General features: G+C 34.4%; 4 protein-coding genes and 1 non-coding gene across 5 annotated transcripts; 3 read left to right on the plus strand and 2 right to left on the minus strand.

The window, feature by feature from the left end:
- The first annotated feature begins 5051 nt into the window (after positions 1-5051).
- On the plus strand, positions 5052-30219 carry LOC123665349 (serine/threonine-protein kinase 4). Its single transcript, XM_045599969.1, has 13 exons — positions 5052-5179; positions 15287-15389; positions 17619-17777; positions 18833-19060; positions 19788-19996; positions 20822-20931; positions 21639-21758; positions 22230-22421; positions 22993-23189; positions 23501-23673; positions 23754-23808; positions 24825-25003; positions 30040-30219. Exons 1-12 carry the CDS (start codon positions 5052-5054, stop codon positions 24981-24983), a joined length of 1833 nt encoding a protein of 610 aa, XP_045455925.1. The 3' UTR covers positions 24984-25003; positions 30040-30219.
- Positions 30220-36267: 6048 nt separating this feature from the next.
- Positions 36268-41715, minus strand: LOC123664223. Its single transcript, XM_045598844.1, has 4 exons — positions 41482-41715; positions 41078-41168; positions 39768-40007; positions 36268-36762 (listed from the first exon to the last, which is right to left on the minus strand). The coding sequence occupies exons 1-4, from the start codon at positions 41554-41556 to the stop codon at positions 36719-36721; spliced, it is 450 nt and encodes a 149-aa protein (XP_045454800.1). The 5' UTR covers positions 41557-41715; the 3' UTR covers positions 36268-36718.
- Positions 41716-52014: 10299 nt separating this feature from the next.
- Positions 52015-108544, plus strand: LOC123666389. Its single transcript, XM_045600767.1, has 2 exons — positions 52015-52188; positions 108062-108544. The coding sequence occupies exons 1-2, from the start codon at positions 52015-52017 to the stop codon at positions 108542-108544; spliced, it is 657 nt and encodes a 218-aa protein (XP_045456723.1).
- Trnaq-cug lies at positions 58924-58995 on the plus strand. The gene has a single exon. It is a non-coding gene; the product is annotated as a tRNA-Gln (tRNA).
- A 12162-nt stretch (positions 108545-120706) lies between the features above and the next one.
- Positions 120707-131780, minus strand: LOC123664303 (hairy/enhancer-of-split related with YRPW motif protein-like). Its single transcript, XM_045598899.1, has 3 exons — positions 131605-131780; positions 129438-129646; positions 120707-121227 (listed from the first exon to the last, which is right to left on the minus strand). Exons 1-3 carry the CDS (start codon positions 131778-131780, stop codon positions 120707-120709), a joined length of 906 nt encoding a protein of 301 aa, XP_045454855.1.
- Positions 131781-142053: the final 10273 nt, after the last annotated feature.

Genomic DNA, 142053 nt, shown 5'->3' on the forward strand with positions numbered 1-142053 from the left:
TTATTTCCCCAATCGCTATCAACATAGCCCTGAATATCAACATTTCCATTTTTACAGTATTTTAAACCCACATTTTTAGACCCTTTTAAATATTTCAAAACTCTTTTAGCATAAGACCAATGTTCACTACTGTGACAATTATTAAATTGACTCAAGTATCCAACAGAATAAGCAATATCTGGCCTAGTAAGTACAGCAAGATACATAAGGCTCCCTATAAGCTGCTGATAAGGATTATCACTTTTCTGACACTCATTTCTAACAATATTTAATTTAGCCTCCATGGGGGTATCACTAGCTTTACAATCAATCATATAAAATTTATTTAACAGCTTATCTATATAATCTGATTGACTCAATGTAACAACATTATTTATTTTATCATAATTCACACTCATACCTAGACATTTTTTAATTTCACCTAAATCTTTAATATTAAATTTTCTACTTAAAGTATCTTTTAACAATATCATTTCCTTTTCATCATTTGAGAAAATAAAAAAATCATCAACATACAAAGTTACTATTGTTCTTAGTTCATTAACAATTTTGGTATACAAACATGGCTCTATTTTTGATTTTTTATATCCATTACTCAACATTACATCATCAACTTTTCTATACCAAGCACGTGAAGATTGTTTGAGACCATATATAGCTTTATTCAGTTTAAGAACTTTATTTTTATTAACATTAGAACATTCAAAACTATCTGGTTTTTCCATATATATAGTCTCCTCCAACTCTCCATTAAGAAACGCAGTCTTAACATCTAAATGACTAGTTTTAAAATCAAGCTGCACTGCTAAAGCAAACAATAACCTTAAAGTAGTATGACGAACCACAGGGGAGAAAGTCTCATTGTAATCAATACCCCATTTTTGATTATAGCCTTTTGCAACTAGTCTAGCACGGTAACAAATGTTATTGTCTCCATCATGTTTTTTTTTAAGTACCCATTTACACTTTACAATAGTTCCACCTTTTGGAGCATCTACAAGCTCCCACGCACTATTATTATTGAAACACTGTATTTCTTCTTTAACAGCACGTAACCAGTTTTCCCTCTCAGGGCCTCGCAGAGCTTCCTCCAAAGTTAACTCGCTGTCATCTAATGCACTGCAACTTTCTGTACACATATTTGAGAAACCATACCTATCTGGTTTACTCCTAGGTCGAATAGGCAATACTCGTATTGCACTTCCAGTACTCCCTGCAGAACTGTCTGACTCTTCAGTCTCACTCGGCACAAAAGAAGGATCTTCTGGGTTATCGGTAAATGAGATAAATGAATCATCTGACTGACAACTGTCCCCCACTGAATCTGAAGTTTCTTTTGTTTCATCTATGGGAGATGTATTCAAATTTAAGTTCTCTACAGTAGCTGTCACATTGCTATTATGCAATTTATTTTCAATTATTATGACATCACGACTGCTGGTTATCAACTTCGATTCTGGATTATATATCCTATATCCTTTAATATTGTCTGAGTAGCCCACCAGAATACATTTAACAGACTTCTTGTCCCACTTTAACCTTTTTTCTTTAGGAACATGCACCATAACAGTACTCCCAAACACCTTAAGATGACTAATATCAGGTTTCTTATTAGTCCACAATTCGTAAGGAGTTTTATTGTTCAAGCCAGCTGATACTGTTCGGTTCTGCAAATAAACAGCCGTATTAGTTGCCTCTGCCCAGAACTCTTTCTTCAAACCAGCATCAAACAATAAGCATCGAGCCTTTTCAATAACAGTTCTATTCATGCGCTCACTTAAACCATTCTGTTCAGGTGTATATGTGTTAGTCTTTTGGTGAGTTATACCCTTTTGCTTTAAATAATTTTGAAATTCATGACTACAAAATTCTCGACCATTGTCACTGCGAAGAATTTTTATTTTTTTACTATGTGCATTCTCTACACTGGCTACATAATTTCTAAAACATTGAAAAGTTTCACTTTTGTTTTTCATAAAGTAAATGTGAGTCATGCGACTATAATCATCGATAAAGATAATAAAATACCTTGATCCTCCAAGAGAGACAATTTCCATAGGTCCACATACATCAGTATGGATAATCTCTAGCAACTGAGTACTTCTATTGCCACTGCTTGGAAAAGGTAAACGACTCTGCTTTCCTTCACAACATGTCACGCAGGAACTTTTACTTATCACCGCTTTCTGATCCATGTTTAAACCTTCCACAGCATCCTGCATTTTATTTAGGCAGGAACTGTTGACATGTCCGAGCCTGCGATGCCACATTTCACTTGAAACCACCGCTCCAGCTGACAGATGCACGGGCATATTGAGTCTGTATACACCATTGATTAAAGTAGCTGCAGCTACCAAAACTCCCTCGCTATTATAAATGTCACAACCACCAGCTCTAAAGTTCACTTTATTGCCATTTTTAATAAGTTGACTCACTGACAAGAGGTTTGTTGTGAGACTTGGAACACACATAACCTCTAATACTGTCACATCAAAAACACCTTCATCAGTACAAGTAGTTATTTGTACACTGCCGGAACACTTAATTGGTACTTTATTTTCGTTAGCAACAACAATTTCCTTCATACATTGTTCGTAAGACGGATTTATAATCCAATGTTCATTTGTTGTTAAATGTACACTCGCACCAGAGTCAACATACCAATCAGATTTGCTATAAAATCCACTAAGAAACACAGCACTGAATGCGTTCGTTTGCTTCCGATCCATTTCTTTGGAATTATTTGCATTTGGACACTGATTCCGATAATGTCCTATTTGTTTACATTGAAAACATTTCACTTTCGATTTTGACAACTGACCGCCATCTTTGCTGCCGCTTCTGTCTTTGTCGATTTGCTTATCTTTTTTCTTATGTTGGCTCCATTGATTTTTAGTATGAAGTGTACCAAAAGCAGTACCGTTAATTTCTCGAACTACCGTCTCCATATCTAATAATTTTGATTTGATCGAATCCGTTGTGATATTAATTCCAGAATGCTCGATCGCCATTATCATTGGCGAAAATTTATCAGGCAATCCCGCCAACAGCAATGAACCTATCCATTCGTCGCTGATATTAAAACCAGTTCCAGCCAATTTCTGTCCCGTTTCAACTAATTGAGTCACATATAAATTCATAGAATCACAATCCTCTAACCGTATTGATATTAATTTTCTCAATAATCCAATTCTTCGAGTAAATCCAGAGTCATCATAAAGCGATTTCAATTTATTCCATAGTTCCCTCGTAGATTTTACTTCTTTGATATGAACATAAATGGAGGGATCTATAGTTAAAATCAATTTGGCTCTGGTTTTAGCGTCATCCACTGCTCCAACTGGCGCTTGTCCTTGCTCGGGCTTGATGCATCCTAGCGTCCCTTCTAACACCAAGAAGTTCTCGGCCGCAAAACACCACTCATTATAATTTTCTCGCCCTTTGAGTTTAGGCATGTTCACCATGTAGTTTGAGTTAGACGCCATTACTAATTTTTTTTAGCACAAATAATTTTCCGCACCAACCACAACTCTGTCCTTATTCTGCAACTATTATCAATCTCTAGATAATACACTGTCGCAAGAACTAGTTGTACAGCCACTAATTACCTGGGTACCTGGGTAACTGGGCCCATAACCTGTTATAATTATCTTATAATTAAGAGGCTTAATGAAACGTGCTTTTACTTGTGCTGACCAAAACGGAAGAGAGATATATTTTAAATTTATGTTACACAGAGTACAACAATGACACAGACTAATTATATCAATCACCACAGATAACTTATAAATAGCAACAACAGTAATTTGAGTACTCACAATTTAACAGTTCGAAAATGTTACATTTTTTATTTGTTTAACTGTAGCGGATATTTAAGCGCTGACCTTAAACTTTACTTGAAGATTTTATGGATAATATAGATTATTGATGAGTCGTCAATACTTTTTACATTTCAAAAAAGGGGGAGGTTCTCAATTCGACTGCATTTTTTTATGTGTTACCGTCGTAACTTTTTACTTGGTGTACCGATTCTGATAATTCTTTCCTTAATAGAAGACTTTTTTTTTTTTTTTTTTTTTTTTTCTCATTTGGTTCTATTTAAATTTTATCGAGATCTGACAAGTACTTTTTGAGTTATCCCTATTAATGCGTATTTAATTGAAGTTTCATTTGACTACCTACGTTGTATTACATGTCGATGTAATTGAAGTCTATATTTTTTTTTTCGTTTGCGAGCAAACATAATTATTGTTAAATATTTATCCTCACGGCCTCAAGTCACAATGTAAATAACACGTAAATAGTACACATATACACTATAGTAAATATGGTACTACCAAGTATGTGATCTTTTCCTTGTTTTTTATCAACATTCCTACAACAGAACAGTATGGCCGCCATAGATAACGCTCTAGTTATTTTGAGTTTGATTGACCCCCCGTTGTCTTCTGCGTCAGCTCACGTAAGGAATGTGTATGTCAAGTTCGTTGTGAAATTCGGAAAGTGAAAGATCAATGAGTGAGAGAAGTATTATTCGCATATAAGTAAAGCTATCAGCGGGATGAAATCATGGAAACAGAGTGCAGTTTAGTGTGAGACGGCGCAGAGGACGTCCGCTCGGCGCGCCCGCTTGGACCGGTTGGACTTGGAAGGATAACGCTGTTTATTTTGAGACTTAACTTTTGTTCATCGGTTTTAAATATTTGCAGCGGACGTGAGTTACGTCACAAAACGAAATATTATGTTTTTATAATAAATATCTCGCGTAAATCAACGACTTCGAAATTGGACCGTGAATTCGGATGATCAAATATAAACTTTATCGAAAGTACGGTATTGACATTGTGCGGGATATCGTGAAGTGTTTACTCAGTAAACGGGTTTGGAGCTGTGTTTGTGTGCGTTTACAGCGTCCTGATTAGGCTGTCGTGGTCGAGTATTGTGATTAAGGTTTTTGCGGCCGCGTTCTGATAGTGATTCATTTTAGACTTTCAGTGATCGTTTAGGGCTAAGATTGTTCGGGATGTGTGATGCATTAGTGAAGATGCCTCATGGATGAGGAGGGTAGACTCGTGTTTTGGAAGGGTGGCATGTGGGAGGGGGGTGCCCCGACCATCAGTTGTAATACCTGCAAAAAGCGTCGCTCTGAGAGAATGGACGTCAACGAACGCCCTCAGGGGTAAGCACAGCAATTATCCTTTTTATCTAAACTGAATGAAGCACAAATTCAGTAATAGACTTTTTTTTAAAGATGTAGGATATCGTATTTTTCTTTGAGTTAAAATTTTTTGATAAATAGATACTGTCTCCGTCTTTACCCATGTCTCTTTGTAAACCTAATGTATTACTTATAATTTTTTTTTGGTCCAATCAACTTCAAATCCACATACTTCAAGAGCCATACTCACATGGAACCTTCGGATTACTAAATGATAATCAAAATGTTCTTAAAATCTTCTAAGGACTTTAGGAAATTGATAAATTTTTTAAGTACTATAACTAAACATAGAATTCTAATGAAGGCTTTGTTTAATATTATTTTCATATATCAGACATACTTTATGCAAAATAAATTCTAAACACGCCGGTCTCCTTTGCACTGTAATTACAATATGAGTTATCGCTTTTACTTTGTAAAGCCAGACTAACCGGATGAAAACAAAAAGTTACAGGATATGTGCGTGTGTGTGTGTGTGTGTAAAATTATAATGCGCCCGTTTCTGCAAGTGTAAAACTGTTTATTGTTATATTATCGCGTAATTTCATTGTTTAGAAGCGTGTTCATTATAATTTAGTATGTTTTTGTACTGTTGTTGTGATTCATAATCTAGAGCTAAAACGTGGCTAGATCGTTAAGGTATATATGAACTGATCATTGATAATAATCAGTTTACTAAATCAGATAATCAGGTGGAAACAGCTTTAGGAAAATACTTTGCCAACATTGCATTTTTTAAAACGTCTTTTAAAAAAAGAAGCAGGTTCTCAATTCGAATGTTTTTTTTACATATATGTTTTTACATATAATTATATTACCTCAGAACTTAACCTGCTGTGTGGTTACGGCAGAGAAGGATTAAGCCACCCCCTCTCTTCCCGTGGGTGTCGTAAGAGGCGACTAAGAGGTAACACAGTTCCACTGCCACCTTGGAACTTATAAAGCCGAAAGATGGTGGGATAACCATGCAACTGCTGGCTTTGAAATATACAGGCCGAAGCCGGGCAGCAGCGTCTTCGGTGCGACAAAGCTAGCCCTGCGATCGCCAACCCGCCTGCCCAGCGTGGTGACTATGGGCAACACACATGAGCTTACGCCATTTTTGGCGCGAACTTGTGGAGGCCTATGTCTAGCAGTGGACTGCGATAGGCTGAAGTGATGGCCTCAGAACTTTGACTTAGTAGACCGATTTCCGACCGAACATCGAGACCGGTAAACAAGCGTATAGCTCACTTGATGGTAAGAGATTGTCGTAGCTTAAACGCGTGTAACACCAGTAGCATCGCAAGTGCGTTGTCGACCCTAACCCCAATCGCCCTAAGAGCTTCGGTCATCTTACCTCAGGGACACTACACTGCTCTACAGCAGTATTATTTAGCTGTAACCTTTTGTAAGGTCGAAGTACTGCTCCAAGATTTTGAGCAGAATATTTCCTTCTTGTCCTACCTCATTAAATTATACACATATAAGTCGTGGAGTATGCCAAGTGTTAATACGAGTAGCTTTCGAAACGACATCCGATCGAGATCAATGGATTCAATATTGAATCAAGATAGAATTATTATTGTATACACAATGGAACAAAAGAATTGCTGTTATGTTATTGTCTCGTTATAACATTAAATAATGAGAAGACACGGTTGAGACGGTAAATATACGGCGTTGTTTTTGTTTTAACTGAGATAGGGCACAGCGGGAAAACTGCTCAAAATATGGAGCAGCCCCCACTGGGGTAGTACCCTCAACCTTACAAAAGATCACAGCTAAACAATACTGTTTTTGTCATATTTAAGGTACCTATTTATTACTAGCCTTATAGCGCATTTTGCAATGAACCTGCTTTCTGCACCGGGAGTTATGACCGTGAGTTCGATTCTCGCGTATATTTATCGAAAAAAAGTATGTAACTATATCAGGTACCGGCTACCTATTGTGTGAGTATTTTATATTTATATTTGGTATGGAAGCAAAGCAAATATACTATACAATTATTTGCTAAAAACGTATGGATTTTTAATCAATAAAAACATTAAGTACAATGACATTATCAATATTATCGGTGTCCGATTCCGATCGTCAATGAATCATTGATGTGTTTGATTGCATGTTATGTTTGAACAGCTGGTACTACAATTAATTAATTGATTGTTTAATTATTTAAAACTCCTGCGCGTATTGTTTTTAGTCACTCATTTCCTTTACGTACATAAGTGTCAATGTACTCGTACATAAGTTGTGTAAATATAACTAGCTGTACCATGCGCGCGTTGCTACGCTGAATTTTTTTTTTTTTGTCGTACTAACTCAGAAACTTTTGTGGGCTCATGCACAATGCTTTGCTGAAGATCATGACATGATCAAATGCATTAGTTTACGATTTTATAAAGGACATGCAGACAAACATTCATTTTTATATAATTATATAGAATACGATTCAGCGTGAAACTTTCCACTGCTGGGAATAGGTCTCTTATAGGTCTATATAGGTATCTTAAAATTTAGGACTTTTTCGTCAAAAGTTGACGGCATTTTTAACCGACTTCCAAAAAAGGAGTTTTTTTTATGTATGTTACATCAGAACTTTTGACCGGGTAGACCGATTTCGACAAATATTGTTTTAATCGAAAGGTGGTGTGTGTCAATTGGTCCCATTTAAATTTATTTGAGATCTAACAACTACTTTTCGAGTTATATCTAATAATGCGTTTTTACTTGACGCTTTTTTCGTCGACCTACGTTGTATTATACCGCATAACTTTCTACTGGATGTACCGATTTTGATAATTCTTTTTTTGTTGGACAGGGGATATCCCTAGTTTGGTACCGTGATAAGGAAACCAGGATCTGATGATGGGATCCCAGAGAAATCGAGGGAAATTCTCGAAAATCCGCAATAACTGGGTGTACATATACTGGGTGTACCGATTTTGATAATTTTTAATTTAATCGAAAGCTGATGTTTATCATGTGGTCACATATAAATTCTATTGAGATCTGGTAACTACTTTTTGAGTAATCTTTGATAACGTGTAGTTGCTAGACTATTATTTCGTCGATCTACGTTGTATTACTTGTCGATGTAATTGAAGTCGGTTTTTTTTTTCGTTTGCGAGCAAACACAATTATTCGTCGACCCAATGTATCAAATTGCTGACAATGTAGTCTGCGTTATTTAAAGTTTTAAGCTATTTTAGTATTTTAAAGCCGCTCTGTTTATTTACGTTATAAATAAACGAAAACAAATGCCATTCCTCTCGCGAGCGCAGATGTCCGCGCAACAAACACGTGTTGTAGCGACAAAGCTTTTTTTTAACTACCAATCAGGCGCTTTAACAAAGCTTTGTAAATTATAGAGTATATTAGCAAGTTTATGCTGCAGCGCTGCAGCGATATCTCTATCATTAAATGCTGCAAGCGTCAGGGATTCCTTGATCGAACTCTTTTTGTCTTTTCAAGATGTTCGAGTGTTAATTTCGTGAAATAATTGATATTCTACGCTTTAAGCGCTTCACTAGAACTGTCTTCATACCATGTATACTTCATACAATTGGCTGCCTTTTGGTTAAGGCTTTGCAAATATTAAATGGATAGTGATCTATTCGTAAATAGGGTATCTGAAACTAATTAATTTATTATTATGAAGGTACTGTAGTACTTATATGACACCTTGCGTAACTATCGACTGCATTTTATAACGTATGGACCAAAGATTCAAATACTCTGCCTCAGTTCAAATCCAAGATGATATTCTATGTTGAAATATTAGACCGAAATGTTGATCTTTATTTAAAAAGGCTTTTGATGATATGTAGTTTAAGTCGTAATATTTTTTCCATTTCATGAGAAAAATAATTCAATTCAGAAATCGCTAAATCGTCATTACTATCAGGAACTATCGGTATGAATAACAACATTTTTTATATCGTGTAGGCTGTAGAAGGTTATAAGCTACAAAACATAACAATGTCACTTATAATTATAATGCAATAAACATAGCTCAATCTGACATGCAGTGTGTAATGGCTGTAATAAAAAGAAATGTTTAGAATTATTGTGTCGTGTTCTAATCTATAATATATATAAAAGCGAAAGGTCACTCACTCATCACGAAATCTCCGAAACTATAACCCCTACAGACTTGAAATTTGGCAGGTAAGCTCCTTATAAGACGTAAGCATCCGCTAAGAACGGATTTTACGAAACTCGACCCCTAAGGGGGTAAAACGGGGGTTGGAAGTTTGTATGAGTCCTATGTTTTTGAAATAAGAGACTTGAAATTTAAAATATAAGCTCTATAAATGGTGAAAAGGTGTTCAAATAATGTATCTTGAGAAATCAACTCCTTTTTGGGGTTAAAACGGGGGATGGTAGGTTGACTCACTCATCACGAAATCTCTGAAACTATAACACCTAAAAACTTGAAATTTAGCAGGTAGGCTCCTTATAGGGCGTAAACTACCGTTAAGAATAGAATTCACGAAACTCGACCCCTAAAGGGGTAAAACGGGGGTTGGAAGTTTGTATGAAAGTCCTATGTTTTTGAAGTAAGAGACTTGAAATTTAAAATGTATGCTCTGTAGATGATGAAAAGGTGTCCAAATAAAGTATCTTTAGAAATCAACTCCCTTTTGGGGTTTAAACGGGGGATGGTAGGTTGACTCACTCATCACGAAATCTCCGTACTATAACACTTAAAAACTTGAAATTTGGCAAATAGGCTCTTTATAGGTCGCAAACATCCACTAAGAACGAATTTTACGAAATTCAACCCCTAAAGGGATAAAACGGGGGTTGGAAGTTTGTATGAAAGTCCTATGTTTTTGAAGTAAGAGAGTTGAAATTTAAAATGTATGCTCTATAGATGGTGAGGAAGTGTCCAAATAATACATCGTGATCTATGTATACAAAAGAGAAAGGTCACTGACTCACTCATCACGAGAACTCAAAAACCGCTGGATTGTCCATCCATCTAAGATGGACAAAGATGAAATTTGGCAGGGAGGTAGTCTATAGTTAGTAGACGTCCGCTAAGAACGGATTTTGCGATATGCCACCGCGAAAGGGGTTTAATTAGGGTTGATAGTTTGTGTAAAACATATACAGCAGCTATAAGTTCGCCTGATAGGTTATTTATACTGCAGCCTGAAAATAAAACTAAAAATGTGGTGTATAGAGAGATTATATAAAAATAACTATTAAATTATACTAAATTGTGTCTTTGAAAAAGTTACTCAGTGTAATAAGCATTTTAAGTGACTGAAATAAAAAAAATGCGTTAAACATATATCTTCATAACCACGTGGATGTAGTCGCGGGCAACAGTTAGTGTATTATAAAACAATGTCCCCCAAAAAGTGTATGTGATCGATTTCCTCAAAATCTACTGAACGGATTATCATGCGGTTCAAGAGGAAGGTTACGGAACGGCTAAGACGATTTTGATGAGAGTTTCACTGGAAGTTTGCCGGGAAAACTTTGTGACACACTGATTTCAACGCGGGCGAAGCCGCGGGCACAGCTAGTATAATATAATAGTAAAATTGGATACCAATAAACGTTTCAAAATTGTTTAAGTTTTATAAAATATCTCGTTCAAATCACCGCTTTATGTTACATAGAAGACATGTCTAGAAAATTCAAACGTTTCAGCTTATTCCGCTTCGGTGGCGTCTGCCAGCGGAAGTCAGGTCCTTTTCTGGAATACGAATTCTTTATTTGTTCGTTGAAATAATGTAAACTATATTTATCGATAGTAAATCTTTAAATAACAAATTGGTAATTAATTATTTAATTGGTTATTACATTTTTGATCAGAAGATCTGCTTGATATTATCTGTACTGACCTTCACAATTATTGCTCCGTACTTTTAAAATACATGGTCTTGAAAAGCCTATAATCTTAATAAATAATCAAGAATTCTAACCAAAAAAAAAAAAAAAAAACTCAAAATTTGGAGCAGAACGACTGATGAAGCTCACTTTCATTTTTATATTACCTGTGCTTCAGCTTGTAATATCCCACTACTGAAATAGAGTGCTACTATGAGTAACGATCGCTATTAGGTGTACATGATAATAACCGGGACTGACGGGTTAACGTGCTCACCGAGGCACGGTGGGGAGAGCCACAAGGACTGCACAAACACCCAGACCACGACAAACAGCTGTATGGCCTATACAAATATTTGTCATGTGCGTCGAACCTGCAACCGCCAGCGCAACAGCCACAAATCAGTTACCGTTGCGCCAACGCGTTTTTACTTTACATGTAACGAAGCAAATTTTAAATATAAGCAGATAATTGTACCAAACATGTGCAACTCAATCCCATACAAGACGCGATCTTCGATAAACACTCTTAGGCTAATTATAGATTAGTGTCCCAATTTAATGTTAGCTCCAAAAGCAGCCTGTTTATGAGGTCATCGACAGATATAATTTGACTTCACCTACACTTAAACCGCTAATAAAAATCTTTTAGAAACTATTAACTGCCTAATAAAAGTCCAAAACTGATGAACTTTCAAAGCTTTCAAAGCTCACGGCTATATCCGCAGATCTGGAATCATAATTTTGGATACAAGTTCTTTTTTTTTCATCAATATTCCTAAAAAAATAGTGTTTGCTTGCAAACAAAAAAAAATCGGCTTCAACTATATCGACAATTAATACAATGTAAGCAGACGAAAAAATAATCAAGTAAATGCGCGTTATCAAAGATTACTCAAAAAGTAGTCATCAGGTCTCGATCAATATTAAATGAGACTACAAAATAATCATCAACTTTTGATTAAAACAAGAATCATCAAAATCGGTTCAACCAGTGAAAAGTTATGCGGTATAATATATATATATATAGGTAACGTAGGTCGACGAAAAAGTAGTCAAGTAAATACGCATTATTAGATATAACTTGAAAGTACTTGTTAAGATCTTAAAAGTCTCAATACTGTCGTATTGAGACTCCTTTTTCGGAAGTCGATTAAATAATTGTTTTGTAGGTATACTTGTTTACTTAAATGAAAACAAACAAAACTCTTAAGACTCTATTTTGTAATTTCCTCGTAAACAACCTAACACATAATTTTGTCGTTTGTAATAAAAATGTAATATTCGTTGGGGTGAACACGATTTCAGGGGTTAACTCGCATGATAAGCGTTCGTTGACCTTGAGTTTCGTAACCATTGCTTTCTATCTGTCGCCTTGATGCAACACACTGCCTGTTCTCACACGTGTGATGTAACAGGGCGTTGAACCTGACGAAATTATATTTGTTTAATTGATTTCTTGATTTAACCTGTAAGATCCCACTGCTGGGCATGGGCCTCTTTCTCCATGTAGGATTACGAAATTATATACTATTGATTATTATTTTTTGAAGTAAAATTTTCTTTACGTACGCTTGAATTGGGGAGTAAGCTGGTGAATGCGTGACGACGGCGTTACGCAAAGTGTGATCGGGTGAGGCGAACGGAAGTTGATAGGTGGAGTTAGATGGAGCTATTAACTTAGTCGTGTGGTCTAAAGCGCACGCGTTTTTTTTTTAATTTTTTGTTGCACATAATATCATTAATACAGAAATAAATTTTTAAATAAAAAAATATAAAAATCATTTATATATTTTGAAAAGATTGAAAAGATTTTTTTTAATGAGAACTCATTGATATAACATCATTTTAATTCAAAACTATTTTTCTTAGCACATAGTTATCTAAGGTAAATTATAACGACTACATTTTCTCAAGTTTTCGCTTTTCATCGAGATAAGCAAAAATTTAATTATGCCAGTTTGAATAGATAACTTATTTAGCTTAATACTAGTCAATATATATTTAAATCCTGTTTTTTTTCTAAATTTGATGTTAGCCCCAATTATTTTTTTAAACTAATGAAATATGTACTTCTTATCTATTATATAAAAATGAATGTTTGTCTGTATGTCTTTTATAGAATCGTATGCACTAGATCATGTCATGACCTTCAGCAAAGTGTATGAGAACCACTAAGGGGTCTAAGTTGGTACGAGAAAAAAAAACAGGCCGTAACAACGCTTGCAGGGTACAGCTAGTTTACACTAAATGAAAGATCAAACATAATTTATGTTACTCCACACTGCTCTATCGATTTCTCTCCACCCACTTTTTAACAGACTTACAAAAATGACGATGCTCTCAATTCGAGGGAGTTTTTTATGAGTTTTTTTGACTGATTTTGATGATTGTTTTAATCGAAAGCTACTGCCTGTCATGTTGTACCATTTAAATGAAATCTAGAACTGATGAGCAGTTGTTGAGTTATTTTGTTTCCTTGATCGAGGTGTGATTAGTTTTGAGTAATCTTTCATAGCGCTTATTTTTTAACGCTAAATTTATTTGACTATTTAATTGTCTACCTACGTCGTGTTACTTGTCGATGTAATTCAAGTCGCTTTATTTTCGTTTGCGAGCAAACACAATTATATCGTGCAAAAGTTGAGAAACGCGATTTTGATAATATTGCAATTAGGTATAGGTAATAAAGGTGTACTGTGTGGCTACGGTACTAAATAATACAGCCGCCCCCTCTCTTCCCGTGGGTGTCGTAAGAGGCGACTTAGGGATAACACAGTTCCTGTGTTCCACAGACCGAAGACGGCACAGCGTCTTCGGTGCGAGAAAGCCAGCCCTGCGTCACCAACCCGCCTGCCCAGGGGCAAAACACACGAGTTCGCGCCATTTTTGGCGTGAACTTGTGGAGGCCTATGTCCAGAATTGGACTGCGATAGGCTGAAATGATGAAAGGTGTTAATAAGTTAACTCTTAACATTCCTTGGCATTCGACGAATCTCTTGACATTGCACAACAATTGGAATGTTTATAACTCTTGTTTAACTTCCTTCATCTCTCTATCAAAGGTTTTCTACAAACAATATCAGATGAGCTCACGATTGACGATCCAATGACTCGTTGAACCAAACTGACCCAATTCGTATATACCTATGTATAAATTATACGGGTGCACTGCTTCGTATGGTCGAGTGTTTGAGAGTATTATTTTGAAAGTTAATTAGTGGTCTATATATAATCATTTTGACCCTTTTTAATGTGTTTTGTTGATGTTATTTGTGATTTTTTGAATGGGTTAGAACCGATAGGATAGATAGAGTATTTTTTATTATTATTTTGGTTTAAATTTTCTTCTTGAAGGAATACTTTACGCACGCTTGTCTTGGGGTAGTAAACTGGTGAAGCGTGGAGCGTTACGAAAAGTGTGATAGGGAGAGGCGAACGGAAGTTGAGAGGGAGATATAAGTTAGATGGAGTTAAAGAAGTTTTACTTCAGTCGTGTGGTTTAAAGCACACTCGTTTTTTGTAACTTCAATACCAATTTGCTCAGTAGTCAGTCAAATAAAATGTGTGTTTCATATTTTCCCTAACCACATATTTCGATATTCAATGTCGATTTCTCACCTTGTTGAAAATGTTACTTTTACCCAATAATAGACAACGCACTTTAATTATTTTGTAAAACTTGGCAGTGTGCCGTTTACGCGGTACAAATCCTTCTAATCAGGATCGGTGTCATTGTACCTTTAACGATATGTTTATGTGTAGCATTTAAATTTAGCTTATCAAGAGAATTTGGTACTATAATGTATTTCGACATGAATGTTGTAATGTTTATTATATATTTTTTTGTTCTCATAAGTTATGTTTTGACAGTTCTTAATATAATAAATGTTAAATTTCTCTAAATAATAGAATTATAAATACGTAAAGATTTTTAAAAACTTAGTTAGCTCTGATTTATTCTCTACTATATACCCCTTATGGAATTAGTAGCTATAATAAGTATATAATTAATATATATATATATATATATATATATATATATATATATATATATATATATAAATAAATAAACTGCAATGCACCGTCTACCGTCTCTTTCCATATTTTTTATCTAAGGTTGCCTGGAAACTGTCTTAAAATGACTGTTAGATAAATCTTTTCAATGTTGCAATGAATTATATTGTATTGTGTTGTATGAAACACTTTGTTTAATATATATTTGTTTCTTTGTTACAGTGAGCTTAAAAAACTCTCGGAAGAGAGTCTGACAAGACAGCCCGAGGAGGTTTTTGATATAATTTGCAAGTTAGGGGAGGGATCATATGGCAGCGTGTACAAGGTTCGCAATTTTAACGCATTATATTACATATTTTTAACCGACTTCCAAAAAAGGAGGAGGTTCTCAATTCGACTGTATTTTTTTTTTTTTTTTTATGTATGTTACATCAGAACTTTTGACCGGGTGGACCGATTTCGACAAATTTTGTTTTAATCGAAAGGTGGTGTGTGCCAATTGGTCCCATTTAAATTTATTTGAGATCTAACAACTACTTTTCGAGTTATATCTAATAATGCGTTTTTACTTGACGCTTTTTTCGTCGACCTACGTTGTATTATACCGCATAACTTTCTACTGGATGTACCGATTTTGATAATTCTTTTTTTGTTGGAAAGGGGATATCCCTAGTTTAGTACCGTGATAAGGAAACCAGGATCTGATGATGGGATCCCAGAGAAATCGAGGAAAACTCTCGAAAATCCGTAATAACTTTTTACTGGGTGTACCGATTTTGATGACTTTTAATTTAATCGAAAGCTGATGTTTATCATATGGTCACATATAAATTTTATCGAGATCTGATAACTACTTTTTGAGTAATCTTTGATAACGCGTAGTTGCTTGACTATTTTTTTGTCGATCTACGTTGTATTACTTGTCGATGTAATTGAAGTCGGTTTTTTTTTCGTTTGCGAGCAAACACAATTATATTTTAAAATAAACGGTTAGCTACTAGGATTTACATCTGTGTACAAAATACACAAGCACAAACGTCCAGACCACGACAAACATTTATATGGCCAATACAAATGTTTGTCATGTGCGGGCATCGAATCCGCGACCGCTAGCGCAATAGCTTTGACCGCTGCGCCAATGCGTCGTTATTTACTTTAATTAAATGAGGGATTTGTGTAATATTCATACTCAAAGCAATTCTAAATGCTTACATGATACGAAAAACGTTACTTCTGGACCAACTTCTTTCTTAAATACATTCAGAAAGGAGGTTCATTCAAAAATGAATGTGACCTCATGATAATAAAATTGTTCTGCAGGAGTTTAGGCTCGGAGAGCTCAAATAGAATTCAGAAATACTACAGGATAATTCTACGGGAAACCTTTAAAGAAATTTAATTCGTAATAAGTAGTATAATATTTACGTTTCTTAGTTAGTGAATGATGGACAAACCTTAGGTATATACATAAGAAATATAACAAGTTACACTAATTTAATTAGTCTTAAGTAATTTACTATGGTCAAATTTTCAGTATTTTAGAGGTTTTAAAGATTTACCACTACTCTCCTTTTCTGTTTTTTTTTATTTTTTTTTTATTTTTTTTTATTTATTTATTTTTATTGGAAACAAACAATATATAATAATTTTTATAAAATAGCACATATTTGGAAAATCATCACCAGAACAGTTTCCAATGACTAAATTTTATTATTTTTATTTCTTTTACGATTCGTCATAGCTTAATGTTTCATAATTATCCGGAAACACTTTCATATAATGTTTTATCCTACTTTAGATGGCAAATTTATTAAAATCATTTTAGTCAAAAATAAAAAAATAATACCCACTAACTTTTTAATAATTTTTTTTTTGTTAATGTAATGTGCTAAACATTTATTTAAATATAACGGTCTGTTAAAATATTAAAATGAGTAATTGAACAGTGATCATATTTTATACACAAAATGTTTTTAAGAAATTCAACTAACAACTTCAAAAATGTCAGGAGCATTTAATTTTAAATTAATTGGCTTTTTAATTAAGTGCCTAAACTGTAAAACGGATTTACATACTAAAAATCGAATCACTAACAGTCTGCGAAATTTAAACCGTTATAACACTTATTTTAATTTTGTTTTGCAGACTTTGTAACGGTCTGTTGTATTCGATTTAATTTTAAGGATCTTTATCACCTAATTTTGCTGTCTGGAAATTGTTTGTAGATTTGTAGTTTATACTTTATGTGCAATGTTCTTTTTCTTCGGTACTTTTCTCCATTTTGAATACAATGACAGTAAATAATAATAATGTTGTGATAAATTTTAACAACTTTTTTAATAATAGTTGAATCATATAATGAAAAATCTAATGATAAGTATTAATTATGAAATTAGGGTTGATGAATGTATGGTATATCTATGTAGTCTCATAAAAATCGCTTCTACAACGATATACGAGGATACAAGAAGATCATTAAGCTTAAATTCTGAGAATTCCAACATAACTGTAAAATTTCAGTAGTAGAGTGAACTCTGTAAATTTAAAATTTCAGGCGTTACACAAGGAGAGCGGGCAAGTGCTCGCGATCAAGCAGGTGCCTGTGGACACCGACCTGCAGGAGATCATCAAGGAGATCTCCATCATGCAGCAGTGCGATAGTCCCTATGTCGTCAAGTACTACGGCAGCTACTTCAAGAACACCGACTTGTGGGTGAGGAAACTATTTGCTAGTTTTATTTGGATTCTGCTGTCTGCATTAGCGGTATCAATTTGGGCCACGTAAGTTCAGAATCCACAAGATTTTACGCTTCAGCCTGTAATATCCTACTACTGGGCATAGGCCTCTTTACCCATGTAGGAGAAGGATCAGAGCTCAATCCACCACGCTGCTTCAATGCGGATTGGCGGATATATTCCGATCCCTACTATGAGTAAAGATCGCTATCAGGTGTAGTCATAGTGGGTTTCCTCACCGTGCCTCGGTGAGCACGTTAAGCCGTGCGTCGGTCCCGGTTGTTATCATGTACACCTGATAGCGATCGTTACTCATAGTAGGGAATATATCCACCAACCCGCATTGGAGCAGCGTGGTGGATTAAGCTCTGATCCTTCTCCTACATGGGGAAAGAGGCCTATGCCCAGTAGTGGGATATTACAGGCTGAAGCGAGTTTCCTGACCTACATGGTCACTACAAACGATGTTGTTAGCAAACAACAACTGAGGTAGGGCACAGCAGGAATTTCCTGCTCAAAATATGGCGCAGCCCGACTGGGGTAGTACCTCGACCTTACAGAAGATCACAGCAAAAATAATACTGTTTTCAAGCAGTATTGTGTTCCTGTTGGTGAGTAAGGTGACCGGAGCTCCTGGGGGATTGGGGATCGGGTCGGTAACGCGCTTGCGATGCTTCTGGTTTCGCAGACGTCTATAAGCTACGGTAATCGCTTACCATCAGGTGAGCCGTACGCTTGTTTGTCGACCTAGTGACATAAAAAAAAAACAATCTGTAATGGTTGTCATTATGCCCTTATTGTTAGCGGACGTCGGATGTAATCATGTCAACTGTGATAAGGAATTATCAGATTCTATAAACATAAGGATTAGAAAAATCTGGAATCTATCCTCTGTTTGATTGGGTAAGGATATGAAAACTAATCACGCCATTTGTTTGCGGATTGGAGAATTCTGCTTTTTTTTCTGCCATATATATATGAATATGAAGAAGTTTTACTTCAAAACTAAATTATCTTGACAAACTCTTGCAGATTGTGATGGAATACTGCGGGGCTGGTTCCGTGTCAGACATAATGAGGCTTAGGAAGAAAACACTATCCGAAGACGAGATAGCGACGATACTGTGCGATACACTCAAGGGCCTGGAGTACCTGCACAGGAGGCGGAAGATACACCGGGACATCAAGGCGGGAAACATTTTGCTCAATACCGAAGGTCACGCAAAGCTGGCGGATTTTGGTGTGGCCGGACAGTTGACAGTGAGTTTGTCTTATTACTGAAATGTAATTTATTGATTGTCGCTAATGGCGATCGTATGCCAAAAATAAAAGAAGAAGAAGAAGTAATTTATTGATATTGGCTTTTGTCGGTACTTTCGAATTTAGATTTTGTAATTTTATGGTATATTCATTAAAGTTAATTATGTTTTTAAAGATACTCTGAATAAAAGAGTATTTCCTTATAAAAGAAATATATATTTTGTTTGTTTAAAATGTTTATAATTCTGCGTTAGAGCTGTACTTTTTCGGACATGATAGGCTTTTTAGAAAATGTCGACATATCAAGGGTATAATAAAGTAAAAAAAAATCTTTACTTTTAATTGATCTAAGAAATAGACAAAGATACTGAAACTAAATTAGGGTACTGAGTCAGTGTTAAACTTTGGACCTCAGATAAATATCTTCCTAGATCCAGACGGAATCCGAAATGAAAAAGAAATTGATAGCTAAAACTTATTATTCTGTACAGGATTACATAAATGATAAAGATGTGTGCATTTAGTGTGTTATTTTTGTATTCAAACACTTTTGTATTAAAAAAAAAAAACAATAATTACATTTTAATTTATAAGCTGACGATTCGAAGGTGCTTTTGAAGCCTTTGAATAAATCTAGTTAGGTTTAGATTTTTAAGCTGAAATATAAATGTACTTTTAAAAGGCGGTCTTAAAGCTGTACCATTACTAGTCTACCTTCCTGTTCTAGGACACAATGGCAAAACGCAACACAGTGATAGGCACGCCGTTCTGGATGGCGCCTGAAGTGATACAAGAGATAGGTTATGACTGCGTAGCAGATATCTGGTCCCTTGGCATCACGGCCCTGGAGATGGCCGAAGGGAAACCACCCTACGGCGACATACACCCCATGAGAGCCATTTTCATGATACCCACCAAACCACCACCGTCGTTCAGGTGAGGTTTAATTTGTAACTAAAATTGGAATTATTTTTATACCTGTTCCCTTTTAGAAAGTGATCAAGAGATATTTTGCCCAGCGGTTAGTTTGGAATGGTATACTTAATAACTGATCAGTTTTAAAGAATGGTAAATTTTATTTAAGAAGTGTTAGCTGTGCTTACGGCATTAAAGAATAAAGCCACCCCCTCTCTTCCCGTGGCTGTCGTAAGAGGCGACTAAGGGACAACACAGTTCCACTACCACCTTGGAACTTACAAAGCCGACCGTTGGCGGGATAACCATCCAACTGCTGGCTTTTAGATACACAGGCCGAAGACGGGAAGCAACGTCTTCGGTGCGACAAAGCCAGCCCTGCGGTCACCAACCCGCCTGCCCAGCGTGGTGACTATGGGCAACACACATGAGTTCACGCCATTTTTGGCGCGAACTTGTGGTGGCCTATGTCCAGCAGTGGATTGCAATAGGCTGAAATGATGATGATGAAATTTTATTACATGTCGATAGTGGTGACAATATGCCTAGCAAAGTAATCTGCAAACAATTTTGTAAGTTCCCTATGGAAAAAAATCTCATAAAACATGGACAAATGCAGACCAAATTCTCATACAGAGTTAGTATATAAGATCTCTTAGATTCGATTTTTTTTCCATAGAGTTTGAGTTATAGCCATTGAAACAAGTTTGGTTCTTTATAGTCTTCTCAAATGTGATCCTTTTAATTTGTACCGTGTGTGTCTGTTTTTACCATGTCACGTGTCCATCTAAAAAACTGATAATATTTGATTACTTTAGTTCAAGTATTTTGTGTAATAATTTCCAGAGCACCAGACAAGTGGTCGCCCGAGTTCATAGACTTCGTGAGTCAATGTCTGGTGAAGAACCCGGCTGAGAGGGCGACAGCGGAATTCTTGTTAAGACACGAATTTATAGGCAAGACTAATAAACCTTTTTTTACTATAAATAAATTCAAAGGATATTTTATCGGAAAAACTGTAGTTGTATTGAACAGGTCACGCAACCGGAATGCGAAAAGAATAACGGAGGGCGCTGTGCCAGCAACTACACGCTTATCTACAGACCCTAAAGATGGCGTTCGGAAATTAATATTTTCTTTTTATTTTTACTAAATATAGAAATCAAGGACAATATATAAAAAGAGTAACCAATATACCATTATAGTGACAACACATCCGTCATTATATTATATCTGAGAGAAATAACAAAAATTCATTATAGCGCCATCTATCGTGTTCAATTTGATTCTTTGACCATTGTTTTGTTGTGTGATAGTGTTTACTATTAGACGAGTGGTTCGTTGCGTTTGTATTGTTGGATATATATTTTAATGATTAAGTTACTGGATAAGTTTCTTATAGTATATAAATTCTTCTTTACATTTGTTTGTCACCTAACTGCTGTCAAACGGCTGGACCGATTTGGTTGAAATTTCGTGTTTCCATTTCAATGGGTTCATTGATGGTTTGAAAAATTTATTGGATCTGTTAGGATGCGCTTGTGTCTGTACGTCAGCCATTCAATTAGATAGCTGCTATCCTGGGTAGGACAACATCTACTGGGCTCGTTAGTTGTCGTATAAAATGGTAATTTTAAGTTACATTTAACGTTGGTTTGTATAGGTAACGCGAAACAGCCGAGCATCTTAAATACGATGATCGCTGAGGCGCGTGAAATACGCGAATCGCAGGCCTACCGAGCAGCCACACAGACCAACAATGCGAAGACTTTTGGTCCCGTGAGTTTTATAATAATTTACTTCTTCAGTAAAAGCATATTAGATTAGTTAGTTTAAGATCTGTCTTCAAGAATATCAAATAAGTGAGACCATTAGACAATCTATCGGACATGTGTCGTTATCTAATATATAAAATTCTCGTGTCACAGTTTTCGTTGCCTTATTCCTCCGAAACGGCTTGACCGATTTTGATGAAATTTTTTGTGCTTATCCGGTATCTATGAGAATCGGCCAACATCTATTTTTCATCCCCCTAAATGTTAGGGGTAGTCCACCCCTAATTTTTTTTTTATTTTTTAGACAAAATTTTTAATTTCTATTTTTCAACCCTCTACCATCAATCCCTATTTTTAATAGCGTTTAGCGGCAAGACAACGATTGCCGGGTCAGCTAGTAATATAATAAAATAAAATATGTATTTCGCATGTGTACTGGATCGTTTTCGTCAAACACCCGAGTGTATATATTCCCCAAGCCGGCGTGTCCCGTCCCCAGAGCGCGGCGAGTGGTGGTGGTGGCGCTGGTGGGGACGAGGACTACAGCTCGGCCACCATGAAGGCGTGCTCGTCCCGGGAGGCCACGTTGGTGCCGCGCGACGCGTCGCTGGAGCTGGCCGCCGACCTGGGCACCATGGTCATCAACGACCAAGACCTGGCCACCATGAAGCGTGAGTTACACACACTGATTGCATTCAGCCTGTATCATCCCACTGCTGGGCATACGCCTCTTTCTCTGTGTAGGAGGATTGGAGCTTAATCCACTACGCTGCTCCACTGCGGCTTGGCGGATATATTCTGTGATGGTATATGATGACAAATATCCAAACCGGAAAGGAATATTTATACAAATACAAATAGCCATCCCGAGCGCGATTCGAACCCGCTAACCGTCGATGTTTTCAGCACCACTACATCAGAGCGGTTGTTATCATTCAATAATAAGTACATAAAAAAGTACTAAAGTTAATCTTTTCTTCCCCTGATAACTTCCGCAATGGACATTTGGGTGTTTTATCGATTGTAACTGAACACAGATATTAATATCCTCACCATCGCATCAATTATGTGTAACCTACCGTCAGTCTCAGTTTTTATTGAAGTATTTTGAACCTTATGAAATATAATCCGTTTAAATTTTTTATTGATTCTGATTCGTAGCCTTTTTAAAGCCCATTGCCGGTACAAATAATGAATATTTTTTTTGTGATTTATTAACAAATAACTGTCTTATAATTCTAGGTCACGACACAGACCCCATGGATACAAATAGGCCTAAATACAGGCCATTGTTTTTGGAGCACTTTGAAAAGAAAGAAGTAAATCCTCACCTCGGTATGCCCTCAACGAACGGAACTCTGACTGGTCCTCTAAGATTGCCAGAAGGAGAAATGTATGTTGCATATTTTATATCAATAAAAAGGATTTTTATTAATAATTGAGTTAATTATCAAAAAAAACCGACTGCAAAAACTCGTGAATCTAAATATTTTGAGACGAAACCAGTCCTAAAACATAAGTTACCAAAAACTATCAAAATCGTTTGAAATCATCATCATCACTTCAGCATAATACAGTCCACTGCTGGACATAGGCCTCCACAAGTTCGCGCCAAAAATGGAGTGAACTCATGTGTGTTGGCCATAGTCACCACGCTGGGCAGGTGAGTTGGTGACCGCAGGCCTGGCTCTGTCGCACCGAAGACGCATTATGAATATAGCCACCCCCTCTCTTTACGTGGGTGTCGTAGGAGGCGTTTGAAAATATAGCCTACATTGTAAGTTGGATAAAGTTATATTTAAATATCGAACCATCAAGTCGAGCGTGGGTAAAGAAGTCTTACTTCAAGAAGGCCGTAGCTCCACTGTTTAACTTTGCGCTGAAGTGGAAGGAGCCTATCCGCTCGACCGAGGCTAACAGTCCGCTTGTCCGCGGCTAACGAGTCCGCTTGTCCGCGGCTAACGAGTCCGCTTGTCCGCGGCTAACAGTCCGCTTGTCCGCAGTCCGCTCGGCGCGGCGGGCCCGGCGCGCGCCCCGGACGACGGCAACTTCGAATTCGTAAGTCAACTGCACGTCGTCTCGCTGCTCGCTCTGCCCCGTAAGTGCGCTCCCCGCACGCCGCACGCCGCACCCTCCCCCCACCCCTGCCGCGTTGGGACCCCGGTATATTGCAAAACCGATTCGTGTACCTTGCCAATATTTCGGCTCACTTGATGATGAGCGATTACCGTAGGTTATAGACGCCTGCAACACCAGAAGCATCGCAAGCGCGTTGCCGACCCTACGCCTAATCTCTCTCGTAATTATTATTTCACGTGCTTCATTTCAAAATAACCGTTCTAACACAATTGAAGCTTAATAACTAATATTATTATTTTAAAGTGATTTAATAACATTATATATTCACATTTCTAAAACCATATCATTATATATGTATTTGTTTAAACTTGTCTAATTTTAAGTTTTAAGTTTATTTTCCATATTTTATTATTTAATTATGATAAATACTAAAAAAATATTTTCGATACTTACGGGGCAGAGCTCCTTAAGATCATTATAAGTTAGAATTTTAAGTTCTATTAAATAAATGATTCTCTTTAGATATGATTGTATTAAAGTTTTTCTCCGTCATCCGTCAGATATTACTTGTTCCCATTACTTGCCGTAATTTCTAGACATAAGTGTAGCTATCCTGTTCGGTGCTAGTGCCGGTCGGTAGGGAATGTGTCCGAGTGCCCCGAAGCGTAGCAGACACGGCACTAGTACCGGCGGGCGCGGTTTTAGCGTGCCAGTGATGTCTGAGAGTGTGTTTCTGGGATTGTCTGTTTGTGTGTGTGTGATTCTGCCTGTGGGCGTGTATTTCTCTCTATTTCTCTCTCTCTCTTTCTTTCTGTCTCTCTCTATCTTTCTCTCTCACTATCTCTATGTGTGTGTATGAGTTTTAGTGTGCGTGTGTGCATGCTTGTGTGTGCGCGCGTACGTTTGTATGAGTGTATGTGCGTGCGTGCGAGTGTCTGTATGTGTCTGTATGTGCCTCACCGGCGGGCGCGGTGAGCGTGTGTGCGGTGCCGCAGCTGTCGTTCCTGTCGGAGGGCGAGCTGGAGACGGTCATGGCGCGGCTGGACGCGGAGATGGAGGCAGAGATCGAGCGCCTGTACGCGCGCTACGAGAGCAAGCGGCGCCCGATCCTCGACGCCATCACGATCAAGCGGAAGCGTCAGCAAAACTTCTAGCTGCAACGCTCTAGCCGCAGGTGAGTACCCCCACTCCACTAAAAAAATACATTAACTTAGCTCCTTGAAGCTGGCATTGCAAAATGAACGCCACCCCTGGTACCACGGTCACACTTCGAAACCTCATGGTTATGGAGATATCCATGGTTAAAGTTTTGAGGTTAGAAGAAGAATTTCGCAGCTTTCACACATTATTTTCTCATTTCACGCGCGTTTTTTTTCACATTTTACACGCTATTTTCATATTTCACACGTTATTTTCACGTTTTCTAAGTTATTTTCAAAATGAAAACGATCTCGACTCCAAGATCAACAAACGATACAACTTACGTTACTCATGTTCCGTTCCATAGTTTTCACATGTTATTTTCACATTTCGCACTTGATTTTAACATTTCACACGTTAATTTAACGTTTTCACACGGTTTTTTAACAAACGATACAACTAATGTTTAACAACTGAGAAATAGATGTTTTAATAAAAAAATAACAGGCCACTTATCGTTTCGCTCCAAAACAATGTAAGCATAAATTCATTGTTTTTGTTTAAATAACTGTAAAAGCAAAGGTCTAAGACCATACAGCCTTGTTTCATTTTATGTTTTTTACTTAAATATATTTTATTTTTATTTATTTACTGTTATAAACGAAAAATAGTTACGATTGTTGCAGCCGCAGATGCCAAAAAAAAAGCAATTTACTTATAATAATTTATTAATTTAAATTACAATTAAACTTATAACTAAAGTCGCTTTCCGTTGCTTGCCATCTTCATCCGAAATGATGTTGAAATCTTGCACGTGTGCCGTACAGAGAAAATAAGGCTGTGGGCACACCTGGGTTTCTTATATTCAAATATATTGTTTAATTATCTTCGTATAAAGTTAAGTCGGAGGCACACTGATACCGTGGGGTTAGACTAGTGTAACAAAATACTCAATATTTTAGTTCATTTTATATAAATAAATAAATAAATAAAATATAATGAAGTAAAAAACATGACGAATAAAAAAAATTACCATAATCTATCTGACTTCAGAAAGGGGCCGTTTATAGGCATTATGCCGTTACAAAAAAACCCTAACCTATCTAATTTAAAAATTACACCATTTATAGACATAGTTTTGTTACAAAATTAAAAAAAATAACCCTAACCTATCTAATTTAAAAATTACACCGTTTATAGACATAATTTTATGACAGTAAATCAAAATAAAATATATTTAAATAAAAAACATAACATGAAACAAGGCTGTATGGTCTTAGACCTTTTTGCCTTTACAGTTATTTAAACAAAAAATGGATTTATGCTTACATTGCTTTGGAGCGAAACGATAAGTGGCGTGCCATTTTTTTTTAAAGCATCTATATCTCAGTCATTAAACATCAGTTGTATCGTTTGTTAAAAAACCGTGTGAAAACAATAACTTAACGTCTGAAATATTAATATCAAGTGCAAAATGTGAATATAACATCTGAAAGCTACGGAACTAAGCATGGTTACCGCAAGTTGTATCGTTTGTTGATCTTGGAGTCGAGATCGTTTTTACGTACTCCTGTTCGAAAATAACTTATAAAGTTGCGAAATGGCGCATAGATTGCACTGCCCGCAGCACCGGAGCTAAGGTGAAGTCAGACGCGGAGCTCAAAGGTATTATAATAGCTTTAAATTCTTCCTCTAATCTCAAAACTTTAACCATGGATATCTACATAACCATAGGGTTTCGAAGTGTGGCAGTGTTACCTTGTATAGCTTCCCGTACATCCTCCGCCCTCCACACCCAAAAACCCCATAATTCGGTTTTTCCTAGTCTAGAGCTTAGCCGAGAACCGATGATGACATTATTGCAGGCTACTGGAAACTTGGTGTCTGCTTGACTCACACCTATTTTCTTATGAAAATAAGCAGCAGATGATTTTGTTACTTGTTCTTTGAGCTCGTATTATTACATTTCCGCTAAGGCCATCTATGTATTACGTCACACGTTAAGGGGTCGATGAAGTGTGACTTTAAGTGTAAAGGGGTGGGGAGGGGTTCAAAATAGTGTGACATAACATTTCAAAATATATATCTCATCACTCACTTCAGCCTATCGCAGTCCACTATTGGACATAGGTCTCCACAAGTTCGCGCCAAAAAATGGCGTGAACTTATGTGTGTGTTGCCCATAGTCACCACGCTGGGCAGGCGGGTTGGTGACCGCAGGGCTGGCTTTGTCGCACCGAAGACGCTGCTGCCCGTCTTCAGCCTGTCTATTTCAAAGCCAGCAGTTGGATGGTCACCAAATCATAGCCTATGAGGACAGGGGGGAGGATCTGGGCTACTTAAAGCCCAGATCACAACCACTTTCACCCCCTGCATGGCCGACTCTCGAGGAGACTGCTCTCAGTGGCTCGGAGCGACTGCAACAAAAGGCTGAGGCGAAAAAGATAATGGAGGGACGACGCGACCCCGAAGACAATACTCAAAAGGCGAAGCCTCGACTGGTGGCGATAGCAAAGTTCGTCCAGGCTACCATCTCCCCCAAAAGAGGTAAACGACTGTCCCACCTTTCCCCAAAATTGGCGGAAACGAGTAAGCTGCAAATGAAAGCAATAAGCAGATTTACCAAGGACGAAAGTCCGAGGTACTCTCAAGCACCATCAGCCACTCGAACGAGGGCCGACATGGGGCAAGTAACACCACCCAGACTTCGACCAGCATCCACACCACTACAGCATGCGGAAAATGCGCTGATCGAGTTCCTGGCCATAACAAATGCTAACCGCGAGGTAAGCCTGGCCATATGCAAGAAAATCATGCAGACCTACCAGTACAACCATGAAATGTTGCTGGAGGTGGAACTCGAAGAAGCCGAAGCAGCCATTTATAATAACGACACCCGGCAAGTCCTCAAGGGCAACATGTCGGGAAGATATATGGCTGCATACAACATCACGTCAGGCTTCGTGGACGCAGTCGAGGACGAGGGACAGAACGACGAAATTCAGACCTTTCACACACCGAAAGGGGACCCGTTGGTGGTGGTGGCCAAGTGCACGAGAGTGATGCTGGGTGATAGGGTGCTCGGGATGGCTAAAACCATCATGAGTGACCCGGACGCCGAAGGCGCTTTCGGGGCTTGGAGGCTACCGCAACTGAGATGGACAAACGGGGTACCCGGATGCGGCAAGACAACTCACATAGTCAGGAACTTCGATGAGGACGGCGAAGTCGTAGTCACAACCACGATCGAGGCAGCGAAAGATCTTAAAGAGAAGTTGGCGCACCGCTATGGCAATAAGGCCAAAACGAAGGTGCGCACAATGGCGTCCATACTGGCAAATGGTTTTCGTGAGGGCGTTAAGATAAGCCGATTAACGGTAGACGAAGCCCTTATGAACCATTTCGGAGCCATAGTCATGGCTGCCCGGCTATCGGCAGCAGAAGAGGTGGTCTTCATCGGAGACGTAAACCAGCTGCCGTACATCGACAGGGAAAACCTGTTCGAGATGCGGTACAGCAGACCTTACCTGACAGTAGGCATCTCATGCGAGCTGTACTGCACGCATCGAAACCCAAAAGACGTTGCTTTCGCCATCAGTGAGGTGTACGACGGGATCTACAGCTCGAGCCCGATCATCCACTCGTTGCGCATGGAAGGATTCACCGACTCACGAATACCAGCAGAACAGGACCGGACCCTGTACCTGACTTTCACGCAAGAGGAGAAGAAGGCGTTGATAGGTCGGGGATACGGAGCTGGGGAGGGGTCGAGAATTCTGACCATTCATGAGGCGCAGGGACAGACGAGTGAAAACGTCATTGTTATCCAGACGAGGGCGGAGAGGCTTCGAATCCATGATAGTGTCTCGCACGCGGTGGTCGCGGTGACTAGACACACTAACACCTGTGTCTATTACACCGACGACAAGGACGACGCAATTGGCTACTTCGTCAGAAGGGCGGTGGAGGCTAACCGTAGGCAGATTCTCGAGCACAGCCTCAAAATGGCGATCCATAATAGGGATGCGAATGTTATTGAGGATGTGCTCGCGAAACTGGCGGCGGGCGCTGGTTTAGAAAAATGAGAGTGGCCGTCGACAATGCGGTAAATTAACAATGTAAATTATAAAGCATGTAGTGCATTATAAAATTAATGGAGCATGTAAGAAAACAAAAAAAAAAAAAAAAAAACACAAAAAAAAACAAAAAAAAAAAATTGACGTAAGTGATTATTCTAGTAATTGTTATTTAATTTAATTCTAATAATTATTCTAATTATTATTATTATATAATTATATATATATCTCTCACGGTCAGTTCTGGACTCACTACGAAATAGAGAAAATAAGCTTTAGTTCGTAATTCGAATGCAATGTTGAAAATAATACGCCTCAATACTTGAAAATTAAAATTTAAATAAAAAAAGGCATGGGCACTCCAGAGCCTATGGATGTTAAAATTTAAATAAAAAAAAAAAAAAAAAAGCAGTTGGATGGTTATCCCGCTATCGGTCGGCTTTATAAGTTCCAAGGTGGTAGTGGAACTGTGTTGTCCCTTAGTCGCCTCTTACGACACCCAAGGGAAGAGAGGGGGTGGCTTTATTCTTTCATGCCGTAGCCACACAGCTTAATATATACATATTTGTTAGTATTAAAACATATTTGAACTACAGACATATTAAAGATTTTTTTTAACGTCTGCAACACCAGAAACGTTGCAAGCGCGTTGGCGAGCCCATACTCAATTCCCCCCAGGAGCTCTAGTCCGTACTCAACAACAGGACCACACCACTGCTTAAATGTTAAATTAATATTAAAAAAAAAAGTTTAAATCGTTTTTGTTGGCGAATTCACACTCGCTGTACTAGTTTATAAACTTTCATATCTATTTTTGATTGCTGTTGATTTTATTAAAATGTCGAAACTGATGTCTTGATTTAATAATTTTCAAGGTTTGAAATTGCAGAAAATGTGACGTCATACTAGATGGGGGGAAGGAATCGTGACGCTCGTGTGATATATGTAGAAATAATTTAATAGTATTTTATAATGATTTTTTTTTTATTTCTAGGTTCAGCGACTTGGATTCGTATGACGTCTTTACTAGCCGTATCTGCTGTGGCGATAGCCCCAAAGTCTGCCTAAAATTAATAGAACAATCTTCTTATTTATTACATTGCTTATAAATAATTTAGCGCCATTTACCAAATATTCAGTCAGTGGAAAAATAGTTGCTTTAATTGTTTCAGATTCATTTCATTAAACAACTCTATATAGGTTTTACATATATTTTACTGTTATAATAATCACCAACCAAGCTAGTACGGTATATGTACCTATATTAATACCGAAAAGTTGATTGCTTGTCATTATAATCAACTTGTGATATACGTACGATTGATGCATTTCTTTTACCATATATAATGTAATAGTAGTAATGTCCAAAAAAAGCATATTTGACTTTTTTGTTGAAAAAAAGTAGGATTAATAAATATATGCTTTGTAGTCGGCCTAACGTTTGGAAATGTTAGGTATTTCAAACCACATGTGTGTAGGTGCCAAAATAGCTCACAAAACCGCATAAACTTGTTCCTAACCTCATTTGTAACGGCTTAATAGGCATTTAATCGAATATTTTTCGGCCAAATTTTCAATCTTTGCAGTTTATCGCATCCGTGCGAGAGACGCATCTCGTTAGATGTTTTGGAGATTAATACTCCTGTAGATATAGTTTGTAGGTTAAGTTGTTAGATTGGTGTAGATTTTTAATTTGTACGTAAGGTTGCTGAGACATATCCGTGTAGTGTACGGCCTGCCCTGCTTGATGGCGCTGATTTTAAAAATAGTCATTTTGTTTTTCTTAGACAGCACAAATGTCCCGATATATTCTTGTAATAGTTAAACCAATGTTATAATTATGTACACATACTTTTATCTGTGAATATTATATTAAGCGCAGATGTAATGTATATACAAGCGCCGTCTAGCGGTGCGTAGTGTATTTTATTTGTGTGTGACAGAACCCCTTATGAAAAATATACGAATAATGAATGATTTTGTATAAAATTATATTACAATTTAATTCATGACAATATTATACATCTAGATATGTATATTTTTTTGACAATTATTTTGCGAATATGAATTATTTTATTTTGTGTTGAGTCATGCGTGTTTTATATGGTATAATTTAGTAAGTTGGTAAGTAAGATGTGAACTGAATTTTAATGTGTAAAACGTCCGATTTTGCAAATTGGTATATCGGTAAGTTGTGACATAAATAACTAATTTTTTTACACCTCTATACCTTTTAATAACTTATTCACTTACCCACTTACCAAATGACGTCACTTAGTGCCTACAACTTGATATTGTGAATCGGATGTTTTTTTTCATTTAGTTAATTTAGTTCCTCGTTTGGATCTCAAGCGTGTCATCTCGATTGTATTATAAACGTAAATCTTAGCTTTTATTCACTCTTGTACATTTTAGCGGGTTGTGAGATTCGACAGTTAAATATTTTCCAAATTTATATGCGAAGACATTACGGTCTCTGCGTTAGTTTAACAAATGCTATATTTTAATAGATCTGTAAAAAATGTTCATGTAGAGAGAAAGTTTTAATGAGAAAGTAATATGGTGACTATTTCTGTGTAATAGGGGTGGAAAGGGACGTTGATATCTCGAAATGTTTACATTGTGTAATATATTTCAATAGTAGGATTATACCTAATATATTATCTACCTGATGTACATTCTACCGCCCTCTACCCCTACCCGCCTGTACAGATCGTATTTTGCTAGATAAAGAATCTTCGATTAAATATTAAAAATGACAAATTTTTAGAAGTGCCATTAAGTGTAAAATAATAGTATTTTCTTACATTCAAGCAATAGATTATAAAACGAAGTTTTTAGAATCTTTATCTATGGAGTGATGGAAAGATAGATAACAGTCGGTCCGCTTGTGCCATTTCGTTAGATGTATTTACGTGAAAACTATGTCATGTATGTAATATTGGAAAACGTCTCGACTCTTAGACGGATAATTTGCAAAGGCTATATTGGTCAGCAGAATTTCGTATACGCAAGATTAATTTAAATGTTATCGATTTTTTAATTTCACAATACAGTGGAGCTTTTTTGTTGCTAAAATTATTTGATTTGTTTCTCAGCATGTTACTAGATATTTTTTTTTTGTTTACTGTTTATGAAAATGTATGAATTAAAAAGTAAGTATTTGTAAAAGTTGGGTTATATTTTGCTGTCCATATGTCTGGTACTGGCCTACGCGAAACTGAATTTAAATTTTTAAAGGAATATCTTTGAAAGTTGTACAGGGTAACGTAATACTTTTGTATTTTGTTAAAAGCGTTTTTCGCTTCATTTTGCTCGTAACGTAAGCGATGTTTTGCTGTTGAAAGCAATGGAATGGGAACACGGTTTGATAATTAATTAAATTTTAACGTTCAAACGATTTTGAACTTTATAGATATAAATATAGAGTATATCGTTTAAGGATTAGCTGTACGGATTAATCATATCCGGTCCAATATAAAAAAAAATCTTTTTTTTAATTAATTTGAAATATAGTTGTGAGTTTTTGTAAATATATTACAATCCGTACGAAGTCCTGAGACGATTGTACAGTGGCGGACATTATTTGTTGATTGTTGATTGTCAACGCGCTTCGAACTACCCTAATTGAGTACTTTGTGAACTGAACACGTGGGGACATTGCTACCGCTGTAATAAAATTCTTAAACATGAGGCGAAGTAAGTAATAGAAAATTGTATTGTATCTTTATTATATTAACATACACAACAATTAAATAAAAATCTTGTAAAGTATACTCATAAATGAAACGTGAGTTTAATATTATTTGTTAATTACTGATTTTTTAAAAGATTTTTATTTAATTTGTCACAGAGGTAGGTGTCAAATTAAATGATTTAATAGTTTATGAATTTGTCTACAATAACATTTGAGAATGTATGTAACATACTGGTTTAGACTGTTTACTTGTATACTTCTTACTATATTCTTTGTGTATTTCAAAACGTTACAAACATTCGTTTATTATTGTGGACAAATATCATATTCTAATTATTGTTTGACGTCATCAGTACGGTCTCCACGTGTACAGGCGCCACATAATTCGTTGTAGAGAAGTGCACTTTTGTAATTCCGTAGCCTGTTGAAGTGTTGATTGCTGTACGCATTATATTTTTGGACGGATGACTCACAGATTAAAAGGATAAATTATGATATATTTTGTTTTCATTACCCTTTATTTTATAACTATATAAATAAAAATGGATCTTCAGAACGACTGCATCAATGGATATATTTTTAAGAAGTTGGCCAGGTCAGTTAGTTTTTATATAAAATCGGTTTTTGACGCTTATTGTGTAACTAGTTGTCAGTTAAGAAAAATAGTCTAATGAACGACAAATTATTTCAGTCGTGCTAAGTACACTTATTAGCACTTATGTGCGTCAATCGATACCATTAGCATCTGAATAGTTATGTAATTTATAAATTCGTTCGTCGATAATTCGAGGTACAGACATGATATTTTCATTACTCAGTATATAACATTCTTCGTGTAAAAATAAATTTTAAATTAGACTTTCTAGACTGTGTCATGTAAAGATTGTTTACCAAGATTGATTATATTGATTTTTGATTTTTAAAGTTGGTAAAAATATGGAATTAAAAATAAATTCAATAACATAAAAACTTTTACTTTTGATTTAAAAGTATTTAAAACAAAATACAGAGTATACAGAGACATTAAAGTTTTGTTTACATTGAGACTTTCTCATATCTTAATGTTATTTGTATCTGAAAGAACATAATAATTGAATACTGTTCAGAAACTTACATACTTAATTAAAATTACATAAATGACTATAACCACAGAGTATTTGTTTTTATTATAAAAATAATCTCATAAGTCCGCTAAATATCAGATTAGTTATAATATTTTATGATACAGTCATCGCTTTGAAAGTCATATCAAAGTACTTAATGATTTTGATGATCAGGATTCATGGTTCAAAATCAGCCAGTTACAAACAATACAACCAAAAAGATTTTATTGCAATTTTTAACAACTAGAAAATAAGAATACTTTTTCCCGACCTAGTATTATTTTTGCATGTCTGAATATGGTATAAAAAATTATAATAATTTTAGTAAAATAGATACACATTTATCAAATTTATATTTGGTAGGTTTGTATGTTTATTGGTGTTCATTGATATTACAGTAACGGCGTGGGTAGTTTAGAAAAAAAGAACGAAAAAATTGTTTCAATATATTTTTGATAACTTTTTTGAGAAGTTAAGAATGAGAAAATACTATACGTTACATATAGAATTACTTTTAATATAGCAAGTTATGTTAAATATCACTTAGTTTTTCCACTAATTTGTTGAAAATAGTATCTTAGACGCGATACCCTAATGCTGCAGTTACAACTTTGTCTTTGGGTGTGTATTGATATGACTTTCAAATTTACAATACACGTGCATATACCATATCGTTTTAATTCATAGACTAATAAGAGTAGTGGAACTAATTAACAATTTATTACTAACTTTATATAATTTTGTTGTTATAACAAGTGATTTTGATATCTAATGATAATTTAAAACTGGTTGTTTAATATGTATTTTAAAATACATTAGATTTTTCGTTAATATTTTTAACAATACATTTTGTTAATTTCTTTTAGTTTGTCAAGAAATATACTAAATTTTAAATAAAATTCATTTAAATTTTATTATAGATAACAAGGATTTTTTTGTACGTATATATAATACAGTCATTATAATACGATGGTATGATTGACATTGTCCTCAGTTTTTGGGAGTATTAAAAAATTAAAAAAAAAATATCAGTAAAAACCAATTTAAATATAAAATTCACAACATTTTACGTAGATTTTGGTTCTCATCCCCACATTGATAGACAGCTAAGTCCAATTACATCCCACAAATTATATATTTGCACAAACATGTGGCCCTAGCTTTAGGGCTGCCGTATAAATGTTACAATTTTTTTTACAACCCAATAACTTACCAGTTCATAAAAATCTTATAAATGAAACTAAATATAAAAATTAAAACCTGAATATAAACTTACAAAAAAAAAATCTTTAGAAACAATATTTAATAAACTATACCAGATCACAGAATGTATAACGAAGAGTATAGTGAAGATCAACATATTTAACACTAAAACATTAAAATAATAGGAGTCTAAATCTAATAAACTAATTCTCACTTTCGTAAAATAATACTACAATTTTTCATTATTGTGATATAAGAGATCCCTTATTGTGATATAAATCAGAGGTGTAATACTTTTTTCCTAAATATATAGATAACAAATATACAAATACTTAAACTTAATTTGGTAATTTAGAATAACTAATAAAATCTTACATATAAAATTCTCGTGTCACAATGTTAGTTAACATACTCTTCCGAAAGGCTGGACTGATTTTGATAAAATAATGTGTGCATATCGGATAAATCTGAGAGTCAGCCAATATCTATTTTTCATACCCCTAAGTTATAAGGGGGGGGGGGGGTGTTAATGGGGTTAATAAAATATATGGCAAAAAAATGTTTGCGGAGTCAGCTAGTAATACCTAAATCAATGATATATGTGGTATGAGCTTAATCCTATCTGTGGAGGATAATTAATGGTTTGTAAAAGAAAATGTTAATTAATAAGGAGTGACCAAAAAAATCATTTTTACTTTATAAAACCTAGACATACATTTAGTTGACAATGGCCATACTATACTTCACAATACACGAGCAGTAAACCAGTGGAGTAACGAGGAAAGATCGGATTAGAAATGAGTATATAAGGGGAAGTTTGAAAGTAGCAACCGTGACAGAGAAAATGAGGAGCAATAGGTTAGCGTGGTATGGGCACGTAATGAGGAGGGATGGACGCTATGTTGGTAAAAGAATGTTAGGGATGAATGTCGAGGACGAAGAGCGATCGGCAGACCGAAAAAGCGATGGATGGATTGTGTGAGTGAGGATATGAGAAAGAAAGGAGTAAGCACTGAAGTGACGAATAATAGAGAGGAATGGAAGAGGAAAACATGTTGTGCCGACCCTACATAAGTGGGATAAGAGCAGGGAGATGATGATAAAACCTAGACATATATTTAGTTGACAATGACCATACTATACTTCATAATACACGAGCAGTAATTATTTATAGCCATAAAATAATGACAGAATTTTACATAATTAAAAACGATATGTGTAAAAAAAATCACAACAACATATATTTACTGTAATAATAATTAACAACAGTACTGAGTTCCTTATTAAATGTCTTTTAAAATACTAATTCGTAGACCCATAACTCTACTTTTACGATTATATCACTATATTTAGGAATGTCTAGAATACCTGCGTAGGTACAGTCTGATTACTCACCATTCTACCGGACTTGGGGATAGCCCCATTAATCACGTGTTTATCAAAGGGTTTTGTCGGGAAAAAAAAACATCACGAGATTATTGGAAGAGCCATTACTGTGAATGCGGTCACCAACGACCATAGCGTCGTCATCGACGCTGATATATTGGTAGTATTAAAATGACAACCGCAGTAAGTCGAATAGAATGAAAAGTGTTTATAGTAAAGGCGATAGTTTAAAAACTTAGTTATATAATAACAGTCGAGGATGAAAATAAAAATAACGCCCTTTATTAGTGTCTGAGTATCATCTGACAGTAGAGGAAGCTGTCCAGCACTGGAAAAAAATAATTATAATATTATAACATTTTTCGTTATTAGCTCTTTAACTACTTACTACTACTTTTTACTGGTCCATATATTTTTAGATACTATTTTACATTTTTTTTTAGTTAAATATATTAAATGTAGCACAAGTTATACGTGTAATAAAAAAATAACACATTTTTTTTATACAACAAGGTCGGCAAACAAGCGTACGGCTAACATGATGGTAAGCGATTGCAGTCGCTTATAGCTTACACCAGGAGCCTCTTTGAGAATAATTCTAGTTCCAAATTTATATCGACATGAAATTAGTAAGCACCTAATAAAAATAAGAAAATATAATTTTCGCCAATGCGAAATTGTAATCCTTCTTAAATTATGTATGATAAAAGTGGAAATCTGTGTCAAGGTGAGCTGCTGAAAGTGTAAGCAACTGAGGTCAACTTATACATTACATTACATTACAGCCTATGCAGTCCACTGCTGGACATAGGCCTCCACAAGTTTACGCCAAAAATAACGTGAACTCGTGTGTTTTGCCCATAGTCACCACGCTGGGCAGGCGGGTTGGTGACCGCAGTACTGGCTTTGTCGCACCAAAGACGCTGCTGCCCGTCTTCGGCCTGTGTATTTCAAAGCCAGCAGTTGGATGGTTATCCCGCCATCGGTCGGCTTCTTAAGTTCCAAGATGGTTGTGGAACCTTGTTATCCCTTAGTCGCCTCTTACGACACCCACGGGAAGAGAGGGGGTGGCTAAATTCTTTAGTGCCGTAGCCACACAGCACGGTCAACTTATATTGAGTATAAACCTGACGTCCATCCTCATAAAGGAATTACTCTATTTATGAATAAGCTAAAGTCATATCATTTTAAATTAAAAAAAAAAAAAAAAAAACGTAGAAATTAAAAATAACATGATGTCGTCTCCTGTCAAAGATTTTCATTGTAATAGTGTCAGATTTATATTTTTTATTAGTGTAGGCCACTTTATTTCTGCCGCTCCATGTATATTACCTTTCTAACATTTTTCCATTTGTAGTAAAGGAGGCCCCTTTACTACAAATGGAAAATTAGTATTTATATAAACGAATGAATTAGGGCCACTTGCAGCAAAATTACAAAAATCTCGATTTTATTAAAACTAGATTTTACCCTAAACTCGATTTAACTTAAGTCTCATCGAAGTTGCGTTGCTCATAATAAAATGATGTCCAGTTTAACTAAATCGAGATTTTGCGTATCTTTCAGTCGCCGTTCGTTCTTTACGTTCCGTTTTAGATACAATAATGTACACCAAAGCAATATCGCGTACACAGAAACGTATATTTATCAGTGTCAATCACAGAGTACATTGTAATAGTAGGTGTCAATTTGTTATAATATAATTTTTATAACAATTTGTTATAATACAACTAAAAGCCATTTAAGCAAAGAAGTGAACTGAACAATTTGTTATATTCATAGGTTATGTTTCCGCGCATATTTTAAGTCAAGCAGTTTTGTTTCGTGTTGTGTTTTTGTTATAGTTGATTTTGTGTTTTTCGAGTTTTCTGATTTTCCGTTTGCAACATTAGAATGAAAAAATCCAGGGCGCCTAATTTTACTAATGATGAAATAATGCATCTTTTGATACTTGTTGAAAAATATCCTGTCATAGAAATATTAACAAAATCGAGATTTAATTACGCTAAACCGACTCTGGTGCCGATTTAACTTTGACGTTTATTTGAATCGAGATTTAAGCTAAATCGATGACGTGCAAGACATTCAATCTGATTTAAGGCAAAATCGAGTTTTAAATCTAGATTTAACACACGCTGCAAGCCGCCCTTAGTCATTAAGAAAGAGAGCGTAAAAAAGAAACGTGTTTGACTTTTATCCTCTGAAATAAAGTGACCGTCTTCTGAAATCTGCCGCCCCTAGGCCGCGACCTATACGGCCTATTTATAAATCCAGGACTGTTGTAATATAAAAACTTGGAATAGTTACGGGTTTCTGTAAAGAGCTCATTATAGACGGCGCCACGGTTCGCTTAAACCGAATATAAAAATCATCATATCGAAAATTTCGATCTAGCGAGTATATCGTTCCATAGCTTAATTGGCTAGAGCACCGACACGGTCAGTCGGATATGCAGGTTCGATCCCCGCTGGAACGGTCGATTTTTGATATGATATTAAAAATGTTTAGAATTTCCTAATGTGTGGGTAACACAAAAATAAAATCGTACAAGCTAGTTATTTTAATATTGATAATCTGATAAAACAATTGTTTGTGATATCACTAAGTCAACTAAAAAATGTGACTGACATCTGAGGCATTAATTTACACTTGTGCCTCTGACATTCGAAATAATTTAAAAACAAACTTGCTGAATCATGTCAAAATTTGGTCACTAATTTGAAGATGATTTTAAGTAAACTGGTAGCAATCAGGCAGGCCTTGAGTGTTTGATGTAAAAATAGTAATAGTTAAAAGACAATTCAATAATAATAAGCAAGGATATATCCTGTTCAAAATTTAGAGCAGCCAGTCTGGGGAAGTACCTCGACCTTACAAAAGATCACAGCTAAACAATACTGTTTTCAAGCAGTATTGTGTTTCTGTTGGTGAGTAAGGTGACCAGAGCTCCTGTGGGGATTGGGGATTGGGTCGGCAACGCGCTTGCGATGCTTCTGGTGTTGCAGGCGTCTATAAGCTACGGTAATCGCTTACCATCAGGTGAGCCGTACGCTTGTTTGCCGTACCTAGTGACATAAAAAAAAAAACCTTACAGAAGATTATAGCTATACAATACTGCTCTCAAATAATGTCGTGAGTAAGACATCCAGAGCTCCTGGGGAAGATCGGGGGTAGGGTGAGCAACATGCGGTGCTCCCGGTTTTGCACGCGTCTATAGGCTACAGTAACCACTTACCCTCATAAGGGTAGTACCCACTCTCTCTTGTACCCACTCTCTCTCTTGTTTGCCGACCTAGTTTAATTAAAAAAAGATATAGAAATAATTATACTTACAATACTGTGCAATGCTTATCAAGAGCTCGTATACTTGTAAGGGACCGCGTCCCTTTATCACAATCTCGCACATGAAGATGTACACAACCCTGGCCGTCTCGAACAGGGAATCGAGCAGCAGCCAAGTGGTTATATTCCGACCTGTGTTCTTCGCGGCGCTGCGGTTCATAACCACACAACTATTGAGTAGCCCTATCGCACTCGTTACCACCATTAAACCCGATACAAAATAATGTAGAACTAAAAATAAATCGTTAAATTATTTGAGGCAACAAAGACAAATAAAAAAAAAATTAATTTATAAAGGAGTTTCTGTAAAAAAGTTCTGTTTGCTCAAAAACATAACTTGAGTTTACTCTTGAAGTATAATTGCTGTGATATTTAAAAATAAATGTCTCTTTCTCTTAAGAGACGTGGTGCGGTAAAAACTTACTCTAAGGGTAGGTCTGCGTTTCTGTTTTATATAATATCACTCTCAATATTATTTTGAAGTAAAACTTCTTTATGCACACTTTACTTGAGGAGTAAGCTGGTGAACATGGGACGTTACGAAAAGTGTGCTCGGGCGAGCCGAACGGAGCAGGGGACAGAGGTGCGAGCACATATTTTCTCTCTTTCTTTTTCTCAACTACATTTCGTATATCTAAGACAGTGCAAGCATATAATGCAGAAGTTTTATTTCAGTCGTGTGTCTGAAGCACTCTCGTGTTTCATGGCCGTTATATAGTTTCTGAAGTAGTAAACTTAAAAATCTATACTAAAATTTTATAATAATTATAGCCACTGGTATAGTGATGCGTGTAGTCGCCTAACACATAGACGGTTTGTGGGTTCAATTCTCGCTTGGTATGGATATCTGTATTTATACAAATATTTCTTTCCGGTTAGAATGTCTGTTCTTGTACATCTGCCCACCGTGTCTCAGGGAGCATTTTAAGCTATTGGTCCCGATTGTTATCATATATGCCTGATAGCAATAGACTTACTCATAGTTGGGGGGATATATTCGCCAACCGGCAGTGGAGGAGCAAGGTGGATTAAGCTCCAATCCTGCTCCTACATGGAGACAGAGGCATATGCCCAGCAGTGATGTTACAGGCTGAATGTGAATAAAATAGTACAATATGAAGTGCATCAATTACTATCAATTAAAATAAAAACTGGTTCATAAACTTAAAATTAATGATTGTTCCAAATAGTTCCAAATATTTATTACTTGTGATAATTAGAAAAGATAAACATGACTAGACTTTTCATTATAAATAAAGTATGTTAGTAACTTTTTACAGAATTATAGTTATAAAATTTACCATTATTGCTGCCATCCAGTGGCTCCAAATAATATAGATTAGGAGTCAGCAAACGAAGCAGCGATAATGAAAATGCCGTTGCTGAAGATAGCTATAAAACAAATATTTTTTAGGCAAACACTTCCTAAAATACATTATTATGTAATGTGTATTCAGAGGAAAATAATCGTTAAGCTAGTGTAAGTAAACAAATTAATATAGAATAATAATAACAATTTGATAAAAAATAGTAAAATACAAGTTGTTGGACAAAATAGACGAATGTACTGTATGAGACAAATGTACTTCAGAATTAATTACCATACAAATTATAAAAATTTATAACGATATAAAAATGTATATATAAAGTAAATTTACTTAAAGATATCCAAACATAAGATATAACAGTAAATATAGGTACTTACCGAAAATACTGCAGCGACAACGCGGATATACACTTTGAGATCGAGCATAGGCATCGTTTTCGATTGTGTGGACATGGAGATGTTTGCAAACTTGCACTTCAAGTTCTCCTCTAACTTTGTGCTCCCATTAATAGATCATGCAGACCTTTTATTAATTTGAAGACACAAAATCAATAGACACCAGTATCGTATTTACGCGCTTGTTATATATCTATATAGATAAAGCTACACAAACAAAACAATTTAGTAAATGTCAATGTCACTGTGTTAATGTGACAATCGTTAAAAAATTACCTAATAACTCTATTCAATATTTATTTTTGACTTAATAAGCAATATAGAAAAACTATTTAAGTATCCTTTTTACACAAAATTCTTGTATTTAAAAGTTAGATTAGAATAGTGTTTTATCTCTATTCAAAATTGATACAAAGATTTTAGTGTTCAAGCATTTAGTGTTCAATATTCTGTTAATAGATGGCAGTAGCAGTACTTAAAGTCGAAATATTATTTTGTTTTTGTCTAACAAATAAGGTGTTTTCCTCTTTCCAGTTATAACTCAATGAAAATTTTACAAGAAATTAGTACTCTTTAAATAAAAAGTTTTCATTTAATTGAATCTCACATCTCTCATCATCACAGAAATCTCTACTTATAAAAGCTTATTAACTTGCTGACTGTTTTTGATCTCTTCTACTTATACAAACGTTTCAAATATTTAATTTAAATCTTCTTATAAAACCATTTTTTTAAATAAACTATTATTTTAAATTTGTATTAGTGAATAATAAGATTTAATTGATTACAAAAAAGAGCAGGTTCTATGTTCGTCTCTGTACAACTTATATTATTTTTATAATTTTAAAGGAGTACATAAGGAAACGGGCACCTTCGTTAAATCAGGATGAAATATGATAGTTGAATCTCAAGGAAGATACTTGTTTGTACCAATGTATATAAAGTTTGTGTGAGGTTATAGGGTTGGATTTTATTTTGTCTTTTTAACCGACTTCAAAAAAGGAGTAGGTTACTCAATTCGACCGTGTACATATATATATTTATGTATGTTCGGGATAACTTCGTCGTTTATTAAACGATTTTGATAATTCTTTTTTTTTTTGTTGGAAAGGAGATATCTTAAGTGTAGTAACCATGATAAGCAAACCAGGATCTGATAATGAGATCCCAGAGAAATCGAGGGAAACCCTCGAAAATCCTCATAACTTTTTACTGGGTGTACCGATTTTGATGATTTTTAATTTAATCAAAAGCTAATGTTTTATCATCTGGTCACATTTAAATTTCATCGAGATCTGATTACAACTTTTAGAGTAATCTTTGTTAATGTGTATTTACTTGTCTAATTTTTCGTCTACCTACGTTATATTACTTGCCAATGTAATTGAAGTCGGTTTTTTTCGTTTGCCAGCAAACACAATTGATAAAAGTAATTTTTTGTATAAAAGAAGAATTCAAAATCGATGCAATCGGCCTCATTTTATGGCTGCACGTAAACATTTATCAAATTATAGCATAAATATTTTGATCGAAAAACAGATAAAAGAACAGAAATTAGTGTAAAACGTTTGTTGTTCGAAGTTTTTAGATCAATAGTTCAGATATAAATATACACTTATGCATTATGTATATTTCGTCCCGGTCATTACCCTCGTGTCTATTTCTTTGATGTCACGAAAAAGGCTTGCCATTTACATATTTGCAATGTTTCTGGTAAGATTGATGGTATGTATAAAGTTTTATGGAAATTAATACGGATATATAGGTTCTTTACGTAAATGAAATATTATTATTATATACGACTGTTGGACGCGCGTCACTTTACCCAAAAATTTCTTAACAAATTGTAATGACAATGTGTAAAGACCTCTGGAGGTAATTTTAAAACTGTACTAACTATAGGCACATTTGACAGATTTTGAAGAAGACTCATACGTAGTTAAAAATCATTACACATAAATTATTTTAAATCTTTGCTTTGAGCTTAAATTAAACCACGTAAGTATATAATATGTTAAATATACGAACATAAGTTTTGGAATTTCTTCACTACAGACACTTTATCGAAGCATTTAGAGACATTATCAAAATATGATCAAATATCTAATTTTACACTTCCATTTAAATGATAACTAAAATATAAACGAGTGTGCTTTAGACCACACGACTGAAGTAAAACTTCTTTAGCAATAGACCTGCACTGTGTCTTAGATATACGAAACGTAACTGACTATGAGAGAGAGAGAGAAAGAAAATGTGTGCTCGTCACCTCTCTCTCTTGCTCCGTTCGCCTCGTCCCAGCACTTTTTTCGTAACACTCTCATCACGCATTTACAGCTTACTCCCCGAGTCAAGCGTGCAAAAGAAGTTTTACTTCAATAATAAAAAATAATAAGGACGACGTAGTAGAGGATATAATAAAAAAAAAGTTTTTGAATTGAAACTTCTTAAGGCGCATGGAGTTAAATTTTTGACGGATGAAAGGCAACGTTTTGATGAAACGACAACGTTTTTGTCGATGGCGCTGAAACGAAAATCTAAAGCTTTAGATTTGTATAAATATAAACGAGACTTAAAAAGTAGTTTGCCAAAGAAGTTTCACTTCTGACACGTGTACTTCTTCCATTCGTTACAATCATTAAAATAAATTTTCAATTCAAAATAACTTATAATGAAAGCAATTAAAACTATTATTATTAGGCACGCGATATTTCGTCACAGCCGTCTGACGCGTCACCGCACGTCAACGATTAAAACATTCATTACAATGAAATCAAATCATACACGGTCCTCAACAAATCAAGAACGATTCATTTTGCATACAACAACTGTAAAAACTTAAATAATTTATTTGACTGGATCTGACTGGATATTGCGGTTGTTATTAATGAACGTGTTATTAATATTTGTTAATTTACGTTTAACGTATTAAAACTTTTATAAATTATTTATTTGTTATAATAATATAATATTTAGAGCTTTATTACTCTTCTTTATAAATACGTTCTTTTTGAACCGATTTTAAAAATTGTGGAGTATTGTTTTTTTTTCTACGTAAGATTGCCGGTGTCGGCTGGATGAGGATTGCGGAAGACCGGGATGTCTGGCGCGAACTTGGGGAGGCCTATGTCCAGCAGTGGACTGCGATAGGCTGAAGTGATGATGATGATGATGATGATGATGATGATGATGATGATGATGATGATGATGACTGTATTTTTTTAATGTATGGGTATAGTGGATGTAATGTGGTTCCATATAAATTGTGATCTAACAAGTAATTTTTCAATTATCGCTAACAATACGCATTGATTTAAAATTTTTTTTCGTCTACCTACGTTGTATTACTGGTCCATGTAATTGAATTCGGTTTTCTTTCGTTTGAAAGCAAACAAAATTATAACGTTTTATTTGTGATTGCCTAAATTTGTTTTTATGTAAACATAATAAAGTCCTCTCTTCTGCGTCCGCTTCTATGAAAATGCTTTTAGCATTAAGGGTCTGTTTCACATGTGGATAATGTTTTTCCTACACATAAGTTAAAAATAGACTATGACAAAAACAGCAAGAGGTAGAATAGGCCATTAGGACCTGTTTTATTTCAATTAATAAACTACGACTTTAAAATACACAAATTCGAATAGAAATATCTAATAAAAAATAGGAACTCATTGGTGTCAATGAAAAATAGATTATATACTATTATCTGTGGGTTACCGTCATCTGTCAAATAAGATTATCCATAAGCGGTGAAACAGGCCCTAAGAGCGCTTTTTGTATAATAGGTATAGTTATGTATTGTCCTATAATATCTTTTAAATAAAATTTATGTGGTAAATATTCGAATACAATTTTAAACATTCAAAGGCATTATAAAATTTACTTTTGCTAAAAATGTGTAATATCTTGACAGTAAAATTTAAAAATAATAATATATATATACATATAAGTAAATTAAAACTAAATAAAGTAATATTTATATAAAACTACTTATAGTTTTATACAAATACAAACCAATATCAAAATCTACATTAATGTAAATAAATAATAATCGTTCTCATATGTTTAAACCGATTCATTAAACAATCGTAAAAACGAAATAATCATAAAAGTGTGATCGTAAAGTATACCAGTTGTAACCAAATCATAAATCCATTGGACAATCGGTTCAAATTTACAAACGGCAACATATCGTTAGTATAATTTAGAATTGGATAATTGAATTAATTGTAATCGATTTAATGCGATCGGTGCGAAACTGAATAGGCCCTAACGATCGCGCCCCCGACGTGATTGGGTGACGTTAACTTGTTTGATTCCTTTGCAATGATTAAATATTTGAAAGTAACTAATATACTCGTATTTATTACTCACTGTGAAACTATTTTTTTTTTTAAATTTCATTCTGCATGTTTGACTAGTTTTTGTATTATATTCATTCACTAGCGACCCGCCGCGGCTTCGCATGGGTGCAATGCTGATACTAAATATACAGAATGTCTTTATTTATAGTGTGAAGCTAGCTTATAGCATGGTTATGAACATAATAACAACAACATTCAAATATGCGTCGTTAGATTACACGTTGTTACAGAATGCGTTAAAGAAACAAAGGTTGTACCCGTGTTTGTGTATATGTATGAATGTGTGTATATAAATATATATAAATTTATATGATTTATTTATTGTATTTTAGTTGCATGTGTATATATGTATGTATGCTTGTAGAAATTTATATATGTATTCTGATTAAACGTTATTACTATTGCGCAAGCCCGTTACACTGCTAGCTTTTTTCTGTTGGGTAATCTGGAAGAGATCGCTATTTAGTGATAAGATCGCCCATTGCACTATATGTGTCTAGAATTAAGGTTTGCTATGTATACTATCTTTAGTTGCAATAAAGTGGTTTATTATTATTATTGACTGCTCGTTCTCCGTAGGTGATAGCGTGATAATATGTAGCCTATATGTTGACCCGACTTCTTAATAATATTCGTACTAAATTTGAAGTAAATCCATGCAGTACTTTTTGAGTTTATTCCGGACATACATACAGACAAACAGACAGACAAAAATTCTAAAAACCATATTTTTGGCTTCGGTATCGACTGTAGATCACACCCCAAGTATTCTTTAAGAAAAATATTCAATGTACAGTTTTGACTTTCCTACCATTTTATTATATGTATAGATTTGTAAATATAAAGAAATTTTACATTTTTTTGTTTTAATTACGTTGGCTTTGAAATTATAAAAAATGTATATTTTTTGCACTTATTGAAGAAAAAGTTGTAGACTATAATTGTGTTAGCGCGCAAACGAAAAAAATATACTTTATTACATTGACAAGAACCTAATACAGCATAGGTAGACGGAAAAATAGTCTAGTAAATACGAATTATTAGAGATAATTCTAAAAGTACTCATCAAATCTCGAACATATTTAAATAAAATCAAATGATAAGCACCATACCTTTCGCTTAAAACAAGAATCATCAAAATCGGTACCCCCAGTAAAAAGTTATTAGGTAGTAGTTAGGTATAACAACGTAGGTCGACGAAAACATAGGCAAGTACTAAAGTTTTTAATAATACAGATAACTCAAAAAGTATCTACTTGTTAGATCTCGATTAAATTTAAATGGAAACACATGACAAGCAACACCTTTCGATTACAAAAAAGATATCGAAGTCGGTCCACCAAGCAAAAAGTTCTGAGGTAACATACATAAAAATACAGTCGAATTGATAACATAATCCTTTTAAGTTGGTTAATAAAACGTCCAATTTTGACTTAGTGTTGATTTAGCAGTAACTAAATATATCTCTAAGCCTACCTGACAGATATCTAAGTACAACTAAACGTGCTTGCAAGTTCGCGTGATCTTGTGTACCTACCTATACCTAATTCAGTCGAATACGAGAAGATAAATATAGGTTGATTTATTTGCGAAAGTGCTCTTGGGGCCAATTTGAATAAAGCTGTTTTTGATTTTCATTTCGATTTCGATTTTATAAGCTACATTTTGTTTCCTAGCCTCCTATAGGGCCTACACCGGCTGCTAGTAAAAATCATTTTGATCACAGGTCCTTAGACCTGGTTTTACCTCCACTATTGTACATAGGTTATAAGACAACTTGGTGTGATGTCAGAAAAAAAACAAGAAATTTTTTAACAGTAGGATTGGCAACATCAAAACAGGCCCTTGCAAAACTAATTGAACAAGTATTGTTAGGTAAATTCGTAAAACCGTGTCTTTATGAAGATTCTCGTTATAGAACATCTTTTGGTGGTTGTCGCCTCTGGCGTATTTTACTTTTAAGAGATTTTAATAAGGTTTTCTAAGAATTATCATTCATTTAGTTCATCTCAAATATAATTTGTTTAATATAAAAGATAATTACTTGTAAGTCTTTGTTTTCTTTCTCCGAATTTATTAAAAAGTAATCTGATAGTAACAGATAATAGGGAATTTTGTTTTCAAGAACTCTCCTTTTGTTGGTACTTTAAGCTATTTTTTATGTCTTGGTAATATTATACGTGTTTATAAGAAGTGATGTCAAGAAAAATAAAAATACAAATTCCAGACATGATGAAATCGTTAAGTTTGTCTGTCACATCGGAAGATAGAACAATAATTTTTTATTAAAAATGGCTTGACTAAACCTAAGGGGCGACTGTTTTTTGCAAGAGTGTGCTACGAAGCCTGATCGAAAGTGAGCTCAGTGAGCAGGCTGGTAGTTCTAGCGCACAAAAGACGAATCATAAAAGTCGTATATAAAGAATCCGAAATTATTGTTATATCATCATCATCACTTCAGCCTATCGCAGTCCACTGCTGGACATAGGCCTCCACAAGTCCGCGCCAAAAGTGGCATGAGCTCATGAGTATTGCCCATAGTCACCACGCTGGGCAGGCGGATTGGTGACCGCAGGGCTGGCTTTGTTATAATGGCTTCATTATAACAATAAATGGCTTTATTGTTATATAATAATTTTACAATAACTATTGTTTAGGCCAAATCGCGCCTTAGAGCGATTGCCTTAGTTTAACCGTGGCTCTGTCATTTATTACTTATGATTTTGTAATACCATTTCGCTGCGTTAGCGACGCTTTTTTTCTGTATGGGCTTCATCGGTGATATCGCCAGGTGGCACGGCTCCCCGCCGTCGCCCGCGCCGCTTAGCTGCAACAGTCTCGATTCCGCTCTCACGGTAGCGGACGTATCGCTGCTCGATACGGCGAATATAGTCTCGCGTCCGCTCTGCAAGGTGTGGCCGTATCGCTGCTCGACGGCCGGCCAGTCCCCATTGTTGGACTTATTGTTTTGCGCGTGCCTCGTGGTTTATTAACTGCTTACTTACTTACTTTACTGCTACCGTTTTAATTGCTGTACTTATAACTTAACTGTAAGGTCTCGAGTTCGCTCTGCACGAACGCAATTTTCTGTGTCGCTTTATGAGAACCCCAATGTTGGGTTTGGACTCTTTGCTGGCGTGACCGTACGCGGTCCTGTGAATATATCTAACGGTTTATTTGGTAACTGTAAATATTTGTTGCTGTGCTTGTGACTGTAACTGCTTGTGTATTGACTGAGTTATTTATTTCGTTATAATCAATTCTGTGACGTGTCTGCTGGCGAGTGACTGGGAGTGTCTACTCACTGTCGAAGTCTGGGGGCCTGGGGCCTCCTTCTCGGGGACTGTCAGGACACCTATTTTACACTTAACGTCACACCACACCACACGACCTACACACGCTCCCTGGCGATCTTCGACCCCAATAGACCCTAGCTGCCCTTCGAAGGTAAGTGCAATTTCCTTCTTAATTTTCAACCCCTTTTTTGTATTTGCTTGCTCACGCCGCATATCCTGATCGCCATAGGTATTCCGTACCCGACCCTAGGCAGTCCGCCGGGAGGTCGCTGATGGGCCCCGACCTCTGAGGCTCTGCTGGACTGGCTAGGGCCGTAACATTTTGGTAGCAGAGCGTGGTTAGGTAGGCCATCGGTACTAGGTACCCTTCCCCCGATCAGCCCGCCGTTTGGAGGTCGCTGTTGGGCCCCGATCCCCGAGGCTTGCGAGGGCTGGCGGGGGTCGTAACATTTTGGTAGCAGAGCGTGGTTGCCGTAACATTTTGGTAGCAGAGCGTGGTTCCCACGCCTTGAGCTGCGTGAGTTTAACTGATAGGGGTTATATTTGTTTAGGGTTTAGGTATTTGTATTTTGAGTAGCTTCGGGTAGGTCTAGCCTGTGTGGCACATCCCTATATATATTTTTTTTACTGTTTATATTTTCTTACTGTTATTACTGTGATTATTGCTGTGATTTGTATCTGTATTTTTTATTGCTGTATTGGTTGTTGGAATTTATATCACTGCATTTTTTTATCGTTATATATGATGCCGTCACACAAGCAACCCAAGGCACCTGCGCTGATAATTCAGGAGCAGCTGCGCTGGGCGGCGCATGCCCACACACTGATCGGGCGCGCCGACCGAGTGTATAATTTGGCGCAGCGAGCGGATCAGGTTCGGGATCGACTGGCCTTGGTCGAGAGCGCATACACTGAGCTTTTGTCTGCGGATGTGGAGAGCGGAGTCAAGGACTCCGCTCGTCGGGATTATGAGCAATTCGTCGACTTCACGGACGACTTGGTTGAGGCAAGGGGCAAGCTGGCGCATGAGGCGCGTGAGAGCCAGATAGAGGGTCTGGCGAAACTGGAGTCTCCGCGGCGGAGTCCAGCTCAAGCTGAGCTATTAGGTAAGTTGCCCACATTGGACTTGCCCAAGTTCTCGGGTGCTATTGGTGAGTGGCTGGCCTTCATAGGCCTCTTTGATAGCTTGGTCCACGCCCGGGGGGACTTGTCCTTCGGTCAAAAAATGGCGTACCTGCTCTCTTCTCTTGAAAGGGAGGCCCTTGCGGTCGTTGGTCACTTGAAGTTGGCCGACAACTCCTATTTGATCGCAAGAGACCTCCTCGAGAGGAGGTACGCAAACACCCGGCTGCTGGCTGACGAATATGCCCGACAGCTTCTGAATCTCCCGCTACTGACTGACAGGACGAGGCTACGTCAGGATATTATTAATCCTGTCGTAGTCGCGTGCAATTCACTGAGGCGCTTGGAGCTTCCGGTCGACGAAGGGGCCGGAGGTTCTTTTTTGCTGCTCCACCTCGTACTGTCCCGCCTACCCCTCGATCTGCGGATCCATTTTGAGGAGAGTTATGGTGGGGACGGAGCGGATCATATCCCGTCTTTTAGAGACCTGCTACTCTTTTTAGAGCAACAGTGTAGGCAGGTCGCAAACGCGGTGGGCGCCGCCGACACCTCCAGGGCACCTGAAAGGCGGAACCCGCCCGGGAGGTCACAGCCGACTCCGCAGAAGCCTACTGGAGCTTCTTCAGGAGGGCGCCGCCCTCTTCCTACGTATACCGGCCTAGTGGCCAGGGAGGCTCCTCCGTGCAACTACTGCCGCGGGTCTGAGCACCGATCCGCGGCTTGCCCGAAGCTGTGGGCTAAGCCTGCAAAGGCGAGGCGGACCATAGCTCGGGAACGCCGCTGGTGCTTCTCCTGTTTGGAGCGGCACCTTCAGAGGGACTGTCCGCACCAGCGGCCCTGTCCGCAATGCTCGGGTCCTCATCATGAGGTCTTGTGCCTGGGCCCGTTCAGCGCTCCTCCTCGCGCCCCTTCCGACCGCGCCTCTGCCACGGGCGGGGGCGCTAGTCAGCCCCCTCTGGCGCGTGACGCTTCTCGCTCGCCCACCAACCACTGCTCCCCCGGCTTGAACAGGGGACATTCCCCTGAGCAGTTGGGGGGTCACCCTGCCAGGGGCGGGGGGGTCTGCACCCCCCCTCCTCAGCGGGTCGAGAGAGAGTTCGCCGCCACTCAGCTGTCGTCAAGACCACTGTCTCCTCCCTTAGCTAAGTGGCCGCGATTGGAGCGCCACCCTCCCCCCCTTGGTCGGAGTCGGCGACCTTACCAGGTCCCTAGGACCTCTTATCTGTCCCGGCCCGCTAGGCCGGGGCCCTCTGAGTTCCGGGCCTCTCCGCTTAGCGCTACCTTGCCGCCGGTGGTCGAGTTGTCACCTGACTGCCGCTACGAGGACCCCCGGCGCGAGGACTGGTCCGATGGAGGCAGCTCCAACTAGGTAGCTGCCGCCCTATCTCCCACCACGGCCACCTCCACTGAGCCTTTAAGCTGTCAAACTGTCCTTTTGCAGACAGCCTCAGTGCAGGTGTACAACCCGAAGGGCGACTGTCTAACATCTCGCGCCTTGTTGGACTCGGGTTCACAACATTGTGTGGCCTCTATTTGGTTGGTGGGAAGACTAGGGCTCCCCTGGAGCTCTGAATCACGTCGAATGTTTGGCATCGGAGGCCTGGAGCCTCCCGCTCCTAGGGGAAGAGCTGAATTAATTTGCTGGCCTGTCTTAGGGCCGACGCACCATCCGGAGCGTCATCTTTAAATGTATCCCGTGCTACAAACTGAAGGCCGCCATTTCTCACCCTATGATGGGCGACTTGCCAGCCGATCGCGTCACTGCCATCCGACCATTCGCTGGAGTCGGAACTGATTTTGCTGGCCCTGTCTTAGTCAAGTCGTCCTGCTTTCGTAACGCGTGCTCATATGGAGCCTACCTGTGCGTGTTCGTATGCCTCTCCACTAAGGCCGTTCATCTGGAACTTGTAAGTGCCCTCAGCACTGAGGCCTTTGTGGCCACACTAAGCCGCTTTGTGTCTCGCCGTGGGGTCCCTGACCTGATCCGATCCGACCCTGTTTCGTTTACCAATTTGCTCGCGGACATAATGCCATTCTGTCCGGGACGGGGGATTGTTTAGGCCAAATCGCGCCTTAGAGCGATTGCCTTAGTTTAACCGTGGCTCTGTCATTTATTACTTATGATTTTGTAATACCATTTCGCTGCGTTAGCGACGCTTTTTTTCTGTATGGGCTTCATCGGTGATATCGCCAGGTGGCACGGCTCCCCGCCGTCGCCCGCGCCGCTTAGCTGCAACAGTCTCGATTCCGCTCTCACGGTAGCGGACGTATCGCTGCTCGATACGGCGAATATAGTCTCGCGTCCGCTCTGCAAGGTGTGGCCGTATCGCTGCTCGACGGCCGGCCAGTCCCCATTGTTGGACTTATTGTTTTGCGCGTGCCTCGTGGTTTATTAACTGCTTACTTACTTACTTTACTGCTACCGTTTTAATTGCTGTACTTATAACTTAACTGTAAGGTCTCGAGTTCGCTCTGCACGAACGCAATTTTCTGTGTCGCTTTATGAGAACCCCAATGTTGGGTTTGGACTCTTTGCTGGCGTGACCGTACGCGGTCCTGTGAATATATCTAACGGTTTATTTGGTAACTGTAAATATTTGTTGCTGTGCTTGTGACTGTAACTGCTTGTGTATTGACTGAGTTATTTATTTCGTTATAATCAATTCTGTGACGTGTCTGCTGGCGAGTGACTGGGAGTGTCTACTCACTGTCGAAGTCTGGGGGCCTGGGGCCTCCTTCTCGGGGACTGTCAGGACACCTATTTTACACTTAACGTCACACCACACCACACGACCTACACACGCTCCCTGGCGATCTTCGACCCCAATAGACCCTAGCTGCCCTTCGAAGGTAAGTGCAATTTCCTTCTTAATTTTCAACCCCTTTTTTGTATTTGCTTGCTCACGCCGCATATCCTGATCGCCATAGGTATTCCGTACCCGACCCTAGGCAGTCCGCCGGGAGGTCGCTGATGGGCCCCGACCTCTGAGGCTCTGCTGGACTGGCTAGGGCCGTAACAACTATATAATACTAACACTTTAGCGTTCTTTGTAAATATGATCAATCTTTACGCTATCGAAGCCGCGGACAAACGCTAGTAAGAAATAAATATTTGTTATGTTCTCTGTAACGTGTCAAGTAAATTTTTTAAAGTTATCTTAAACACTATAATATAAAATATACAGTGTTATTAAACAAGCGTCCTACCATTTACCTGCGTTATCGGAGTCGATATTATAATCTACATATATGCAACTAACTTGTCACAATACTTCAGTAAATAATAATAATAATAATAAACTTTATTGCACATTTAAACAAAGAACAAAATAAAATAAATTATTAAATAATTATTGTTTGTAGAATTGCCGTCGCGTGTACTTTATTATCATGTCAATGATCGAGTCACCTGAGTTTTAGAGTTACGAGTAAGTTGGTTATTTAGAGGCATTTTCAATTTTCAAGACACGGGTCTTCTCTTTTATTTTTTTTCCAGTTACACTGTAATGAGCTGTACTTCACTTATTTCAGCCTAATATAGTCCACTGCTGGCTAGTAGTAGAAGTATTTGTATGTATGTGTGTACACAGACATATATATGTGTATACATTACAGCCTATATAGTCCACTGCTGGACATAGGCCTCCACAAGTTTACGCCAAAAATAACGTGAACTCATGTGTTTTGCCCATAGTCACCACGCTGGGCAGGCGGGTTGGTGACCGCAGTACTGCCTTTGTCGCACCGAAGACGCTCCTGCCCGTCTTCGGCCTGTGTATTTCAAAGCCAGCAGTTGGATGGTTATCCCGCCATCGGTCAGCTTCTTAAGTTCCAAGGTGGTTGTGGAACCTTGTTATCCCTTAGTCGCCTCTTACGACACCCACGGGAAGAGAGGGGGGTGGCTAAATTCTTTAGTGCCGTAGCCACACAGCAGCATTATACACATATATATGTGTATAATATACATACATATATATATATATATATATATATATATATATATATATATATATATATATATATATATATATATATCATCATTACAGCCTATACAGTCCACTGCTGGACATAGGCCTCCACAAGTTTACGCCAAAAATAACGTGAACTCATGTGTTTTTCAAGACACGGGTCTTCTCTTTTTTTTTCCAGTTACGTTGTAATGAGCTGTACTTCACTTATTTCAGCCTAATATAGTCCACTGCTGGCACACACACACACACACACACACACATATATATATATATATATATATATATATATATATATATATATATGTGTGTGTGTGTGTATGTGTATGTATATACACGATTCCTGAGCTTCGTATATTTATAATTTAATTTTGTCTCCATCGTATGCATACCACTTCTGGGACACGAAACACAGAGTCGCAGCAATACAATTTATGGCTAATGCAAATGCTTAATGCAACCCCTGTTATGGAACAAGTAAATAATAAAAACAAATAAAGATCATAACAGAAAACGTAAAATATGTCTATTTTATGTGTCATTTGACTCACGGTGTTGGTGACGCGGGTCTCAACGCGGGTCGGTCATTCAAAATCAAAAATAATTTATTTCAAATAGGCTTCAAAGGCACTCATCATCATTGTCATCATGGTCATTTTACAAATTAAATTATTAATATTGTGGTTAAATATGAAGCTACCACTGATTCGGATATATAGTACGGACTACTAAAGCAGCGTAAAGCCGTATAACAATACAGGTAAAACCACGCTGAAAGCGTAGCTCCAAATAAAAACATGTCTATCATACAAAGATTAAATTAAATTCAATTCAATTAACCCATTTAAACGTACAACTGGCTCAGAAACTACGTGTTTTCTTTTAACATTCGGTCAGTAGTGGACAGTGGTCAGATAATCGAATTAATACAACATGTACCAAATAGATCTCTATGGTACTGTATTAAGGGTTGTGTAGTACAATGCCAACACCCCACCTTATTAATTGTTTAGCAATAAAACGGTATGGTCAGTAGAGCTTTGATGCAATACTGTGGCGCAATTGACTTGTGTAAAATGATTCGTTCATTTGATACTTGGTTATTAAATTATGATTTTGGTAAGAGATTTATTATTTTTGTAAAAATGTTATTAAGTTATTATAGGAATATTATAAGTTAACATAGGAATAATAATTTTATTAAATAATTTTTTTTTGTGATAACTAATAAAATACTGTCGAAAAAGGCTACTCCTTTTTTGACGCCGGTTTGAAATAATAAAGATAGTTTTGTCATATTAAGTGTCAAATATTGGAAATTAAGCTAAAATTAATTAATTTAGAACTAGCTGTTGTGTGCTCCTTATCATAGAAGTAACTTTCACGGGTACGGTACAAAGGTAGCCTAATCCTATTCCAGACTATAGTCTGGAATAGGATTAGGCTACTATCACTATATTAAAATATAATACCTATCACTGTATTAAAATTCATTAATAATATCTATTCAATTTCTAGTAACAAACATCCATCAAAATTTTAAACTCTAAAACTTTACAGTTATTATATAGTATGTAGATATTTTAATGTCGGCATTAATTTATACGCTACAATTAAAAAATAAAAATCATAAATAATAGATTCAAGTATCAAAACGATACGCTCCACGTATCTTTATATAGATATAGTTATAATTGAGATGAGATGTAGTGTCAATATAGAAATAATAAAGATATGATATTCAAAATGTTTGCGAACATAACTCACGTGACCAATGGGGCGGACAGACGACGGGCGAATTATATTGTAATGTACATAACGTCCTAATTATAGTTTGAAACTACGTAGCATCGTAATATGATCTAGAATAAGCTGTAGTGCTAACTTTCTAAAACTGATAAAAAACATTACTTGTATTTTAGTTATTTAGCGAATAAACAATATTTTCGCTATTTATAACTGAAGTAATGATAAGATCTTCGCTATGTCCACCGAATCTTTATTAAAGAATAATAATAATAATATAAACAACGTGCACGTAGTAAAATATAAAATAGAATTCATAAATTTTTAAACATAAAATATAAAGAAGAATTCTAAATACAAATTCTTGACATCTATAAAAAAATGTTTTTATAAACAAAATAAAAACAACAAATGAGGTTTCATTATTATTTCCATATAAAAAGTCTATATATGTGAATACGTCACAGCTGTAATTAAGTACTTTTAATTAATTCTTTTTAAAGTTGCTAAAATATACATAATTAAAAAACAGATAAATATTTTTAAATTACACACTTTTAACTTTAAATTAGGGGACAAAAGGGATTTGGCAATAATTTCTTATAAAATTGATTTTAATTGACATCGACAAGTAATAAAATGCAAAGTTAAATACACATTATTAAGTGTAATTCAAATACCCGTCAGATCACGGTCAATTGTAAAATGATCAACAACATCGCTTTATTTAGTAAAGCTTCTGCTTTTTTGGTGTCGGTTAAAAGTACAGTAATGTTTTCATATCACCTTTTTGAGATTCTGTAGGTAAATATTATAGGTGTAAACATTTTTAAATATCATATTAAAAACCGACCGTTCCAGCGGGGATCGAACCTGCATCTTCGACTGACGGTGACCGGCTAGATCGAAATTTTTGATATGATGATTTTACATTCGGTTCTAAGTGTAAATCTATTACAGTCCTAAAATTATTTCTCTTAACGAGACTGGAACTTTAAATTGTACTAAGGTTGATTGGCACCCTTGACTATGGAGCCCTAAAGATGACACAAAATTATAACACTTGGGACAACTCTTCCTCGATCTGTCCAATCACATGATAGATGTTTTCATCGATCATTCTCGATTGTAATCGTAATCGAATCGCTCAATCAACAAAATTTTTAAATTTCATTATGATGTCCAATTCATAGTATCGGATAAAAGGGTCCCATAGACTGTACGATTAAGAATCGGATGGAATGTTTGAATTGCTGTTTGAATTGCTGTTTGTATTGATTTAGAGATAAAATATTATTGTACTTTTCTTTTTACAGATTAAAATTAAAGGTATTTCTAGGACAATATTATTTAAAAGACTAGCTGTGCCTGCGATTTCATTCACGTGGAATTTAACAAAAAAGTTATTTCTCAGTTCGCAGAGTTATAAAATAAACAAATTTCGAATTTTTACTGTATTAGATATCTGCCAGTGAAAGTCCCGTCAAAATCGGTCCAGCCGTTTCAGAGATTAGCCGAAACAAACAGACAGACAGATAATAATTAAAAAAATGTTTTTATGGTATATGTACAGTGTATACATCCATATAAAATTAGTAAAAATCGGTTATTATAATATTACAAACAGACACTTCAATTTTATTTATTTGTATAGATAAAACGATAGTGGTCTGCTGTTGAATGTATATTACATAAAAATGAAGGTATATATTTAAATTAAATTTTATTTATTAGACGTTTAGCTTTTATTAAATATTCAAATAAAGTTATTTACTTAACTAAAGTTATTCAAGTTTTAAGAAACAACTTAATTTGAAAAGACTACTTATCCATTAATATGTGTACATATTTTATTGATTTTAAAAGTGAACTATACTTTTGCGTCCAGTAATTTTAATGCTTTTCCTCTGCTAATAAAAATATTAACAAAATAAGCAACGTATACAGCGTAGATGGTATCATCTAGTTTAATTGGAGTTCGCCTCATAAAATTACGCCATGTTACGACATGTTTGGTGCAACAGGCGACAGTCTTACCATGCGTGGTATATTTATGTGAATGACAATTTTTTTTTGTGTCACACGCTCATGTTAAAATTGAATTATTTTTTTCAAAAGAACAATTGGTGAATTGGCAAAGCTTCGCTGTCCTAGAGTCCGTTGGTTCGATTTTCACTTATTAATTAATTATAATGACGAGTAAATTCTGTCTTACTTTGAGCTTTTATTACATCGAATAATAAGAAAAATATAAGCTAACATCGTAGTAGTTGGCGGCAAATTACTTTGTACGTTTAGAATTGTACTCGCATTGAATGAAAAATTTAAACCGGAAATACTTAACAAAAAGCTAAGAATAATTATACTCAAAAAGTTGTTATCAGATCTCGATTAAATTTAAATGTGACCACATGATAAACACCAGCTTTCGATTAAATTAAAAATTATTAAAATCGGTACACCCAGTAAAAAGTTAAGCGGTATAATACAACGTAGGTCGACGGCAAAATAGTTAAGTAAAAACGCATTATTAGATATAACTTGAAAAGTAGTTGTTAGATCTCAAATAAATTTAAATGGGACCAAATGACATACACCACCCAGTTAAAAGTTCTGAAGTAACATAAATAAAATAAAAAATACAGTCGAATTGAGAACCTCCTCCTTTTTGGGAAGACGGTTTAAAGCCTTAAATAATAGTTATACAAAATATTAATTTTACAGTTTAGTTAATTGAATCAAAGTTCATGAAAAGGTAAAATAAAAATAAAAAACATTTACAGCTATAATACCTCCTAAAAAATTCGACGTCAATTATAACAAACAGAATACAACGTAGGTGGATAATGTCAAGTAAATACGCATTATTAGACCTTGATGTCTCTGAAAACTCTGTAACTGAACATTGTATTCGCTCCTCTTACCAGCGGTCCCATGGTGTAATGGTTAGCACTTTGGACTCTGAATCCAACGATCCGAGTTCAAATCTCGGTGGGACCTTAGCTTTGATGGTTGTTTAATTTTTCTTATTTACTTTATTAACAAAAAAATACACATTTTTTATTAAACGGAAAAAAATGTCAATGTAGTTTAATTTCCAAGTACATAAATGGGATTACAAGCAGTTTTAATTAGTTTACTTACACAAAAATAAACAATAAAAATGTTCTCCATTATTTCATAACCTTTTATCTAAATAAATAAAAATGAACTGCCAATACGTATATATGAAACTTCTGAACGACAAATCGACTAATTTATTTTTCGTTGTTATTGCCATGACAAGTTTATTATACCAAAATCGATACATTAATCGAACAAAAGCGTTACGAAGTTCGAAGGTGATATACTAGGTAAAGTTTTAATACTAGTGGGTCTCCCTACCGTGTCTCGGAGAGCACGTAAAGCTGTCGGTTTCGGTTGTTATCATATACACCTACGCATTGGAGCAGCGTGGTGGATTAAGCTCTGATCCTTCTCCTATATGGAGAAAAAGCCGCGCAATGGGATATGATGATTGAATATAAATAGTAATAACTTATTGTAACAGTAGGTAGTGACCAGCTTTGTAGAGAATAGCAATAGATAATTTAACTGACAATGTATTTTAAAATAATACAAAAACACAAGTTTCACACACGTTAACTTGAAGAAAAAATATCCTAGCCTTCCTCCATAGATAGGCTATCCCACACACAAAAATTTCAAATCGAAGCAGTAGTTCCTACAGTTCGCGAGTTTCAAACACACTTTTCAGTTTTACAGTATTAGGGTAGGTAGTGAGTGTCACTACCATTTGGGAGCAGGTACATGAATATTGTAAACATTCCTAACCGGTCATCTATAGTTTGGAAGGTATTTATGGTTTAGGCTATTTTAATTTTTTAGTAGATAGCATCTATTTAACTCTAAGAAAAATAAGTTATGTATCACTACATAGTATAAAACAAAGTCGCTTCCCGCTATCTGTATGCTTAGATCTTTAAAACTACGCAACGGATTTTGATGCGGTTTTCTATAATAAATAGAGTGATTTCAGAGGAAGGTTTATATGTATAATACATGCATAATATAGTAGAGGAACACTGATAGTTTTTTCAACAGTGCGAAGTCGGGGCGGATCGCTAGTTAAATAAATAAACGTTGTTATTTCACGAAAAAGTATTTACTTACTTAAAATTTTAATTATATTTGTTAATTTTCACCAGTTTCTTTACAGTTTAAAAATACATTATTTTAAAATATAGGATATTTTAATTATGGATGGAATCTAGAACAGTTTCGTAGTATTATTAAAGTAACTAGAATCACATAAAAGCTGTTTTTACATACAACATTGTGTTGTATACATGTACCGGTATATTAAAATTGTGGATATAACCCGCGGGCGTACATTAATATCGCGCTAACACAGTTATATATCCCATTGCTTGAGCGTATTACGTTCTAAATTTATTATCGAAGGAATATTACTAAAATCATTGTATACAGTCGCTTGTTGGCTCTACAAGTTCGCGCTAAAAATGGCGTGAATTCATGTGTTTTACCCACAGTCACCACGCTGGGCAGGCGGGTTGGTGACCGCAGGGCTGGCTTTATCGCACCGAAGACGCTGACACAGCGAGTCGTATAACTATTAAATTAATATTGACAATTATTATGGACTGTGTCTTTCTCCCTCGGGTACACTCGGCAGTCGGAGTTCACCCGATCGAGCTTTCAACCTCAGCCTAACTTACTAACTACGAAAAAAATGTGTGTGCGGTGCGCCAAAGGGAGTTTTCCCTTCAAAAAATTAGTCAACTACAAGAATTAGTTTAGTCACTAGATTTGTTTACAACTTTGTTGTGATAAGCTCAAGCTACTGGTTCTGTTATACCAAAAAAGCCCATCAAAGGGTTATTTAGGATAAACACGATGTTTCAAGTCTGTTGTGAAAAATTGTTGTGGATAGTTTTAGTCACGTTGAAGAAAATGTGATGTAAAGATGTTAAACGGAAAATAATGTGCCCGACATTAAATTATTATTTGCAGGGTTCGGTACTCAACGTGAGCATAGGAACGATGTTAAAAACGCCTCCACTCCACCGGAAATTCGTCTATCTATCACAAATCTATCATTAGAACCATTATAGATACTTACTGTATTTTTCCACTGTGTAAAGTAGTACATACTAGCTATACCCGTGCGAATAATTCGCACAAAATAAATATAATAATTACAAAAATGTATTTATATGTGAGTTAATTTGAAATTGAACAAAAAATTTACCGACCGTAAATTATGTTGACATTGCTTCAAAATAATAGCCGTCATATATACAATTTTAATAATTAATTAATTCACAAAGGCAAAATTAATAATAATTTTTTTAGTTGTGGATGCCGGTAGAGCAAGAAATCTTATACTATTAAACGAGCAAATCTTGTATATATATATATAATCAGAATCTCGGAAACGGCTGATGCGGCGATTTTCATGAAATTTAGTATGCAGGGGATTTCGGGGGAGATAAATCGGTATAGTTAGGATTCATTTTTAGAAAATGTCGTTTTATCCCTGTTTTTAGGCAATGAAAAAATGGTTACGATATCGTTAGAATACGAAGGTAAATTTCGCAATTGTCAATAAAGTTGTAATAGCTCAGGTGGGAAAAGACCACGGTTCAAATCCACATGTTTCGAGACTATTCATTATTTTTCCTTTTTTTTCTTATTGCACTCGTTATTTTTTATTTACATAGCCAGTTCATATTTTTTATCATTATTCCGGTAAAATCGAAAAATATTATTCATTTTTTATCAATATGTAATTCGTATTAAATATGATTTCCAAAAAACACGATTTACTAAAAATACCGAGCTAAGCTCGGTCACCCAGGATCACCCGGGATCACTTATCTATAAAATGATGGTGATAATTATGATTGTTATTAAAAAGGATTAAAAAGGTTTTCTTGGGAAAATCCGTTTGTATTTTTTGACGATTTTACAATTTGATTTACAAATTTGACAAATTAATTTTATGAAATAATAGTTATACGGAATTTTGCGTGAGTCAAACTCGCACTTGGCTTTATAAAAACGTGACTGCCTCATATGTCTTGTGGTTTTGTTGAAATAGAAAAGATATTCTTTATTTTATGGATATCTTATTTTAATAACCATATTATGTTACGCAAAAAATGGAATTATTCTTATAATTGTGTTATAAAACATATTTTTTAGATTTATTGTAACAACTATACAAATTTTCTCACATTCAAAGTAAGTAGCGATAAAATCAAAAGGCCTCGGACTTTTATTATAAAACAAAGTGCCCAAACAAGCGTAAGGCTCACGTGGTGGTAAGCGATTACCGTAGCATATGTCTGCAACACCAGAAGAATCGCAAACGCGTTGCCGACCCTATCCCCGATACCCCGCAGGAGCTTTGGTCACCTTGCTCACCAACAGGAATACAACACTGCTTGACAGCAGTATTATTTAGCTGTAATCTTGTGTAAGGTTGGTCCCCAGTCGGGCTGCTTCATATTTTGAGCAGGACATTACCTGTTGTGCCCTACCTCAGTTAATTAAAAATATTTATTATTTTATTCGCTTGAAAAATAGCTCGATACGTAGTTTTTACTGGTAAACTATTTTCGGCCAAATTAAGATAGGCAATGATTATGCGCTATCGCGCGTAAATGCTTATGAAAGTGTAGCCAAATCAGCGCATCTTAAACAATTTGTCGGCAAAATTAATACAAAATAAAATAAATTGTAAAGTGAAATAAATTATATAACTTTATTGTTTTTGATACTTATTCTATGCACTGGTATTATTAATTCAGTTATTATTGTACCTGAAAAATAAAAAAAAGTTAGTTAAAGTTAAGTTATTGCTGACAATGATTATTTAGTTTCCTAAAATTATGTTTGCCATTATAATTTTCAAACAAACCAGTTTTATTTACGTAAAATGACGTTATTCTTATGTAGCCTTATTAAAAATTCATAGATTTAAATCTACAATACAATTCAATACTCGTGAACCGCATCTCAGTAAGGCTCGTGACAAACACTGGCAGAAAAAACAACAAATTTAATATTATCCAGACACGTGTCGAGCACGCGCGCGGCGCCCGGCCAGTTCTATACATGTACATTGTATACGTTTTATTTTTTTGTATAATAAGCAAATGTATAATTATTCTCTTAGTTTTGAGTAATCTTCTGTAGTGCTCGTTAACGGAATTAAAATTGACGTCGTTCTTCAAATCCTCTGAGAGCTTAAAAAGTATTTGTTGTTATTTTTGGTATATTGTTTTTTTTTTGCTGTTCGTTGTTTGAGTTTTTCTTTCTAATAGTATTTTTAAGGCTATTATTTTTCATAACTACAAATCCGCTTAGATTTCAAATATATTCAAAACGAATCTAAGAATTGTATTATTAAAACGTGATTTTGTTGTTTTTTGTTGATTACGAGTTTAAAAGTTCACGATATTTCAGCATAGTCAAAGCGCCCAAGTCCAACTTTATTTATAGATAGTATATCCATATATAGTATAATTAGGATATCCGCACAGTGTACCTACTCGTAGAATAAAAAGTGTGGTAAAAATGTAAAAATAAAACCAAGAATATGCAAAATATGTCGAAAAAAAAAAATTGTAAGTTTAATTTTATTTTTCATTTAAATTTATTTACATCACACTATTTATTAACGTTATGCTATAAAAACTTGTAATTACGGGTTCTTATACATAGTGATTAGTGGTAAAAATGATACGCAAGAGAAATCAAAACTAAAGTCGTGAGTTTGCATTACTAACAAATTTTCCATAAATCCTCAATTATATAAATTCTCTCTTAATACATTTTTAGCACAGTTTAATTTGTGTTTTATGTCTTTGTGATAGAGTTGCCTTTGTCTTGGGCTATTGGGGGTGATTTTAGGGTGAGGGGTGGAGCTTGGTATGTAGTATTATGTGTATTAATTCTGGGTCACGTGCCGCTCGGCGTGTGACTCGCTAGTAGAGGCTTTCCCACGTATCAGAGGTCTAGACGGTGTTGATTTTTCGAAAATTTGATAGTTTGCCACCAATATGATATGATTTTCCCTCTAGCTATTTTTACATTTTATATTTAGTAGCATTTGCATTTTGAATAATACAATTATTAAATAAGTATAATTTATGAAAACGAAATTAACAGCTAAAGTTATTATTATTCGTGCAGGATTACATAAATGATAAAGATGTATGGACTTAGTGTGGCTATATTTCATGCAAAATATTACCAATTTTCTCTTAAAAAACAGTTTTTTTTTTAAGAACAAGTGCATAGTGTCGATTGCCAAGAAACTCCGCACTTACTTGCACCTCTCCGCGGAATCTTCATTCCGAATCTGTAGTAGTTTCAATTTTAAAAATAAAAATTCGAAGGTGATTTTTGAAGCCTATTTGAATAAAGCTATTTTGATTTTTGATATTCTCGTAAATTTAGCTTACCTGTGTTCCTTGTGTTTTATATATCGGTATTAGTGTCCCTGTCGTATAAATCACAATTTATTTTTAAGTTAGCTATCATTTGCAACGTTGTCTTATTGTCACTTATTACTTTCTACGTTACATTGGCAAAATCATCTGTGCTCATTTGGCACTGGCACCCTGAAGAAGAAGACGAAGAAGAAGAAGTCACTTATTACTGTTACTTATTCCATCAAAGTTTTAAGTATGAAAATTTGCCGCCAAAATGTGTGTGTGTGTTTTATTATTAAAACGTAGTATGTAACTTTATATCGCGTTTCAATTTCATATCTGTCTGTGTTTTTCCGTAATTCCGCGGTACCTGCATAATGGTATACACGAGAGATGTTGTTTTAAAACGCCTCGAAAGGCTATTTTGAAAGAAAATAAAAGAGGAAAGTCAGATAGTGGACACAGCGCTCCGAAGGTTATCGAGTAGAAACGTGCAAACAAGGGCGTGTTGTTTGTATCAACGGCGTACGTTTGCACCCATTGTTTTCTCCGTGATTGAATTGACAGAGTAACGTGAAATCTGGGGCGTATTGAAGATACAATTTTTTTAATGGAAATATTGATAGGAATATATAGCGGTCAGATAAGCGAATTTGTTAATGGCAAAGATTTGCTGAGTACAAGTTGTATTCTACTGTCCGAAGGACTATTGTAGTAAAAAATGTAAGAGAGAATCTAAAATTGTCCACTCCATTTGATTTGACCCTAAATTTTTTGAAGTTTCCTCTTTTACGTATATTTACTTATCGAATATAATGTCGGTACAAACACGATTTTATTTATTTATTTCTGCTACGTCATAGTCCATTAAAAATTTAAGATTAAGATCCGAGAGAGGAGTAGGATCTTGTATTTTATTTCAGTAATAAAATATAATACGATAATACGCTGTTGTAGAGACATGTACGCAAAGTAGCAAATGTTTTTCAAAATACCTCTGACAATTTTAGTTTACAAACATTTTTCGGAACGAAGTTCCTTATGGGGCGTTGCGGAGGAGTACTCTAGCCGGCAAAAAACGTCCGTAACGTTGAATAATTGTGTTTCCTCGCAAACGAAAAAATCCGACTTCAATTACATCGACAAGTCATACAACGTAACGTAAGTAGATGAAAAAAATATACAAACGCACTACGATTTTCGAGGCTTTCCTTTGATTTCTCTGGGATTCCATCATCAGATCCTTACTTTCCAACAAAAAAAAAAAAAAAAAAGAATTATCAAAATCGGTTCATAAGCGACGAAGTTATCCCCGAACATACATAAAATATATATAATCGGTCGAATTGAGTAACCTACTCCTTTTTTGAAGTCGGTTAAAAAGCGTAAGATTTTTATGTATAGTCGTAGTGTATAGAGTATAGTTTAATATATATATATATATATATTTTTTTTATGTCACTAGGTCGGCAAACAAGCGTACGGCTTACCTGATGGTAAGAGATTACCGTAGCTTATAGACGCCTGCAACACCAGAAGCGTCGCAAGCGCGTTACCGACCCAATCCCCAATCCCCCCAGGAGCTAGGAGAGGAGGATAGCTATACAGTGTGTAATGTATACTCGTAGTCTACGTGATGACTGTTATTAATATTGCAGTTTGCTATTACCTATTATTATATCATTCAATAATTGTTATATATATATATATAGCTAAGCTATTTAACGAATTCCCTTTTTTGTAAGATCTTAAATGTGTCACACAAATCAACCATTCTGTGAACTCAAAACCATTGAGTATATTTCTTGTTAATGTACTTAAGATGTATGTTGGGTTGATCTGATAATGCACTTCTGTTTGGTCAGCTCGCCAGTTCTAAATAACTTTTAATTACGAAATATTTATAATTTAAGTAAGTGTACACGCGCTCCCGAATCTTGTCTGCCGCAGCCTGTAGGATTGAAATCTGTTTGGCACAGTCGAAGGCTCGAAGCTGGTCTTCTTCTTTGTTATTACTATAAGTCTTTATGGTATAATTTTTTGAAAATCTGCAATGTGCGATCGCGGTGAGTTGAGGCAATATAAAAGCAAGGCGCATTTACTACGTGACATTCGATCAATAATAAAAAGGATTGAGTTTAAATAAACATTTATGATGCTTTTTTGTTATTAATATATCTTAAACGTTTTATATTGTGGTAATATTGAAATTGTATATTCAACTTTAATTATTTTCTTGGACAGATTTCTTTTGTACAAAATCGGGAATAACCGAAGAAAAGAAAAAGTTAAAAGAAAAGTTAAAAAGTACAAAAAAATTAAGTTATATTGAGATAAGTATATTTTAAGAATTTCATAGATTTTTTAAAACTAAAATACAACTTTTTCTTGACACAAACTGCTTTTTTCCCAAATTTCAAAATGGAAAGACTTAAAGCGTTACTAAAAAAAAAAAAAAAAACTGGCAAGTGAAATAGAAATTAATAAAAAAAATAAGCTGTCAATTTCCAAACAATTGCGTAAAAAAATCAACCTTTATTAATATAAACACATGTGTATTATATTCATATAACGGGTGGATACTTGAGTGCTCTCTACAGGATAAAAGCTTAGTTGACAGTAAATAGCTCAACAAGGGTCAACAGTTCAATTGAAGTCAATATTTAATATTGCCGAATTTAGTTCATCCCACATAAAAAAGTTTCAATGACAAAAGACTTATCTTCAATACATATAATAAAAATGTAAATTTATTATGTTTGTGCACGGTAATCTCAGAAATGGCTTATCCGACTAAGATGTGGTTTTCATGAATGTTTGTTTCATGTCAATCGGTTTATAAATAAAAAAAATTATGAAAGCTATGCCAATTTAAAGAATCAGGTTGAACATGTAAATACCCAAACGACGGTGTTCATAATCCAAAATAAACCAAAAGATATACCTTCTAATATATAAAATTCTCGTGTCACGGTGTTTGTAGTTAAACTCCTCCGAAACGATTTGACCGATTCTCATGAAATTTTGTGTGCATATTGGGTAGGTCTGAGAATCGAACAAAATCTATTTTTCATCCTCCTAAATGTTAAGGGTAGTCAGTCCACTCCTAAATATTTTTTATATTTTTGGAACAAATTTTGTATTTTTATTTTATTATGATTTGGCGTTGAAAAATACATACAATCCTAAATTTTCAGTTTTCTACCACCAACCCCTATTTTTAAATAGCGTTTAGCGGCAAGACGACGTTTGCCGAGTCAGCTAGTATCAATATAAAAAAATTCTGCCCAAAGTCACATCTCACACGGACGAAGTCGTGGGCACAGCTAGTAAGCAATAAATATTTAGATTAATCTGTCATTTATAAATTTATTCAACTTGTACTATAATATTTTTATCGACAAGTCTATGAAAATAAATGGATATTAGCTGGGGTTCATGAGCCTTTAGTTACGTTATTTATTTTCATACATTAAGGTCCTATTTCATCAGTTATAAAGGGTATACTCCAAATAAGTGACAATTAAACTTTAACAGCAAGATATAGAATAGACTAATAATAATAATAACTTATCTGTTTAATAATAATATTAATGTATTCTTAATTGTACACAAGCAAAACAAAACAATGAAAAGGACAAAAGGCGGCCTTTGCAAGCAATTTCTTCCAGGCGACCTTTGAATGGAAATTGAAAAAATTATTTTGAAAGTTTCGTTCATCATTTAGTAGGTGTAATGAAACAGAATACGTAGGTATAAGTAAATATAAAAGAATAATAAATAAAATACTAGGATATAATTATATACACAAGTCGCGACATAACTTTACACATAAAAATGTATAAATTTATAGTAATGTATTATAGTAATGTATATAAAAATGTATATATTTATATATAATAAATATATAATTAAATATACGAATACAATACATAGATACTTGTTTGGTTAGAGCGACAGATAATGTTTTTTACTGACTTTTTAAAGAAAATAAGACTGTGCACGTCTTATCTTCTACGAGAGAGCAAAAATTAGTGGAGTGCGTAGGCATTTTTAGCATCAAATTCTCTGATGGTCTTAGGGATCTGCCGTGGCTATTACTTAAAAACCGTGTGGTGTCGTGGGACACCAGATAGGAACGAAGTTCCTAATTATAAAATATTTAATTTTTAAGTTTCTATTCGAGGTATAAAGAAAATAATTATTCGGGGATACATTTTTTTATTATGATCTTTTTATCGATAAAACTACTTTACATAATTTTTAACAAAAAAATAACCGACTTCAAAAAGGAAACTAAAAAGTGAAAAATAAATTTACTTAGTACAAAGTAATTCGTATTTTGATTTAGTTAATCAGAAATGATTAAATAAATATTTTATAATTTTGAAGTCGGTGCCAAGTAAAACAATAACTACTCTAGTATCTACTCGTAAGTTGTATTTAGTTTTCTTTCATAATTTGTTTCATTGACTATTAGGTTGAATACTAAACATTTTTGAATATCATATCAAAAATTGACCGCTCCAGCGGGATTCGAACCCGCGTCTCCGACTAACCGTGTCGGCGTTCTAGCCAATTAAGCTATGGAACGATGTACCCGCTAGAGCGAAATTTTTGATATGATGATTTTTATTTTCGGTTTAAGCGAACCGTGGCGCCGTCTATAGTGAGTTCTTTACAGAGACCCGTAACTATTCAAAGTTTCATATTACAATGAAAATCTTTGACAGGAGACGACATCATGCTATTTTTAATAAGTACGATTTTATTTTTGTGTTACCCTCACATTAGGAATTCTAAACATTTTTGAATATCATATCAAAAATTGACCGCTCCAGCGGGATTCGAACCCGCGTCTCCGACTGACCGTGTCGGCGCTCTAGCCAATTAAGCTATGGAACGATGTACCCGCTAGAGCGAAATTTTTGATATGATGATTTTTATTTTCGGTTTAAGCGAACCGTGGCGTGGCGTAGGTTGAATACTGTTATTATTCTGTTATTGTTTTGACATATCTAATAATATTTTTTGTACTTGTTTGTCGTGTGTGTGTTGTATGTATTTGTTATTGTAGCCAGGTTGTTGTAGTATTTACTTGGCACCAACTTCAAAATTATAAAATATTTATTTAATCATTTCTGATTAACTAAATCAAAATACGAATTACTATGTACTAAGTAAATTTATTTTTCACTTTTTAGTTTCCTTTTTGAAGTCGGTTATTTTTTTGTTAAAAATTATTTTATTTTACAATTTTTAGTGATGGGTAGACCTAACAAGGATGCTTTTTCTCTTATGTGGGGGGTTCGGAAACATACACAATACACAAACACAAACACCCAGGTCATGACAAACGGGGCGCGGGGATTGAACCCACTAACGCCAGCGCAACAGCCGGTGCTGTGACCGCTGCGCTAACGCGTCGACATACTAATACTATGAGTAAAGTTCGCTATCAGGTGTACGTAATAACAACCGGGAATGACAGCCTAGCGTTTTCTTCGAGGCTAGGTTGGGAGAATCACAAGGATTAACAACTAGACCGAAAATAAATATTTGTATAAACATAAATATCCACTCCGAGCGGGAATAGAACCTGCGACCGTCGGTGTTTAGGCGCCGCCGACACGGCACATGCACCATTATATCAAAGCGGTCGTCAAAAAGCAAAAGGTAACTGATGTAAATTGTTGAGAAATTCCCTCGAGTGTTTATGGGCTCCATCATCAAACCTGGTCCTGCGACACAGATGATCACACAGCAGGTAATTGCTACCAATCGTTAAAAAGTTCCCTCGACTATCTTTCGTCTCCATCATCAGACTTTAATGGCACTTGTAACTCATATAGGTGCAAAGTTCTCATCAATAGAAACGAATTAAGTTCAAACAGCAGGTAATTGCTATAAATCGTTGAAAAGTTCCCTCGACTATCTTTCGTCTACATCATCAGACTTTAATGGCACTTGTAACTCATATAGGTGCAAAGTTCTCATCAATAGAAACGAATTAATTTCAAACAGCAGGTAATTGCTATAAATCTTTGAAAAGTTCCCTCGACTATCTTTCGTCTCCATCATCAGACTTTAATGGCACTTGTAACTCATATAGGTGCAAAGTTCTAATCAGTAGAAACGAATTAAGTTCAAACAACAGGTAATTTCTATAAGTCGTTGAAGAGTACCCTCGACTATCTTTCGTCTCCATCATCAGACTGAAATAGCACTTATAACTAATATATATGCAAAGTTCTCTTCAATAGAAACGAATTAAGTTCAAACAGCAGGTAATTGCTATAAATCGTTAAAGAGTTCCCTCGACTAACTTTTGTCTCCATCATCAGACTGTAATGGCACTTATAACTCATACGGGTGCAAAGTTCTCATCAATAGAAACGAATTAAGTTCAAAAAGAAGGTAATTACTATAAGTTGTTGAAGAGTTCCCTCGACTATCTTTCTTCTCCATCATCAGATCGACTCCAGACCTTTATTAAATAGTAGTGCTTTATAGTGCTTAATGAAAACATGATTAAATTTACTAGTCACCCTTAGATTTTTGAAAGTTTCCCTCGATTTCTCTGGGATCCCATCATCAGATCCTGGTTTCCTTATCATGGTACCAAACTATGAATATCTCCTATCCAACAAAAAAAGAATTATCAAAATCGGTTCATAAACGAAGAAGTTATCTCCGAACATACATTAAAAAAATAATATATATACGGTCGAATTGAGTAACCTCCTCCTTTTTTTGAAGTCGGTTAAAAATAATCTTAACGTCTTTGTTTTACGATGATTTATAAAAATATATATTTATTATCGAATGATATAATAATAATAGCAAACTGCTATAATAATAACAATCATCGCGTAGACTATACATTACTACACTTACATTAGACACTGTATAGCCATCATACATGACTATACATAAAAATCTTACGCTTAATTTGAGCGTTACGGACGTTTTTACCGGCTATTGTACCCCTCCGCAACGCCTATAAGGAACGTAAGTCTTCATTCCAATAAAAACACGAAATGGTTTCGAAGATAGGATGGAATAGAGAGTTAAAACAGAACTTTGTAAAGATGAGCGTCCCTAATATACAGTGAAATTCGATGGGGAAAACGAAAAATAATACATAAAATTTTCCACAACTGGTGCAATAGGCCCTAAATGAATCGTTTGATAAGTTATAATGAAATCTAATTAAATGAAAGACAGAAAAGAGTCGTTGTCCAGTTAAGCTATAGATAAATAAGTAGAATACGCGTTAGTGGTCAAAGCTCTGGCCTACGGCTGTTGCGTTGGCGTTTACCCCCACACACGGCGTACATTTGTATTGGTCACACAGATGTTTGCTGTGGTCGGGATGTTTGTGTTTGTGTATTGTGTGTGTTTCCGGACCCTCGACACAGGAGTTAATCCCACTTGTGATCGTTGAGTATGAGATGTCTCTGAAGCGTTTAATCCTAGTCATTGCTATTACTTGTTTCATTATTTTGTTATTATTATTATTTCTCTATACGACTAAAGGCCATATAACTTGATATTATTTTTAATATATAAAATTCTCGTGTCATGGTGTTAAACATTGAACTCCTCCGAAATGGCTCGACCGATTTTAATAAAATTATGTGGGCACATCGGGTAGGTCTGAGAATCGGCCAACATCTATTTTTCATATCCATAAGTTATAAGGGGGGGGGGGATTAAGCGGGTAATAACATATATGGCAAAGAAACGTTTGCGGGGTCAGCTAGTATATATATATATATATACGATACGAATTAGTGTTATCGTTATTTTAAACCACGAATGTCAGAACATTAAATTATTAGGGTTCCATTATATAATGGTACACGTTTTCTAACTTAGCTAGTACATGCATATTGCTTGTACAACACGTAGGGGTTGGTTAGCAACTTCAAATCTAAATTTATCCTTTAATCAAGGTCGGGCGATACCGCAAGATTGCGCTCTAGAATTTATTACTTTAACCTCTTTATAAACTTGGTCAAGAGCATGTATTCGTTAGTTGAGGAGGATGTTTGGCAGGTGATTGCAGTAGTGTTATACTTAGCAAATTAAAAGTTATGATATTATAGGTTGGCTGATGGAGATTTCCTTTATTAAAGGTAATTTCGCTCTTGTCAAATTTCTTTTTAATAAGACTATCGATACTGGCGACCTCTGTCCGTTTATATTTTTTTACGCGATAAGTATTCACCAACATATTATATACTAAAACCTTTTCCGAAAGACGCTGCATCTTATGGTAGAAGTATTATTCCGATCGGTTCAGTCGTTTTCGCAGTATAACCGAAAACAAAACCGGCTCTCCATTTATTAGTATAGATTATTTATTAAGGATGATAAAAATCATTTAATTATACGAAACACTAAATATTTTACATAATTTATTTATTATTTTTTGTTATACACATTTTTAATGTCGCCATTATACGAATATATACAATGTGTAATTATACAATTATAAATTGAATATGTTAGAAGTAGTAAGAAGTGGACAGACTGGTTAATTACAATATGAGGTAACAAAAGATAGTTATAAGTTAACAGGAAGGGAGCCGAACTACTTAGTATTCGATGGTTTCACCATGCGGGTGCCGAGTCCATCGTGTGGCACGGGGAGTAACTCAGAGCAGTGCCTAGGACTTGCGACCCAGGTGTAGGCCTAAGGAGGCCCCCTTTGAGATACGTATCAACGCTCACCTTCACTGCTCGAGTTGTCCACCCTAATATGTAACAATTAATTCGTATGCACAAATTAATTATCGAATGAGTCTAGGTTAAGCTACTAGCAGGATACAACAAATGTATCGTGCCAAGCCAGAGCCAAGACTGCTTTGGCGGCGGTTGCATTGTTCGTTTTATACAAGTCAGAATAACTCGAGTAATATAATGAGTGAGGGTAGTTGACTATCGAACGATGTGCATCTGTTGTTTATAAATTCCTTGCTAATTGCGTATGACAGCGCTAGTGTCGACAAATATTTATTATGTAATTATTTATTTATATATAATTAGTTCGCTTCAGCCTGTAATATTCCACTATTGGGCATAGGCCTCTTTCCCCATGTAGGAGAAGGATCAGAGCTTAATCCACCACGCTGCTCCAATGCGGGTTGGCGGATATATTCCCTACTATGAGTAACGTTCGCTATCAGGTGTTCATGATAACAACCGGGACCGACGGCTTAACGTGCTCTCCGAGGCACGGTGGGGAGACCCACAAGGACTGCTCAAACACCCAGACCACGGCAAACACCTGTATGGCCAATACAAATGTTTGTCATGTGCGGGGATCGAACCCGCAACCGTCAGCGCAACAGGTACAATCCATGACTGTAACCGTTGCGCCAACGCGGCGTTAGTTATTTAAATTTAATTAACTTCATTGACGAATACTGTATATATTATATAGTTTAAATAATTAATTTTCCTACTTTATAGTATATTAGCTGTGCTCGAGACTTCGTCCGCGTGGATTTTACCAAAAAATTTATTGTTCAGTTCGCAGAGTTATAAAATAAATAAATTTGTAGAATAAAATTAGCCTAAGTTACTCCTTATTACATCAGCTATCTGCCAGTGACAGTTCCGTTAAAATCGTACCAGCCGTTTCAAAGATTAGGCGGAACAAACAGACAGACAGACAAAAATTAAAAAAATGTACTGTGTATACATCCATATGCATTTAGTAATAAGCGGTTATTTTAATATTACAAACAGACACTTCAATTTTATTTATTTGTCTATAGATTTTACACGTTATCTCTATTTTGAAGGTAATAAGGCCGCCTTTGTACCTTTTTAAGTTATGATTATGTATATCCTTATGTAATTTCAAATGCCAAATAACGTGTTAAATAAATAAATAAAACAAACATTTGTACAATAATCTTAAATAATTTATGTTTCTAGATTTTAAGATATTGTTTCTTTTGTTATTTTGATCATTTGTTACAAAGTGAAAGGGTATGTTCAGAAATTATTTTTAAAAACACGTTTTTCCTTTAAATAATACAAATGCGATGCTATTTTTTTCACTTATAACTTTAGTTGTATTGTATATATTACCGCGTCAGTGAACCTACCTCTTCTGTCAACGCAGTGCCCCTAGGAGCTCAGGTTACTTTATTCATCACACAAACACAACATTACTTTTGAGTCGTTTTATTTTATTTTCATTGAATTTTTCTTGTATTTCCTAGATTTTGAGCAAAATATTTTCTGCTGTGTTCCAACTCATTAAAGATGAATCTTGATGAAAGATAAGATGAATCCTTTGTTACAATTAACGTGAAATTAAATGTATTTTTTACGAAGGTTTGTTTGACAATCGTAATGTTCACATATAAGTTACGCATATTGATAAGGAAAGAGGTTAGTAGTGCATCTTTGTAGGAAATTTTTGTATTTTTCGAGGTGAAATATTCGTAAGAAAGTGTCATGGTCTTTCGTTAAAAACACGTTTAGTAAACAGGGATTATAATCCTCTAGATATTATATATTTAAGGGGCTACCAAGCAAGCCTGGTTATACCTCAGTTTAGGTATAACCAGGCGACGAATTGGGATGGAGATGGGATGGGGCCGGCAACGAGCGTACGAAATTGCAGACGTCTATAAGCTACGGTAATCGCTTACCATCAGGTGAGCCGTAAGTTTGTTGCGAATATATATTGTATGGGTAATCATTCACTATTATAGCTATCGTTGGGTATTTAGAACCATTAGAGTCGAATTTTACAATGAAGGGTAGTTCGGCAATTTACCTGAACAAGTCGTGCGCTCTGCCGCGTGACTTGTCCAGGTAAATTAATAATTGTGTTTGCTCGCAAACGAAAAAAAACCGACTTCAGTTACATCGACGAGTAATATAACGTAGATCGACGAAAAAATAGTCAAGTAACTGCGCGTTATCAAAGATTACTCAAAAAGTAGTTATCAGATCTCAATAAAATTTATATGTGACCACATGACAAACATCAGCTTTTGATTAAATTAAAAATTATTAAAATCGGTACACCCAGTAAAAAGTTATTGCGGATTTTCAAGAAGTTCCCTCGATTTCTCTAGGATTCCATCATCAGATCCTGGTTTCCTTATCATGGTACTAAACTAAGGATATCTTCTTTCCAACAAAAAAAGAATTATCAAAATCGGTACACTCAGTAAAAAGTTATTGCGGATTTTCAAGAATTTCCATCAATTTCTCTGGGATCCCATCATCAGATCCTGGTTTCCTTATCATGGTACTAAACTTGAGATATTTCCTTTCCAAAAAAAAAAGAATTATCAAAATCGGTACATCCAGTAGAAAGTTATACGGTATAATACAACGTAGGTCGACGAAAAAAGCGTCAAGTAAAAACGCATATTATTAGATATAGCTCGAAAAGTAGTTGTTAGATCTCAAATAAATTTAAATGGGACCAATTGGCACACACCACCTTTCGATTAAAAGAAAATTTGTCGAAATCGCTCCACCCAGTCAAAAGTTCTGATGTAACATACATAAAAAAAAAAATACAGTCGAATTGAGAACCTCCTCCTTTTTTGGAAGTCGGTTAAAAAGCAGGCCGGATCACTTAGCGAACACTTTGCTTAGAACGCGGAACGAAGACGGACGTAGTTGATAAGCTGAGTGGATTATCACCAATTGGACTTTATACGACTCTAGACTTAACACACGCAATAATATATATATATATATATATATGAAAATGAAAAATAACACGTATATATATATATATATATATACGTGTTACTTTGTATTTCACGAATAATTTATTCTATATTTCATACATTTAACTAGCCTGTTGTAGTGGTTTGTGCTAAGCATGTTTTCTACTCCAAAGGTTATATGTTCATCATAACAGCCTATACAGTCCACTGCTGGACATAGGCCTCCACAAGTTTACGCCAAAAATAACGTGAACTCATGTGTTTTGCCCATAGTCACCACGCTGGGCAGGCGGGTTGGTGACCGCAGTACTGGCTTTGTCGCACCGAAGACGCTGCTGCCCGTCTTTGGCCTGTGTATTTCAAAGCCAGCAGTTGGATGGTTATCCCGCCATCGGTCGGCTTCTTAAGTTCCAAGGTGGTTGTGGAACCTTGTTATCCCTTAGTCGCCTCTTACGACACCCACAGGAAGAGAGAGGGTGGCTAAATTCTTTAGTGCCGTAGCCACACAGCTACTTGTTACTTACTGTTGGATATTACTAAAACATACGCAGCTTTACCCCGGCTGTTACCTAAAACACTTTTTATGTTGCCTACCTTAAATAAATCCCTCCTTCATGAACAGATGATCGGGTATGTGTGTTAAAAACATTTTATTTATTATATTTTATTTTTTTATAACACGTTAATAAACAGCAGAGGAATAATTTCCTCCTGTGTCACTTTGACACATTTACATTAAGATTACAGATATAAAGTAGATACATCTCGGGGTCTCAGCTGCTGCTAAGGACCTGTGAGACTACACTCCCGATATAACTTTACTTATAAAGCAATCTCGTAAAATATATAAATCGCATGTAAACGCCTCTCTGGAAAAATTCGAACGCGATCACCCTAATTCTGTTTCGGAATACGATGTCAGGTACAAATTTATTTTTCATGTATATCTTATACCTGTATAAAATCCACGTGTCACAGTGTTAGTTACAATACTCTTCCGAAACAGCTGGACCGATTTTATGAAATTTTGTGTGCTTATCGGGTAGGTCTGAGAATCGGCCAAAATATATATTTCATACCCCTAAGTTATAAGGGGGGGGGGATTAAGGTGGTTAATAACATATATGAGAAAACAACGTTTGCGGGGTCAGCTAGTAGATATATGTATAACGTTACTTCAGACATTTTATTTTGATATATCTTCGTTACCTTTTGTACGTATCAATTATTATATTGTGATTTAAATTTGATTAATTTTGGACTTTCACCATTCTAGTATATTGGTGCAAGTAAGCTTCAGCACAAGTAGTCGCAAATTCGTCTTAAAAAACATTATTTTTGTTATGCTATATTTTCTTTCTTGTTCTTTGCGTCATATTGTTCTCCTGCGCGATATCTAATGATGGTACAATATATGTTGCAACAGTGGCTTGGTGTAAATTATAAGCTGTTGCAATATTAGGTTTAAAGATATATTCACAACTAGCTTGTACCCGCGACTTCGTCTGCGCAGGATTAGTAAGTACTTCGAGTAGCTTATTATCTTCTCAATCTCTGCCTTTATACTTTGGTATACAAAATTCATCAAAATTGGTTCTGCGACATAAAAATCAGTTTGTTTCTACCAAATGTGCACTAGAAATATATTATCAATTTTTATTGTATTTACGGTTCACTGATTTGCGATATTGGCTTACTCATAAAAGATAGATATATGCTGTCGCAGACTTTTTTGGAGGACTAATTAAGATAAACATTTCTCTTATACATTATATACGTGTAAACTCTACAGTTTTTGCAGCGTACAACAGAATAGCTCGCAGATGGCAGATTTTTTTTCCGACTTACTTGACAATTGTCGTTATATTTTGGACAATTCACATACTATCTCAAAAAATTATGGCCTAAGTGTTATTCTAATGTATGAGCTATATTACTGTAAGCTTTCGTTAAAATCCATTCGGTAGTTTTTGCGTGAAAGAGGAACAAACATACAAACACCCATACATACATCCATACATACAAACTTTCGCGTTTATAATATTATTAGGATAATAGGTACATACAATGCAAATATCTAGTGTCGATCTAATTCAGTTGTAGACTTTATAAAGGTAGAATTTTGTGACAGTCAAACGAACTGCGCGGTTTTTTCGTTAGTTATAGAGTCATATCTGACGACGCGTGACACAGCGGTCTGAGCACTGGCTGTTGCGCTTGCGACCGCGAGTTCGATCCCCGCTAATGACAGATTTATTTGTAAACACATTTGTAAAAGCCATATAGAATTACATGTCGTGGTCTGTGTACTGTGTGTGTTGCCGGACCCCCGACACAGGGGAAATCTTTCCAGGGACCGTTAAGTGTGTAGCATTTATTATATGGGTACCTTTTGCATACTGAATTCTAAATCTATAGTATTTGTAAGTTTCAATTCATTGACTAAAATAAACAATAAAAGTGTCACAATTACAATTACTTTCGAAATATCGTAATTTCGAAACACGTTGCGTACCTTACATTCCACTTTGTTTGAATTTCAATTTCTTATTAAGTTTCAAAATACCATTGTTTGAACAGTGATAGCATATCTTAGTTATTTCGTATGTGACTTACATATGCAAACTACAAGCTGTTGCTAACGACTTCTACCGTGTTCTTGTCTTGACTAGATTGTTGGTGCAGTTTGCTGTGATCCTGCTTTTAGCTCCGAGGGTTTTGGGCTCCCCACCCGCCCCGGGTCTCGATATAAATAGTTTATATTGATTTTAAATGTCCTAGCGACCTCAGTCTGGGTTGGCAGTTATTAAAAGTTAAAAACAGAAAATTTTGTTTGCATTATGAATCATTTTTTTTAAAATCTTAATTCATATATTTATTGCTTTACTTTAAAGTTTGTTTTTAATTTATAGTCTTGCACTCTGCAAATAATTTTAATGTAAACTCATTAGTTATTGTGACATTCAGCTATTCTAAAATTAAATGAACATTTAAAAAAAATAAAAAGGGATTTGACAGGACTGTCAACAGTGTGTGAAATATAGCGCCGTTAATTATTTAATGTTTACTTTAAGATCCAAATAGAGAGTAAGTTTATTTATAAGTAATCGTAATATATAGCTACTTAGCGTAAATCTTTGCAAAAATAAGTAGAAAACGCATCTAGTGGTTTGCCATAAGCTAAACACATTGACTGTAATTACGAAGTACGGCTATGTTCAAATGTTCAAAATGTCCTATTTTCAATGAATTCATGAAATTCATGAATTTCTTCACTCGATGATTTATTAGAATTGCTATTATGAAAAAGGAAGAATAATTTATTTTGTTAAATTTACCTATAAGTTGGATTTGAAACAACTTTTAACTTTTTTTATAGTATATTTTTGTAAATTTTTGAGATAAAAAAAGCTTTACGAATGATTTGTTGAAGCCAGAGCATGTAAACAAAAAACGTATGTTTAAGTGTTACTACTAGTTTGTTTTATTTATACGCTTACTACAAACTATCACATTAATTTCCCGTTTTTTTTTTTTTTTTAGATTTTTTACTTGATTTTATTTGATGCAATTTCAGGCATCAAAAAACTTTTTACGTCACTTCTATCGTCATTTAAACCGCATAGGACTCCACAAGTGTCCCGCGGGGGCGGAGGGGTAATAATCGCCCTCCGTCGCGTGCGGCTCACTCACTCCCTCACTGACAACAGTAGCGAATACACGTGTGTTTATAACTAACTCAGATTATTACGATTCGTGTTGTGGAAAATGGTGCTCGCTGATTTTCTGACGGAGACCAGAAAGAAATGGCTACAGGTAAGACTTGAAAGTTGTTATCCTCCTAGACATACTTTAAAAATAAAATTTAAAGTGGACATAACTTTATTAATAAAGTTTTAAAAATGTTTATAAGTTTTGATTTTGAGTTAAATTATTATACTGAATCAAATTCTAATTCAAATTAGGATTTATTAGAGCTTCTTTGCAAATTTCTTGATTTATCTGTGTTGTTATTTTTTAATATTTTCAACTATACACTAGCAATATTTATAAAAACATATTTATACCTAAAAATAACAATATATATCGATAAAGTTTACGTGTATTTATTATTTATTGATTCAACGAATCATTGTATATTAAATGATTTAAATTTCCCGTGTTTATACGAAAAAAGTGTGCTACGTGTATTAAATTATTATACCAAATGAAACAAGGCATCACAAAAATTACATTCATCTTCATCATCATCATCGGCTGAGCCTATTGCAGTCCACTGCTGGACATAGGCCTCCACAAGTTCGCGCCAGATATTTATTATGAATAAATTACATTACAGTAATATACTTTGTAAAATTATATTATTCTTCGCTTATTGTGGTATGTGAAACCAGAATCAAAGCATTAAATTCACTTTTAAAAAAAGAACTTCACTTTGTCAGAAACATTAGCTGTTCGAAAATTTCGCGATCGTATTTCTGGTTTTAGAATAAATAAACATAGTAATGAATGGTGATTATGAATACCATACATGACTGAAGAGCCCATAAAGTCGTCGCTCCCTTTTGTTATTACAAACACCCGATTTCAATCGTCACTCATCACAGTTGAGTGTCAATACAGTATATAGGTTAGTTAGGTCGTAGCTTCAATCCGTCTCCTGCGTAATGGGTAGGGTTTGGGAGTTTTTGCCCAGATCAACTCAGCCTCAGCGAAAACAGAAGGTAATGTACCATACATTACTTTCTGTTTTCGCTGAACCCTCGAAAATCGTCGTGACGACTAGTGCGTTTGTTAATTTTTTTCGTCAACTTACGTTGTATTACTTGTCGATGTAATTGAAGTCGGTTTTTTTTCGTTTGCTAGCAATTATGTATTGTTTTTAACCCAATTATTTATTTGACATTTTCTTCGTTTTGCAAAATTCCAAACGCGTGGACTTTAAATAAATTATTACATTTTCTTAAATTTTCCAAATTTTGTACGCCATTTTGTTCATTTTGTTATTCCATACGAACCATCTACAAAGAATTATTAAATGTTAACAAGAATAAATAATATTTAAAAAAACAAAAAACACACGCTTTTGTATTTAAGCCAAACATAAAAGTAGATCAATGGAATAATCTTAAAATATGATAATGGAAAGCTTACCAAATTATTGTATTGTCATCGGTCCTCGATAAGTCTACTAAGTTTAAATGAAATCTGAACGTTTGAAGTGGGTCAAAATGTAGTCCAGAGGAGTCTGTTAGAAACATTCAAACACACAGGTGAAGCTAATGATAATAAAAAAAGCGTATAAAACTAGCCAAATTGTTTCAGCCGTTCTTTAGTTTTGTGCTTACTTGCTTAGCAACGTGATTTAGCGATTGTTTTGACGTATTTAGTGATTTGTTTTTATTTATATAAGCCTTATAGATGATACTCGTATATTTAAATTATAGATAGAATAGACTTTATTGCACAACACTCAGAAGAAAAAAAACACATCACATTATACATCGATTACAACGTCATAGTATTATATACTCGGTGTAAGGAAATGATAATTTTCGAGCGAAATGCTTAAATCGTTTATTCACATGAGATAACTCTGTGCGTATAATTGTTTGTCAGTGATAAAACGAGGAAGCAGACACGCGGGAGCTTGTTGGTACAGTGACGTTAGTGTTCATCTCATTTAGTACATATTTGTAAATAAATTAAATGTTTTATAAAAGTCGTAAAGCAATTTTATTGATTTTATTTTAGGGTATTTTTTATTGTAATATTTTAAGTTATTGTTTGATTGAATCTGTTGTATCTCTTTGTTGGGCATAGGGTTGCCACCGTTTAGGAGACGCTGCTGCATTGCACGTTGGCGGATATAATTCCTACTGTGAATAACGATAGGTATCAGGTGTCTATGATAACAAGCGGGACAGACAGCTTAAAGTCCGAGGCGTGGTGGGAGACCCACGATTATAGACACCCGGCCGGAAACTAATATTCGTAGTTACATACAAATTTTGTTTATGTATATGTATAACATTTCTAAACGAACGCTATGTATAATCCACCGGTCCATGTCATATCAGTAGCCTGTCTACTTTATGATGGTAAATAAGTACGTTTAGAGGGGCACTGTCATGGTGATGTTTCGTAGAGTTGAATGTGTTTTTTATACCTTTTATAAGTATTTCAAGATATGCTTTTAATATTAAGGGACTCACCGCGGATATTTTGAAACATTCAATATTTTAACTTCAATCAATTAGAAACACCATTTCTTTATTTGTATAAATTTTTCTTTATTTTTTTTTTTAATTTTTATTCTTTATTTGTAAAAAAACAAATGTATAAGTTATGTAACCAGAATTATTCTCAAAAAAGGTTTTAATTTATAGCTCAACTTATTTTTTTTTGTCACTGTTCTATATTTTTATGTCCGTCCGCAAAAAAAAAATTAAATATAGATTATATCTAAAATAATTGTTTTAGCGGACTAAATTAATTATTATTTTTTTGAACTCTTGGTATATAAGAGCGAGTATGACGTCAATTAAGCGCTACACGTGAATTAATTTGATTATAAATATTTATTTATTTAATAAGTAAAAAATTGTTATCTAAATTATTGTTGTTACGAGTATGTTAACAACAGCAGTTCGCGTGTTTAATCTAAAGCTGAATCGTTTGGTAATGTGAGTTTATTAATATTTTATTTATGTATTGTTTTAAGTTATTAAAAAAAAAACTCAGCAGCGTCTTCGGTGCGACAAAGCCAGTACTGCGGTCACCAACCCGCCTGCCCAGCGTGGTGACTATGGGCAAAACACATGAGTTCACGTTATTTTTGGCGTAAACTTGTGGAGGCCTATGTCCAGCAGTGGACTGTATAGGCTGTAATGATGATGATTGATTGATAATGATTATTAATGTTGATAGAGAAAGTCTTAGTTCAAATATAGTTTCTGCATCTTAGTTCTAAATTTTAGGAATGCGTAAAATACAGGAAATAAAGATTAAGCCCAATCATATATAGTCGTCTCCTATTCGAATTCTATAGCCAAAAAGTATTTTTTCTTTAAGCATACAATATGGGTAACTTATGTTTCTTTGTAAGTATGTATGTATGTACAGATAGATTTGGAATTATGAAAGAATCTGTATGACGATAGGTGAACAAAATAAATAAATAACTTGTTCAAAATATTAAACAGCGCAACTGGGATGGGATACGCTGTGTTGAAAGCGAGGGTAGGCTAGGCGATGCACTTGTTGTAGTCCCGTTGTTGCCGACGTTGACAGGCTACTGTAACCGCTTACCATCAAGCACACCGTATGCTTGCCTGTCGAACCGAAGTACAAAAAATAGATAAAAGTTCAAAGGAACGGAACTCTTAGTGTTTTAGTCAAATTCGCACAAGTTGCTTTTTATTATATTAATTAACCATAGCGCGATTTTAGTGTTTCTTTTGTAGTAAATAATATATACAAAAAATAATTATACATATTTAAATACTAGCTGTGCCGCGACTTCGTCCGCGTGGAATTTAACAAAAAAGTTATTGTTCAATTCGCAGAGTTGTAAAATAAATAAATATCTAAAATAAAAGTAGTCGGAGTTACTCCTTATTACATCAGCTCTCTGCCAGCGAAAGTCCTGCGAAAATTGGTTTAGCCATTTCTGAGATTAGTCGGAACAAACAGACAGACAGACAAAAATTGTAAAAAATGTTATTTTGAAATATGTACCGTGTATACATCCATATGCATTTAGTACAAAGCGGTTATTTTAGTATTCAAACAGATATACCAATTTTATTTATTTACTTCAACAATTATATTTCGTTAGTAATATCGGTTATATTTAATACATATAAATGGCGTCACGTGGCGGTCTGACGTCGACAGAACGTATGCCGGAAACTATAAAATAGTAATTAAATTACTTTGATTATGACTTTGAAAAAATTTACGAGTATATCATAAAATATTTTTTTCTTAAGTATTGTATTCTTTTTAAATATATTTCCCAGGAATTTATCTTAATCCTAAAAATTCTATATGGTATATGTTATTTAATTTTGATTCACCTGTTACTCACGCTGTATGGCTACGGCAGTAAAGAATATAGCCCCGGTCTCTCGTCCCGTGGCTGTCGTAAGAGGCGACTAAGGGATAACAGTTCCACTACCACCCTGGAACTTAAAAAGCCGACTGATGGCAGGATAACCATCCAACTGCTGGCTTTAAAATACACAGGTCGAAGACCATCCTGCCTGTCCAGCGTGGCGACTATGGGCAACACACATGAGTTCCTAATGTTTTTCGCGAACTTCTCTGTTCTCACCAGTCCTCATCTAGCCCCCACCACCCCCTCCCACCAAACATCAATAAAATTCTTACATAAATAAATACATATATCACATAGAGACTCAAGGCGGGAATTGAAGCCCCGAAGCAGAAAGCAGGGTCACTGCAAACTGCGCCAACGGTATTAGATACTAGTATTATTTGGTATATCGACTAACATATATATTTTCATATGTAAGTGACGTATACATTTCCCTTATCTTATTTACCCCTACACCTTGACCTTCAACTATGTCTGACAGCAGACAGAACCTGCAAAATTGTCAGCTTGTATAAAGTTTTCAAATTGATTGCTAAATAATGTTTGAAAAACCCTTCATTAAAATTTTATATATTTTTAAGAGGTCCTTGAAGGAGTTGTTTGAGGGAGGGTCGCCAAGTTTGTAGTGTTTTATTTATTTAGGATTCCTTTTTAACCGACTTAGAGAAATCGATGATGTGGATGATCGTGGATGTTCTACTTACGTTGTATAACTTGTCTATGTAATTGAAGTCGGCTTTTTTATTTTTCTAGCACACAATTATTGTTTATTAGAAAATAACAAGAATCATATTTATTAAAATGTACAAATGTTCCTAAGATAGGGAAAAAGAATCTAATTTTACAATATATTACACCAAGACTCGAGACGGTATCGAACCTACAACTCCTGTTGCGGAAAGAATACTGCCAATTGCGCCAATGGGCTAGTCGAATAAAATGTATGTTTTTTAACCGACTTCCAAAAAAGGAGGAGGTTCTCAGTTCGACTGTATTTTTTTTATGTATGTGACATCAGAACTTTTGACCGGGTGGACCGATTTCGACATAATTTTTTTAAATTGAAAGGTGGTGTGTCTCATTTAGTCCCATTTAAATTTATTTGAGATCTAACAACTACTTTTCGAGTTATATCTAATAATGCGTTTTTACTTGACGCTTTATTCGTCGACCTACGTTGTTTTATACCACATAACTTTTTATTGGATGTACCGATTTTGATAATTCTTTTTTTGTTGGAAAGGAGATATCCCTAGTTTGGTACCATGATAAGGAAACCAGAATTTGTGGATGGGATCCCAGAGAAATCGACGGAAACTCTCAAAAATCCGCAATACTTTTCACAGGGTGTACCGATTTTGATAATTTTTAATTTAATCGAAAGCTGATGTTTATCGTGTGGTCACATTTAAGTTTTATCGAGATCTGATTACTACTTTTATCTTTGATAACGCGTAGTTACTTGACTATTTTTTCGTCGATCTACGTTGTATTACTTGTTGATATAATTGAAGTCGGTTTTTTTCGTTTGCGAGTAAATACAATTATTAATTTATTTATTCGAATTTAAAGCAAAGTTTTTTAATGAATATAATGGCTATTCTAAAACAATAGGCTAAGTTCAGTTGTTGAATCCGTAAAGGAATTTCTTGTAGTTGAAATATTTAATCAAGAGGTGTTAGAATTCCTGGGATTGTCTTGAGATTGTAAACTATGACGTCAATAGAAATAAAAATGTCAATAGAATAAGGTTGTCTGGAAGAAATGGCTAACTAGCCATAAGACCGCCTCTTGTACTACACATTCTTAAGTTGTCTGTATTATTATTATTTTGTATTTGCATATTGTGGTGTACAATAAAAAGTAAATAAATAAATAAATAAATAAAAATGGCGGCTGTTACCTAATTTGAATTAATCTATACTAATATTATAAAGAGGTAAAGTTTCTAACTTTGTTTGTTTGTAGGGGGTAATCTTTGCAAATACTGATCCGATCACGAAAATGCTTTCATTAACAGAAAGCTACATTACTCAGGAATGATATAGGCTATATTTTATTGTGATTGAACAAAAAATTTAGTGAAAAATCTTATATATAAAATTCTCGTGTCACAATCTTGGTTATAATACTCCTCCGAAACGGCTGAACTGATTTTATGAAATTTTGTGTGAATATTGGGTAGGTCTGAGAATCGGCCACCATCTATTTTTCATACAACCGTTATAGGGGTGGGGGATTAAGGGGGTTTAATAACATATATAGCAAAACAACGTTTGCGGGGTCAGCCAGTATATTATAAGTTTTTTACTCAGAACAGAACCAATTACGTTGAAAAAAAAACGCCATCATCTTTTGCCGAACTGACAAGATTTCTGCAAAAAAATTGCTAAAGCGGTCCAGTCGTTCTTGAATTTTAAGTTTAGCAACTTATTTAGCGATTACTTTAAAAATGGAGGATGTCGAGAAACTGTTCTTTCAACTTTATGTATTACCGTAGTCGCACCAATGACCGACAAGACCCAATAACCGACACTTTATATTTTGATTCAATAAAATAAGAGTAGGAAAACGATTTCTTAATATAGCAAAACTGTACCATAGATAGCACACTTTTGATTGGCTCCCAGTGACTTTTGAGCGATATCCGTCTTTTTTTTTGAAAATGACGGTGTGACAACTGATTGCGCCTGGAGTACCGGTGAAAATTACAACATTTCTTAGTGAAATCCTTAAGGAAGTGGGTACATTTTTTTATTAATTATACTAATGTAGTCTAACATATTTGGATTTTATGTTTTTCACGGGTTATTATAAGAACTATACGATCGATTTTTGTTCTAACGAAAGTTTAAGGTTATTTTGATATTAGTATAATGTTGGTGTCGATCACTGGTTTTCATAAACTGACTTTTACCAATAATCGACACGGGTCGATAATAATTTTTGAAAACATTTTTCGTTTGACAAGCGAATGTAGTTCTTCTTACTTTGCGTATTTGGTAGATATTTGAAGTAAACTAAACAAAGTCGAGAGACCAGTAATCGACAAGTGTCGACTATTGGGAAATAATGTGTCGATGATTGGTTCTTACAGATGGTTCCGAAAAAATTGGTGATGAATACTTATTAAACTGTTAATTTTATTTTAACGACCCACTAAGGAGGCCGCGATTTGGCAGATACACATTATAGGTAATAGTCGATAACTGGGAGTCGGTAATTGGTAACTGTCGATTACTGGAGATTCGGTGTCGATGATTGGAGATTTATACACTTTTTCCATTTTTAGGATTTTTTTCTAATCCGGATATAGTTAATAAAAATATTACATCCTATTCTTATATCAAGAATATACCTTACCATACTCAATCGTTACTTTTGGTTTAAAGATGACTAAATGACCTTTAATTTTATAAAGAAGTCCACTATCTCCTTAAAGTGTCGACGATTGGTGCCACTACGTTAGTTAACTTTAAACTGGATGTACCAATTCGAAGATTATTTTTAATCGGAAGCTTGTGCTTATCGTATGGTCTCATTTTAATTTGAACTAGATCTGACGACTACTTCTTGAGTTATTTCTATTAATGCGTAGTTTATAACCATTTCTTTATTACCTACGTTATATTAGTTGACGTCATTTGAAGTCGGTTTTTTTCATTTACGAGCAAAGTCAATAATTTAAATAATAATGGAGTTTTCAGTCTGTATGTACGTATGTGTAACATAGAGCTCAGTTAGTGTACTCGTATTATCAAACACAGACCGCTTGGACAGACGGGTGTCGACGCGATAACAATAACATTATCTGAATTGTTCGCAAAATGATTGCTTACACTCTGCTAGTTGGTTGCCACTGCGCGCTTGTTTGTTCGCTTGTTATCTGTTGTTATGTAAGCTTTGTTTAATATATCGTAGTGCTAGTAAAAGAATCTTTAAATAGTTAAAAACATAATCGCTATAAAAAAAATTTTATCCAACTACACGGCTCACCTGACGGTAAGCGATTACGGTAGGTATAGACACCTGCAGTACCAGAAACATCGCAAGCGCATTGCCGACCCTACCCCAGATTTTCCCAGGAGCATTGGTCACCTTACTCGCCACAGGAATACAACACTTTAGGTTTAGGTTTAAAGAACTTTATTTCTCATAAGAATTTAACATTCACTTAAAATGAGATACAATGACATTTTTATATATTTGTAAGAATACAGTTTTAGCATCTGGGCCGTTGGAAGGATTTCTTATTTACTATAGTGAGGATATAATATGATTTTTTAGTTTGGTTTTAAATATGTTCATATTATCACATAGTTTTATTACATCTGGTAGTTTATTGAACAGCTGTACTCCTTCAAACAGAATTGTTTTTTTTTACCATAATTAGTTCTTACATTAACAATATGAAGTTTATATTTGTTTCTTAAATTCGAAATATTTTTTACACTTTACACTTTTTGAAAGCAGTATTATTTCGCTGTGATCTTCTGTAAGGCAAAGGTACTTACTCAGTCGGGCGGTTCCAGATTTAAGAAGGCCACTGTCTGTTTATTTGTCTGAAATTATAATATTTCTATTTTATTTTCTTGTGAGCTGTTAAATAGTTTTCCAATAATGAGATTTATAATGCAATTTAAATCTGTTATTATTGAGAATTTTAGAAAAGTAAAATTATCATAAAACAAATTACCGGAAGAAGTGTTACCATATCAAAACATATAAATTTTAATAATATCTTCACTACATTATTTACCACGTCCGAAGCTCAGTAGTTGTACAAAAAATAACGTTTCTACTATAAATATCGAAGTGTACTTGAACTTTTGTCTCCAGAAAACATTTTATCGTTCCTCGAAGACCTTCGGAGAACATCACTAGAGTGTACTGAGCCTATTGTCTCTTTTGACTGTCCCTCTTGTTAAATAAATATTATTAAAATTATATATGCGAATATAAATTTAGTGAGTTTCAGTGTCGCTACAATAGTTATTTTTTTTATTCTTATTCAATCTAGTTCTATGTTACAAAAAGATAGCGTTAACGATTTATTTTAACTCCAAATAATATTAATAACATTACTGAAAAATATAGAAATAATAAAACAAAACTATTAATACAAAAAATTAATAATTGTTAAAAAAACCAGTTATAACTTCTAGACGGTGTATCAATTTAAACTCTTTACCAGATTTTAAGTTGGAATTCCAGGACTATAATCATAATTTGATATCGGTTTTTGTGCCGAAGATTTTTCATGATGTCAGCACAAGCAAACAAACAGACGGACTGTACGAAATTTGTAAAAATATTTGATTTGTTTTTCTCGTAAAACTCCCGATTACTTCTTTGTTTTTCCCAAATATCCCTATGTATGGACACTGGCCAGTTACAATTTTATTATATTTGAAGAATTGCGCGCGATTAGGGATTTCTATAATTTGATTCAAAATCTTAACAATTCAGCCTGTAACATCCCATTGCTAGGTATAGGCCTCTTTCACTATGCAGGAGAAGTATCAGAGCTTAATTCACCACGCTGCTCCACTGCGGGCTGGTTGATATATTTCCTACTATGTGTAACGATAGCTATCAGGTGTATATGATAACAACCGGGACCAACAGCATAACGTGCTCTCCGATGGAAATGGGGAGACCCACAAGGACAAATATATGTAAATCGGAAAGAAATATTTGTACAAATACAAATCCGAGCGGGAATCGAACCCGCAAACCCTCGGTATGTAAACGCGTAAATGGCATACGCACCACCTCACTAGAGCGGTTGTTTCAGAATCTTAATTGCGATTTTTTTCGCTGTTATAAAATCTTTTTTTATTTTATTATATTATTTTATCTTTGAATGAATCTAGTTTTTGTCATCTTTGGTGTTTTTATCGCTCTAGCTTACCTTATAAACCTTTTTTTATTGTTGGTTTTTTGTCTAATTTGTTAATATGTAATTTAATTCCGCATGTTCTAATATTATTTGTTATATATGTATAAATGTATAATCTTACGATTCAGCCTGTAATCTCCCACTACTGGGCATAGGCCTCTTCCCCGTGTAGGAGAAGGATCAGAGCTTAATCCACCACGCTGTTCCAATGCGGGTTGGCGGATATATTCCCTACTATGAGTAACGATCGCTATCAGGTGTACATGATAACAACCGGGACCGACGACTTAACGTACTCTCCGAGGCACGGTGGGGAGACCCACAAGGACTGCACAAACACCCAGACCACGGCAAACACCTGTATGGCCAATACAAATGTTTGTCATGTGCGGGGATCGAACCCGCAACCGCCAGCGCAACAGGCACAATCCATGACTGTAACCGGTAAAAACCGCTGTAATATATAATCTTACTTTAATTTAATTTGTTATTTTTTGAAGTGAAACTTCTAGAGGCACATGAGGGTAAAATGTTTACGGATGAAACGGCAATGTTTTGATGAAACGGCAACGTTTTTGTCGATGGCGCTGGAACGGAAATCTAAAGGTTTAGATTTGTATAAATATAAACGAGACTTAAAAATTAGTTTGCCAAGGAAGTTTCACTTCTGACATGTGTACTTTGTACGCACATACTTTTTTATATTTTGTTTGCAAAATATACTCCATGAAGATATGTAAATGTTATTTACTTGTCTAAATATATATTTATTTAATTTAAGCGTGTTGATTTATACAGATAAAATTCAAGTATACACATACATACACGTTATAGGCAACACCAGCAGTGATCGAGATCGGACACAGCAGCTAGTAATGTGACCTCTGTACTAACTGACTATGAACTAATACTGACTGACTCTATACTAAGGTACCTAACTACTAATATTAATAATTAAGGTACCTAATTACTACGAATCACAATGACAAAGAAACGTAGATTTCTGATAGTAGCCGTTCGTGTCAGCCATGTGATGTATACTAGTGGAGTGTGTACTGAGCTCGCTTCCTTGAAGTGTTATTGTTTGATAAGTTTCTTGCTAATCGTAGCTAGTGCTTATCGTATTTTTAACTTATTTGTATAACCGACATAACATTTTTATCTGTATATATATATATATATGTATATATATATATATAAATGAATGTTTGTCTGTATGTCCTTTATAGAATCGTAAATTATGCATTTGATCATGTCATGATTTTAAGCAAAGTGTTGTGGACGAACCTACAAAGGCTTCTGAGTTTGTACTTCCCAAAAAATAAATAAAGCGTAGCAACGTGCGCATGTTACAGCTAGTTACGTTATAAAAATATATCAATGTATGTTAGAGTTTACTTCTTAAGTAACGATACAACCCCGAGTGAGATCGTAAAACAACTGACGCTGGCACTCAATGACGTTTAAGCGCTTAACGACGCTGAGAGTTACGTTTTACAGCGCTTTTTGCTGTTTATGTAAGATATATATAATATATATATATTAAAGCGTATCTTATGTTTACATGATAAATAGTCCCTATGTGCTAGCTTATACATCCAGCTTTGTCTATGTTGCTAAATGTAGACAGCAAGCAGTGTGTACAGAGAAAATGATATTAAAAATACCACGAAATAAAAAACACAATTTTTACACAAATCATCTTTTCTCAATTCATTTATAACTTTGTATGAAATAAAGCTATAGTGACGGTTCAAAAGTGCTTTTTAGCCTACTTGAATGATAAATATTTTTATTTTATTTTTTTTTAAATTTTTGTTTTGACAAGCGATCCCCAATTTCTTAATACTTATTAAAATATAATGAAAATAAATATAATGAACGTTAGTTTGTTTGTTATGACTTCATAAAACTTTGTATACATATTCTTGGAGGTATTAGAAGTAAAATGGAATACTTAAAAAAAATGCGAGCGAAGCGGGTAAAAAATAGTTTTACATAATAAGAACGAAAAAAAAAATTATATTTAGGTAAAAATGATTAAATATAAGCAGGAACTTGTACGTTTAATCGGATCCCGCCGTCCGTCTGTTCGTGAAAAGGTCGAAAAGGCCTTTTCTACCCTCGTTAAGCTTTCGATACATCGACGTTCTGACGTGAGTGTAATTTTTCAGTAAGACCTTTCGCTTCCGAGATGAGTGCTTTCGAAAACACTACAGCCTACATCTTTATAACTTTAGGATATACAAGATTTTAGTTTCGATTCGGTCCGTTTGTGTGATTTGATAAAAGAAGTTGATTATTCGTACAATCACATTTTGTTTTCCTGAATACGTAATTTTTAACTATTTTTTAAAATATAATCTGTACTGAGAATAACTGACTTGAATTGCTAAAATAATGAATGCAGAGCAGAATATAATTTGTAACCTAACCGTATTTAACTGATAACATATTTGTAAACCGACATTGGTAGTAAAATTAATTTGATTTGAATAACTACCACGAAAATTTATGGGCGTACGTACATACACGTTCCGGCGAATAATTTCTGTGTATATAAAATTTCGCGGGTTTTTGATTTTTGGCGTGGGATTGTGTATTGAAAAAAAGGAAAATCAGAGAGAATTACAAGTTATTATCACATTTGCCATCTGCTATTTAGAAACCGAAAGAAAAAGTTATGAATTTTTTTTAATAATTTTTTTTTGTATACTTATAGGTACCTATTATGTTTTATGAAAATCTGTAATAATGCGAAAAAATTGATTTCCTCTTTTTTAAATGTAGTTATAGATAAGCTTGAGGAAACAAATGGTGTTAGATAACGTATTAACATAATTCAAATTTACTATAATACAAATTAAATACTTGGCTTATTATTATGTTTAAATTAGTAATAAATGAGTAAGTTAGTAAGTTAGGTAAATAAATTATACGTAATAAATAAGTACTTAATATAACTTATTTCTATGAATATTTTAAAAGTAACTAATTAAAACAACTTATACAAAGTTTCTTTTATATAAAAAATTTGAGAGTAGGTACAGACTGTGGAATCAAGTTGAATATTAATATAATCTGTGGCAAGGATGATCAGCCAACCTCTCTCCCGTGATAAAATATAAATATAGGCTGGAATTCTTATTATTGAGGCTTAGATATTTTTAACAAAAATTATGATTACTGTCAAACAACAAAAACCCCAGTTCAATACATATTGACAAATGTTAATATAAACGCTAAAGCGCGTGAGGCGTTTATGTTTTTCAATACACAAGCACAAACGCTCAGACCACGGCAAAAATCTGTATGGCAATACCCGCAACCGCCAGCGCAACAGCCGCAATCCAGAGCTCTGACCGTTGCTCTAAAAGCCTAACCCGTTGTCACATATAGTAGAAGATCCGAAATATTATCTTGGTATTGCAATTTTGAATTTAAAATATTAAAAAAATAATTAAGACAGATCTCGATCAAATTTAAATGGGGCCACAAAGTTTTCGATGATAAAAATAATCATCAAAACCAGTACACCCAGTAGAAAGTTATGAGGTAATACACAAAAAAAATACAGTCGATTTGAATTGTCTATTTTGGAAGGTTATTAAGCGAATATTTTAATTAACTAAAACATATTTTGCAGTACCTATGTTCAAACTAACACAAACTACGCAGTTTTTGTGTAGAGCTAATCATAACAATTATCATCATTTACCAAATTGTCACTAAGCCGTGACCTCGAGTGACCGCAAGGCTAAAAACAAAAAATTATTATGTTTGTTATTTAAAACGAATAGCCTTAATTAGTGCCGGCCATTAACTGTAGTTAGCAATTTCTTTACATAAATAATTATATTGTGTAAATAACAAAATATTGTTAATCGTTTTCTATTAATGTTATAAATAAAAATATATTTTTTTTTATTTTTATTAATGGATTAACTAAAAAGCTACCAGACTGATTTTAAAAATTCTTGAAGGCTTTATATTATTGAGAGAAAACGGAATAGCCAAAACAATGCAAACCTTCTTTATACATACCATTTGTATTTGATGACATATTGACACAGAATTCGCAGCAGAAATTGCTAAGCTTGCGGTCGCGGGCTTGATCATCCGCTCATGGCATTTGTATAGATCATACAAGTGTTTGCCGTTGAATCGGTGCTTGTGATTGTGTATTGTGTTTCCAGATCTCTGACACGAGTTTAATATCACTCCATTTCGTGTTAGGCGCTATATACTTATTTATTATATTATTTTTTCGGTCTCTTTTGATACATTTTATACATTACATTATGGAATTTCCGAATACTTTAAATGTATGCTACGATTTTCCTGTCAAACTGGTATGCAATGCGTGTCTTGTTTTAATTTAAAATAATATTTTGCGTTACGTTGCGTTCTACCAAACATTGTAATGAATATAAAACTTACAAAGGTAATCACATGTTTATATGTAAATTATATATGCAAATATTGGACAAATACTTTCATTCTGAAATGTAATAATAATAGCGTTTGAAACAGTTTGAATTCACGCAATCAAAATCTGTTTAGTCTGATTTTTTTGATAACTAGGCTAATCAAGGGTACGGCTTACCTGGTAAGTCATTACCGTAGTTTATAGACACTTGCAACATCAAGCATAGCAAGCTGCGTTACCAACCCTACCCCCAATTCCACCCAGGAGCTCTGGTCACCTTGCTCACTACAGGAACGCAATACTGCTGGAAAGCAGTATTATTTAGATGTGATCTTCTGTAAGGTCACTTCCCCAGTCGGGCTGCTTCATATTTCAAGCAGGATATATACTCTGCTGTACCCTACTTCAATGAGAGATAAGTCATTGATCCAATTTTCCATTAACGTCAACAATCGCTGGATTTCCATTTGAAGAGGACATTTGTATCTATGCTACCGGCAAAGTATATTCAGAAACTATAATTATTTTTTTTAAATCAAAATCTGGTGCTTGTCGTGTGGTCTGTTTTAAATTTGATTTGATCCGATAAGTACTTTTTGAGTAATCTTTAATAATTCGTATTTGCTTGAATTGTTTCGTCTACCTACGTTGTATTATTTGTCGATGTAATTGAAGTCGGTTTTTAACCGACTTCCAAAAAAGGAGGAGGTTCTCAATTCGACTGTTTTTTTTTTTTTTTTTTTTTTTATGTATGTTACATTAGAACTTTTGACCGGGTAGACCGATTTCGACAAATTTTGTTTTAATCGAAAGGTGGTGTGTGCCAATTGGTCCCATTTAAATTTATTTGAGATCTAACAACTACTTTTCGAGTTATATCTAATAATGCGTTTTTACTTGACGCTTTTTTCGTCGACCTACGTTGTATTATACCGCATAACTTTCTACTGGATGTACCGATTTTGATAATTCTTTTTTTGTTGGAAAGGGGATATCCCTAGTTTGGTACCATGATAAGGAAACCAGGATCTGATGAAGGGATCCCAGAGAAATCGAGGGAAACTCTCGAAAATCCGCAATAACTTTTTACTGGGTGTACCGATTTTGATAATTTTTAATTTAATCGAAAGCTGATGCTTATCATGTGGTCACATATAAATCTTATTGAGATCTGATAACCACTTTCTGAGTAATCTTTGATAACGCGTATTTGCTTAACTATGTTTTCGTCGATCTACGTTGTATTACTCGTCGATGTAATTGAAGTCGGTTTTTTTTTCGTTTGCGAGCAAACACAATTATTTTATTTTCGTTTGCAAGCAAACACAATTATATGATAGTTTTTTTGCATTGTTCATCTAAACTAATTTCAATCAAATCAAATGAACTGATTCAATTGAAACCGAAATCGCTTTGAATTTAATTACAATAGAGATTGTCAGACAATTAGGCTGCAGATGTGTTGCCAGTGTGATAATTTATTTGTTTACTACATCTCGTATCAGTGTGTGTGAATGTCCGAGAACTGTTTATGAGATACTGGTGTGACCGATAAAACATTTCATATCGAATATATAACATCTTTATTATTTAATTTTTATTATGTGTTATATAGTACAAGTGAAATTTTTTGTAATAATATTAAAACTTAAAAACTAGATGACTTGGCGAATTTTTCGTTATTGGTCACTATAAGGTTTGTATGAAACAAAACCTTATACTGACCAATATATTCCTCCCAAAGTTGCCTGAATTTCATCTACAACCTTTAATTATTTGTACAGACGTTATACATAAAGATTTTCTTTTTTATTTGTTTGTAATGGAACATAGGCTTTCACAGCGTGACATAGGCTAAACTTTATCGGGAGAAGACGAAACAGACAAAATCGTTCAATCCACGCGAGTAAAGCTGCGAACAATAAGCTTGTATATATTTTATATAAGTATCGAAAATACAAATGTGTCCTTCCACCTAAGTCGTCTTAAATCAGAGCGTTTGAAATAATTGCCTGTATTTTGTCATGGCGTCTACGTCAACATAATTGCGTTAAATTTTTAAACGGTAATAGATAACGCTTGTAGGTATGTGCTCTGGAAATAGAATATAAAAGTTGTATAAAATTGATATTTATTTTTGGATAGAATATTTTTTGTTTAGGTAGGTATATTAAATATTTATGCCGCAAGGCTGCGCCGCGTTGGCGCAGAGGTCACAGCTATGGATTGTACCTGTTGCGCTGGCGGTTGCGGGTTCGATCCCCGCACATGACAAACATTTTTATTGGCCTTTTATTGGTCTGGGTGTTTGTGCAGTCCTAGTGGGTCTCCCCACCGTGCCTCGGAGAGCACGTTAAGCCGTCGGTCTCGATTGTTATCATGTACACCTGATAGCGATCGTTACTCATAGTAGAGAATATATCCGCCAACCCGCATTGGAGCAGCATGGTGGATTCTGCTCTGATCCTTCTCCTACATGGGGAAAGAGGCCTATGCCCAGTAGTGGGATATTACAGGCTGAAGCGATTAAATATTTATAATTAAAACGCTTGTTTGTTACAAGGAAAATATTGTTCGTCGAAATTTATGTTTTTTTTTATACAACTAGTTCGGCAAACAAGTGTACGGCTCGCTTGATGGTAAGCGATTACCGTAGCTTATAGACGTCTGCAACACCAGAGGCATCGCAAGCGCGTTGCTGACCCTACCCCCAATCCCTCCCAGGAGCTCTGGTCACCTTACTCACCACAGGAACACAACACTTTTTGAAAACAGTATTATTTAGCTGTGGTCTTCTGTAAGGTCAAGGTACTTCCCCAGTCGGGATGATCCAAATTTTGAGCAAGATATCCTGCTGTGTCCTACCTCAGTTTGAAGGGGTTGTTTTTTTACTTTAAGAACAATCACAATTATCTTGGTTTAAAATAATTTCTATGTAAAGCGATTGAGTTGCTCAGTGTAGCTGTCAAAGAATATAATCAGGGAAACGAAAGCGGGTTGTTCGTTCAACTTTGATCGCGTCTCAATCGCTCGGCTGTCGATAACTTATCGCAACGCTAATTGTCGAACGAACTTGATTCTCCGTATTGCCTTATTTGAAGCGTCTAAGAAATTTTATCGTAACTTGTTTGATGGTATAGTAACTTTTTAATTGTTAAAATGAAATTTATACGAATTCAGATTATAATTGGAAAGTCGGAGTTAAGTTTATTGGAAACTATTTATTTTTATTCATAATGATATACAAATGTAGGTAGCGTAAGTATTTTATATAGTTTACCTACAAAATTCTACGATATTTTTTTTTTAAATTGAAGGTTTAAATAAATAAAAAATATAGTCCAAAAAGCCCAGATGATGTACTCACTGGGACTGTATTGCACAGTATCATTTTTTAAGTATCCCATTACTTGGCAAAGGTTCTATTCAAGAGAATACTTCCCATCGTGCCTTGGCGAGCTTCTCCCACACGGAGAAAGAGACCCATGCCCAGCACTGAGGTGTTACAGGCTGGATCGTATATGCCTTCGAATGTATTTTGAAACATGCAGGATTTTGCTAGATGTAGCCTTTTTACGTTGAGTGCGAAATGAAAATGAGTACTTAAAATGTCATTACCGCTTCGAATATAAACCTACCGTTAGCTATCCCGGTATAAAGGACGGGTATTGATGTTAGATATGCTGAATTTCAAATATAAAAGTTATTTCAAGTGTTATTCGGCGACACTTGAGACGGGATGAGAGCCTCAACATCCATCGTGACTCAACCCGCGTTTGGTTTAATTTATAAAATTGGTTTATATGTATACAGACTCTTCCCAAAACTTTTATTCTAAATTACTAATAATAAAGGTTGCCTGGAAGACATTGCTTTAACATAATAAGGACGCTACATACTCCTTTCTAAACCTTTCTTTACCTTTCCTAACTGAGGTAGGGCACAGCAGGAAATTTCCTGCTCAAAATATAGAGCAGCCCGACTGGCGCATAGTACCTTGACCTTACAGAAGACCACAGTTAAATAACACTACTCTAAAGCAATGTTGTGATCCAGTTGGTGAGTAAGGTGACCAAAGATTTTGGGGGGATTGGGGGTAGAGTCGGCAACGCGCTTGCGATCCTTTTAGAGTAGTGGGCGTCTATAAGCTGCCATAATCGCTTGCCAACAGGTGAGCCTTACGCTTGTTTGCCGACCTAGTTGTATAATAACATACACGAACATTATTATTGTAATTGTTTTTGTCAAACGTACTACTAATTTTCATTTAATTACTAGTTTAAGTAAATCACTTTTGTCAGAAAGATGTAACAGTAAATCACTTCGCCTCACCACTCTATTACACATTGTTCTCGTCTTGAGATCATTTCGATGGCTCCTAAGTACACTGAGTCAACTAACAACTTTTGACTATTTAATTTTTTTAAGATATTAATAACATTTACTTCACTTCCTATCTACCTATGTAACAAAAAAATAAAGTTATTAGAAGTAGAGTTGACTCAGTATACTTAGGAGCCATCGATTTGTGTATCCTTAGCATAATTAGTTTTACATAATCGTATTGTGTAGATTACAATATAATAACGCAATAGGTACACACTATATAAAAGTTACCAATATTAGTATTCCAATATTCAATTGGTTTTGGAAGTAGTGCGTATGACTTCGCCAATATCCTGTAAAATAGAGAAGACCTTTACGAGATTAATGTGTACGGTTGAGACTACAATATCAATCAAATTTTGAAGACCGTAATAATAATAGGTATATTACAACCACACTTAAACCCTAAACATAAAACACATACACATTTAAATAAAACGTGAAAGCACTTTGTGAATTTTAGTGAGAATACCGACGTGTTTGAAATATATGAAGTAAAGCATATGCGTTGCCTGAAATTGGAATTTCAATTAGATTTCAAAATTATATCATTCCACTTTAAACATTATAGTTTTAAAGTAAATACACGGTGAAATAGTATTTAGAAAATTAGGATTATTTTAATCGTATAATTATTATGTAATTTTATTTTTATTATTATAATTTAAAAAAAAGTAACTTTATAATGGTGTAGCCTTTGTTTATTGTGTATTTAATAATCGTAACACACGTGATTTAATTTAATTTAAATAGTCCGTTGAAATGAAATAACTTTTTCGGATTTTATCGCGGATTATTAACTCTTTTAGATGCCCGACGTTTCGGATACTTTACAGCAACCGTGGTCACGGGAGGACTCCGAAAAAGTTGTTTCATTTCAATGAGTGAAATTCGCGTAAACATTAGAAAACAATAAATAGTCCGTTATTAATTTTAATAAGAGGAAAAATTACATGCAAACTATGAACTGACTGATTAATTATTAATTATTTGTATGAATTAAAAATATATGTAAATATGTGCGTCAGTTGGCTATAACTTAAAAAATTAAAATAAGTTACGCGTCTATCTGTAACTATCTAAATATCTAAAACGGTTAAATCAAAAACATCAAAAACACAAAATGAAAATATTCCTATGCCACGCTACACGTAACACAAGCGTTCAACAGGTTAGCACGTCAACCCTTCAAGGTACAAAAGTCCGTTAGTGGTGTTATTTTGCGCGTTTCCTGTCCGCACACGTGGTCACGCTATATCGACCACCCTCTTTATATTATAATTCAAATACACCGTACGAATGGGTACTTACGATTATAAATAGTGTATTAACAGTTTTAAAAATGTAACTGTCTAGCTTCTTCTCAGTTTTTAACAGAATTTATATTCTCAACTAGCTGTGCCCGCGACTTCGTCCGCGCGGAATTTAACAAAATAGATATTGTTCGGTTCGCAGTTACAAAATTTAACTAAAATAAAAGTAGCCTAAGTTACTCCTTATACACCAGCTATCTGCCAGTGAAAGTCTCGTCAATATATAGTTAATATTTATTAACCGACTTCCAAAAAAGGAGGCGGTTCTCAATTCGACAGTATTTTTTTTTTTTTTTTTTATGTATGTTACATCAGAACTTTTGACAGGGTAGACCGATTTCGACAAATTTTGTTTTAATCGAAAGGTGGTGTATGCCAATTGGTCCCATTTAAATTTATTTGAGATCTAACAACTACTTTTCGAGTTGTATCTTATAATGCGTTTTTACTTGACGCTTTTTTCGTCGACCTACGTTGTATTATAGCGCATAACTTTCTACTGGACGTACCGATTTTGATAATTCTTTTTTTGTTGGAAAGGGGATATCCCTAGTTTGGTACCGTGATAAGGAAAACAGGATCTGATGATGGGATCCCAGAGAAATCGAGGGAAATTCTCGAAAATCCGTAATAACTTTTTACTGGGTGTACCGATTTTAATAATTTTTAAATTAAACGAAAGCTGATGCTTATCATGTGGTCACATATAAATTTTATCGAGATCTGATAACTACTTTTTGAGTAATCTTTGATAACGCGTAGTTGCTTGACTATTTTTTCGTCGATCTACGTTGTATTACTTGTCGATGTAATTGATGTCGGTTTTTTTTTCGTTTGCGAGCAAACACAATTATTTATTTATTTACATAAAAAGTCATGAATTGATTGTAATAAGCTTAGGAAGTGCATAACTGGAGATAAAAATGATATATTTTATTCCGACTTTACCAATGTATCGGAAGTTATACGGGCAAAATCGAGAGGCGTAGCTCGTATAGTATAGTATTTCGTATTATTATGTATTTATTTATTGTGCACTAAATATACAACTTGACTTACAAGTCAAGGTTGCTGGATAGCCCTCGGTACGTTCCCTATCTTTGTGATGTCGCTACCCTAATATGTCTTTAGTTTTTATATTGATTGGATTTTTGTTTCCTTTTTTTATGTTTCAGTTACATTTTTTGAGAATTAGATAATTTTGTGACTTTCGCTATGTGTGGGTTGTACCTTGTGACGAAATAAATATTTTAATTTAATTTCGTGACGAGTTCAAGTCTCCCAAACGTCGCTGCTATGATGTTTGTTCTTATAAGATGGACGTGTTGTAATTATTATTAAGCAAGTAGAATAGCTAAGTAAGGTGGTACCTCGAGGGATTAAGTCGCGCTTAACCTACTTAGAGAGTACAGTTAAACACGTTGTTATACAAATTACAACTTTAATTTAGTATAAAATTTTTCGAATTTACTTTGTTAAATAGGCTTTTTAACTGAATTCAGAAAAGGAGGATGTTACACAATTCGACCGTATATATATGTATGTTCGGGGATAACTTCGTTGTCTATGAACCGATTTTAATAATAATAATAATAATAATAATAATAATAACTTTATTTGCAAAACACACTGCTCCTAACATACACAATATATGCATATACATATAACATCAGAGGCAGGCATTACAGTCAAAGTCTTAGGTCTAATACATTATGTGAGTAATAAAAAAACAAAAAAAAAATAGAATAAAATAAAAAATAGACGATAAAAGAAGATAGTAGCGCGGCAACAGTGTGTCTCACAAAAAGGTGGGACCTCAGCTATTCTCAGGACTAAAAGCCCTGACACTGGTTTTCAGGACCACCATTCGTTTTCCCATTTTGGCGGCAATAGTAAAAAGGACAATTAAATAATAATAATGCGAAATTAAATTTAAACAAATATTAATTATTAATAATTATACTAATATATAATAAATACACTAAGGAAAACAATAAATTATAATATGTGACATATTAAAGACAAAATATGACCTACATGACAATACAGATATACATGAACACATACACACACACATACAATTATATAATACGATGACCCACAATAGTACTGAGCACTTGTGACCAAATCAACGAATGCTGCTAAGTTGATAATGAATATATATAATTTATCACGTTTGCCATGATCAGACTATAATTTTAAATATTTTGTTGCCCTAGAAGTAAGATTCTTTTATAGACTTTTTTAAAACTTGATTTGGTTGTTAAATTACGTAGCGGTGGTGGCAAGTTATTCCAACACTTAGTTGCAGCATATTTAAAGCTACCGCGAAAAGCGGCTGTACGGTGCATGGGCAAGCTCAGGGCATACTGAGATGACCTTGTGCAGTGCGCGGTGTTAACGTTGCGTCTCCACTCAAGTTTGTCAACCAGATACGTAGGTACGCCATGCTTAATGACTCCAAATAACATTGTGGCTAAGTGTAATCGCCTACGGTTCTCCATTTTCAAAATGGACGCCTGATTCAGGTAAGAAGTGACATGATCTCGCCGCGGTATGTAGAAGCAGTAGCGTGCACAGGCGTTTTGAACCCTTTGTATGGACTTTTTTGTTCTCTCTAGTAGTCGTGGCCCTATAACGACATCTATGTAGTTAAACTTAGAGAGTACTAGTGTCTCACATAGTGCTATGCGCAAATTTTCATCAAGAGAATCCCTGATGCGATATAAAACTTTAAGCCTATAAAAACAAGTTCGTACTATATTAGACACGTGCGATTCGAATCGCATATTCTCGTCCAACAATAGTCCAAGGTTCCGTACTTCACATACACCCTCAATCCTGCTACCGTTTATTTCGAGAGAAGGGGCTTTGCTCTTCACTAACTGCACTTGGTGACGGGTGCCAAGGACTATGTATTTTGTTTTATTTGGGTTCAAAACCAGCGCATTGGATTTCGACCAGTCAAAAATGCGTTCTAGGTCACTGTTAATTAATTCCAATGATTTTTCCAACTCATGTGGCTTGAACGATAGGTAGATTTGTATATCATCAGCATATATGTGATACCTACAGTTTCGTATAGATTTAATTACGTCTCCCGAATATATGCTGAACAATATGGGTCCAAGTATAGATCCCTGAGGAACTCCTCTAACAAGGGGGCTGTGCTGCGACCAAATGACATTCTCCCTCTCATTTCTAATTTCTACGATTTGATGTCTATCTTGTAAATAGCTTGCGAACCATGAGACAACGGCCTCCTCCAGTCCATAAAATCGTAGTTTTGCTAGAAGCAAGCCTATATTAATGGCATCAAAGGCGCGAGAAAAATCGAGAAAAGATTTGAATTATTCCTTTTTTATTCGAAGATTTTGATTATTCCTTTTTTATTGGAAAAAACTTGGGAGGCCTATGTTCAGCAGTGGACTGCAATAGGCGAAAGCTAGCTATGACCGTTGTATTTGAAAAGTTTTTCATTTATTTATTGATTAATAAAGTATAGAAAATTGGCTTGTATTTTGTTATTTAAAGAAAAAATCATAAGAATTTGATTAGTATTTTATACGAATGATTTAAAAATTTAATATTACAAAACTAGTTAACTAGGCGAACTACTTAACGTTACATCAACTATCTGCCAGTGAAAGTCCCATCAAAATCGGTCCAGCCGTTTCAGAGATCAGCCGAAACAAACAAACAAACAGACAGACAGACAGACAGACGAAAATTGTAAAAAATGTTTTTTTTTTGTATATTTACCGTGTATACCATCCATATGTATTTAGTAAAAAGCAGTTATTTTAATATTACAAACAGACAGTCCAATTTTATTTATTTGTGTACATAAATATGTCACTTTTTTAATTTCCTTAAGTACAAATCTTAGCTTAACAATAATTGCACGCAAAAAAGAGATTTGTTTAATTTGGCGCACTCAGAAATAACGGGTGTACATACATTTTTGCAATTATTTTTAATTTCTATACATAAATGAACAAAATTGTATTATTTGTGTTTAGAGATAATACATATAATTAAATAAATATTTTGTACTGTCTATCGTTGTAGATGAGTGTACAATATTAAAGTTTCAACGAAGTGTAATAGGGCGCGAGTTTCGTCGCAGGCGATGAAGGGTTTATTAGGACAGGGTTAAAGTACCCTTTACACATTGGACTCAGTGTATTACGTATACCTGTGGGTACGCCCAAGGCCTGATTGATAGTGAATATATGAAGCGAAGTTACTAACTAGTATGGTTAATTAGTTATTATTTTAAAGAGAAATTAATTATTGATAAAGTTTTTATTTTTATTTTTTTATTTATTTATTACTTCTTGCATAAATATAATCAAACACTTTTACCTAGTAAAAAAAGAAAAGAAAAAGTAGATAAATATAAATAGAATTATAAATACATAAAAGCACATATACATACACATACTGAAGAATAAGATAAACATACAAAATCATGAGAATAAATAAATTTACGTAAAACATACGTAAGAACTATGAAGGTCACAATAAGATTTTTTTTTTTTGAATTAAGAAACGAAAACGGAAGATTTTTTTTCACATACAATTTTTTTGAATTAAAACTTCTTTACGCACGCTTGACTTGGGGAGTAAGCTGGTGAATGCGTGACGAGTGTTACGAAAAGTGTGATAGGGCGAAGCGAACGGAAGTTGAGAGGTAGATGCAAGTTAGATGGAGCTAAAGAAGTTTTACTTCAATCGTGGGGTCTAAAAGACACCCATTTTTTTAAACACTAAGTAAAATTTTTATTGTTTAACAAAATTATGTAACTTAATTTTTTTAAATATGTGTAGGTATGACTGTGTATATTTTAGGTCACGTAATATTGTCAAAGTAATTTATGTTTTCATCTATCGAGTCCTACATTTCTATGATAATAGAGATAAAGCAAATAGATCACTTGGCATTAGTTCGTGTCAACGAGAAAATAATTAAACACTAAATAGAACAAAGCTATTTCAACAATCTCTTTATGCAATTACTTTGTTGACATCATGACATACATATTAAATTTGTATCTGATAATGATGTATGTTCTCATGCAAAAAAGTGCTTGCATACAAAGTATACATGTCAGAAGTGAAATTTCTTTGGCAAACTAATTTTTAAGTCTCGTTTATATCACCTTTATATTATATAATTAGTTAATTTTAATTAGTTAAATATATGCTAAGCTTGATTTTATAGAAAAAAATATACATTTTTTTATTATTAACTTTTTATTGATAACACCTTTATTTTATTTAGAATGACTTATAAAAAATATATAATAATTATCGAATGATATAATGATAATAGCAAACTGCAATAATAATAACAGTCATCACGTACATTAGACGCAAAATATTACGCTTTTGTTAACGTTACGGACGTTTTTACCGGCTAGGGTACCCCTCCCCATAAGGAACTTCGTTCCAAAATATTTTAATAAAGCACTCGTGAGGTGGTAAATATAATATAAATTAATATTATGTCGAAGTATAGGCGCGCGGCATGTCGCAGCCCGCTCGGCGCCAAACGCGTTATTAAATTTCAAATGCAATAATCGCAGTCATACACTGTGGAATGTTGCAGGAACGTATTTTTCTTTTAGATCTTTATAAAGTCTATTTAGAATTCTTTATATTATATTTATCTTTAAATGTTTCGTGATAGTATAAGGAATTTTACGTTGAGTTTTGTTTTTTATTTATTTCAGTCGATAATTTAAAAAAAAATAACTATTAATGCCAATAAATGTCAATAATTTATTTATCAAATATTCGAGAAAGTTGCCGACTTGTTCGCGCCAGTTAAATTTAATTAAATTGTCAACCTAACAACGATCTATTTATTCCTAAAAGTAGTGTATAGAAATAGTAGAAAACGTTAATGATTAAGGCTTTCGGTAACCATTATTGAGGCTTATTAAAATTGAAACTCTTAAAGGAATGAGAAAAATTTAACATTTTTTTTTCTTTTTGAGCTTGACTTCGAATAATAATATATAAACACATTATTTTTATTACTTTTATATTCCATAAAAGATATATTTACAAGAAAAGCAGTAGTGGTGTATGATTTTAATTGTTTTTATTAATGTCGCTTATGTTTTATTGTAAATATATATTTTTGATCGTTTTCTCATAACATATTTGTATATAATTACAATACCTTAAATGTACTAAAATTAATAGTCTTTAAAATTAAACGAAGATTGCAATCTCGACCGCACTGATAAATTTCTTTTGTGTGTTCTCTGTTTTACCTGACATTTGAAAAAATTATATGTACATACTCTTCTGGCACCATTACAACTTACTAATTGTATTTGACGATTTTTAATTTAACGCAAATTGTACTCTGATCGCACCAATCAATATCTCTTATATATTCTTAATTTATATACGCTCTTCTGACACCTTTAAAACTAATGAAATGAAGGGTTATCGATGTTTTTTTTTTGCTGTCGGATAGGCCATGGTCATCGGTAAAATTGGAATCTATTTTTTTATGGACGTGGGGTCGCTCGATACGCCCTTGGTTGTCTATTGACCCATATTGTTGTACTACATTCACCTTTTATCTGATAAGACGATATTTGTTGTAATTAAATAGTGAATAGTAATGTTTTCACTGTATTTATGATAATAAACTACGCTTTAGTTTGCTAACCGACTTCCGAAAAAGGAGGAGGCTCTTAATTCGATTGTATATATTTTTTGGATATTACCTCAGAACATTTGACTGGTTGGACCGATTTTTATGGTTTTTTTTTTTAATAATCAAAATGAGCTGCGTGTCATCGACTTACGTTGTATTATACTAAGTAACTTTTCACTGGGTATACTGATTTTGATGATTCTTGATTTAATCCAAAGCTGATGCTTGTTTTGTGGTCTTGATTGTTTGTCTTTGATTGAGATCTTATGATCTTTGATACCGCGCATTTAATTGGCCTTTTTTCCTTTGCGAGCAAACATAATTATTATGTTATATAATAAAACTATATAAAAATTAAAACGCTTAAAAAATCACTTACACTAACTGTTATATAGCTTACACTATTTGACTTTTCACACATATACAAATATCTTATAGCTAATACAAAATGTATGCTTAAATTACTGTTTAATGTAAATCTTTTAGTTTTGTGCAATATTTTTTATCTATCTATATTTCTATCTATTTAACAATGAAATATATTTCGCGTGTAATTTATGCAGTATAAAACAGTTTAACGAAAAATGTAACTAAACATTCATATATATATTTAATTTTTCAATTCTTAGTATATAAATAATTTTCTAGCATCTTGGAAAACGTATATTATGGTAATAATATTTCTACGATTCGAAATGTCGGTACGTATTGGTTACAAATAATAAAATCACTTTACCCCGGTGCTGAAAAGCGATTTACAAAATGTTACCCGAGAAATAAATTCGATCTGCTCTCGATGGCGGCGTGTTGGAATTGCATGAAATACCGATACCCGATACCGAATTACGATTTGTGTAACTAAATATAACAACATAATATTTGTATATTTTAGATGATATTATACGATGAAAAAAATGTTATTTTATTGTATAGTATGTAAATATGTTTTTGTTCCACTCATTTATATTATCTTTACATTCGATCTTAACTATAAAATAACTTGGAATATAAATCAGATTAACTTGTTACTAATAATTTGTTTTTTTACAGGCTTTCAAGCTGTTCAAACGGAATAATAACAAGAAGGCGACTCGAAATCGCGTGTCGCCAGCACTGGTCCGCTCTCCATCGTTTAGCGGTACAGTGGACGCGCGGCCCGAGATAGACCTCCAACGCTTCTGCCCGTGTAGGACTTCCCTCCCACCCCTGAACATCTCGAACGAGTCGTACGAGAACTCCTACTACAGCAGTTACAACAGCTACGACTCGCACAACGATAGTCTACGGAGCTACAACGAGTCGTGCGTGAGTTCGGCTCGCTCAGACTCTGCGTACGATTCGACTCGTAGCAGTCCCGCCCAGACCAGACCGGTCTGCTACGCGACCGTTACGTACTTCAACGTGAATGACAGCGAAGACAGTAGCAGCATTCACACCGAATATACGCTACTCGACTACGACCCGGATGCGAATGAAGACGAGAAAGCTCAGAACATGATCAATGAGAGTCTGGAGCTCGTTAGTACGTTATGAATCGCTTTAGTTGCGATTATTAGGATTCCTTAATTATTAGTAAGTTAGGATATAATGAAGGATTTCTTAAATTCTACTAATTTCGTGTTTTAAATTGCGTTCGGTCACTATTAAGAAAAATGTCAGTTATAGTAATTGTGCAGGAGTTAATTGTAATTAATAAGTGGAGTTTAAAATTCCCGTCGTATGCAAAGTCGTTATTTTAAATCGAACTATTGTTCTATTTCTATGATGTTTTTAATTTTTTCTTAATAATTTTATGATAAATATTTATTTCGTTCCCGACTTTCATTCTGACATTGATGCTAATATCTTAATCTACTGGTGTTGTAAATTAATTTTTGTCTGAATAATATTTATTTTGATAATAATCTCGTAATATGATTATATCAAGGTAATTTTGATAAACAACCAGCAAACAGCTCGATGGTATGTAAACTATGTTCACTGACTTTTGATTACTTTACGAATTGAATATCGCGTAATAAATCTTGTAGGAATCACAAATTTATTGGATTTCGGAAGATTAGAGCACTGACTTAATTTATATTTTTGATATAACTGGAATATAGGGACTCCTTTTAATAATATTTTTTAGTTATAATGTATATGTATATATACTTAAGTTTTTTTTAGTTTAATGTAATTTATCTTATTCTTATTATTATTTTTAAAAATGTAATTTAATAGATTTGATGTAATACAATAATCGCGTGAGTCGTTAATATATCTTAAATTACAATTCTCCCTTTTGGATATGGTAAATATATCACTTCATATTAAAATAATATTTTATCAAAATACAATTGTGACCTTTAATCGTATACAAATAACATAATACATTTTTTAATAAAATTAATTGAAATGAGAATAATGTAAAGTCATTATGGAAAAAAAGGTTCGTAATGTTATAGATCTTCTGGGGAGGGTTCGGGGTAGGAAAGGCAATGCGCTTGCGATGCCTCTGGTGTTTCAGGCGTCTATAGGTTACAGTAATCGCTTACCATCAGGTGAGCCGTACGCTTGTTTGCCAACTTAGTTGGTATACAACAACAGCTGAAGCAAATCTTTCTAAAATAATTTTGTGTTGAAAAAAAAAACGTAATTATCATCTTAACAATATTATAAATGAATTTTTTTAATTGTATATTTGTAAACCTTTTTTTATATCATAACAAAAATCGACCGTTCCAGCGGGGATCGAACCTGCATCCCCGACTGACCGTGTCGGTGCTCTAGCCAATTAAGCTATGGAACGATGTACCCGCTAGATCGAAATTTTTGATATGATGATTGTATATTAATTGTAGTATTTCACGCAATAATTACAAAAACCGATTATGATAAAACTTGGTACGTTAAGGTGGAGATTATTATCCCAACGTTCCCACGGGATTGGAAGTTACGCGGCTAAGACCACGAGGCGTAGCTAATAATTTATAATTTGTGATTTTTTTTATGTAACTTAAAATTAAAATAATTTTACTTATAACTAGTTGTAGCTGTTACCAAAGTAATTGTGATACTGTATAGACATAATAAATATATTGCGTTGATCTCAATTAAATTTTATATAGGTAATAGATTTTAATTGACACACTTGTAATTTATAATTGTAAATAAATACTAATATATCGAACATTTACTTTTATTTATGTAATCTTATATATAAATAAAAATCTTAATATATTCTTACACATTCATCCTTTAATATCTCAAGGTTGGACATAGGCCTCTTTCTCCATCTAGGAAAATGATTGGACCTTAATCCACCACGCTGCGCCAATGCGGGTTGGCGGATATGTTCCCTACTATGAGTATCAATCGCTATCAGGTATTTAGGATAACCGAGAACCACAAGGACAGACATCCAAACTGGAAAGAAATAATAATATATAACAAGCAATAAAAAATTAAATTAAATAGGTACCTAATTAGATCAATTTCTACCATATCAAATTAAAATTAAATAAGGTAATTGAATTACTCAATTAGTATATAAAAATCTGTATTTACATCAAGTGAAATCCACTACAACATCAAAAAGTGTATTTGAATTTGAATGGATGAATAAAAAACTGTTTCATTAATTATTTAAAATTTAAACAAGATATGTAAATGTGAGAGTGAATTAACCTCCGTGTACTCGCGCAGACAATCATTACACACATACTCGCGCGCGGTGCCTAAGACCGAGATTTAATATCGTCTATGTTATTGTTATATTATACTTTTTAAGTGATTTGGGATTGATTTTAAAGAACAGGGTGTAGTTTATTGAAATCAAAAGAATACTGGAACTTTAATTTTATTTGCTAGAAACAGTCTTTTAAAGCAGTCACTTAAAAATCAACGTATTTATACCTACGTATTCTAATTTAAAAAATAAGTCCGAAATCTAATTGACTAAAGAATAAAAAGAAAAGGTAAGAAGAAGAAGGTAAGAAAGGTAAGACGAAAGAAAGGTAAGAAAAGGTATAAAAAGAAGTATTATTCGGGTATAATTTATCATTACACTATATAAAAAAGTCTCGCTTCACGCTGTCTGTATGCTTAGATCTTTAAAGCCATTCAACGGATTTTGATGCGGTTTTCTTTAGTAAAGAGTGATTCCAGAGGAAGGTTTATATGTATAGTATATGCATAATATAGTAAGAGAAACAGTATAGTTTTAGATGTTTCTAATGGGATGTCGTAAATAAACACATTTTTTTTGCACTTACATTTTAAATGTTTTGTTTATATTTTATATTTAGTATCAGTATTGCACCCGTGCGAAGCCGGGGCAGGTCGATAGTTATTAATCAATCTTATATGAATATGGATAGTTGTGAATAAAATAAAAGAATTACGATAATATTGTAAAGTAATTTTTGATTTTTATCAATAAAAAAAAAACATAATAATTTTTTTTAGCCTAATATTTTTTTTTCTTTACCTCGTCTAGAACGTATTTATGTAATAAGGAACTTCCTTCCTATCTGTTGTCCCACGACACCACACGTTTTTATTTTATTCTTTTTAATTTTATTTTATACAAAACCTTGTCCTGAAAATAATGACCAAAATTATAGGAATATCGAATTTAATGAAGTTGTTTGGAAGATATGGTATATATAGAGAGAAGGATTTATATAAATTTTAATACAAACAGAATGGAGATAAAAAGGAGATTTTTTTTTTCTGAAAGCAACGAATATTTAATCTAAACTTATAAAAAAATAAATAAAAATGCATCATTTTACCATAATAAATTTGAAATATAAGTAGCCTTTTATATATTAACCATTATGTTTGAGTCGCCATTTTAACCATCTTTTTATGTTTTTAACCGACTTCAAAACAAGGAGGAGGTTACTCAATTCGACGTGTATATATATATGTATATTTTAATGTATGTTCGGGGAAAACTTCGTCGTTTATGAACCGATTCTGATAATTCTTTTTTTAGAGATATCCCAGGCGTGGTACCATGATAAGGAAACCAGGATCTGATGATGGAATCCCAGAGAAATCGAGGGAAACCCTCGAAAAGCGTAGGGACGACTAGTGCGTTTTTAATTTTTTCTATTATTCTACTATTTACTATTCTACTTACGTGTATTACTTGTCAATGTAATTGAAGTCGGTTTTTTTCGTTTGCGAACAAACACAATTATATGAGTTGTCAAACGTTTTCACACAAGCTATGTATAGAACTTGTATAGTAGTAACTCGTAATCCCTTTTAATATTTCCGCTGTTAACACTAAAACAGGTTTTACAACAATTTAGTCATAAACACAGTATACCGTTATTCATTCAAATAGAAAAAAAAACATAATTTAGATTTTTTTTTGGTTATTGTTTTGTAAGTTTTTTTACAAATATTATAATTGCGTTTATGCTTTACTTATCCTTAATAATAGTTTTCTATTCGTTTTACTCTCTCAAAATTTGCAATTTCTGATTTCAAAACTACATGGTTTTGAATTATTATAAAAAAATATAGAACAATAAATATTTTTCTTTCTTTCTTTCAAAAATTCCATTATATATGTTTAGATTACGTCATGGTTGTAGCATAATTATTCCAAATTAAAAACTTAAAATCTCCATTAAGATCCTATTATAATACGATTCGTTTTCACAACTAAAAATTATTGAACTCAAGAGCTTGTTTTTGTACGACATTGTATAATTGATTTGTTTCTATACTAAGGTTTTCCATTCAAATTCTGACTGATATTTCGATACTATTTATTTAGATTTAACCTGGTAAAATTTCTTGCTAAAAATTGTGCCACGCTACTGAAGTAAAACGTCTGCAAATGCGGGCTGCACTGTGTCTTAGATATACGAAACGTAACTGGCTATGAGAGAAAGATAGAAAGAAAATGTGTGCTCGCACCTATTTCTCTTGCTCCGCTCGTCTCGCCCGATCACACTTTTCGTAACACATTCAGCAGCTTACTCCCCAAGTAAAGCGTGCGTGAAGATTTGTAACTTTCTAATAAAATGTTCATAGGTCTTAAAAATACATTCGACATCCCCGTCATTACCAATTCGATCCCGCAAACCAGTTGTCGCGAACATCAATAGTCTTTTGTGACTGTTATTTTACAAACACTGAAACAAGTTTTTCAGGTTTACTTTGTGTTCGAAAATAATCGTCATAACAGCACATTGTCTGCGAACAATTCATACGCACGCAGATTTTGCTTAAGTACGTCTAATGAGAGCAAAGTGATTATGCTTTTTAGTTACAAAAAGAATAATTCCCCATTCGTACTTAAAATACAAGGAAATACAATTATTGGTGTTTGTTACTGGTTGTATAATATAAATTTTAGATAATGATTTTCATTTTAAAAAGTTGATTCGTTAATAGGAAAAAGAAAAATTGAAAAATTCAATTTTAAGTTGATGAATATTTAAATAAAACGGTATAACACGTATAAACACAATATCAGAATATCGCTTTATTTGAGCGCAAATAAGTCGAAAATTTAATTGCCTCTAAAAATTTGCCGCCAACTGTTTCTCGCCGGAGGCTATACTCCCAAGGCTTTTGAGATATTAATTTTAGGAATTGGTAAATAATTCTCAGATCCCACGCACATATATAAACCGTTTATCAGATTTTAGATTTCAGAGCGACAAAATATGTTTTTATTAAATTGATTTAGCTTGTTCATGGGCAGCCTGGATGATATTACTTCATCTGCCCATACTCATATTACTATGAATGAAAATAAATTGTGTACGGCGATTATCATTTAATAAGGAGTGTGAATAAATCTATTTTGGTTTTCATTTTCTAAACGAGGTCGGGGGAAAAGAAAATGCTTGAAAATATGATGTTTCACGATTTGTTTGTGTTGCGTGAAATTATTTTTAGATTTATCAAAGGAGTCTTCAAATTGAATTATTATTTATTTTTATAAGTGTAAGGTAGTAAGTTTAATTTTATTGTGTAAAGGAGTCTATCGTTTCAGTTCTCGATGGTTATCACACGCTGGAATTGAGTTATGCATGGACTCCCGACGTTCATGGTTTTGGCTGCATGAAACCTGCCAGCTGCCCAGCGGTTGCCCGGCTTTAAGAGCCTTTTTATTTTATTTTGACCAGCCGTTGGCGCAGTTTAAAGTGACCGTACACAGCTTAGGACGTTATGGGTTCGATTTGCGACCAGAGTCTGGGTGTAAATATATTTATTACAAAACTATGTATCGATATTAGTTCGCTATAACCTAAAAAATAAGCAAGGCAATTTAGCCTACCACAGGAAAAGACGACCGTGTGTAGTACGTTTACAAAAACAGAACATATCCTAACCTGATTCTATGTGAGCAAAGAAAAGCGCTAAAAAGCGACGCCACGAGCTACATTATATACATTAATTGTACTCCTAGCGACGACGTAGAATGTATTATAAGGTACAGTGACACTTGTATGTTTTTGCGTTGTTTTACGTCGCGTTGACGTACTTATTTGTTGTTCATGAATAAGTCGCTGTCTCGCTGTCGTACACGCAATTTTTGACTAGTCCGTCGACGCAGTTTGTAGTGACCCTGGTTACTACTCCGCGGGCTGCGAGTTCGATTCCCGCCTAAGTCTGGGTTTAATATTTGTATTGATCCTATCACAGTCAACTGCTCGACATAGGCCTCCACAAGTTTGCGCCAATAATGGCGTGTGTGCAAACTCATGTGTGTTGCCCATAGTCACCACGCTGGGCAGGCGGGTTGGTGACCGCAGAGCTGGCTTTGTCGCACCGAAGGCGCTGCTAACCGTCTTCGGTCTGTGTATTTCAAAGCCAGCAGTTAGATATCCATCTATCCCGCCATCGGTCGGCTTTTCGAGTTCCAAGGTGGAAGTTCCCTTAATCGCATCTTACGACAGCTACGGGAAGAGAGTGGGTAGCTATATTCTTCATTGCTGTAGCCACACAGCAATTTTTATATATTATAATTATAATATTTGTTTAATTACGCATAAAAAATAATTAAATCAATACAAGAAACATTACACACACTACCATGTATTTGACACACACACCCATATATACTCTTTTGTTTATTGTTATAAAAGCAACAACACATCTTTGACAACAGAAGCTAAATAATGTTCGAACTTATAATTTAAAATTAATTATAGTCGAGTTTCGACGACTGGGCGACCACTAGTTCTTATTTATTATGCATAATAAAACATATAAATACAAATTAATTGCGATGTACTAAAGCAATATTGTCGGAATTAGCATATTCATTAGTTGTTTCATTATTAATAATTCAAAAGTTCAATAAACGCAAGTGTGTTAGTTATAGTCACGTTTAAGCCGTGTTTTTATAATATGGGACGAGTATTTTAAACATATTTAATCAGAAATACTCTCCATAAAAAGGCAAACCAAAAACAAATTGAAATAAGACATATTGTGCTGTGCTGTGTGGCTACGGCACTAAAGAATTTAGCCACCCCCTCTCTTCCCGTGGGTGTCGTAAGAAGGGATAACAATTCCACAACCACCATGGAACTTAAGAAGCCGACCGATGGCGGGATAACCATCCAACTGCTGGCTTTGAAATACACAGGCCGAAGACGGGCAGCAGCGTCTTCGGCGCGACAAAGCCAGTACTGCGGTCACCGACCCGCCTGCCCAGCGTGGTGACTATGTGCAAAACACATGAGTTCACGTTATTTTTGGCGTAAACTTGTGGAGGCCTATGTCCAGCAGTGGACTGTATAGGCTGTAATGATGATGATGATATTGTAATAATTTTAAACAAATCTTCAGGACAAGACAGATGCATAGAGTACATTCCTTGCTGTAAATCTCGTGTATAAAATCGAAAATATTGCTCCCAAATATTAAGTAGTAAGTAACTCTTGGATGCTCTGTGTTGCCAGTAGGAGAAAAGATCTACAATACGCTTGTGATGTGTATGCAGTTGCAGGCGTCCATAGTCTACGGTAAACTTTTTTATTTTTTTTAATAACTCAGTTGGCAAACAAGCGTATTGCTTACCTGAGGGTAACAGTTAAATTAATGTTTAACATATATGCTTATTTGCAACCTTTGTAGTTTAAAAAATACATATTTTCTTTATCATCTTTTAACCTACTGCTAAATGTTGTAACTGAAATTATGTCTTTTCATAATAACTATAACAAAAAAAATATTCATTCTTTTGACATTATTTATTTACAAAGTTACAGACAGGTAATTAAAATAATCATACTATTATTTATTTAATCAAGATAATATTCATTACTGTGATTATAGCCCGCATGAATAATCAAAAGTTTGTTTGCTAGTGTGCGTGCTTACGTCACGCATTGTTTGTGTGTTTACGTGTGTAGGGCGGCATTGTAGTCGTGGTGTCTCGATAGGCCTTATAATCGTATTAATTGGAAATCAGAATTATTTATAGCCTCATATCTACATTAATTTAAACTATGTTAATATGAAACAATGTTTGTTTTTTTTTATAGAGCTGAATCGATTTTATTGAGGTGTATTTTAGGGTTAAGTTGACGTATTCGTAAGACAATATTTAATTTTTAAGTCAACGATTAATTGGGGATTATTTAAGATGATTCTTCAAAAAGTCAAGTTTTCAGTAACATTCCCACTGAGACGTCCTAGGGATGATCAGTGCTGTTGTGGTGTGCTTACATGTTACGATAACTAGCTAGCTAGGGATGGAAGAGAATCGATTTTCAATTCCGATTCTAATTTTTTTATTTCTTATAATCCGACAATCGGCTGTAAAATCACGTTTGAAATTGACTAGTAAACATTATTTATTTATTTATATTATTGTACACCACAAATACATTACACAAAGCTTAAAGATACATATTATGAACTACAATGGGTGTACTTAGACTAAATATCGAATATCTAAGCAGATTACACCTTTAGGCAACAGTTGAACCTAAAACTACTAACGCGATTGCGTGGGAGCTCTAATATTATTATTTGCTTATTTTACGCTTCGTGTTGTTAAAATTAACACTACTGTTTCGAACTATTATAATCTGTATAAATTATAAATGAAAGTTTATCAGTATTTCCCTTACACAATCGTAAACTATGCATTTGGTCATGTCATGATCTTCAGCAAAGTGTTGTGAATGAGCCCACAAAGGTTTTGTGAGTTGGCACGACCAAAGAAATCTTATCACGCGCGCTGGGTACAGTCAATACAACAATATAAAATAATATACATCATCGCACAAACGGAAAAAACATGCTATTAAATGCATTCAGCCTGTAACATCCCACTGCTGGGCATAGGCCTCTTTCTCCACGTACGAGATAGATTGGAGCTTAATCCACCACGCTGCTCCACTGCGTGTTGGCGAACATGTGTTCTGCTATGAGTAACGATCGCTATCAGGTGTTTATGATAACAATCGCGCGGGACCGACGACTTAACGTGCTCTCCGTGGCACGGAGGGGAGACCCAGAACAGAAATCCAACATGGAATGAAATATTTGTAGAAATAGAAATATCCATCCCGAGCGGGAACCGAAGCCCCAAACCGTCGGTGTTTTAGGCAACTGCTTGCACCACTACACCAGAAAGAATATTAGACATAAAGATATACTATTAAGAAAAAGATGATGTTAAATGTATTAAGTAAATAGTAGTTAATATAGTAAGTAAGCTTTTTAAGATTGAACATTATTGTTTTTTAATATTATTATTTTGTCCAATACCTAAGTTTCTGTCGATGCAAAGTATAAACGTATACAAGTACTTTACTTGGACTTTTGTACAATTCGACTAAAGATCCATCTTTGTCAGTTCGACGTAAAGCTGTTTACGACTAACAGGGAATGCAAGAAAGATTGCAGTTATTTTCTTTAAACCATTTCAGTAAAGTGTCACTGTGTCAGTTAAGTTGAACTGAAAATGTGACTTTATATAATTAAACATAGTTTTGAAAAGATTTATATTATTTTTCAAACAATGATTTTATGTTAAGTTTTGAAACTATAATAATTAAATTAATTTGTCAGTTGAGTGTTTTATCGCTCAAATATTAAGAGAAAGAATTGTCATCCAATAACAATTTAAAGATTTTTAGTGCACATAACTCAATGCAAGATCAGTTTTGCAAGTAGATTTGTATGAGGTTGGCAATTGTAACTGTTTTTTGGCGAGGAAGCCAGAATGCTGTATAAAATTGTGAAAGTAGCTGTTAAGCGTAGATAGTATTGAACATTTTTGTAAGACCTATGAGGGTGGCATCGCCAGACTGACGAAACCCTCCATAAATAATAAAGATTAAAAAAAAAACTCAATGCATGTAAACTTTTTTAAAGTTCGATTTTGTATAAAAATGACTTAAAACGTAACATGTATTTACCGATTCGACTTCATTAAAAGCTCACAATCGTTACGGAAGGAACCAGAAGTAACCACACACTTAGACATACCAATACACGACACACGGCACGCACACGATCACACAAAAAAACACAAAGTTTTTGCACCCCGGTCTTCCTACGGAAGTAATGTACGAGCGAGATGGCATATTGGGCTATTATGCAGGAGCGAGTGAGACAGAAATCGTGGGAATGACTAGGGTAGCGATATCCCATACAATCATTGAAGTGGTACGTTTTAGAATAATATTAGAGACATCTGTCGGGTCAGTTATGTCCTACACCTGTGTTGCTAATTTATTGTGTGGAGGGTGGCCACTTGTTTTGCGTGATGCTATGTGACTGTACTTTTAATTATTTCAACGTGTTCCACTTTGAAATTATTTATTTATTTCTATTTGCATGTATACATTGTGTAAGTTCATTACGATAATTTAAGTTTTTTGTGTGAAATACTGTAGAAAATTGTTTATGAATGAAGTATATTTGAAAAGGTTATCCTTTCGGAAATATTAGATCTTATTTCTATATGGCAATTAAGATTTTTTAAAAGACAAGTACAATAAAAAAATACAAATAATTGATTTCATCTTATATGAATATCTAAGTTATTTTGTAGAAATACTTAAGCATAAACAACATGGGGTTACCAAATAAAATTATCAAATAAATATAAAAAAAAATAATTTATTTTCTCTCTCTCTAATCGTCGTAAGCGATTACACAAATATGTACAAAAATATACAAACGTATCGTATGGATACCGATTCAAAATTTACAAAGACACACGGAAAGTATACAAATTCACAACCTGTGCATCACAATTTAATTTATAAGGTGACAATGAAATTATATGGACACATTTATTGGTATGTGTGTAATAAATAATTAATAATATTAGAGTTTACTCCTTATCGATTTTCATATAAGGCCCCCACTATGAAAAAATTATGAGGGAGTAAAATCGTTTTTTTTTTTTTTTTTTAAGTAAAATCTACTGAACGAATGACCTCGTTACGTGTTTGTGCGTTTTTGGCTGCCATCTACGGGAACATTATTGGGTTCCGATAGATGGCGTAATTGTATTCGTTTATTTACCATTTGATATGGTATTAATCTTTTTCTTAGACTAGTAAGCATTTTTGTGCCTATTTAGACAGTCGATCTGAAGGAGTAAACTCCAGTCGTGCGTCGGAGCTGACACACCCTTTTTTTCAGGATGTTTACTATGACCATTGTTGATTATTTGTATAAAATTCTTTTAAACTTACTTTGGCGAACTTTTGATACAGTTATGATGCCGCTGTCTTTCTATTTATCAAAGAGTTTTATCTTTAAGCGTAATAGGTAGACATTTGACATTTGTCAGTATATGTATGTACATTAAATACAGTACAATTGTGAAAGCCTTTCTGAGCTAAATTAATTGCAATTGAAACATTTTTTTATGCTTGCAATGTTAAAATCATGTTTCATTTATTGGATTGCTTGCAATGTTAAAATCATGTTTTATTTATTTATTTATTTTTTTGGTTAGATTTGTTACCTCCAGCACGTTGGGATTCTATCTATATATTGATTGAGATATCGAAATGAAATTTAGTCATTTTTCATCGTGTAACATTATTACAGACGCCATCTTAAGCTAAGTGCCTCTAAAATTACATAAATTTATCGTACATAAAGTCGTGATATGCTTTTGTCCTTGTCATTCTTATACACATCCATAGAGCGAGAAAGTGACGGTATATATTCATCAAATATAACATTAAAGCTTGGTTTTTGGTCCCAGTATTCATCTAAACTAATAAACTTAGCAATATACTATATATGTATCACACAACTTATAAAATATCATTTATTCTATAAACAGTCTTAAACAAAATTGATTTCTTCATATTAAACTCTGAGATCAACAACAATGTACAAATGTTTTTTAGATAGAAATGTTAAATATGTATATAAAGGCTATTCTTTTATTTGTAAAAGGATCCTTATCTGATGTAAGCCATTCAAGTTATACAGAATCGACGTGTATTTATTACTTGCCTAATAGCAATATTTGTACGATAATTGTTGTCAAACTGTAATTTTAAAGCGATAGCTTAACGAGCGGTAGATTTGCAGCTAAGCAATTATTTAACTAATATATTAGAACTGATATAAAAAATTACACATGTTCAATGCTATCACAGTAAAAAAATCAAAATTCAACTATTTTTAAGTTAAAAACATATTTATCATTTCTATCGAAGTATATAATTTCATTAGCGATTTCTAATAAGCTAACTCTGCACCCCATGGCCTGTACGGTTTCGAACTGTTTTGAGAGTACTGGTGATGTGGCGGATGGTGGGGATAAGGTGTGGGGTAGTGGGGTGCTGGAGGAGCCGGGTGGGGACCAGGGGGCACTGAAGGACCAGGGGGAGCTGGAGGCGCTGGGGGGTAGTGGGGATAACCAGGAGGAGCAGACAGAGGGGCAGCGATCGCTGGAGGCGCTGAAATTGTCGTTGCTGTTGCTGAAGATGGAGGCTCCTGCCTTACCTCAGCATATCCATGTTGAGGTTGGGGCACACTTGGGTATTGAGGGTAGCCCCAATTACTAGACTTCGCGGCTAGTTCCCTCTGGGCCGCGAAGCATTGGAGGTGGCTCATGAGACGGAGACGGAGAGGATCTTGGATGTCCAGACCTTCGCAGCTGACTAGGTACCGAGCTACTTCAGCTGCGCATTCCCTGAAGCCGATGCTGTGGTAGTCCATTGCGTAGCGTTGCGGATCGTACGCGTACGTGTCTAGACCTGAAAACATAATTTTTATATTAAATTAATGTGTTTTTTGTACTTAAATAACAATTACACTTGAGTCCACTCGTGACTCCGTCGCGTGTGTGACAAAATGTATGTGTATGTATATGATAAATTCAAATTGAAAAATAATTCAAGATATCAATACGTATGAAAGAATTAAACAAGTAAAAACAAGTTTAAAGGTAAATTAAAAAAGTCCAAAGTATAATCATCACTACATATTAAAAAAATATAAATGTAATATATTTGTACACGCTAATCTCCTACATGAGGCCTATGCCCAGTAGTGGGATATAATAGGCTGAAGCGACACACAAATCTCAGAAAGCGCATATCCAATTTAGATGCGGTTTAATTAATATATTGTGGGAGGCTTCACTTAACATGTAATGTTTGTTACATGTGAATCGGTTTATAAATAAAAAAAATTATGAAAGTTATGTCAATTTAAAGAATCAGGTTGAACATGTAAATACCCAAACGACGGTGTCCATAATCCAAAATAAACCAAAAGATATATCCAAATAGTTGTGTTTGCTCGCAAATGAAAAAAAAAAACCGACTTCAATTACATCCACAAGTAATACAACGTAAGTAGACGAAAAAATTAACAAACGCACTAGTCGTCCCTACAATTTTCGAGGGTGTCCCTCGATTCTCAGAAACGGCTTATCCGATTTAGATGTGGTTTTTACTTAATATTTACTTTTTGATTCATGTCAATCGGTTCATAAATAAAAAGGTTATACCAATTTAAAAAATGCTGTCCAACGTCATTATTACACGCGAACAAAGTCGTGGGCACAGCTAGTCAAGAATAAATGTTTAATGTTGTCGCTGCCAGTCTGTCATGTTGTTCCTACAAGATGTTCTCGTGAATTTAAATCTTTTTTGAGCTGTACATCAAAATCAAATTAAGTATGTAAATATAAATAAACAAATATCTACACAATACACACACGGTCGTCTGTTCCTAAAGTAAGCGACTTAATGCTTGTGTTATAGGTAACAGCCGACTGGTATAGCTACATTTTTTTTTCGATAATCATTACAGCCTATACAGTCCACTGCTGGACATAGGCCTCCACAAGTTTACGCCAAAAATAACGTGAACTCATGTGTTTGGCCCATAGTCACCACGCTGGGCAGGCGGGTTGGTGACCGCAGTACTAGCTTTGTTGCACCAAAGACGCTGCTGCCCGTCTTCGGCCTGTGTATTTCAAAGCTAGCAGTTGGATGGTTATCCCGCCATCGGTCGGCTTCTTAAGTTCCAAGATGGTTGTGGAACCTTGTTATCCCTTAGTCGCCTCTTACGACACCCACGGGAAGAGAGGGGGTGGCTAAATTCTTTAGTGCCGTAGCCACATAGCACTTTCTTCTTTTTTTCGATAAACGTACTTATAAATAAAACAAATATAAAAATATAAATAAATATTTATATTACACTCAGACTCGGGGTGGGAATCGAAAACACAACCCTCGGAGCAGAAAGCAGGGTCACTACAAACTGCGCCAACGGGCTAGTCTAGTATGTGTGGGCTTGGCTAGTACGTGTATTAATGTGTGGCGTTCTGGTGTAATGGTGCGTATGTCGTGTCGGCGGTGCCTAAGCACCGACGGTCGCGGGTTCGAAGCCCGCTCGGAGAGGATATTTGTGTTTATACAAATATTTATTTCCGGCCTGGTTGTTTGTCCTTGTCGGTCTCCCTATCATGCCTTGGAGAGCACGTTAAGCAGTCGGTCCCTGTTGTTATTTCCGCCAACCTAGCAGTGGGATATAACAGACTGAAGCGATGCTGAAGCGTGGCGTTCGATTGATATTATTAAATTCATACAATGAGCGAAATCCTTTTTATCATTCAAATGAACATTTATAAAGCAAGCGACGCCAATTAACGTAAGACCAAATGCATCCGGTTTTTCTTTCAAATTGCAATGACAAAGTATTTACTATGCACCCCGCGCTGTGAAACTGCAAGGGTTGAAGACAAGACAAAATAACTAGTTCTTGCAGATGGGCGTAAGAATAAAAACTATTCTTTTAAAATCATGAAAACACGTCCTTTCATTCTACCCCAATTGCGTTAGACAGAGATGGGTGTATATATGTTAAATGTGTGAAAGAGATAGATGTATAACGGAGCTGTATCCGGCGTCCTTCCGTGGGGAAAAAAATTAATAACAAGATCCGCTATCCTCTTGAGCCAGAACCGAGGGGTTACGTCAGTGGGGCAATGGGACAAGAAATGCAACTGGTTGACACGTTTGCTAAAGTCAGAGTTATTTGAATTTATTGACGCTCGTTGCTTTTTGAATTTATTGAATGTAATATTTTAACCTTCTTTCTATTTATTAATAACAGTAATATAGTGATAGATTTATATACGCTATAATATAAGATTCGGATGGAGACGTCTCACGAGGGCCCTTTGTACCACTGGGGTACCATAGGACAGCAACAACATAATATTAAATATTCTTGGACTAACTAAATTTGTTTTGTTTCTTAGCACATCTAAGAGCAAAAGCTTTTTGCTCAAGTTTTGAATATATTTGTACGTCCAAATTTAGTATCTCATCAGCATTACTTTAATAATGTATTTGCGATAAATTGAATTGATCCAAATATATGTTCTCCCATACCACGCGACATAAAAAAAGCCTTCAAATATAAAATAAAAGATTAAATATTTTTTTCTTAAAGATCTGTCCATAGACAATACACCACATTTTTTTCTAAACAAAATTACTCAAAGACGTAGGAAGCTTCGGTTATCAGATTCACATTCTTCCTAAGCTTCCGTAGGGTCGTTTTTTCCTTTGTTTTTTTTTCGCTACAGGTGGACCATCTACCCTTTCGTTTGAGTGTTTTACTTCCGCGGTTTAAAAACGCGTGACAGGGTGATGTGAATTTGGATTAATTTATAAACGAAGTTAGGAAAAATGGAAGTTTTTACGATTATTATGGATTATTTATTTCAATTTTCTTTGTAAGTAGTGTCATACAAAATAAGAAATATGAGATGATGTGGCATGATTTAGCGGAGTTCTTAGCGTGAACGTGATTTGTCTTTTAACAACAAATGCAGAAAGAATACAAGTAACAAAAATACTAAAATTAAAATTTACATATTTTTATATAATTATAAAATTTGTTAACGTATGTTAAATAATATTATATAATTACTTAAATTGTACATAGTAATATATACAACGAAACAAAGTCAGGCTTAACGAGTAGTCAAGTAGTCAATCAAAGCGAGTAAACAGAGAGCTTAACATACATTTACGTGCTGAGGGTCCGTCCCTCCCGGGGGTGAGTGAGATACGGTCGCGGGTTCGGTTCCCACGCAGACCAAATTATAGATTATCTTTAGTTTCAGATTCATTGAATTCTGATTGAATAATGGCTGGTATTCATTTGTAAATTTTTCTATGTAATATTTCATTTCGACCAATAAAAAATTAGTCATATTTTATTTGTTATATAACGATCTTAACACCTATCTACATTTCTTTTTATACCTTAGATGATATATTTTTATTTGAATTATTACATACTTGATAAATAAAGTTTAGTTTTTATCTGTTGGATATTGTTATACGTCAGATAGTATAATTAGCAACTAGAGAAATTGGCTCTAAGGTCCTGAGATTATCACGCTCTAATCACATTACGAAGGATATGACAGAAGTAAATTCTGAAATGACTCCAATCATGGACAATAAAAAGACAAAGTTAAAAAGATTATTCATTTTAGGTTTAGACATTTTTAGACCCTCTTTCGCGTAAAACTTCATTAAATTCAGAAGTTAATTTAGGATTGTCAAAGGAAGTTCAGTCGAATTTATGATCGTATTCTTTCATATCAGATAAAACGTTTCGTAATCGAGTTAGATATTTAAAAGGTCAAGTTGAGTACTTTCTGCCATTTTAAAAGGCTAAGGGCCAGTTTCACCAAGTGTGGTTAACGCTAGTTAACGGATGACGATACAAATAGACTTTGACAGCGGCATAGGACTTTTTTCTCCTCAATCAATCAACTGCAATTTAAGATTAATATATTAAAATATAAATATCTCATTAGAATTCGACTGTAAAAAAGAATAATGAATCAAAAACTTTTTAGTGCCGGATACTGTCATCCATCAAATAGCGTTATCCACAACATTCTATATTGGACTATTTTGCATACTTAAAAGCAGAATTTTAGTAGTACTTAGAAATTAAAAATTGAATCTAAAAATGAATTAGAAACAACACGTTCATCTTGATCAGATTTTTTATTGTAAATAAAAATAGTTTGAATCTACGAAAAAGTTACTTCAGAATATCTAATATATAAAATTCTCGTGTCATGCTAGTATTAGTATGTAATATTGTTTATACGTTCACACTATTCTTTATTAAATTCAATTAAAATCGCTTTATTCTTGAAAATGGGTTAATAGTGTGAAAGAGACAAAAAACCAGATCACATATCTAAGCGGGCGACCGGCTACTTCCTGTTTGTTAACTTTTTCTAGCGCCAGGTGTCCGTCCTCTCTACCTGGACAAGCGATGGCCTTTTGATGGGTGTCCATTATTGTTGTGCGGTTTTGGATACTACACTAAACTTTTTTTTTGCTTTTCAAACGTCATATTTATAATAATATTATAATGAGTTATTGATGTTTTTGTAAATAGCTACTATTTTGTGACAACGGTCACCAACCAGCCTGCCCAGCGTGGTGACTATGGGCAACACACATGAGTTCACGTTTTTGGCGTAAACTTGTGGAGGCCTATGTCCAGCAGTGGACTGTATAGGCTGTAATGATGATGATGATGTAATTGTAAAACTTTACTAAGTAATTAAAACTGTCGTTTTTTATATAACTAGCAAGCGTCATTATACAACTAGCAAGCGTCAAACAAGCGTACGGCTCATCTGATGGTGGTACGTAATTACTGTAGCCTATAAGACACCTGTAACACCAGAAGCATCGTAAGCGCTTTGCCGACCCTACTCCCAAATCCCGCCCAGGAGCTCTGGTCACCTTACTCACCGCAGCAACACAACACTGGTCTCTAACTACATATATAGTATTTACCTAGTATTTGCAAATACGTCTGTAGCGTCATGGAGTATATTATTATAGAGTAATAAACGTCCAAACTCTAAAATTAGTAGAGTCAACAATCTTCTCTGACAAGTTAGATAAGTCCATTAAATTTATTATTTACCATTAAATGATCAGTTAAAATTAGAATAAATAAGTTCGTTAAAGCTGTCACGGTGTGCTAAGTTCCATAATGAAAGACTCCTTCCGGTGACTCCTAACCGCAAGGTTTAACCGCGAAAATGTTCATAAATAGCCCAAAGGTCACCGACAGCGGAAGGAAGACTGATTTTAAATTTTAAATGTGGAAATTATTTAATTTCTGAACAGTTATGTGGTTTTGTTTTTTTAATGGATGTTATTCTTATTATTATTAGTTATTTGACGGTTTATATCAAAAAGTTTTTATGGAAACCATGGTGACTGTATCAATTAATGCCTGCCAGACACGCTTGAATCTTGGTCTGTATGTATTTGAAATTTATTTGTCGATTAAGCGAAATCGATTTGGCATCTTAATACACCAATCTAATTTAAGAAAAAGTAGGCTTCAAATCACTTTTAATCCTAAACGTCGGGCATCTAAAAAACTTAATAAGCCGCGATACAATCCGAAAAGTTGTTTCATTATAATGAGTGAAATTCGCGTAAACATTAGACAACAATGGTTCGTATATAAAAAACTCGAAAGAAACCATTTAAAATGAAAAAAAAAAACCGAGTGTGCGACCAGACGACTGAAGTAAAATTTACGAAATGTAACTCTCTCATTCTATCTTCACTAACTTATATCTATCTCCCTCTCAACTGCCGTTCTCCCACCTCACACACTTTTCGTAACGCTCTCGTCACGCATTCACCAGCTTACTCCCCAAGTCAAACGTGCGTAAAGAAGTTTTACTTCAAAAAAAGTTAGCAAAAAGTGACTGACAGACATTGTCTATGCGTATACATTTGTATTATAGGCTTTATTTCTATCACTTTAAGGTATATTTATCACAGTATTGTACCTGTCCACAGACGCGTGGGAACTTTTGATAAGCTGATAACGACTGCGTGCGGTACGTTTTATTTTACTTTTTTACGATTAAAAAAAAGGTCAAGTGCGAGTCGGATTGGTAGAAATGTCGTCTTCTATGATCGAGCAGATAAAATCTAAAAAAAATAACTTCTTTTTGTGTTTTGTGCTTCAATTTTTTTTCTATAGTTTCACTAACTGACGCGGCGAACTTTGTATTTTTGTACATTTTTTTTGTCATATAAATATATTTTTTAACGAACACGACAAAATGTCTTAATGTGGCCGCAGTCGTTATGCGCGTATATACATTACCGAGATTAGTTTTTACTTAAATAGATTATATTTTATATATTAATACGTAAAGCAAAAACTTTGCACCCCTTTTTACAAACATTGCTCGAACGGAGCCGTATGAAATTTGGCACACTTATAGTTTATATAGAAAAGGAGTGCAAAGTGGTAATATTTTTCAAAAATTGTGCATAAAATAATAATTAAATCCATTAAAAACACTACACACATGTATTTCACACACACACTTACGCACATGTACTCTTTTGTTTATTATTATAGAAGTATAGTCTTTGACAACGTTCAAACTAAAAATATAAATTAATTGTGTGACCACTAGTTTTAATAAACGCCTCTATATGTATACTTATCGTAGGCAAGTACCTAGCACATTAAAAAACACATAAAAAGACAATAAAAATTTAAATGTACAAAGTAAAGTACTGAGGCTTCATAAATAAAGAAAAAAAAAAGTAAAGTACTAGTACCTAATTGGTTCCTGGTAAACCGTTTACTCAACCCTATTCGATGCATTATTTAATAAGTTCTTTATCAATAGTAATAAATAAATTATACAAGTAAGGGATTGGTGTAATTGTATTTTAATTAATTCATTCATACGACAGCGGTGAAGCGTAAAAAGTTATATTTGAACTTGTATGTATGAATGTTTGTCCATTTCTATTATTTTTGTAACTTACACGTGTATAATATATATATGTATATATATTTTTATGTATGGCTGGCCCGTTGACGCAATAGCCAGTGATCTTTTTTCGCTCTTGGACTCGATTGCGACCTGGGCGTTAGGTCTTGACGTAATATACATATATATATTATGTATCATAGACAAGATAACCGTAATATCACTAAGACCTATTAACAAAACACATTTTAAATATCCCGTTTTATATCTTTATAAACTATTTTATAAAAAAAAATCTTGCAATAAAGTGCATTTACAACAAAAGCGTATTCAACCTTTTTGACGAATTATACTTTTTATGCGGATTTAAAAACGGGATTTTATTTAATTCGACGGAAACGGAAATGATTCTCGTACAAATGACAGAATAAGAGGTTAACGGTACGTGCTAACGTATAGTAATAATTACTTGCTGTTACTTATGGTTAACTAAAATGGATGAATCTTAACTTTGATTTCTTTAACACAGGTGTTTCTAACGTCACAGGAGTTTACAACTCAAGGTATGTCCGTGGTATAAAAGAATATGGGAGTGAAATCGTGAAGGCCCAGAGCGTTGTTTTACTAAGCATTTTGCGAAAAAAAGATGTATTTTTTTTTAATAATATCGCGGTAATATTTTATTAAAATCTTGAAAGACTAGCTGTACCCTGCGGTTTCATCCACGTTAATTAGAGGAAAAACGTACTAAGATATGATATAGTCTGCTTTAGCCTTTAGTCGGTAAATGGGCTATACAACACAAAAAAAAAATTCAATACGATCTGGTAGTTCCTGAGATTAGCACGTTTAAACAAACAAACTTATCAGTTTTATATTATTAGTTCAGATTTAAATCATTTCTATTTTATAACAAATATAAGCTCCTTGTTTGCTGTATGACCTAATATATCACAAACGTGGAACACTGCTCTAAATCGGCGTCTTGTATAGTAAAGATATATGACATCAGAAATAGTGATAGCAACATTCATATTTTGCATATAATATCCTTCACAATCAAATCACAGAGACCTGTTGTAACAACTGCGCTAAATTGCCCTCAGTAACTAGTATTAGGTATCAAATCCCGAAACTTACCTTTAGCATGCAACATCTTCAAATGATCGACAGTCAACTGTAATATTTCAGCCTTTTCAAGTTTAGCGCTGCCCTGTTTCTCGCAGGCCGCCGGTACAAGGCGCTTCAGTTCCGTCAGGGATGTGTTGATCCTGTCTCTGCGTTTCTTCTCTATGACGCCCCGGCGACGCTTCCGTGTCATTAATTGACAGGAATCGCCGCCTGGTGATCTGGTAGGTTGAAAATGATGTTATATTTATTAAAGAAATATGCGTATTAATATTGGAAATTTTCGATTTGTGAATGAATGTTATTGATTAAATTTTTACAGTCACTTTAATGGAATGTTATAAGACAGAAATATTGATAAGAATACAAAATACTACATTCGAGGAAAAAAAATGAAAAAAAGAGATACGAAGTGTTTGTTAACATCTTTTTTGGTCAAGATTGTTTTTTTTTTATCGAACTGTAGAAAATAGTTCATAGTCAAATGTAAAAACATCGAAAAAACAATGTCAAATAACAATATCGTACGACTAAAAACAATGTCATCATCATTACAGCCTATACAGTCCACTGCTGGACATAGGCCTCCACAAGTTTACGCCAAAAATAACGTGAACTCATGTGTTTTGCCCATAGTCACCACGCTGGGCGGGCGGGTTGGTGACCGCAGTACTGGCTTTGTCGCACCGAAGACGCCGCTGCCCGTCTTCGGCCTGTGTATTTAAAACAAACAATGTACTAGTGCACAAAGTTTGATTATATATTTGAATCATACTTACTGATCTTTAATTGTTTTTACCGTTTTAAAACCAAACATTTTGCTTCTAGAAAGATACACTAAGAAAATTGTATTCGAAACAACAATTTTTAATGGCACGATTTTAGTATGTATTATAAAACTTATTAAAGCTAAAGTAAAAAGTTATACAGCCAAAGTAAAAAAAGTTTTGTGCTATTAATAAAAAAATCTGTTGGTAAATTTATTCATTGAATACACTTATTATTATTACTATATATTTTGATTAATTAGCAATATATTCGTATTCTAAGAAGGTTTTATAAAAAAATATTGATGTATCGTAAATTGAACAATCAAAACAAAGGGACGTGAACTTTTAACGATTAAACTTGGTTCACGTTCCAGTAATTCAATGTTTCCTTCTGAATGAATATCTTGTTTTATGTCATTTTGGATACGTATATATATGATAGATACAAAAATATATATTAATGAAACTTTTTTACGAACTAACAGACATTTAAAATATATTAAGGCTCGTGATACAGAGATATCTATCTCTTTATACACAGATATATTACATTAAAAAAAGCGTATTTTAACTCGAAATACGTTTTATATAACTACTAAATTCGGGTATTTTGTATATTTTAGTATATTTTATTCAGTGTACACTGAAAATGCAAGATATTTTGAATTATTTTGGATATAAATGATTGAAATAAAATTTATTTAGTTTAATTTTTACTATTTAGTTTTTTTTTTAATTAAACTTATCTGTAATACCAGTTTTATTTATATATTTGTAACATTAAGAAAAGCTTGTATTACACTAAATTTACTTGCACAAGGCACCCTTAGGCTTGTGCGCAAGTAACAGTCTCACACATTTTATATAACACTTACACGTATTGCTATAACATTTACAATACAATATTTACAAAAACACATTTATACTAAGCTAAGACAATTTTTTGTTAAACAAAGTTTTGTGTGTACCCTACTTTTTAAAAATAGCTTCTCCTTTATTAATTAAACAATACTATCATCGACGGTATGGTCACAAAGACATTTACAAAAAACGTATATTAAATATTGCTTGTAAAAAGGTCATTAACATTAGCCGTAATGATATTGTCTTAGCCTAATGTAGATCGTAGCGAGTGGCGTAGCTACGAGCGTAGCGTCTCTACACCCTTGCTACGTGTATTGATGAACAACAGTAGTTTCGCCAGTTTTTTTGATGATTTTCTAACTTAACAGAAAACTTACTCATATGGTTAAAGATTGCATATAAGTTAGACGTAGCACTTTAAAGATGTTTATAGGTACGTTATTACGAACAAAGTCATTTACAGAATTTCTTCTTGTAAATACAAAGAGTGTAACGAGTGATATGTAAAAATGTTTTGATCAACAAGTGTTTATCGTAAAACTTACTGTGCATCCTTACTGCTCTCCTCAGAGAAGGCATCGTCTTCGCTCTCGGAATGTGTTCTCTTGTTCCTCTGCGTGGGCGCAGGCGGTGCTGGAGGCCCCCAACCGTAGCCCCACTGCGGGTTCTGGGGCTGAGGTTGTTGCAGCGTATTCGGTTCCATATGCCTTTGGTACTCCATTTATAGTTTTAAATTTATTTTTCCAACAAAACTTCCAAAAACTTTATCACTAGAGTTTAGTTCACTAAAGTTTCATCAGACACAACACAAAGCTTTAGAGTTTTAAATTTATCACAAAGTTTTCCGTCATCTGTAAAAGTTTAAGTGTAAAACAAAAGTTTCAGGAACTTATAATTAGCACAGCACGCACGGACACACGTAGACACGTGCGCACGCGTCGACCGCCGGTCGCGGAGTGTGCAGCCGCGTGACCGGCTCGCCGCCCTGCGACTGTGTTCACTGCACAAAACTACCTTAAACTATCAAACTAAGGATTCTCAACCCTATTACCATGTAATAAGCTTGTATCAAAAGCATAGTAAATTTGTAAACATCACGACTCTACCAAGATTTATTAGCAAGCTTGCAATTTCATTTTAAACTTTATGATTATAACATAGAGACGAAAGCTTTTGCATATAAGATCAAAGAGGGTTGACATGAGTCAAGAATGCTAGTTAGAAGTGCATATATGGGAATATAGGTGTTATGTGTATTGTAATAAGGAAGGATTGTGTTAAATTTTTTTGTTGCATTATATTTGTAAAGGCCGCGTGGCCGACACACGGTGGGAAGCGGCGTCAATTAGGAAACGCAATTTCATTCGTGGAACAATGGGGCATTGTGATGGAAAAACTATGGGGATGAAACGAAAAGCGTGCCGCGTTTCCTATGTTACGGCGATTTAATTTCGAGTATCGATTTTAAATAATTTTTTTTTAGTAACTTGCAAAAAAATTTTACGTTCATCTTGAACTTTGGTTTATGAACTTTTATTAAAGTTGCCATGTAAAAGTTTTAAAACTATTTTAACCATTCGGCAAGACGATTGAAAAAATAATGGCGATGATAAAAAAGAAGTCCAACACGTGCACCGGAAATATTTTTATATGTTGTGGATGTAAAATATATATATATATATTCTTACTAAATGCTATTAAAAAATAGTAGTTGTTGATGGAAGGGTAAAAATTTTGGGTTGTATGTATTTTTGAATGCCAAATCATAATAAAATAAAAAATAAAAAATTATGCCAAAAGAATGAAAAAGAACTGTTTTAAGGCCACCGTTATAACTTAGGGGTTTAAAAAATAGCTTACAACCGATTTTCAGACCTACTAAATATGCACAATTTTTTTATAAGAATCGGTCAAGCCGCTTCGGAGGAGTTCGGCCCCTGACACTGTGACACGAAAATTGTATATATTAGGTTTGCTTATATTCTGTTTTTTGGGTACTACTCAAATTAGGTATATACCTAATAATAATAATACTCTTTATTGTACACCATTAAAAGAAACAACAAAAAAATAATAACATAAAATGTAAGATGTACAAAGGCGGTCTTATTCATAATTCTTCTTCTTCTTCGTTCTTATTAAAGGCGGCCAGAAAGAGCGATCTCTTCCAGACAACATTTGGGTATAGGACACGAAACAGAAACTGCAGTTAGGAAGTAAACAAATAATTGGTGTGCGAATAAGAATATTTTAGTAAAGTTCATGTAGATAATATATAATAATAAACGTACATAATACTTACATATATAAAATACTTAAGTCACAGTAAAAAATATTTTTTATTTTGAATAAGGTTATCACTGACTATTTTTTTTTGTGATCATTTTAATGATAAAAGATTATTTAATGTAAAATGGCTGTTGGGGCCAGTGCCCTGTGCCGTAATGGTTAGAGAAAACTGGTACCCGATGCTGGTTAGTGAAAATGTTAAAGTTTAATATTAAGGTAAACTAATTTAGTTGTGATTAAGATTTTTTATTAATGAGTAGCCCTTATTTTTTTTAACGCAATAATCAATTATTTCATAAACTAATATGTTTACCTGTTGGGTAAAGTTAAACGCACACAGGCTTTTAATAAGTTTCAATAATTATTGTTTACGGGATTAAAGTGTTAAACATTACGCAACAAAACACCTTAATTAGCTTCTCGTTTTGCCACGAATCGTAGAATAATCCCCATCAGTACATAATAGTGTCACTGAGTTTGGGCACGACAGGGTAAGAATCTCCATCTTTCTAAAAGTAGCTTAGTAATACTGCCTCAAGTGCTCAAACTGCCTCTGTGTTCCCGTGGTGAGTAGAGTGATCACAGCTCTTGGGGAGGGTCAAGGTCAATAGGGTATCAGGTATAGGCTAACCGATAACTATTGAGTGTGCTGTACGATTGTTTATACGAATATTGTTATTTAATAAAAGTTACTCGGACATCTTGAAAATTAAAAAAAAAGACAAATAGATCAAAGTAGAAGTAGAAGAAGAAACAGAAGAAGAAATATACTTTATTGTGCATAAAAATTAAAGTACATAAGTATCTTAAAAAAATAAAAACTTATAAAATAATATTATGTATGAAGTATATACTTCATACATATTATTATTTTGTATGTATGCATGTGTGTGTGTGTGTGTGTGTGTGTATAGTATAGTAGTAAAGTATGAAGTTATTACGCTTTTAATTTTGTCAAGGACCTTTCGCTCAGTCAATTTATACGTTTTCGTTAAAAAGTTCTTTAATTAGCGCTTTAGTTGATAAGTCAAGGTCAGTGAACTTAACTTCGTTTGTTTCTTCGTTGATTGTAATTTGTTTGAGAGCTGCTTTAATTTTACCCTTGTTACCCTGCGATATCAAAAAAAAAACAAAAAAAGGATTGTATATGTATAGACCTCTTTCTCCGTGTAGGAGAAGGAGGTCTATACTCAACAGTAGGATGTAGTAGGTTAATCCACCACGCTGCTTCACTGCGGCTTAGCGGACGTCAGCCATATACTTGATGAGAATTCATTATAAATCTATCCGTTGATGTTAGTCGAAAAACTGTCATTTATTTACATAAGACTATGTTGAAATAATTGTCTTAATTTGCATTTCCCATTTATCAAAGCTACTCTACATGTAACCAAAAATTAAATAATTATATTTAAGTTTTTTAAAATTTTATTTGGCAAGATTAGGCGTCGATCAGCTCTAGAAGCAAATTTTTCATCATAATATGATTTCTAAAAAATGAATTCGATTTCTTTGCAAAATTAAAAAAAAAATGATACTTCAGTTATAAAATAAAAATAAAATAAAAATAAAAAAACCTTGTACACTATAATAAAAAAAAAAACAAGATATGGAAGTATTCTCATGATGCCTGTCTTTTATAAAAGAACCTCGGCGCGTACTTTAGTTACAAAAAGAAGTTAATCCTTGCTACAAAGTATTCTCCACTTAATCCTATTTCTTAGTGTCTTGAAACGAGTAAAGTATTAATGTCTTGTGTTGCGAATCTTCTTAGCAATTATTGTATTCGATTTTTTAATCATTTTTATACCCATTGTCGAAATAAGATTATCGTTTACAAAAATTTTAGTTTTTTTTTTCATTTCAAGCTGTTCATAAATTTGTTTTATATAATCTGTGACATGAGAGTAAGGACTCCTTTAAATTTTACTTACATTAGTTATGTATATATTTGTAAATATTTTATTAATACATAAGCCCTGAAGCAGCCGTGTTACTATATCGTATATTTGTTTTATTTTAAACCGTCTATTTTTTTTTTTAAATTGTTGATCTTGTCCTAAAATTAACAAATACGGGAAAAAGATTATGCAATTTAGTGCGGTTGTACGGAAGCTACGCGCGTACATACATTTCGGTGATAAGTTTTTATTTATATGAAAACTAAGATGTAAGAATTAGACCTAATCATTGAAATATTGATTGTGGTTAGAAAACGTTGTGACTTTTATACAAAAAACTACTCAAGACAATTTCAACCGACTTTCAAGTGAAGGAGCCTCTATTTGAGTTCTATATGTTTTTATCATATTTAAGAATATTATTTTTGTATCTATGTAGTGGCCTTCTTTTGTAAAATACGTAAACCTAGCAAAATAATAAAAAATATTGCTTTTTACACTTATTAAATAAAAATTAGATAAAAGGAGTATAACATAAAGGGAGGGATTATGTATTCTCTACGAGTACAAGTCAATTTTAGGACGTCCAAGAGATACATTTTAGTAGAACGCAAAAAGCTAAACACAATGTTTTAAAAGCAAAAAAATACCACAGGTATCAGGCAATTTAAAATCCTTTTTTATTTATTAATAATCCTACATAATAATATACAATGTCATGACGACACCTACCTAAATTTTATATAGTACATATTTATACCTATAAAAATAATGTTTTAAACTTAAGTATCTTACAATAATAATATTCAAATCATAGCAATAAAGTATAAATAAAAGTAAATTTATATATTATAATTATTCAAATAGACTTTATTCTATTCCATAAAACTAAACAAAACTATTAAAAAAGTTTTTTTTTTTTTTAATTTAATAAGAAACGCAGAGACGAACTAGTTTCGCACGTCAAAAAGTTAAATATGACAAAAAATTCCATAATGTCTGTCGAAAGGTTTCTGGAATTTGAGTATTAACCCGTTTTTTGTAGGCGTGAGAAGATAGAGGCAGGTGTATTGAAATAGTTACCGTACTATTGTGTATGATCCTTTTAATATAAAGAAAAATGTGTTTAAAATATACATTTGATTAACTGCGCGTTTATTCTCTGTGGGAACAATGCTTTTTATTCTTTGTATTTCCCTAAAAATGAAATAGCCTTTAGCTACTGCCATCTTCGTGTGTTGTTTACTCTGTGGTTAAATCAACATGTCTCTATTTTTGATGGAATCAACGATATTTTTGTTGTCCTTTGTTAGTGTACTTTGGATGTTATGGAATATAACCTGCTGTGTGGTTACGGCAGTAAATAATATAGCAACCCTCTCTCTTTTCGTGGGTGTTGTAAGAGGTGACTAAGGGATAACACAGTTCCACTACCACCTTGGAACTTAAAAAGCCGACCGGTGGCGGGATAACCATTCAACTGCTGGCTTTGAAATACACAGGCCGAAGACAGGCAGCAGCGTCTTCGGTGCGACAAAGCTAGCCCTGCGGTCACCAACCCGCCTGCCCAGCGTAGTGACTATGGGCAAAACACATGAGTTCACGTTATTTTTGGCGTAAACTTGTGGAGGCCTATGTCCAGCAGTGGACTGTATAGGCTGTGATGATGAATTTAAATATAGCTAAGTGAAGTTATCACCGTTACGGAATATAAATTCTGTAAAGAAGAATCGGCTACAAACTCCGCTGTTAACCTAATAAAAAGTGTCAATTATTTTAAATCTTTTCAATCGAAAAATCTCGTATAATATTTAAATTTAGAAATAATATTGCCAAGTCATCACCATGATATCATAAATACAAACAATTCTCACGCAATTTTTCAAAACAAAGAAACAATAGTCCGCGGTATTGACAATACAGCAATTTTTAAACGGTACCCACCCTCGACAACCCCCGTTCACCCCGCGTTCACACGGGAACTTACAATTACAAACTTAGATATACACTCAGAACCTACAAAAATAACCCCTAATACGCTGGTATAAGGTGCATTGAATAGAAACGTAGTGATTAAATTGTAACATAATATGATAATGCCGTTTTTTATCACAAGTACATATTTGTACTGTGACATTTAGTGGTCTTGACTGATCGGAGTATTTGTAAAATATATTTTTTTGTTATTGTTGCGAGGTTTTCTATTATTATTTTTTTCTTTAGAAGAAATGTTGACATTGTGTTGTTTTGTTTAATTAAAAATATTAAAAGATAATTATAATATAATTTTCTTATATATATACAATTACATTGTCAAGTAATACAACGTGGTCAGACGAAAAATTGTCAAGTAAATACGCGCTATTAAATGTTACTCAAAAAGTACTCATCAGATCTCAAGCAATTTTAAATTGGACCTCAAGTGATTCTTGTCTTGATCAAAAGTTGATAGTCAACTTAATACGCATTATTAGATTTAATTTGAATAGTACTTGTCAGATATCGAGTAAATTTAGATGGGACTACACGACACGCACCGCTTGACAAGCACTACCTTTTAACCACCACCAAAAAAACCATAGAAATCGCTTCAAAAATACAGTCGAATTAAGCACCTCCTCCTTTTTTTGAAGTCGGTTAAAAATTACTTCATTATTTTAGTCTTCATGCATAAGATCTCTGAAACAAAATGCTCTCATTTTCATTTTTATCATTTTTTGAATATAATATTTGTAATTTTGTAATAAAAAAAGAATTGTGCGGTTTTATGAAACCACGATGCAAGCGAAACCCGAAATTTTAATATAAACGACTATTGCGATCAATATAATCAAACGTAATCGTGATTTTAATGCGCATTTCCCCCATCAAACCCCCCTCCCCCTAATGACGCGTGCGCAGCGCGTGTGAGCGCGTGCGCCGCTCCTTTCACACAACTAATGACACGGGAATAAGTGGCGGCAGCAGGTGATCTATTGTCTCGATCGATGGCGAATTTATGGCGTGGGGGAAACGATTCCCATGACTTCCAATTACGGTAAATGGTGAGTGCACTTGCCGATTATAGTTATGATTTTGCAGTGAAGTTATTATTAGGGTTCGATTTTAATTAATTTATAAGTTGATTAAGTATAAAGTCAACACACTATAACATGCATTAAAAAAAAAAACAAAACGACAAGACAACCTACAAGCAAAAAGACGAAATTTAAACTATTTCTGGAAAGACGAAAAAAAATGAATTTTTAGCTTTAATCAATAAAAAAAAAGAAGTAAAATTAAAAATTAAAAAAAAAAATGACCGGGAATGTTTATTTTAACAGTTATTATAGAGCAAAACTTCACTAAACTTCACTTCTGTAAACTGTATCAAAATAAAACTGACCAATTTTAAGTTAGGCCTTCAGGATCAGTGCAAACCGTATTTTTCGACGCAGACTTTTCTTGATACCGGAATAAACATACAGACGAGAGACCCTTAAAATAATTACTTCGGATTTTGTTGCTCACATAAACATTTATGTAGGTATGTAAGAATAATCAAAAACAAAAATTTACTTCTTTCAAGTGGGCTTAAAAAGCACTTTTGAATCGTTATTTTACAGGAAATGTAAATTCTGTGGAGAAGAATCGGAAAGAAACTACGAAGTTGCTCTTTTAAAATGCTGATTTATAAAAAAAAATAGTTGCACGAAATACAACGCCACTTAATCCATATCATTAATATAGTTAAGTAATTTTGGTAAATAAATTATTAACAATATTAAATATCATATTTTATGATCTTTTAAATACTAAGTACGTGTACACACATGCCTATTATCTTTAGTAACAAACAAGGCATATCTATGCTCCGCATGTGCCTAGTTCTGTACAATAAACACTGTCCTGCCATGTAAGCAAGATGACAATGTGAATTCGTTCTGCAGCCAGTCACACAAATAAGTCCATTACAAACTTCGTCTTCAGAACAATGTACATCTAATGTACAAGTATATCGACACCAGGGCTGCCAGATGTACGATTTAAATCGTACTCATACGATTTTTTTGCATTTTTGCTCATGTACGATCGCTAGACCAAGATCGTACACAAAATGTACGATTTTTATATTCCTATTACCTGGAAGCATTTCATAATTAAAAAAACGTCATCCACCGGCAAGAATGAATTTAGGAGAACTACCCCAACTACCTAACGCGTATCTTTTACTTGAATGAAGTGTCTTTGAATAATCATATAAGAGCTGTATTTGTTTGCTTTCTAACAAAACTAATATATATAATATAGATATTTTCTCTTTCGGTATTATTTGCGACTTGAAATAAAAAACAATTTGAAAATTATAAAACACTGGCTCAATTTGCTTTAAATTTGTTATGTTTTCCCCACTACAGAGCAGATTGTGAACGAGCATTCAGCGAAGTTTATTTAATCAAAACAAAACTTGAAACAGTTTTTCCAATGATACACGTAAGTGCAAATTATTAGCTAAGCAATCAATTAAGAAGAAACGAAAATTTTACGAAGTTTAACCCAACAAATTCTTTTATTAAAAAATATGACCACAGAAAATTTTGTACCTATGAGTGTAACAAATAGTTTTATTACATTTTCTAAAACTAAACGAACTTTGATAATTTATAATAAAAAATTAGTACTTAGTCTTAAAGGGCTGTACGATCTTTTTATTTCAAAATTTCCTTGGCATACGATTTTTTTTGTAGTTGACGTACGATCACACTTTTTGTGCACCTGGCAGCCCTGATCGACACACACCTGAGTTGTAGTCTGAGTGAGTAGTCTGCAGTGTTCTTCCTCAAAGCATTCAGATCCATCAGTGGTATATGCTCGACATCGGTTAGATATTTTTACACCTTAAATCTTCCCCAGAATCAGTATGACTTTGGCATGAAAGAAATAGTGAACGAATACAGATAATAATATTAAGCGTGGAATTAGGTATTAATCCTTCGGCTTTCCGATCAAAGACGCAACAATACGCATTTCCGCAAGGATCAATACGTTGGCTTTTACAATAGTTATTTTTGCAAACCTCGTCTTGTCTACAATCGTCATCCTGTCTACACCCATACGATTTTATAATATTAATACTAGCTGATACCGGAAACGTTGTTTTGCATATGTAATTAACCTCCTTAATCCCCCTTATAAATTAGGTGTATGAAAAATAGATGTCGACTGGTTCTCCGACCTACCCGATATGCACACAAAATTTCATAAAAATCTGTCCAGCCGTTTCGGAGAAATATGTTTTTTAACTAACATTGTGACGAGAATTTTATAAAAGATTTAATAAAATTGTACCGGATGTACTGTTGACGCTTTACTATAATATTTACAATTTTTATTCCGTATTCATAATTATAATTTTATAAATAATAAGTTAAAGGTATGTCATATTTTTTAATTGATATATTATAATAAATACGTCGGTATAAATACATATACTTATAGCTATAAAAACCGTTAATTATTTTTGATCTATGAATAGGACGTATAATTAAAAGAGGTATAATTTATTTTTTCTTGTATATAAATGTCATTAAAATTGTGCCGTAAAATCTACATGTGCGCAGAAGGTTAAATAAAATAAAATAAGTTTAATAATATGAGTTTTATTTATTGTTTAGGGGTTTTCCTCATTTAATAATAAAAATATTTTAGGCTCTATAAATAATTCCCTTTGTTTCTGTCCACATTGGCGCAAAAAATATGTCGATGTCCGATGGCGCCAAAATATTTCCAGTATTATGGGACAGCTAAATGATAAACCCATGACGAATTGTACAAAATCAAAAGTTTACGTGAAAATAGTCAACCAATGAAAAAATACTTTAAAACAGACGGCTACCAAAACAGACTGATGATATACAAAAAAGGTTAGCATAAATATTTATTTCTTCGAATTACAGATTTTTTATGTTGAACTTGTTAATTAAAAAGTCGTCGTAGATAGTTATGATAATGTATTGTAGATAGTTATGATAAGGTATTGTAGATAGTTATAATAAGGTATTGTCTATTCTGGAAACATTTCCATTAAAATATTTTTCAGTAGGATTTTATCAAAACTTTTTCATTTGATGGATATATTACCAATGTGTCAGGCTCAATCGAACATTATTTGCGATTTATGCTCTCTTACTCTCTTAAAAATCTAAACAAATAAATAAAATTGGAGTGTCTGTTTGTAATATTAAAATAACCGCTTTTTACTAAATGCATATGGGGATATATACGGTACATATACCAAAATAACATTTTTTAAAATTTTTGCCTGTCTGCCTCTTCTTTGTTCCGGCTAATCTCTGAATCGGCTGGACCAATTTTGACGGGTCTTTCAACGGCAGATAGCTGACACCTAAGGTTACTTTTATTTTAGAAATTTATTTATTTTATAACTGCGAACTGAACAATAAATTTTTTGTTAAATTCCACGCAGACGAAGTCGCGGGAACAGCTAGTAAGTACTACATAAATTGAGTTTTAATATAAAATTAGTAATATTTTGCACGAAATACAGCGTCACTAAGTATCCACATATTTATCATCTATGTAATCCTGCACCGAATAATAAGCTTTAGTAGCTATTAATTCTTTTTTAGTACAAAATTTAAATTTATGCTGAGAATTGAAAATTATGTGGTGGAATCTATATTTAAAATATCCATTTCTATATAAATAAAAATGAATTGCTAAATTTTGACAACGGCCTTATAACAAGGGGAGAGCGCGTGCTCTCGAGGTAGGAAACTGAGTGGCATGAGGCACGTATATCTA

Source organism: Melitaea cinxia, chromosome 1 (genome assembly GCF_905220565.1).
Source record: "Melitaea cinxia chromosome 1, ilMelCinx1.1, whole genome shotgun sequence".
NCBI lineage: Eukaryota > Metazoa > Arthropoda > Insecta > Lepidoptera > Nymphalidae > Melitaea > Melitaea cinxia.

Bases quoted from the DNA above. Each gene is read 5' to 3' on its own strand.
- LOC123664303 (XM_045598899.1), bottom strand. From the start codon at position 131,780: ATGGAGTACCAAAGGCATATGGAACCGAATACGCTGCAACAACCTCAG. The intron at 129,647-131,604 runs GTAAGTTTTACG...TCAACCTACCAG, and splicing joins GAGAGCAGTAAGGATGCACA to ATCACCAGGCGGCGATTCCT. The intron at 121,228-129,437 runs GTAAGTTTCGGG...TTATGTTTTCAG, and splicing joins GAAGATGTTGCATGCTAAAG to GTCTAGACACGTACGCGTAC.
- LOC123666389 (XM_045600767.1), top strand. From the start codon at position 52,015: ATGGGCGACTTGCCAGCCGATCGCGTCACTGCCATCCGACCATTCGCT. The intron at 52,189-108,061 runs GTAAGTGCCCTC...GTTTTTTTACAG, and splicing joins AGGCCGTTCATCTGGAACTT to GCTTTCAAGCTGTTCAAACG.
- LOC123665349 (XM_045599969.1), top strand. From the start codon at position 5,052: ATGGATGAGGAGGGTAGACTCGTGTTTTGGAAGGGTGGCATGTGGGAG. The intron at 19,997-20,821 runs GTGAGGTTTAAT...AATAATTTCCAG, and splicing joins AAACCACCACCGTCGTTCAG to AGCACCAGACAAGTGGTCGC. The intron at 23,190-23,500 runs TGAGTTAATTAT...TGGGTGTCGTAG, and splicing joins AAAGGATTTTTATTAATAAT to GAGGCGTTTGAAAATATAGC.
- LOC123664223 (XM_045598844.1), bottom strand. From the start codon at position 41,556: ATGTCCACACAATCGAAAACGATGCCTATGCTCGATCTCAAAGTGTAT. The intron at 40,008-41,077 runs GTAAATTTTATA...ATTTATTTTTAG, and splicing joins ACTGGATGGCAGCAATAATG to TTCTACATTATTTTGTATCG. The intron at 36,763-39,767 runs GTAAGTATAATT...ATTTTTTTCCAG, and splicing joins GATAAGCATTGCACAGTATT to TGCTGGACAGCTTCCTCTAC.